This window comes from Bufo gargarizans, chromosome 3 (assembly GCF_014858855.1).
Source record: "Bufo gargarizans isolate SCDJY-AF-19 chromosome 3, ASM1485885v1, whole genome shotgun sequence".
NCBI classification, from domain to species: Eukaryota; Metazoa; Chordata; class Amphibia; order Anura; family Bufonidae; genus Bufo; species Bufo gargarizans.
The window spans coordinates 401826863-401971041 of NC_058082.1; the positions used below are offsets into that span (position 1 = coordinate 401826863).

Below are 144179 nucleotides of genomic sequence, written 5' to 3' on the forward strand. Positions count from 1 at the left end.
GGTCCTTAGCTGCAACCTCATCCTTCAAGGCATCCGAGAGACCATGAGAGAAAGCAGCGACCAGAGCCTCATTATTCCAGCCCACCTCTGCTGCCAGAGTACGAAACTCAATGGCGTATTCAGCTACGGATCGTGAACCCTGTCTGATGGACATAAGGAGCTTCGCAGCAGAGGCAGCACGAGCCGGCACATCGAATACCTTCCGAAGAGAAGCAACAAAACCGGAAAACTCGGCAACCACCGGATTGTTGTTCTCCCATAAAGGGCTGGCCCAGGCCAAGGCCTTGTCCGAGAGCAGCGAGATCAAGAAGCCCACCTTTGATCTCTCAGTAGGAAAGGCATGTGGCAGCAACTCGAAATAAATGCCCACCTGGTTAAGGAAACCTCGGCACTGAGTTGGCTCTCCCCCAAAGCGCTGTGGAAGGGGGGCAGAACCGGTCATACCCCGAGACACCGCAGGCGCAGCAACAGGTGTCGGGGTAGACTCTGGCGCAACAACCGGAGCGGCAGTAGGAGCGGGCCCAGGAGCGACAACCGACCCATCGGCAACGGAAGCGAAATGAGCCGTGCGTTCAAGCAGGGTTTGCAACGCCACAGCGAACCGACCCAACAGGTGATCCTGCTGATCAAGTCTGGCAATCAGCGTAGGTAGCGAGGATGGCCCTGTACCGTCAGAATTCATGGCTTGGTCCTAATGTCATGGAACCATGAACCAGACGTACAACAAGAGATAAGTGGAAATAAGAAGGCTTTATTGAAAATCAAGCTGTAAGCAAAAGTCCAAACGGATGGCTAAACCGAAGCAGGGTCTTGCGTAGACAGAGGTCAGGAACCAGGAGGGTAGTCAGACGAAGCCTGGATCAGGAACCAGCAGGGTAGTCAGACGAAGCCAGGATCAGGAACCAACGGGGTAGTCAGACGAGGCCAGGATCAGGAACCAGAAGCAGCAGCAGTCTTAGAAGCATGTGAACACAGGAGGACCAAGCAAGGAACTGAAGCCACAGACCTCCTATATATATGAGCTAGGCATCCAGCTCCTCCCAGTGGGAAGGAGAAGCCGCAGGGTGGGAGGCTACAAGAAACCCAGAAACCAAGATGGCCGCCAGCACATGTCAAACGAAGGAGAACAGTAGGAAGGTAAGACCATGACACCCGGGTGTCAAGCTGTCAGATACACAGGGGGTGCTGCCATGCCATGCCTGCCGGCACTGAGTCCAGGCATCATGATCGTACTGTGTTAAAGTTGTGATCTAGGACCTTAATGACATCATCACTATGTGACCAGTAACCTAGCAATTACTGGTCACATGGCTATGAGGTCATCACAGGTCCTACCAGGAGTGTTGCAGAAGTTAACTGTGGAGCTTTTTTGTGTGAAGATTACATCAGAAAAAGGTGACAGGGGCTGTTATGTTAATATACTGTAAACTACTGTATAGTGGGGAACTGTATACTGTGTGGGGGCCTGTATACTGTGGGGGGCTGTATACTGTGTGGGACTGTATACTATGTGGGGGCTGTATACTGTGTGGTGGGCTGTATACTGTGTGGGGGGCTGTATACTGTGTGGGGGGCTGTATACTGTGGGGGGGCTGTATACTGTGTGGTGGGCTGTATACTGTTTGGTGGGCTGTATACTGTGGGGGGCCTGTATACTGTGGGTGGGCCTGTATACTGTGGGGGGCCTGTATAGTGTGGGGGGCCTGTATAGTGTGGGGGGCTGTATACTGTGTGGGGGCCTGTATACTGTGTGGGGGCCTGTATACTGTGGGGGGCCTGTATAGTGTGGGGGGGCCTGTATAGTGTGGGGGGGGCCTGTATAGTGTGGGGGGCTATATTGCTGAACTGTATACTGTGGGGGTCTTTATACTGTATACTGTGGGCGCGGTATAGTGTGGAGTGCTATACTGCTGTACTGTATAGTGTGGGGGGCTGTATCGTGTATAGTTTGGGGTGCTGTATACAGTGAGGTGTTGTATACTGTGAGGTGTTGTATACTGTAAGGTGTTGTATACTGTGGGGTGCTGTATACTGTGGGCTGCTATACTGCTCTACTATATACTGTGGGGTACTGTATAGTGTGGGGTGCTAAACTGCATACTGTGTGGTGCTGTATACTATAGGGTGCTATACTACATATTTGTGGGGTGCTGGGGTGCACTGTAACACTAGGGTGAGCTGAGCCCTGGTCTCCTTCCTGCAGAGCGGTGCCGACTTCCAGCCCAGAGCACTGATCCTGAGCCGCTGGAGTCTTCAGAACTGGAAGTATTTACAGTCATTCACTGTACTCTACCAGATGTGTGGATTTTTTGTGTGTGTGTTGTGGTGGAGGGCGTGATTGCCTACTAAGGTGTGGGAAGGCGGGATCCAGGGGGCCCAAGTAAATTTTTGCTCAGGGTCCAATCAATATTAAAGACGGCCCTGATAACATACACTGTGCCACACAATATACAGTATACCTCTACACTGTGCCCCACAATATACAGTATACCTCTACACTGTGCCACACAATATACAGTATACCGCTACACTGTGCCACACAATATACAGTATACCTCTACACTGTGCCCCACAATATACAGTATACCTCTACACTGTGCCACACAATATACAGTATACCGCTACACTGTGCCACACAATATACAGTATACCTCTACACTGTGCCACACAATATACAGTATACCTCTACACTGTGCCACACAATATACAGTATACCGCTACACTGTGCCACACAATATACAGTATACCTCTACACTGTGCCCCACAATATACAGTATACCTCTACACTGTGCCACACAATATGCAGTATACCGGTACAATGTGCCACACAATATACAGTATACCTCTACACTGTGCCACACAATATACAGTATAACTCTACACTGTGCCACACAATATACAGTATACCTCTACACTGTGCCACACAATATACAGTATACCTCTACACTGTGCCACACAATATACAGTATACCTCTACACTGTGCCACACAATATACAGTATACCGGTACAATGTGCCACACAATATACAGTATACCTCTACACTGTGCCACACAATATACAGTATACCTCTACACTGTGCCACACAATATACAGTATACCTCTACACTGTGCCACACAATATACAATATACCGCTACACTGTGCCACACAATATACAGTATACCTCTACACTGTGCCACACAATATACAGCATACCTCTACACTGTGCCACATAATATACAGTATACCTCTACACTGTGCCACACAATATGCAGTATACCGGTACAATGTGCCACACAATATACAGTATACCTCTACACTGTGCCACACAATATACAGTATAACTCTACACTGTGCCACACAATATACAGTATACTTCTACACTGTGCCAAAGGAGTGGGGTTTACAAAGGAGGAGGGAGGTGCAAAGCGCGCTGAGGAGGCCCTTACAAATATTTGCTGTGGGGCCCAGTCACTTCTAGTTACGCCCCTGGTGGAGACTATTAACACCTATTGATTTTATTGATTTATATTGATTCTATATGGGACCAAATCTGGTGTTATTAGAGTAGACCTCGCTGCTACTTGATTTTATTGCATTATTCCCATTCGGGATCTGAATGTTCAGGTATTTTTTACACTCTCCTGAATTCACTTATCACCATCCAGTGACTAACAATTGGTCTTAATTCTAGGTATATCTGGTGTCAATACTATCGATCCGTTAGGGGTCAATTATACGTATCTTCCAGACACCTTTACTGTTACCTTCTTTCGTCTCGATTGGCGCCTCACACTGTGGTCCCTCCCTCTTTTTTATCTTCACTATATGTACGTATTGAACTAGTTCAAACTACTGACCACATCTGGCAGCCTATCGATCACCAGACTTGACTCTCCTCTTTACCTACTTTTTATTTCCTTCTCCTCTGGCGCCCTGCAAATAATTATATAGACTTCTTGGATTTGGTTCCAAGTAAGTCTTGTGATTAACCCTCTACATCTTTTTCTCTCGTACCTGTTTCATTAGTGTGCAGTGGACAGTCCGTAAAAATAGGCCCGTATCTGTGAAAGAAAATAGACGAGTCCATAGTTTTTTTTAGGCTGGTGGTCAGGGATGAGAAAATTTGTGTTTCAAGTTTGGCGTATAGGGTTCAGGTTATCTAAGCATTCTGTTATGGATTCCGCTACCGCGGACCATAAGTTATAGCAGAATCCATAACGGAATTCTTAGCTAACCCGAACCCTATACGCCAAACCTGAAACTGGTGGCACCTGACATGATTATTTTGTTGGTAATTATCTTACAGCTCACATTAAATGCTGGTAATAAGTTATTAGCAGTATATTGAGCTATAGACAGTTATTATTTATAATCTTCATCATTCATTATAGTTTTCCAATTCCAAAGTAAAAAATGTTGGTTGTCTGTGATTTTGGGGATAAATTGTCTGATTGGTTAGCCTGCAGAGGACCCCCTCTATGAACTCTGCATTATGGTGTATGAAAATGTTTCCTACACACGCCGGTCCTGAAGGGGTTAAACCTTCCGCCCTCAGAATGTACCTGACACAGAGCTGCGCTCCCTCCTGCCACACGTGAGCTGCACATAAATATTGTCCTCGCCCGGCAGCCAATCACAAGTGAACCGCTCCTGGGACAGCCAATCAAGGACGAGCTTCCGAGCTGACACCTGCTTAGCAAGGATGTTGACTGTGGGCGGAGCGGTTAGCTGGCTGACCAATGGAAGAGGAGACGCAGGGCGAGTGACGTCTTCTCCAGCCAATAAGGGGCTAGCCGTATTGTACCTGTCAGTGTGCTGACTGCAGCGCAGGGTATATCGCCTAGAGATGGGTTCCCTCGGTCGGACGGGGCTGCGAGCCCTCATGCTGCTGCTCTCTGTGTGCTCGGCGCGCGCTCTGCTCCCTTCTGAGCAGCGGGATGGCCGCAGTCTGGTGTGGCAGCGCAGTGCGCCACTCGGCTCCCGGGTGCGGAGGAGCGCCGTGCCCGACAAGTCGCCCAGCAGTGATGGGACCTGCCGGCCGCCCATGGCCTTCCAGGACGTCCTCGAAAAGGAAACGCACCTGGTGAGGCTCTTAGAGGCGGAAGTAACACTTGACTAGAGGCTCACCTGGGGTCTGGCTGTACCACCTAGCCAGTAGTCTGTAAGAATAATCACATTCCTAAAAAACACCTGCGATACTTTAATCTAAACACATACCATGCAAATATTCTAGAAAATGTCAGGGTTCTGTATACCATCCGTGTAGTAGCACGCATACGTGACACACCCGACCCGTGTAGAAACAAAGTCCGGCTCCTTCTTAGTTCAGTGCGGACTAGCGGCAGGTTACGTAGGTTCCCTCCGGTTTGTCTCAGTGATGTCACTGAGGAAGAAACATTTGGTGTTTCGAAACGCGTCTGAGAATTTTTCCAGTGTTCCAAAATAGTCGATCTGCAGAGAAGCCGGAGGGAATAAACATTCGTAGCGCGACATCTAATCGAAGCTAATGAAACACAAGTCATTGTTCACATTGAGTCTTCCCGGACTTCAGACCCGTATACTGCCGGCACCAATACGGGAGATTGAATAGAGAAGGTCCAGTGAACCGTAAGTAGAAGACTACAATACCAATGGGGTAAGCAGATTTATTCCATACCGCGTATCTGCTGCACACATCGGGAAGTCATAGAAAACGGTGTGAATACAAGCGAAGTACACCGCAGCCGATTGCCGCGCTGTGTAACATATTCATCATGAAATCTGCCGCTTGTTTATATTGAATGAACTGAGAAGTTGTCGTTTTTAACTGGTTTATCCAATTAACCTACCGCTAGTCCGCACTGAACTAGGAGCAGGACTTTGTTTCTACTCGGGTCGGGTGTGTCACGTATGCTGCTACTACGTCGGGTGTCGGGTGTGTCACGTATGCTGGTATACGGAACCCTGACATTTTATATAAATGGAGCTTAGGCTCCGCACCATTTACAGGGACTTGATTTTAAAACTGGCCATATAAGGTCAGAACGTTCTATTTTATCTAATCCTATTTCTTGCATTGTGTATTTGTATGGTATGTGTTTTGGTTAAAGTATCACAGTTGTTTTTTCTGAATGTGATTTTGTATCTAGGTACGTTCACACTAGCGTTTTTCATTTTCGGCATAGAGTTCCGTCACAGGGGCTCTATACCGGAAGAGAACTGATCAGGCATAACCCCTTGCATTCTGAATGGAGAGCGATCTGTTCAGGATGTCTTCAGTTCAGTCTTTTTGACTGATCAGAACGGAGATAATACCGCATACTGCGGTTTTATCTCCGGCCAAAATTCCAGAACACTTGCCAGATCCTGCATTTTTCTTTTTCCCATTAACATGCATTAATGCTGGATCCGGCCCCAAGTGTTCCAGCAAAACGGATTCGGAATTGCGGTCTGTGCATGCTCAGACTGCCAAAAATGTGAAAAAAATAAATGCTGCATCCGTTTTTCCATATGACACCGGAGAGACGGATCCGGCATTTCAATGCATCTGTTATACAGATCAGGATCCTGATCCATCTGTTTGCATGCGTTTTGACGGATCCGGCAGGCAGTTCTGGCAACAGGTCATGAAGCTTGTCTCTGCAGTGAATGGGGTGTTATGCTGGTAGGAGTTTCTGGGGGGCTTCTACCTGCACCACTGTTCTATGTATGAGTTTATGGGGTGTCCGCCAGGGGCCAGGACATGGGCTGGTCTCATTGTAGGTTTACTTCCTGGTTATGGGGAACAGGTTAACCCTTTACTACCCTAAAGCTCTGCATGGATAAGCGATTACCTGTTTAGTGGTTGTAATACGCCTGCTTACACACAGGGAACCTGACATTGCCGGTTATTAAATTGCTGTTTCCCCCCTTAAAAAAAGTTGTCCTTTGAATTATTTATATTACAAGTGGATGGTGGTGACTGGGTGCAGGCTAGTGTACTACTGCCTGGAGACCTGCATCACAGTACGTACCGTCCTGTAATACACTGACCTGAGGCAAATGGGAAGTCTAGATGTGTGGTTCCTGCTGCAGAAGAGGGATCGTATTCGGAAATCTACAGGAACAGGAGCAGCAGCGCAAACTGCGCATTAGGCCTCTTGCACACTTTTTTTTTTTTTTTCCTTTTAATGGATCCGCAAAAAAAACAAAAACGGAAGGTACTCTGTATGCCTTCATTTCTGTTTTTCCGTTCTGTTCAAAGATGGCACATGTCCTATTATTGTCCGCGTAATGGACAAGGATAGTACTGTTCTATTAGGGGCCAGCTGTTCTGAAAAAAGCGGAATGCACACGGACATCATCCGTATTTCTACATTGTCCACCATGACGGCTCAACCTGGAGATTGACCCTTTGACCTCTGTAGGGGCAGGAACACAGAGTTTAAAAGGCCCCCACCCACTCACCCTCAGTGTTTCCTGTCCCTACGGGGGCACCTCACAGAGAGACCTCTTGTGGGAGGTGAAAAATAGCAGTGTTTGTTATTTTTAAATACCTGTTTGGGATCGCTTATCCCTTCCCTCTGACCTCCGACGGCTCCGTCCTAAGCTGGACAGAGGAGGACTATGGCGTGGATTTCGTTCCCCTTCCAGCGGGGGCCTGAATCTCTCCCCAATGCGCAGGGTCCCCCTTTCCTCTATTGGGAAGCTGACCGCGCACCATTGAACGCGCTGCACGTGGACCCCTGGGTGAAGCCGCAGCGTTGCTCTCTGTCAGGCCGGCAGGAGGTTGAGGGCGCGAAGCTAGGGGCTGGGACACGCACGCACAAAGATGATGTTAGACGCCGCATCAAGCTCTCAAAGGCGGCAGCTTTGAAAAGACACTAGCGTCCCAGTGAGGCTGCTGCTCCAGATGTCGGCCCCTGATAGCCCTGCAGATTAAATGGACCCCACAGATGCCCCCTCAGCTACTCTAACCGTGAGTTCCCCTGTGGGGAGGAAAAATGTGTATCATGTTGTTATGCTCCCTTTTTGCAATAGCTCACTTTTACCTGGTTGCTCCTCTTTTAGGGAATTAAAGAGCCCAGAACGAAGGCCAAAGTCCCTTGATGCGCTACTTGTGGCAAAAGATTGCCGGAAAATTAAAATAAAAAGCTCTGCCAAGCCTGCATTAATGAGCTTGTCAAAGAGGAGCAACCATCCATACTTATGAATGTCAAATCAATGATTCAAAGCGAAATAAAATCCTCGTTAGCCTCTCTCAGATCTGCTCCTCCTATTCCGCCTGCGAAAAAATCTAGAGTGTCCGCTCCATCCTCCTCTGACACAGAGGACATGGACGAAGACGCTTCCACCTCTAGACAGAACGTAGACGCACTGTCGGAGGGAGAAATGGTGGAAGACAGGAAAAAGTATTTATTTTCGTCTGAAGAGATGGCGGAATTATTGGGCACAACCATGGGCATTAAGGAGGTACAAAAACCTCAATCAGTCCAAGACGAGATGTTTGGGGGGCTCAGAGCTAAAAAAAAATCAAAAGTATTCCCAGTAAATGAAAATATAAAGGATATGATCATGGATGAGTGGACGGACCCAGAGAGGAGGCTGGGAGTCCCCAGAGAATTCAAAAATAGATTATTGTTTGATCCAACCGATCTAAAAATATTTAATATTAAATTAATATTTAATACCGAAAATTGACGTCCAGGTAGCGAAGGTGGTCAAGAAGACCACCTTTTGGGGACTCCTCTCAATTACAGGATCCGATGGAGAGGAAGGTGGATTCTCTTCTGAAAAAATCTTGAAGCATCCATGTTGGGTATAAAAACGAACATAGCTGCAACCTCCGTAGCTAGGTCATTGTTCTTTTGGCTTAGCGAACTAGAAAACCATATTAAGAATAAAACTCAGAGAGAAGAAATTCTAAATTCCATTCCTCTCCTTAAGTCAGCTACAGCATTTTTGGCGGATGCCTCAGCTGAGTCCGTAAGGGTTCGACGCCAAGGCTGCTGCTCTCTCAAATTCCGCAAGGAGGGCCCTATGGATGAAATCTTGGGGAGGTGATGGAACATAATTTTGCTTTCGACGCTCTATCGCCTTTTCGTGTTTGGTCCTGTACTGGATTCCATCCTCAAAAGTGGCAGACAGAAAGAAGGGATTCCCTGAGCAAAATAAAAAGAAGCCCTTTCGTCCCTTTAACACGCAATCCAGGTCCTATGGGGGGAAACGGATAGGTGGAGCTACCAAAAAGGAGGAAAGGGCAGAGGGTTCCTTCTCAATCCCCAAAACAAACAGTCTGACAAAGGCTGAATGAAAGGCTTCATGTTGGAGCCGAAACGTCGCTTCACCACTGGGTGAATAAACAGCTTTCTTCTTTTCACCTTACTGGAGTGCTGCTCTGTTTTTCATTGATGTTATCCTGGGACGCTATTCCCACTGGAGCTTGCACCCAATCTCCAATATATTCCAAGGTTGGTGCTGATATATAAATTTTTTTTGTTATATTTTTTTTTTTTTTTGTTCCTCTGATCAGAAAACTAAACAGTGATGCGAATGTGAACCGTCCCGGCCTTAAGGTCCTGCAACACGGCCAGGTTTTTTATATATCAGGTGTGGATGATAAAAGGAGAGAGAGGACAGATGCTACATTACCTGTTTATTTGAATCCTCTCCTGGGTGTGGCTTCAAAAACTGCATAAAAAATCCTGATAGTGTGGCAGATTGGATTGTAGAGGCAGTTGTAAATTCCAGGTCACCCATGGAGATGGTTCTGATCTGCGACTTGCATATCTGGTTTTGCAAGTGTTATGTAACAGGCCTAGTGCCAAACAACCTTCCCTACGGCATCGGCCCCTATGTGACTGTGCTTATGCTTTATTTATTTTTTGCATACGCAGTGAAAAAGAAGCATGGGGGCACCAATAGTGTACACCATCTGGGCTGCTGTTGTGCAATTTTGGGCTGTGCTTTGCCTTTTGTTTATAGTATGTGAACACAAACTCGATGTCTAAACTTTCTGCTGCCTTCTATTTCTAGCTCCAGAAAGAAACCTCCCATTGTATTTGTGAAGTGAGTCAATTGAAACGCCATCTTAATTCATGGGAGTTTTAAAAAAACTACTTGGGTGATTAAAGATTATCTGTCAGCAGATTTGTACCTAAGACACTGGCTGAACTGTTACATGTGAACTTGGCAGCTGAAGGCTTCTCTGTTGGTCCCATGTTCATCTGCTCAGCTCCTCCTGCTCTGTAACATGCTGCTGACAGATTATTTTCATGGTGACAGATTCTCTTTAATGGTATTAAAGGGGTTTGCCCATCTTGGACATTGGGGGCATATTGCTAGGCTATGCCCCCCAATGTATGATAGGCGTAGATCCCACCTCATGGTCCTGCACCTATACTTATAACAGAGCCTGCAAAGTGTTGGAGGGTGCACCTAGAATGCGTGGCCACCCTCCATGACAGCATGTTGCGGTATCTTCTCTGTCGAAAAACCATACAGTGACTGGACTGAAGATATCCTGATGCATACAGAACTGATTGCTCTCCATTCAGAATGCATTAGGATAAAACGGATCCGTTTTTTTCCGGTATTGAGCCCCTAGGACAGAACTCAATACCGAAAAAGTTTAACGCAAGTGTGAAAGTACCCTAACTTGGTAATTGTTCTATTTGATCCTCAGTTACAGGGGTTGTCCCATTTTGGATATTAAGGGCATATTGCTAGGATGTGTCCGCAATGTCTGAGAGGTGCAGATCCCACCTTTTGGACATGCTCCTATACTTAGAAAAGAGCCCACAAAATGCTGGAGGGCGCACCATGCATGCGTGGCTGGCCTCCACTCATTTCTATGGGACTGCTGAAAATAGAGCACTTGTTCAGCTATTTCCGTAAGCCCCATAGAAGTAAATGGATTGGTGGCTGGGCTTGTGCTGTGCACTTCCCATTCATTTCAGTGGGACTTACGAAAATAGCTGAGCGCCAGATAAAAGTCATATAATGGTCAGAATGTTATTTCTCATGTACACACACTGTACTATTGATTTAATGCAGAGTTTGTTGAAGGTTTATCTCTTCTTTAAGCTACTTTCAAAATGTTCCTTATTAAAAATGTCCTACTATTTTGTTGTTGTAGAGTCTGTAATTCTTGTATATAGCTGACTGTATAGTTTCTTCTTACTCTGACAACACCCTTGCTCTCCCCTCACTGTGTTAGAGATACTAGCATTGGGCGATTAATGTACGTGACAGATCAGAGTGTGGAGAGGGATGAAACGTCAAAGTCTTCAGGGAGGGCACCACTTAAGCGGTACTGTATAAAATACTATACTATAGACATTGCAGAAAGCAGACAAAGCAGTCTGCAGGGGAGGTGGTGAATCTCAAAAGTGGGGGTTTATCTATGGAGAAAGAGAAGCGCCAATGGGAGACCCTACAAGTGGAGGAGAACCATAGACTCCTCAGTATCATTTTTTTTTTTTTTTTTTTTTTTGCACAAGGGATACGTGATGTGCTGATACATGAGAGCTAGTCAGGAGAGGGTCTGAAAATAAATTAATGAAGATTGTAGCCAGTAAAGGAATGATATGGATTTCTGCACAAATTGGTCATAATAAAATGTGATCTGATCTTCATCTAAGTCAGAACAATAGACAATCACAGTCTGCTTAAACTAATAACACAGAATTAAATGTTACCATGTTTTTATTGAACACACCATGTAAACATTCACAGTGTAGGTGGAAAAAGTATGTGAACCCTTGGATTTAATAACTGGTTGAATCTCCTTTGGCAGCAATAACGTCAACCAAACATTTCCTGTAGTTGCAGATCAGACGTGCACAATGGTCAGGAGTAATTCTCGACCATTCCTCTTTACAGAACTGTTTCAGTTCAACAATATTCTTGGGATGTCTGGTGTGAATCGCTTTCTTGAGGTCATGCCACATCATCTGTGCTGTGTCTTTTTCTCCACGCATAGTGTTGTGTTTCTTCCAAACAACTCAACTTTGGTTTCATCTGTCCACAGAATATTTTGCCAGTACTGCTGTGGAACATCCAGGTGCTCTTGTGCAAACTGTAAACGTGCAGCAATGTGTGGTGTGTGTGTGTGTGTGTTGTTGTTGGGTTTTTTTTTTTTTTTTTTTTTTTTTTTACAGCAGTGGCTTCCCATGAAATCCATTCTTGTTTAGTGTTTTACGTATCGTAGATTCGCTAACAGGGATGTTAGCATATGCCAGAGACTTTTGTAAGTCTTTAGCTGACACTCTAGGATTCTTCTTCACGTCATCGAGCAGTCTGCGCTGTGCTCTTCCTGGAGATTAGTCTTACTTTTTCCACCTACACTGTAAATGTTTACATGGTGTGTTCATTTAAAAACATGGTAACATTTTATTCTTTGTGTGTTTATTAGTTTAAGCAGACTGTGATTGTTTATTGTTGTGACTTAGATGAAGATCATTTTATGACTAATTTGTGCAGAAATCCATATCATTCCAAAGGGGTCACATACTTTTTCGTGTGTGTGTGTATGTATATATATATATATATAATTTTATTTATTTTTTTCCTTTTGAAAAAGCTGTGCTGTTCAAAAAATCCATATCTGGTGGCTAAACGCTTGTTCAGTCAAAATCCTTCCAAATCCATTAAACATGTGTTTTACCTATGGGGAGAAGTGTTGTAGTTGTAATTGGGGGACAGAGGGAGCCCCCACCCTTTGTCTGTCTACTCAGATGCTGTGGTCACTATTGACCATGGCATCTAAAGAGTTATATGACTGGGATCAGAGTTATCTCTGTTCCTGGTCACTGCAGGCAGGTATTGGTTGTTTAACAAAGCAGGAATCTGCTGCATATAGAACATACTACGCTCCCAAGCCTGCTCCATATACCCTTTTGCAACCTGTGATGTATAGTCAAGTACTCGACTTTAGAATATGTGGTGGCCTCCTCAATCTAAGATATCACAGGCAGTGAACAGTTGCATTTTACCTATATTCAAACCTGCTTAACAAGAATTTTGTACCTGTTTTATATAAGCATAGGCAGGGGCGCATTCCTCAGACCTGTGACTAGAGGTTTGTCTCGAAATGTGGTGTGACCAGAGTCGAATTGTGAAACTTGACTGCAGAGTTATTAATAGAGTTAATCCATAATAAATAAGTTTTATTGTATGTGTGACAACACTGAATTATATTCATGCTTTATTTTATATTCCAGGGCAAGTTTGACCCCAGTGGAGAGCTGTCTTTGGTGTGGGTTGGAGATGGAACAGGTGTAAGTGGTGTTTATTTTTCCGGTGTAGATATATTTTCATCTAGCGTTCCCCAGTTGGACGTGAAATCTAATTTCCCTTTTATTTTGCATGCACACACAATTGTTCAGGTACTATAATTTCATATAAAGCCAATTTAACTTAAGTGATGAAGGAAACAAAAGTAAGAGGAAACAAATGAAAATGAGAGGAGACAACTTTGAAGATGCTGCCCTGGTGAAATTCAAACCTATGGCCCTACTATGCTGTACATGCTGTCATGACATGCGAATTTGAAATACGGAAGACTCCATACATAATAGAATGAAACCAGTGAACAGTAGCTGCTCCTCTCCTTAGTAGTTTTCCTGATGAAACAGAAGGTGTTGCTTACTGGCCAGATTCATCACATTCATCACACATTCTTGTAAAAATGTGGAGAATATATGTAAATAATATTTTTATATATAATATTTTATTTACATTTTTTTGTCCACCAACTTTTGCCACATCATGTTAAGGCTACATGCACACGAATGTTTGTTTCCGTGTCCGTTCAAGTTTATTTATTTTTTGGGGATAGGATGCGGACCCATTCATTTCAATAGGTCCGCAAAAAAATTCGGACAGCACACCGCATGCTGTCCGCATCAGTATGCCCGTTCCGTAGCCCTGCAAAAACATAGAACATGTCCTATTCTTGTCCGTTTTAGGCATTGTTACAATGGATCCGCAAAAAAAAAAAAAAGATGGCATACGGATGTGATTGTGTTTTTTGCAGATCTGCAATTTACGGACTGCAAAACACATACGGTCGTATGCATGTAGCCTAATAGAAATCTTTTTGCCAGCTTGAAGGGTTTTCCGGGACTGAAGTGTTTGATGACATATCCTTAGGTTAAGTTATCAGTATCAGATTGAATCCCTGCAGCCGATCTGCTGTTTGCCGTTTCTCCAGTACCAGAACCACACTGATCAGTGGCCGTGTCTGGTTCCTCCAGGGCTGCTTGTATCCAGGCACAATGGATAGAGTGCTGTAGTTATAGTGAACAGCTGATTGGGGCTGCCAGGAATCGGACCACCGCTGATCTGAGAAAGTTCCGGAGAACACCTTTTAACCTCTTAACGGTCGCATTTAAATTGGAACTTTTTTTTATTGTAGTTTTATTAATATGTTAATATTAAAATGAATATTAATTTTTTTTTTGTGTGGTATAAATAACAACTTTATTCCATGGGTCAGTACAGATATGATTAATGCCAAATTTATATATAAATATATTTTATATATAATATATATATATATATATGTAAAAAACTATCGGCAGCACCACCTATAGAGCAAACAAAAGTGGGTGCAAAGTCCAAGTACGGTAACTGGAGCTTACCCACTAGTAGACAATAAGAAAAATCGGACAGCACTCCAGACGGTTTCTTCAGTAAAACAGGTAGTGTTTAATCACCCATATGGTGGCAGCAAAAAAAGCTACGTTTCGGCTCTACATGAGCCTTTCTCAAGGCTTGAGAAAGGCTCATGTAGAGCCGAAACGGCGCTTTTTTTTTTTTTTGCTGCCACCATATTGGTGATTAAACACTACCTGTTTTACTGAAGAAACCGTCTGGAGTGCTGTCCGATTTTTCTTTGTAATATATTTATAATTTTTTTTAATTTATTTTTTATTAATAAAAAAAATATATATAATATAATTTTTATTTTTCCCTTTCCTCCTGCAGCTGCCCAGCTCCTCCTCTAGAATGTGGAGGGGACTATAGATATTGGCCTGGTCTTCTTTGAAAGTCAGTATTCCAAGCTTTCAAACATATGCAGCATTATCTCCACTACATTGGAAGATATCGCTGTTAGAAATTGGCATGGCAGTGAATGCAGCTTAAATTGAAAGTAAAAGAAGGTTTTACCGCTTTTACACCTGCCTCGATTTCTAACAGGTATAACAGGTAAATCTCCTTATGTGGTGGAGATAATGCTGTTACCAATCCAGAGATATGAACAACTAAAACAAACCCCCTGAAGTGAATGGGGTTGAGCTGCATTACCAACAGCTGCTATCAATCGAATGGCACTGTGCTTGGTGAGCTGCTGTGAGTGCTGCTACCTTCTCAAAGAGTTGATCGGCGGGGATCCTGGGTGTCGGACCCCCACTGTTCAGATACAGTAATAAAGTCTTGGAAAACCCATTTAATTGGTATCTGAAATCCTTAGTTTCTTATGAGGTGGCATTAGAGGAACTGAACACTCACTGTATACTTGTGTCCACTATAGTCTGCTATTTATTTTTAGATAAAAGGCCTTTTTAGGGGAATTGCGTTGGGGCTAGTGCTTTGAACAGATCAGTCAGGTTTATATTTTTTTTCTTTTAATTTTTTCTTTTCTTTGTTTCACTTCATTATTTGAATAGCAAGAACACTTCTTCATGATTGGCACAGCACATACAGACAAACAGCTGAAGACTAGTATGGTGGAAGCCACATTAACCACCTAAGGCCTCTTTCACACGGGCGAGAATTCCGTGTGGGTGCAATGCGTGAGGTGAATGCATTGCACCCGCACTGAATCTGGACCCATTCACTTCAATGGGGCTGTGTACATGAGCGGTGATTTTCACGCATCACTTGTGCGTTGGGTGAAAATAACAGCAAGCTCTATATTGTGCATTTTTTTTCACGCAACGCAGACCCCATTTTTTTTTTTTTTTTTTTTTTTTTTTTTTTACGCATGGTTGCTAGGAGACAATTAGGATGGGGACCCGATCTTTATTTTCCCTTATAACATGGTTATAAGGGAAAATAATAGCATTCTTAATACAGAATGCTTAGGAAAATGTCCATTGAGGGGTTAAAAATAAACAAATTTAACTCACCCCATGCACTTGGTCGCGTAGCGGATCTCCTCTTCTTTCTACTTTCTTCAGGACCTGGCTAAAGGACCTTTGACGTCACTGCGCTCATCACATGGTCAATCACCACAGTGACGTTATCAAAGGTCCTTTAGCAAGGTCCTGAAGAAAGTAGAAAGAGGAGATCCGCTACGCGATCAAGTGGATGGGGTAAGTTAAATTTGTTTATTTTTAACCCCTCAATGGACATTTTTACTAAGCATTCTGTATTAAGAATGCTATTATTTTCCCTTTATAACCATGTTATAAGGGAAAATAATAAAATCTACACAACACTGATCCCAAACCCGAACTTCTGTGAAGAAGTCCGGGTCTGGGTACCAAACATGACTATTTTTCTCATGCGCGTGCAAAACTCATTAAAACGGTTTGCACTCGCGTGGAAAAATCGCACATTTTCCGGCAACGCTCCCTCACACACGACACCCGTGTGAACGAGGCCTAACTATTTTGCCTGAGTCCTGCTCAGGCAGTGGGAAAAGTAGCTAACTGGAGGGAGGGGCTGCTTTAGATGCTGATATCTCCTCAATGGTAGCAGCTAGAAACATGCAACTGGTCTTGTTTGAAAGCCGATATTCCAAAGTCCAAGCAACAGAGTAGAAACTGTTATAAATCGTGAATAATCGCAGGTACTTTCATTTTTAACAGTATTCACAGCATCCTGATTTCTATCAGTGATATCTTCCCTTGTACTGAACATATTGCAGTCATTTTGGTATTTCCTGAAAGCTTTAAAATTGATGAAAAGCCCATATCTCTAGCTGGTCTGGTACCAAACCAGAGATGTGAGCAGCTAAAGCAGCTGCCCACCCCTCCCTGTCAATCTGGAGGAAAATGAGGGAGCAGCTGCAGAGCTGATAGGCTGCAGGAGGAGAGAAAATATTAAAATATATAGAAATGTGGTAATGTCATCACTATACTGACCCACATAATACAATTATTTATACCACACAGTGAACGCCATAAAAAATAAAATCTATAAATAATGCAAAAATTTTTTTTTTTTTTATCTGTTTATCTTTTCCCCCTAAAAATAAAATGTTATATATATATATTTAGTACAGACCAAAAGTTTGGGGACACCAAGGGTTTTCTTTATTTTCATGACTATGAAAATTGTAGATTCACACTGAAGGCATCAAAACTATGAATTAACACATGTGGAATTATATACATAACAAAAAAGTGTGAAACAACTAAAAATATGTAATATTCTAGGTCCTTCAAAGTAGTCACCTTTTGCTTTGATTACTGCTTTGCACACTCTTGGCATTCTCTTGATGAGCTTCAAGAGGTAGTCACCTGAAATGGTCTTCCAACAGTCTTGAAGGAGTTCCTAGAGATGCTTAGCACTTATTGGCCCTTTTGCCTTCACTCTGCGGTCCAGCTCGCCCCAAACCATCTCGATTGGGTTCAGGTCCGGTGACTGTGGAGGCCAGGTCATCTGGCGCAGCACCCCGTCACTCTCCTTTATGGTCAAATAGCCCTTACACAGCCTGGAGGTGTGTTTGGGGTCATTGTCCTGTTGAAAAATAAATGATGGTCCAACTAAACGCAAACCGGATGGAATAGCATGCCACTGCAAGATGCTGTGGTAGCCATGCTGGTTCAGTATGCCTTCAATTTTGAATACATCCCCAACAGTTTCACCAGCAAAGCACCCCCACACCATCACACCTCCTCCTCCTCCATGCTTCACGGTGGGAACCAGGCATGTAGAGTCCATCCGTTCACCCTTTCTGCGTCGCACAAAGACACGGTGGTTGGAACCAAAGATCTCAAATTTGGACTCATCAGACCAAAGCACAGATTTCCACTGGTCTAATGTCCATTCATTGTGTTCTTTAGCCCAAACAAGTCTCTTCTGCTTGTTGCCTGTCCTTAGCAGTGGTTTCCTAGCAGATATTCTACCATGAAGGCCTGATTCACACAGTCTCCTTTTAATAGTTGTTCTGGAGATGTGTTTGCTGCTAGAACTCTGTGTGGCATTGACCTGGTCTCTAATCTGAGCTGCTGTTAACCTGCGATTTCTGAGGCTGGTGACTTGGATGAACTTATCCTCCGCAGCAGAGGTGACTCTTGGTCTTCCTTTCCTCGGGCAGTCCGCAGGTGAGCCAGTTTCTTTGTAGCGCTTGATGGTTTTTGTGACTGCACTTGGGGACACTTTCAAGGTTTCCCTATTTTTTTGGACTGACTGACCTTCATTTCTTAAAGTAATGATTGCCACTCATTTTTCTTTACTTAGCTGCTTTTTTCTTGCCATAATACAAATTCTAACAGTCTATTCAGTAGGACTATTCAGGTGACTTCCTCTTGAAGCTCATCAAGAGAATGCCAAGAGTGTGCAAAGCAGTAATCAAAGCAAAAGGTGGCTACTTTCGAAGGACATAGAATATGACATATTTTCAGTTGTTTCACACTTTTTTGTTATGTATATAATTCCACATGTGTTAATTCATAGTTTTGATGCCTTCAGTGTGAATCTACAATTTTCATAGTCATGAAAATAAAGAAAACTCTTTGAATGAGAAGGTGTGTCCAAACTTTTGGTCTGTACTGTATATATTACACCCCGAAATGGTTCTTAATAAAAACCTACAACTAATCCTGTAAAATAACTTTTTCTTCTAAATATTTTTTTTAAGTTATGACTTCTAGAACACAAAGTGGGGAAATATTATTGGTCCTTAACCCTTAAGGACATATTTAGCAAATCTGAAATGTCACTTTATGTGGTGATAACTTTTAAAACTGTTTTACTTATCCAGGCCATTCTGAGATTTTCTCGTTACATATTGTAGTTCAGGACAGTGGAAAAATTGAGTAAAAAAATTTCATTTTTCTTTATAAAAAAAAAAAACAACTAAATTTACCCCAAATTTTGAAAAATTAGCAAATTTCTATTTCTCTACTTTTATAATAGATAGTAATTCCTACAAAAATAGTTATTGCCTTACATTCCTCATATGTCTACTTCATGTTTGGATCATTTTGTGAATGCCATATTATTATTATTATTTTTTTTTGGGGGGGGGGGGGGGAACGTTTAGAAGGCTTAGAAGTAAATCTTGAAATTTTTCAGAAAATTTGCAAAACCCACTTTTTAAGGACCAGTACAGGTCTGAAGTCACTTTGTAAGGCTTGCATAATAGAAACCACCCAAAAATGACCCAATTTTAGAAACCATACCCCTCAAGGTATTCAAAACTGATTTTGACAAACTTTGTTAATCCTTTAGGTGTTCCACAAGAATTTAATGGAAAATGGAGATTAATGTGTAGTTTACAGAAACGCCCCATGTGTTGTCGTAAACTGCTGTTCGGGCACACAGCAGGGCGCAGAAGGAAAGGAACGCCATATGGTTTTTGGAAGGCAGATTTTGCTGGACTGGTTTTTTGTCCCATTTGAAGCCCCCCTGATGCACCCCTAGAGTAGAAACTCCCAAAAAGTGACCCCATTTTCGAAACTACGGGAAATAAGGTGGCAGTTTTGTTGGTGTTATTTTAGGGTACATATGATTTTTGGTTTCTCTGTATTACACTTTTTGTGAGGCAAGGTAACAAAAACCAGTGCCAAAACAGCTATTTTTATTTTGTTATTTAAAGGGACTCTGTCACCACTTTCTAACCCCCACTTTTAAAACTATAGTTCTGTCCATGGAGCCCCTGTGATTTCAATGGTGTTGTTATATGCGAAATCCGCAGGCTCGTTTTGATAAAAAAAACTTTTATCTAACCTGTCAGTCATGAGGATAAGGTGCCCAGGGCGTTTCTCCTGGTCTGAACATGCCGCCGCCGCCGTTGGTGCCCAGCTCCTCCTCTGCCTTGAATTAGCGCCGCCTGAATGTGAAGAAATACGCCTCCGGCTCTCCCTCAGTCCCCCCTCCTTTTCTAAGATCCCGCGCATGCGCACTTCGCTCAATGAGGCTGAATCGAAAAGTCCGCACGGGCGCATCAGGCACAGGCCTGAAATTTTAGAAAAGGAGGGGGGACTGAGGGAGAGCCGGAGGCGTATTTCTTCACATTCAGGCGGCGCTGAAAGGATCAAAGGAGGAGCTGGGCACCAACGGCGGCGGCATGTTCAGACCGGGAGAAACGCCCTGGGCACCTTATCCTCATGATTGACAGGTTAGATAAAAGTTTTTTTTATCAAAACGAGCCTGCGGATTTCGCATATAACAACACCATTGAAATCACAGGGGCTCCATGGACAGAACTATAGTTTTAAAAGTGGGGGTTAGAAAGTGGTGACAGAGTCCCTTTAAATCATTCATCTGACAGGTTAGATCATGTGGTATTTTTATAGAGCAGGTTGTTATTACACGACAATACCAAATATGACTTTCCTACTTTATTTTTGGTCCCACTCTGGGACTTCAACTTTTGGGGGTCTGATCCCCTTTACAATTCTTCTGTAATACACTTACAGCTTCCTGCCTGTGAGATCCAGGGGGCTTGATCTCACAGGCTGTCACGGATGCAGCCACGATGCCTAAGGAAGGCATCGGGCTGCCACCCGGTCCCCGTCACAGCAGCACAGAGACCCAATGGCTGCTTCCTCCCTGCACGGACATTGCACGTGCCGTGGTCAGCGCTGACCGTGGTACATCAAGGGTTAATGCTCCGGCATCGGTGATTTCATTTGTATGTTCCTCAAACACAACCATCCATTTCAACGAAACTTGATATACAGGTCCTTCTACAAAAATTAGCATATTGTGATAAAGTTCATTATTTTCTGTAATGTACTGATAAACATTAGACTTTCATATATTTTAGATTCATTACACACCAACTGAAGTAGTTCAAGCCTTTTATTGTTTTAATATTGATGATTTTGGCATACAGCTCATGAAAACCCAAAATTCCTATCTCAAAAAATTAGCATATCATGAAAAGGTTCTCTAAACGAGCTATTAACCTAATCATCTGAATCAACTAATTAACTCTAAACACCTGCAAAAGATTCCTGAGGCTTTTAAAAACTCCCAGCCTGGTTCATTACTCAAAACCGCAATCATGGGTAAGACTGCCGACCTGACTGCTGTCCAGAAGGCCATCATTGACACCCTCAAGCAAGAGGGTAAGACACAGAAAGAAATTTCTGAAAGAATAGGCTGTTCCCAGAGTGCTGTATCAAGGCACCTCAGTGGGAAGTCTGTGGCAAGGAAAAAGTGTGGCAGAAAACGCTGCACAACGAGAAGAGGTGACCGGACCTTGAGGAAGATTGTGGAGAAGGACCGATTCCAGACCTTGGGGGACCTGCGGAAGCAGTGGACTGAGTCTGGAGTAGAAACATCCAGAGCCACCGTGTACAGGCGTGTGCAGGAAATGGGCTACAGGTGCCGCATTCCCCCTGTCAAGCCACTTTTGAACCAGAAACAGCGGCAGAAGTGCCTGACCTGGGCTACAGAGAAGCAGCACTGGACTGTTGCATGTCATTCGGAAATCAAGGTGCCAGAGTCTGGAGGAAGACTGGGGAGAGGGAAATGCCAAAATGCCTGAAGTCCAGTGTCAAGTCCCCACAGTCAGTGATGGTCTGGGGTGCCATGTCAGCTGCTGGTGTTGGTCCACTGTGTTTTATCAAGGGCAGGGTCAATGCAGCTAGCTATCAGGAGATTTTGGAGCACTTCATGCTTCCATCTGCTGAAAAGCTTTATGGAGATGAAGATTTCATTTTTCAGCACGACCTGGCACCTGCTCACAGTGCCAAAACCACATTACAGAAAATAATGAACTTTATCACAATATGCTAATTTTTTTAGAAGGACCTGTACACATCCCTTGCTACCTGGAAAGAAATCTTATGGGGGTCTCGGCTCTGTAGGACGTACTGTTCCTGAGATATTACCAAAAAAAATTACCTGCGTTAGCCAATGCCGGCCTGCCAGCCTTTCACTTAAATCGTAACTGCCATACACACGTCACATGTCCCTTATCAGCCAATAGAAGCTGGCAGGTCCTACTCCAGGTTGCCATAACAACTGATCACAGGTTTTAGCAGTTCGCAGGTCCCGAAATTTTCAGTCATATGACGTATGACGACACGACTACACTGCTACATGCATGGGGGGCAGTGGCCACTGTTAAAGGGGCGGGCACCATGGAGGTCACTGTTAAAGTAGCAGCCACTGTGAAAGTAACTGTTAAAGGGGCGGTCACCGAAGTCACCTTTAAAGGGGCGGCCAGTGTGAAAGTCACTGTTATTTAATATAAAATTGCAAATAATACCTGAGCAATGTCGGGTCATCTGCTAGTACATAAATAAAATGGCAATGTCGGGTCATCTGCTAGTACATAAATAAAATGGCACAGACACTGCTGATCTGTGACTCATGCAGTAGCCTGGAACATCTAGCCAATCGGAATGGGCAATTCTCTAGTAAAACTGGTTATGCTGAAGTGCAGTTGACTGGTAGCGCTTTTCTGCACTTCCCCTCTACTTTACCTGTGCTGCACCATTAGTCACCATCTGAGGCTGGCTCCATTTTTCTGGTACACTAGGGGATATTTACCAAGACTTGCGTTTCCACACGTCTGTTTTCATTCCCTGTGCACTGGAGTAAGATGAGCCTAATTTGTTAGATGCAGCTGCTTCTTAATAAATTAGGCGCATCTCTGGCACTCAGTATGCTAGAATCGCAAATCTACACCAGTCTGGTGCTAGCGTGGACTTGAGCTATAACTTAAGCTAGTTTCTGGAGTAAGGCTACTTTTACATTTGTGTTTTGCTGTACGTTTTTGAGATGGGTCACAGGATCTCAAAACTGCAGCAAAACGCTTCGGTTTTCTCCCCATTAATTTTCAGTGGGGACAAAACTGAATGAACTTGAACAGGGTGCATCAGAATGTATTCTTTTCCATTTCATTGCGTTCCCATGCCGCACATAAAAGCGCTGCAAGCAGCATTTTTGTGTATGGCATGGGATACTGAGCGAGACAGATCTGGCGTGAAACACAATGTAAGTCAATGGTGCCGGATCTATTTATTTTTTTTGGACGCAAAAAAACAAATCCGGCGCCCATTGACTTGGTGGTTGTGGTGTCAGATCCGTCTTGTTCATTTTAGAGATGATACCACCGTATCCTTTGTGAACTGATGGATTTTTGCTGATCTCCTGCCGGTTCCAGCAAGAACACAGATGTGAAAGTAGCCCAAGTTAGTCTTGTCGCCATTTGCACCTAGACCTCTGCCGCTTTCACAAACTGACATGGCAAGCGCTGCTCTCAGCGCGTGCCTTGTTCTTCTCCACAGCACAGGGGAGAAAGAGGCAGTCGTCCCCCCCCCCCCCCCCCCGTACTACTGCTGCTGCCGCCAATGGGCTGATAGCAGGGAGGAGGAGGGGAGGGGCTATGGCCACTGCGCCACCAATGAATATTGTTTATGCGATGACCATTTATTACAAAAAAAAAAGTAAACTAAGTATGCTGACATGGAGAGCGGTGCTCAGGGATCTCCCTGCCCTTACTATTATCCCTGTGCGCCGCTCCGTTCTCGTGGTATAGGCTCCGATATCTTCAGATTTTTGGCTCAACCGGGAGGAGCCTGCTCTTGTTCTCCTGGGCGTCTCCTTCTCCTAGGCTGGAGTGCTGGCCAATCGCAGCACTCGGCTCATAGCCTGGGTGCTGCGATTGGCCAACACTCCAGCCTGGGAGAAGGAGACGCCCAGGAGAACAAGAGCAGGTTCCTCCCGGTTGAGTGGAAAATCTGAAGATATTGGAGCCTATACTGGCAGAACGGAGCGGCGCCCAGGGATAATAGCAAGTGCAGGGAGATCCCTGGGTTCCGCTCTCCATGTCAGCATACTTGGTTTTGATTTTTTATTGTAATGAAAGGTCCTCTTTAATACAAACGCAGGCTGCGGGTGCCGGACTGCGCGCTGCGATCCGCCACTATTAACCCGTCAGGTTCCGCACCTGAGGGGTTAATAGCGGCGGATCGCAGCGTGCTGTCATAGAGGCTGGGTGCCGGGTATGGGATGTGTCTGGCAGCCTGCGTTTGTATTAAGCATAAACGATTCATTGGTGCCCCCCCAACCCCAGTATTTCAAAGTAAAATCATTGGTGGTGCAGTGCGCCCCTAACCCCCCATCCCCCAAGTATTATCACTGGTGGCAGTGGCAGCTTCCGATCGGAGCCCCAGCAGTGTAATCCTGGGGCTCCGATCGGTTACCATGGCAGCCAGGACGCTATTGAAGTCCTGGCTGCCATAGTCGGCTCCATGCTGCTGTGTGTATATTTGGGCTTCAGAACCAGTTGGGCTACTTCACATCTGCTCTTTCCCTTTCATAGAAACATAGAATGTTTAAATCCCCTTAATGACCAGTCCACTTTTTACAATTCTGCACTACACTACTTTCACGGCTTATTGCTCGGTCATGCAACTTACCACCCAAATTAATTTTACCTCCTTTTCTTCTCACTAATAGAGCTTTCATTTGGTGGTATTTCATTGCTGCTGACTTTTTTAAATTTTTTTGTTATTAATTGAAATTTTTGCAAAAAAATAAAAATTTTCACTTTCTGTTGTAAAATTTTTCAAATAAAACTACATTTCTATATAAAATTTTCTCTAAATTTATTGTTCTACATGTCTTTGATAAAAAAAAATTGCAATAAGTGTATATTGTGCAAAAGTTATAGCGTTTACAAACTATGCGGAAATTCACATTTTTGTACCATTTTCAAGCAGCTCTGACTTTCTGAGCACCTGTCATGTTTCCTGAGGTTCTACAATGCCCAGACAGTAGAAACACCCCACAAATGACCCCATTTCGGAAAGTAGACACCCTAAGGTATTCGCTGATGGGCATAGTGAGTTCATAGAAGTTTTTATTTTTTTGTCACAAGTTAGCGGAAAATGATGATTTTATTTTAATTATTATTTTTTTCTTACAAAGTCTCATATTCCACTAACTTGCGACAAAAAATAAAAAATTCTAGGAACTCGCCATGCCCCTCACGGAATACCTTGGGGTGTCTTCTTTCCAAAATGGGGTCACTTGTGGGGTAGTTATACTGCCCTGGCAATTTAGGGGCCCAAATGTGTGAGAAGAACTTTGCAATCAAAATGTGTAAAAAAAATGGCCTGCGAAATCCGAAAGGTGCACTTTGGAATATGTGCCCCTTTGCCCACCTTGGCTGCAAAAAAGTGTCACACATCTGGTATCGCCGTACTCAGGAGAAGTTGGGGAATGTGTTTTGGGGTGTCATTTTACATATACCCATGCTGGGTGAGAGAAATATCTTGGCAAAAGACAACTTTTCCCAAAAATTTTTATACAAAGTTGGCATTTGACCAAGATATTTTTCTCACCCAGCATGGGTATATGTAAAATGACACCCCAAAACACATTCCCCAACTCCTCCTGAGTACGGCGATACCAGATGTGTGACACTTTTTTGCAGCCAAGGTGGGCAAAGGGGCACATATTCCAAAGTGCACCTTTCGGATTTCGCAGGCCATTTTTTACACATTTTGATTGCAAAGTTCTTCTCACACATTTGGGCCCCTAAATTGCCAGGGCAGTATAACTACGCCACAAGTGACCCCATTTTGGAAAGAAGACACCCCAAGGTATTCCGTGAGGAGCATGGCGAGTTCCTAGGATTTTTTATTTTTTGTCGCAAGTTAGTGGAATATAAGACTTTGTAAGGAAAAAAGAAAAAAAAAGAAAAATCATCATTTTCCACTAACTTGTGACAAAAAATAAAAAATTCGAGGAACTCTCCGTGCCTTTCACGGAATACCTTGGGGTGTCTTCTTTCCAAAATGGGGTCACTTGTGGCGTAGTTATACTGCCCTGGCAATTTAGGGGCCCAAATGTGTGAGAAGTACCTTGCAATCAAAATCTGTAAAAAATGGCCTGTGAAATCCGAAAGGTGCACTTTGGAATATGTGCCCCTTTGCCCACCTAGGCTGCAAAAAAGTGTCACACATCTGGTATCGCCGTACTCAGGAGAAGTTGGGGAATGTGTTTTGGGGTGTCATTTTACATATACCCATGCTGGGTGAGAGAAATATCTTGGCAAAAGACAACTTTTCCAATTTTTTTTATACAAAGTTGGCATTTGACCAAGATATTTATCTCACCCAGCATGGGTATATGTAAAATGACACCCCAAAACACATTGCCCAACTTCTCCTGAGTACGGCGATACCAGATGTGTGACACTTTTTTTGCAGCCTAGATGTGCAAAGGGGCCCAAATTCCTTTTAGGAGGGCATTTTTAGACATTTGGATACCAGACTTCTTCTCACGCTTTAGGGCCCCTAAAAAGCCAGGGCAGTATAAAATACCCCACATGTGACCCCACTTTGGAAAGAAGACACCCCAAGGTATTCAATGAGGGGCATGGCGAGTTCATAGAAATATTTTTTTTTTTGCATAAGTTAGCGGAAATTGATTATTTTTATTTTTTTCTCACAAAGTCTCACTTTCCGCTAACTTAGGACAAAAATTTCAATCTTTCATGGACTCAATATGCCCCTCACGGAATACCTTGGGGTGTCTTCTTTCCGAAATGGGGTCACATGTGGGGTATTTATACTGCCCTGGCTTTTTAGGGGCCCTAAAGCGTGAGAAGAAGTCTGGAATATAAATGTCTAAAAATGTTTACGCCTTTGGATTCCGTGAGGGGTATGGTGAGTTCATGTGAGATTTTATTTTTTGACACAAGTTAGGGGAATATGAGACTTTGTAAGAAAAAACAAACAAAAAAATATATATATTTCCGCTAACTTGGGCCAAAAAAATGTCTGAATGGAGCCTTACAGGGGGGGGTGATCAATGACAGGGGGGTGATCACCCATATAGACTCCCTGATCACCCCCCTGTCATTGATCACCCCCCTGGTAAGGCTCCATTCAGACGTCCGTATGATTTTTACGGATCCATGGATACATGGATCGGATCCGCAAAACACATGCGGACGTCTGAATGGAGCCTTACAGGGGGGTGATCAATGACAGGGGGTGATCAGGGTGATCACCCCCCTGTCATTGATCACCCCCCCCTGTAAGGTTCCATTCAGACGTCCGTATGATTTTTACGGATCCATGGATACATGGATCGGATCCGCAAAACACATGCGGACGTCTGAATGGAGCCTTACAGGGGGGTGATCAATGACAGGGGGTGATCAGGGAGTGTATATGGGTGATCACCCGCCTGTCATTGATCACCCCCCTGTAAGGCTCCATTCAGACGTGTGCATGTGTTTTGCGGATCCGATCCATGTATCCGTAAAAATCATACGGACGTCTGAATGGAGCCTTACAGGGGGGGTGATCAATGACAGGGGGGTGATCACCCTGATCACCCCCTGTCATTGATCACCCCCCTGTAAGGCTCCATTCAGACGTCCGTATGATTTTTACGGATACATGGATCGGATCCGCAAAACACATGCGGACGTCTGAATGGAGCCTTACAGGGGGGTGATCAATGACAGGGGGTGATCAGGGAGTGTATATGGGTGATCACCCCCCCTGTAAGGCTCCATTCAGACGTCCGTATGTTTTTTATGGATACATGGATCGGATCCGCAAAACACATGCGGACGTCTGAATGGAGCCTTACAGGGGGGTGATCAATGACAGGGGGTGATCAGGGAGTGTATATGGGTGATCACCCGCCTGTCATTGATCACCCCCCTGTAAGGCTCCATTCAGACGTGTGCATGTGTTTTGCGGATCCGATCCATGTATCCGTGGATCAGTAAAAATCATACGGACGTCTGAACGGAGCCTGACAGGGGGGGTGATCAATGACAGGGGGGTGATCAATGACAGGGGGGTGATCAATGACAGGGGGGTGATCAGGGAGTTTATATGGGGTGATCATGGGTGATCATGGGTTCATAAGGGGTTAATAAGTGACGGGGGGGGGGGAGTAGTGTGGTGTTTGGTGCGACTTTACTGACCTACCTGTGTCCTCTGGTGGTCGATCCTAACAAAAGGGACCACCAGAGGACCAGGTAGCAGGTATATTAGACGCTGTTATCAAAACAGCGTCTAATATACCTGTTACGGGTTAAAAAAAATCAGATCTCCAGCCTGCCAGCGAGCGATCGCCGCTGTCAGGCTGGAGATCCACTCGCTTACCTTCCGTTCCTGTGAGCGCGCGCGCCTGCGTGCGCGCGTTCACAGGAAATCCCGGCCCTCGCGAGATGACTCGTATATGCGTCGTTGTGCGCAGGGCTGCCGCCTCCGGACCGCACATCTGCTTTAGGCGGTCCGGAGGAGGTTAATAAGTGACGGGGGGTGTAGTGTAGTGGTGTTTGGTGCTACTTACAGAGCTGCCTGTGTCCTCTGGTGGTCGATCCAAGCAAAAGGGACCACCAGAGGACCAGGTAGCAGGTATATTAGATGCTGTTATCAAAACAGCGTCTAATATACCTTTTTGGGGTTAAAAAAATCGCATCTACAGCCTGCCAGCGAATGATCGCCGCTGGCAGGCTGTAGATCCACTCGTTTACCTCCGGTTCCTGTGTGCGCGCGTTCACTGGAAATCTCGCCTCTCGCGAGATGACGCTCCGGCGCGTCCAGGAGGAATAACAGGGCCGCCGCCAGGACGCAATCCTGCATTAGGCGGTCCTGGGGTGGTTAAACTCTTTCAATGTATTTGCAGCTACCACTTCTGCAGGAAGGCTATTCCATGCATCCACTACTCTCTCAGTAAACTAATACTTCCTGATATTACTTTTAAACCTTTTGCCCTCTAAGGCCTCTTTCACACTTGCGTTGTCCGGATCCGGGGTGTACTTCACTTGCCGGAATTACACGCCGGATCCGGAAAAATGCAAGTGTACTGAAAGCATTTGAAGATGGATCCGTCTTCTAAATGCTTTCAGTGTTACTATGGCACCCAGGACGCTATTAAAGTCCTGGTTGCCATAGTAGGAGCGGGGAGCGGTATACTTAGAGTCCGCGCGGCTCCCGGGGCGCTCCAGAGTGACGTCAGAGCGCCCCATGTGCATGGATGACGTGCCATGCGATCACGTCATCCATCCGCGTGGGGCGCCCTGACGTCACTCTGAAGCGCCCCGGGAGCCGCACGGACGGTAAGTATGCTGCTCCCCAGCTCCCCACTACACTTTACCATGGCTGCCAGGACTTTAGCGTCCCGGCAGCCATGGTAACCATTCAGAAAAAGCTAAACGTCGGATCCGGCAATGCGCCGAAACGACGTTTAGCTTAAGGCTGGATCCGGATCAATGCCTTTCAATGGGCATTAATTCCGGATCCGGCCTTGCGGCAAGTCTTCAGGATTTTTGGCCGGAGCAAAAAGCGCAGCATGCTGCAGTATTTTCTCCGGCCAAAAAACGTTCCGTTCCGGAACTGAAGACATCCTGATGCATCCTGAACGGATTTCACTCCATTCAGAATGCATTAGGATAAAGCTGATCAGGATTCTTACGGCATAGAGCCCCGACGACGGAACTCTATGCCGGAAGACAATAACGCAGGTGTGAAAGAGCCCTAATTTAAAACTATGTCATCTTGTAGCAGTTTTTCTTCTTTTAAATATTCTCTCCTCTTTTACCGTGTTGATTCCCTTTATGTATTTTAACGTTTCTATCATATCCCCTCTGTCTCGTCTTTCTTCCAAGCTATACATGTTAAGGTCCTTTAATCTTTCCTGGTAAGTTTTATCCTGCAATCCATGTACTAGTTTAGTAGCTCTTCTCTGAACTCTCTCCAAAGTATCAATGTACTTCTGGATATATAGTCTCCAATACTGCGCACATTACTCCAAATAAGGTCTCACCAGTGCTCTGTAGAGCGGCATGAGCACCTCCCTCTTTCTACTGGTAATGCCTCTCCCTATACACCCAAGCATTCTGCTAGCATTTCCTGCTGCTCTATGACATTGTCTGCCTACCTTTTAAGTCTTCTGAAATAATGATCCCTATCCTCAGATACTGAGGTTAGGACTGTATCAATGATTTTATATTCTGCTCTTGGATTTTTACGCCCCAGGTGCATTATCTTGCACTTATCAAAATTAAATTTTAGTTGCCAGATTTTTGACCATTCCTCTAGTTTACCTAAATCCTTTTCCATTTGGTGTATCTTTTCAGGAACATCAACCCTGTTACAAACCTTTATCAGCAAAAAGACACGCCTTACCATCGATACCTTCTGCAATTTTGCTGATAAAGATATTAAACAATATGGGTCCCAGAACAGATCCCTGAGGTACCCCACTGGTAACAAGACCATGGTCTGAATATACTCCATTGACTACAACTCTGTCTGTCCCTCAGCCACTGCCTAATCCATTGAACAATATGGGAGTCCAGGCTCAAAGACTGCAATTTATTGATAAGCCTTCTATGTGGGACAGTATCAAAAGCCTTACTAAAGTCTAGATAAGCGATGTCTACTGCTCCTCGGCCATCTATTATTTTAGTAACCCAATCAAAAAAAATATATAACATTAGTTTGACATGATCCCCCTGAAGTAAACCATGCTGTTTTTTAATCTTCCAATCCATGGGATTTTAGATGTGCCGCAATCCTTAAGTATGGTTTCCATTAATTTCCCCACTATTGATGTCAGGCTTACTGGCCTATAGTTGCCCGATTCCTCCCTACTACCTTTCTTGTGAATGGGCACAACATTTGCCAATTTCCAATCTTTTGGGACGACTCCTGTTACCAGTGATGAGTAAATAAATCTGTTAATGGTTTTGCTAGTTCACCACTAAGCTCTTTTAATAGCTTTGGGTGTATCCCATCAGGCCCCTGTGACTTATTTGTATACATTTTAGACAGCTGACTTAGAACCTCTTCCTGTGTAAAGACACATGCATCAAAAGATTCATTAGTCTTCCTCCCTAACTGAGGTCCTTTTCCTTCATTTTCCTTTTTCTAAAAACTGAACAGAAGTATTCATTGAGGCAGTCAGCTAGTTCTTTATTTTCTTCCATATATTTTCCTTCCTTTTTGTTTTTAATTTAATTCCTTGTTTTAGTTTCCTTTTTTTAATTTATGTATCTGAAGAATGTCTTATCAATTTTTTTCACTTCTGCCTGTGCTTTAGAAGCTCTTATAAGTTGCTTGGCCTCTCTCAGCCTAATCTTATAAATGTCCCTGTCAACCTTGGTGTTTTTTTTGTTTTTGTTTTTTGTTAATGATTTTTGGCCACTTCTGCTGAGTACCACAGTGGTCTCTTCCTTTTTTTACTTTTTGTGACTAGCCTAATGCCTTCAATACTGCCACTTTTAAGTAGTCCCATTTCTCCTGGACTCCATTTAAACTGTTCCAGTCTGATAGGGACTCGTATACCACACAAAGTTAGTTTTTCTAAAATGTAAAACTTTTGTTTTTGTGCGGTGTGACTCTGTCACTGTGCTTATAGTAAACCACACTGACTGGTGATCACTAGATCCCAAGCTTTCCCCTACAGTAATATCAGATACCAAATTCCCATTTGTGAATACTAAATCTAAAATCTCCTCCTTCCGGGTTGGCTCCTCAACTACTTGCTGTAGAGATAATCCCAGTAGGGAATTTAGAATATCTGTACTCCTGGCAGAACTAGCTATTTTGGTTTTCCAGTTTACATCAGGAAGATTAAAGTCTCCCATAATAACTTCCCATTTAAAGGTCATTTTAGCCATTTCCTCAAGTAGTAGATCATCTAATTCTTTGACTTGGCCAGGTGGTCTAGTTCTTGGTCTTGCTAACTTGTATTAAATTAGATTTTATGCTATCTTTCACATACAGGGCCACCCCTCCCCCTTTCGTGCCTTCTCTGTCTTTCCTATATAGAGAGAACCCTGGTATTGTTATATCACAGTCATTACTCCCATTGAACCATGTCTCAGTAACAGCCACTAAATCTATATTCTCAGATGCCATTATAGACTCAAGTTCATTGATCTTATTCCCTAAACTGCGAGCATTTGTAGACAAGATTCTGAGCTTGTCATTTCTTAACCTATTTGCTACTGGCATCTTCTGGCATTGTTTCGGGGGGCAGTCGGACTCCTGGATTATCACTCTTTTGCCCCCCTTTCCTAGTTTAAATGCTCCTTAGCAAATATTTTGAACTGTTCACTGAGGACATTCATTCTCTTGAGAGAAAGATGCAAACCTTTTTTCTTGTATGGTTCTTTTCCATTCCAACGAGAGCTAACATGAGACACAAAGCCAAACCCTTGGTTCAGACACCATTCACCAAGCCATACATTGAATTCCTTAATGCGCATCTGCCTGTCATGCTGAAGGTTGAGATCCGTCATAGGATATCAATAGTGGATGAAAACGCTTCAGTTTTGTCCCCATTCATTGTCAACTGGGGGAAAACTGAAGGGAAGAGAGTACACCAGAATGCATTCCGTTCCATTTCATTATGTTCCCATGATGCACACAAGCACTGCAAGCAGTTTTTGAATGCGTCCTGGGATGCGGAGCAAGACTTATCCGTCATGAATCAATGGTTACTGGTCCATTTTCTCTGACGCAAAATAAAACGGATCTGTCCCCCATTGACTTAGAGTGGTTTTAGAGACAGATCCGTCATGGCTATTTATATAATACAACCGGATCCATTCATAACAGATGTAGACAGTTGTATTATCATGACTGTTCCAGCAAAAACGCAGATGTGAAATTACCATTACAGTCTCAAATTGCAATGATAGTCTGGAGCAGATTAATTATAGCTTGAGAGACCACTGGAATATACATTTTTAGGCTTCTCTGTGTGTGTGTGTGTGTGTGTGTGTGTGTGTGTGTGCAATATATCAGCAGTATCTTTATTGTTCCAGTAGTATCCTGGATTTTTCCCTTAAATCACAGAAGGGATTTTTTTATTTTACTTATTGTTTAATGGCTGTTCAGAGCATATGTATAATTAACACGTGACATATTCCATATACCCTAGACTCTCCCATAGAAATCAATTGCAGGAGGGGCAGAGTCAGAGTGGAGAATGCCTGGGGAACACCCACTGAGATCTGGACTTGCAGCTCCCCATATTGAAAAGAAGCAATCGTGTAAACCACCACTTAGGGCTCTTTCACACCTGCGTTCTTTTCTTCCGGCATAGAGTTCCGTCGTCGGGGCTCTATGCCGGAAGAATCCTGATCAGTTTTATCCTAATGCATTCTGAATGGAGTGAAATCCGTTCAGGATGCATCAGGATGTCTTCAGTTCAGGACCGGAACGTTTTTTGGCCGGAGAAAATACTGCAGCATGCTGCGCTTTTTGCTCCGGCCAAAAATCCTGAACGCTTGCCGCAAGGCCGGATCCGGAATTAATGCCCATTGAAAGGCATTGATCCGGATCCGGCCTTAAGCTAAACGTTGTTTCGGCGCATTGCCGGATCCGACGTTTAGCTTTTTCTGAATGGTTACCATGGCTGCCGGGACGCTAAAGTCCTGGCAGCCATGGTAAAGTGTAGTGGGGAGCGGGGGAGCAGTATACTTACCGTCCGTGCGGCTCCCGGGGCGCTTCAGAGTGACGTCAGGGCGCCCCATGCGCATGGATGACGTGATCGCATGGCACGTCATCCATGCGCATGGGGCGCTCTGACGTCATTCTGGAGCGCCCCGGGAGCCGCACAGACTGTAAGTATACTGCTCCCCCGCTCCCCACTACTACTAAGGCAACCAGGACTTTAAAGGGATTCTGTCACCAGTTTTTGACCCCCGCATTCAAAAATATGGTTATGTGCATGGAGCCCTTGTGATTCCTAATGTGGTCTTATAAGCTAAATCTGTAGGCTCATTTAGTGTAAAAAAACGTTTTATCTAACCTGTCATTCATCTCGGTAAGGTGCCCAGGGGGTTGCTCATGTCTTCCAGATGCCGCCCGCACCCGCCGCCGTTGGTGCCCAGCTCCTCCTTTGCTGTCATCAGCGCCGCCTCAGAATCATTTGCTACTCCTCCGGCTCTCCCTCACTCCCCCCTCCTTCTTCTCTAACATCCCGCGCGTGCGCACAGGCCTGTGCCTGATGCGCCCGTGCGGACTTCTCCGTTCGGCTTCACTGAGCGAAGTGCGCATGCGCCGGCACTTCGCTCAACCTCCCGATGACCTGAAGGCTGCCGTCATCGGGAGGTTGAGCGAAGTGTCGGCGCATGCGCACTTCGCTCAGTGAAGCCGAACGGAGAAGTCCGCACGGGCGCATCAGGCACAGGCCTGTGCGCACGCGCGGGATGTTAGAGAAGAAGGAGGGGGGAGTGAGGGAGAGCCGGAGGAGTAGCAAATGATTCTGAGGCGGCGCTGATGACAGCAAAGGAGGAGCTGGGCACCAACGGCGGCGGGTGCGGGCGGCATCTGGAAGACATGAGCAACCCCCTGGGCACCTTACCGAGATGAATGACAGGTTAGATAAAACGTTTTTTACACTAAATGAGCCTACAGATTTAGCTTATAAGACCACATTAGGAATCACAAGGGCTCCATGCACATAACCATATTTTTGAATGTGGGGGTCAAAAACTGTTGACAGAGTCCCTTTAATAGAGTCCTGGCTGCCATAGCAACACTGAGCGCATTTTGAAGACGGATCCGTCTTCAAATGCTTTCAGTTCACTTGCGTTTTTCCGGATCCGGCGTGTAATTCCGGCAAGTGGAGGAAAGCCGGATCCGGACAACGCAAGTGTGAAAGAGGCCTAAGAAATACTTTTATTGACTGTCGGCAAAATGTTGCCAATTTTGTCCACACATGAGACAAAAATTTGTATTTATCAGCAGAGTTTCAGGCAACCTTGATAAAATGGTAAAAAGTATTCCTTTCCTTCTTACCAGGTCATCCTTGTGCTGACAACTTATGAGATTCCTTTGATTATAATTTCCTATGGACAGTCAAAGCTGTACAGGAGGTGAGTAGACATTGCCATGGCATAACTGGATTATACATTGCTTGGGAGATATGCAGAGTTATAGACTATATATTTGGGAAATCTAGAACATAAATAACCCTTAGCACCACCAGAAGGAAACCTTTCTTAAATCCACTCTTTCCTTAAAGGGGTTGTTCCAGGATGATGACAACGTATCACCTATCCATAGGGATAAGGATTGAGCACTCTGAGAATGCCGGGAATGGAGGAACAGCGCTCGGCTATCTCCGTGAGCCCCATAGTGTTTGAATGGAACAGCAGTGCTTACTAGCTTGACTGCTGCTCTGTTCCAAGAGTCCCAGCAGTCAGACATTCATTGATCAGACACCCATCTTGTGGATAGATAATTGTTCTTCTGGGACAACCCCTTTAAAGGGAGTCTATCACACAATTTACACACTTAACGCGGTCATCATTGCCTTAGGTCAGGGGTGCACAACCTTTTTTGATCTGGGGGCCGTATTGTCACATCGCACTATTTTTAAGGGGACCGCAAAAAAAAGTTAATCAGCGCTTGTTTGCATCAGTCTATTACAAAGTGACTGGGGAGGAATGATCACTACCACAGTCATTCCTGCCTCATTCACTTCTATCGATTATCGGTATCACATTCCTGATTACACAGGGAGATGTGCTGATGATAACTGTACATCTTTCATCCTGATAAAGTATGCAAATCAGCCAACAAACGAGTGATTCCGCCAGATATTAGGAATGATTTTTAACACGTTCCTGCAGCATGGGCCTGAAACAGAAGATTCATACTCTCCTGCTCCCTGCCTCCATCTCCTGGTCCCAGCAGTGTTTACATCCGGCTGGCTGTGGGCATAGTCACTTGTACCTCTCCAGCCAATGACTGGCTTCAGTGGTGATGTGGCCACGAGCAGCGTTTTACCGCTGAAGCCAGTCATTTGCTGTAGAAGTTCTCCGGGACTGGAAGATGGAGACCGAGAGAGCAGCATGGAGCAGGAATGTAGGAATCTTTTGTTTCAGGGACCATGCTGCAAGAACTTGTTATAAATCATTTTAACTAGGAAACTCCTTTTAAGTGGTGAACTTTCCTTCCTTCCTCCTATTCACAAATGAGCGCTTTCCTTCACTTCAGGGGATGGCACTCACTGGTTCTTACCACCTCCTGCACCCCCAGATATACTGTAGGTGCTCTGCAATAAACGACTAAGCACTTTTCCTGAAGGCTCACGCACATGCCCATTGTTTTAGTACGCATCTGAGCCACATTTTTAATGTGTCTTGCATGTGGACCCATTCACTTCAACTGTGCCGCAAAAGATGCGGACAGCACGCCATGTGCTGTTTGCATCCGTTACTCCATTCTGAAAAATGCAGAACAAACATGGCTGGTGTCCTGCGGACCAAAAGAAAAGGTACGGTCGTGTGTATGAGGCCTTACTAGCTGGGAAAGCACTTATTTGTTAACCCTTTAATGAAAAGGCCTTAAAGGGAGTCGGTCATCAGCATTTCACGGCGCATGCGCATTAATTACTGTTATGCCGTACAAGGAATGGGCATCGCAGTGCGCAGGTGCGGGATCTCGGCGAAACAACAAGTTAGTAGATAAAAGGTCAGAGGGAAAGGATGGGCGGGCAGAGGGAAGGAAGGGGCGGGGGGGGAGCGAAGAAAAGGCTGAGCTAGCAGGGCACCTACGAGGGTAACGCTGCCCCTGGGCACTTGCAAGCCCTCATTTGCATATGTTTCAAAGATGTTTTTTGATGGACCATGATTGATGCTAAAGGTAACGTTTTTATTAACTGTAAGCATGCTAGAAACCCATGGGAAGGGTTACAAACGTGAAATGCTGATGACAGACTCCCTTTAATGACCAGTCACTTTTTTGTGATTTGGCTTGTAACTTTTTTATTTTTTGGACTACCAAAATAGCTTTTTATTACATAACACAGGGCTTTTTAATATATATTTTTTTTTTTCACTTTTATTAGGGCGAAACTGTTTGTCACTTTTATTCAGACTATAGCTCATTATTTTAATATGCAAATTATTGTAATTAGTTCCCTATATGTGTTGGATCGTTTTGTTATACAGTATGTATAGTTTCACATGAATGGGATCATAATTGTAATGGTTTTGGTTAGTGTGGGCATGTTTTTTACTTATGTATTTTACGGTTTACCGGTATTCATTATTTTTTATAATTTTTTTTTTAACATATATATTACCAACCGGGTGATTAAAGGAGTTCTTATTTTTTCATGATACATTGGAGTGCGGTTCATTTTTCTGGACTATAATTGGGGTAAGAAGCCTATTCCCTCAGGAACATGCACCCAGATTTGCTTATTGGCCTGTGCCGCCATTTTTCGTTGAGATATGGATATATATATATATATATATATAATATATATATAAATATTTATATAATATACAGTACAGACCAAACATTTGAACACACCTTCTCATTCAAAGAGTTTTCTTTATTTTCATGACTATGAAAATTGTAGATTCACACTGAAGGCATCAAAACTATGAATTAACACATGTGGAATTATATACATAACAAAAAAAGTGTTAAACAACCGAAAATATGTCATATTCTAGGTTCTTCAAAGTAGCCACCTTTTGCTTTGATTACTGCTTTGCACACTCTTGGCATTCTCTTGATGAGCTTCAAGAGGTAGTCACCTGAAATGGTCTTCCAACAGTCTTGAAGGAGTTCCCAGAGATGCTTAGCACTTGTTGGCCCTTTTGCCTTCACTCTGCGGTCCAGTTCACCCCAAACCATTTCGATTGGGTTCAGGTCCGGTGACTGTGGAGGCCAGGTCATCTGGCGCAGCACCCCATCACTCTCCTTCATGGTCAAATAGCCCTTACACAGCCTGGAGGTGTTTTTGGGGTCATTGTCCTGTTGAAAAATAAATGATGGTCCAACTAAACGCAAACCGGATGGAATAGCATGCCGCTGCAAGATGCTGTGGTAGCCATGCTGGTTCAGTATGCCTTCAATTTTGAATAAATCCCCAACAGTGTCACCAGCAAAGCACACCCACACCATCACAGCTCCTCCTCCATGCTTCACGGTGGGAACCAGGCATGTAGAGTCCATCCGTTCACCTTTTCTGCGTCGCACAAAGACACGGTGGTTGGAACCAAAGATCTCAAATTTGGACTCCTCACACCAAAGCACAGATTTCCACTGGTCTAATGTCCATTCCTTGTGTTCTTTAGCCCAAAAAAGTCTCTTCTGCTTGTTGCCAGTCTTTAGCAGTGGTTTCCTAGCAGATATTCTACCATGAAGGCCTGATTCACACAGTCTCCTCTTAACAGTTGTTCTAGAGATGTGTCTGCTGTTAGAACTCTGTGTGGCATTGACCTGGTCTCTAATCTGAGCTGCTGTTAGCCTGCGATTTCTGAGGCTGGTGACTCGGATGAACTTATCCTCCGCAGCAGAAATGACTCTTGGTCTTCCTTTCCTGGGGCGGTCCGCATGTGAGCCAGTTTCTTTGTAGCGCTTGCTGGTTTTTGTGACTGCACTTGGGGACACTTTCAAAGTTTTCCCAATTTTTCGGACTGACTGACCTTCATTTCTTAAAGTTATGATGGCCACTCGTTTTTCTTTACTTAGCTGCTTTTTTCTTGCCATAATACAAATTCTAACAGTCTATTCAGTAGGACTATCAGCTGTGTATCCACCTGACTTCTCCACAACGCAACTGATGGTCCCAACCCCATTTATAAGGCAAGAAATCCCACTTATTAAACCTGACAGGGCACACCTGTGAAGTAAAAACCATTTCAGGTGACTACCTCTTGAAGCTCATCAAGAGAATGCCAAGAGTGTGCAAAGCAGTAATCAAAGCAAAAGGTGGCTACTTTGAAGAACCTAGAATTACGTATTTTCAGTTGTTTCACACTTTTTTGTTATGTATATAATTCCACATGTGTTAATTCACAGTTTTGATGCCTTCAGTGTGAATCTACAATTTCCATAGTCATGAAAATAAAGAAAACTCTTTGAATGAGAAGGTGTGTCCAAACTTTTGGTCTGTACTGTATATATTTATTTATTGCACAGCAGCACTAGACCAATGATACGGGTGCAAAAATCCTCCCAGCCGCAGGCTCAAACGGCCAACTGTGGATATATGCTAAAGGTAACATATATAATGTTACCTTTAGCATATATCCACAGTTAGCCGTTTGAGCCTGCGGCTGGAAGGATTTTTGCACCCGTATCATTGGTCTAGTGCTGCTGAGTATTTTTTATTTTCATGACTATGAAAATTGTAGATTCACACTGAAGGCATCAAAACTATGAATTAACACGTGGAATTTTATATACATTACAAAAAAGTGTTAAAAAAAACCCTGAAAATATGTCATATTGTAGGTTCTTCAATATAGCCACCTTTTGATTACTGCTTTGCACACTCTTAGCATTCTCTTGATGAGCTTCAAGAGGTAGTCACCTGAAATGGTTTTCACTTCACAGGTGTGCCCTGTCAGGTTTAATAAGTGGGATTTTTTTGCCTTATAAATGGGGTTGGGACCATCAGTTGCCTTGTGGAGAAGTCGGGTGGATATACAGCTGATAGTCCTACTGAATAGACTGTTAGTTGCTTTTTTCTTGCCATAATACAAATTCTAAGTAAAGAAAAACGAGTGGCCGTCATTACTTTAAGAAATGAAGGTCAGTCAGTCCGAAAAATTGGGAAATCTTTGAAAGTGTCCCCAAGTGCAGTCACAAAAACCATCAAGCGCTACAAAGAAACTGGCTCACATGCGGACCGCCCCAGGAAAGGAAGACCAAGAGTCACCTCTGCTGCGGGGGATAAGTTCATCCGAGTCACCAGCCTCAGAAATCGCAGGTTAACAGCAGCTCAGATTAGAGACCAGGTCAATGCCACACCGAGTTCTAGCAGCAGACAGATCTCTAGAACAACTGTTAAGAGGAGACTGTGTGAATCAGGTCTTCATGGTAGAATATCTGCTAGGAAACCACTGCTAAAGACAGGCAACAAGCAGAAAAGACTTGTTTGGGCTAAATAACACAAGGAATGGACATTAGACCAGTGGAAATCTGTGCTTTGGTCTGATGAGTCCAAATTTGAGATCTTTTGGTTCCAACCACCATGTCTTTGTGCGACGCAGAAAAGGTGAACGGATGGACTCTACATGCCTGGTTCCCACCGTGAAGCATGGAGGAGGAGGTGTGATGGTGTGGGGGTACTTTGCTGGTGACACTGTTGTGTGATTTATTCAAAATTGAAGGCATACTGAACCAGCATGGCTACCACAGCATCTTGCAGCGGCAAGCTATTCCATCCGGTTTGCGTTTAGTTGGACCATCATTTACAAACCGGATTCCAAAAAAGTTGGGACACTAAACAAATTGTGAATAAAAACTGAATGCAATGATGTGGAGATGGCAAATGTCAATATTTTATTTGTAATAGAACGTAGATGACAGATCAAACGTTTAATCCGAGTAAATGTATCATTTTAAAGGAAAAATACGTTGATTCAAATTTTCACGGTGTTAACAAATCCCAAAAAAGTTGGGACAAGTAGCAATGAGGCTGGAAAAAGTCAATTTGAGCATAACGAAGAGCTGGAAGACCAATTAACACTAATTAGGTCAATTGGCAAAATGATTGGGTATAAAAAGAGCTTCTCAGAGTGGCAGTGTCTCTCAGAAGCCAAGATGGGTAGAGGATCACCAATTCCCACAATGTTGCGCAGAAAGATAGTGGAGCAATATCAGAAAAGTGTTACCCAGCGAAAAATTGCAAAGACTTTGCATTCATCATCATCAACTGTGCATAACATCATCCGAAGATTCAGAGAATCTGGAACAATCTCTGTGCGTAAGGGTCAAGGCCGTAAAACCATACTGGATGTCTTTGATCTTCGGGCCCTTAAACGACACTGCACCACAAACAGGAATGCTACTGTAAAGGAAATCACAGAATGGGCTCAGGAATACTTCCAGAAACCATTGTCAGTGAACACAATCCACCGTGCCATCCGCCGTTGCCAGCTAAAACTCTTCAGTGCAAAGAAGAAGCCATTTCTAAGCAAGATCCACAAGCTCAGGCGTTTTCACTGGGCCGGGGATCATTTAAAATGGAGTGTGGCAAAATGGAAGACTGTTCTGTGGTCAGACGAGTCACGATTCGAAGTTCTTTTTGGAAATCTGGGACGCCATGTCATCCGGACCAAAGAGGACAAGGACAACCCAAGTTGCTATCAACGCTCAGTTCAGAAGCCTGCATCTCTGATGGTATGGGGTTGCATGAGTGCGTGTGGCATGGGCAGCTTGCATGTCTGGAAAGGCACCATCAATGCAGAAAAATATATTCAGGTTCTAGAACAACATATGCTCCCATCCAGACATCATCTCTTTCAGGGAAGACCCTGCATTTTTCAACAAGATAATGCCAGACCACATTCTGCATGAATCACAACATCATGGCTCCGTAGGAGAAGGATCCGGGTACTGAAATGGCCAGTCTGCAGTCCAGATCTTTCACCTATAGAGAACATTTGGCGCATCATAAAGAGGAAGGTGCAACAAAGAAGGCCCAAGACGATTGAACAGTTAGAGGCCTGTATTAGACAACAATGGGAGAGCATTCCTTTTTCTAAACTTGAGAAACTGGTCTCCTCGGTCCCCAGACGTCTGTTGAGTGTTGTAAGAAGAAGGGGAGATGCCACATAGTGGTGAAAATGGCCTTGTCCCAACTTTTTGGGGATTTGTTGACACCATGAAATTCTGATTCAACATATTTTTCCCTTAAAATGGTACATTTTCTCAGTTTAAACTTTTGTTCCGTGATTTATGTTCTATTCTGAATAAAATATTAGAAGTTGGCGCCTCTACATCATTGCATTCAGTTTTTATTCATGATTTGTATAGTGTCCCAACTTTTTGGGAATCCGGTTTGTATTTTCCAACAGGACAATGACCCCAAACACACCTCCAGGCTGTGTAAGGGCTATTTGACCATGAAGGAGAGTGATGGGGTGCTGCGCCAGATGACCTGGCCTCCACAGTCACCGGACCTGAACCCAATCGAGATGGTTTGGGGTGAGCTGGACCGCAGAGTGAAGGCAAAAGGGCCTACAAGTGCTAACATCTCTGGGAGCTCCTTCAATACTGTTGGAAGACCATTTCAGGTGACTACCTCTTGAAGCTCATCAAGAGAATGCCAAGAGTGTGCAAAGCAGTAATCAAAGCAAAAGGTGGCTACTTTGAAGAACCTAGAATATGACATATTTTCAGTTGTTTCACGCTTTTTTGTTATGTATATAATTCCACATGTTAATTCATAGTTTTGATGCCTCAGTGTGAATCTACAATTTTCATAGTCATGAAACTAAAGAAAACTCTTTGAATGAGAAGGTGTGTCCAACTTTTGCTCTGTACTGTGTGTGTGTGTGTGTGTGTGTGTGTGTGTATGTATGTATGTATATGTGTGTGTGTGTGTGTGTGTGTGTGTGTGTGTGTGTATATCTATCTATCTATCTATCTATATATATATATAATCTATTTTTTTTTTTTTTTTTTTTTTTTATAGCACTAGACCAATGATACAGGTGCAAAAATCCTCCCAGCCGCAGTCTCAAGTGGCTAACTGTAGATATAAATTCAAAAGAATGAGGCAGCACTCCAGACTTAAAGTAAAAAGAATGGTGGATCTTATTCCCCTCTGCAATGTTTCAACCGCTCAATGCGGTCTTTATCAAGCATAAAACATGGTGTCATACAAGGGTATATATACCCAGAATACATAGCAACAAATTAAGTGATAATCATTCAATAAAAAGTGTATATATAGTAATAAAAACAAGTATAGAAATACATGCAATCTCTCCATGTTGTTTATCATATATCAATAACAGTTTACATAGTGTGTTCCAATGTGCAAATCCATAGTATCCATAATTACTCCATAACTAAACCCTAAACTGTGTAAATTGGATTCATTATGACAGTGTTACACAGGTGGTGTGTAAGTGTTAATAATAGTTATAATTAATAAAGTAAAAAACTCACACAGCGGTGACAGAAGTGCTTTTTACATTTCATTACATTGCATTCTACTAACTTTGGCCTAAAAATCATCTTTGCAATTTGTCTTTATTAAACATTTTCAGCAGTTTTTGTGATACAAGGGTCAACCCTTTCCTGATTCATTTTTTTTATTCCCTGCCTTCCCAGAGCCATAACATTATTAATAATAATAATAATATTTTTTCTGCAAGTTGTACTTTGTAATGTCACCATTTAATATTCCACTTGATGTAGTGGGAAGCTGGAAAAAAAATTGCAAATCAGGTGGAAATGGAAAAAAAAACAAAATTCCACCACAGTTTGAGTTTTTTTTTTATTTTCTCTGCGCTCTGTATGTTGTAAAACTGACCTGTTCATTCCCTGGGTCAGTACATTTTCTATAGTTTTTCTTTTCTTTTAATGCTGAAATGGAATGTGTAATCTGAAAATGACCTATTGTTTAAGGCTACATTTACACAACAGGAAAAAATTGCTGTTTTTGTAACAGCTGTGTCACAGCAGTTTTTAGCGCATTGAATTTTGAGAATTGAAGTCAATGGGCTAATCACATGGCAGTTGTTGTTTTTTAACGCCAGTAAATGGCAGCCGTCAAATATTCTATTGTGTCCGTTTTCACAGCCAGACAGACCCCATTTTATTTCTTTTTTTTTTTGTGTAGATTTATATTAGCATGTAAAAAATAATAATAATTAGCACATAAAGAAGAAAAACAAAGTGATACAGCATAGTTCGTACAGAGTCCACAGTGGACCATTGAGATGTAAAATAAGACAGACAGCACATACAGCAGTGCAAATACCATGACTATGTCTAATAATGTATCACAAAAATCTCAGGACACGGAATAGGACAACTGACAGAACGCAAAGGGAAAGGGACGGATGGGGGGAAAGTAAGAACAGGGATGATGGGGGGTCTTTAGGGGGATGTTGAGTAGGTATCCCATGGAAGCCAGATCGCTTGGAACTGTTCCACAGTGTTAAGGAACGCCGTGAGATAGTCCATGGACCTGAAGTCACGGACCCTGGCCAGTAGTGTGGACTTGGTTGAAGGGGTAGTCTATTTCCAGGATTTAGTGATCAAGGTTTTAGCTGCGGTACATGGGGAACAGTCTGGAAGAGCACTTGCTCAGCCCCGGAGGTGGTAAGTTGAGTAGGTAGACCTTTTGGGTCCAGCGGTATAGGGGATCCGAAAAGAGAGTGAGCCACATCTTTTACCCCTTCCTAAAATGGGGTAATGCTAGGGCATGTCAAGAAAATGTGGTACAATGAGCCTACATCGTTCAAGCACCGCCAGCAGACATATGGAACAGTGGGGTTTATACAATGTAGGAGAGCAGGAGTATGATACCAGTGCATTAGCAACTTATACTGGGTCTCCTTGTACGTGGTGTAAATGGAGGATGTGGCTGCCATGTTCCATATAGTCTGCCAGGCACTGCGAAAAAGAGGGGATCCGAGGCAGCGGCCCATTTATCCATATATGCTTGGTGGGGGATCTCTCCCTCCGCATACGTGGCAAGAGGCGGTAGATGAGGGAAATCAGTCCGCTTGTTCCGGTACCTAATCGGCATAGACGTTCAAATGGAGTAGGGAGTGACACCTTAAGTGAACCAAAAGCAGTACTCCCATAATGACGAACCTGGAGATAGTGGAGTCTCTCAGTCGTTGGTACTTTCGATTGCTCCTGGAGCTGCGCAAAGGATTTAAGTGTCAAAGTATCAGCATCTACAATGTCCGCTAAGAAAAAGAAACCCAATGACGACCAGACCTGGACCATAGAGGTGGTTATGCTAGAGGGGATAGCTGGATTGTAAAGGAAGGAGATCATGGAGTGCTGGGAAGCTAAGGCAAATCTGCTGTGGCAGGTGTCCCATATATGCTTGGTAAAGGCCATGGGCCCCAGAAGGGGAGTGTGGGGGGCAACAGGAGTCTGTTGCCATAGTAGTGTGTTCGGATGAATCGGAGCAAGCCAGAGCTTTTCAACTTCCACCCATTTGGTGTATGCCTGTTGGGAAGCTCAAAATGGGATGACACATAGATGAGAAGCCCAGTAATGGTGCATGATATTGGGGACCGATAGGCCACCTCTGTCCGTGGCCGCAAACATGACCTTGCGGAGGATGCGTTGGCGTTAACCTTGCCATATGAAATCTAAAATGGCCTGTTGGAGGAGGGATAGTTTTGACATAGGGATCCGCACTGGGAGGGTTTCAAAGTAGTAGAGCAATTTTGGGAGGAGTGACTTCTTGACTGCTGCTATGCGGCCTAACAGATGGGTACAGGGTTTTCCATTTAGCAAGGAGGGGCTTAAGCTCTCGAAAGATGGGAGGGAAGTTACTGGAATACAGGGAGGTGTAGGGGAAATATAAACCCCCAGGTACTTTAGCGCGGCATCCGACCAACGGTAAGGGAAGTTACTTCGAAGCAGTGCTAGTTCACGGGTGGGTATAGAAACGGGTAGGGCCTCTGTCTTAGAAGTATATCCTGAGGGGGCACCGTATTGTGATGAGGCTTTTTGTAGGTTAGGAAGTGTGATATGGGGATTGGTCAGGGTAAAGAGGACATTATCCGCATAAAGGGAAATCTTAAATTCCTTGTCCCGTACTTTAAGTCCCTGGATGTCAGGGTTCAGCCGTATGTGTGCTGCCAGGGTTTCTATATATAGTGCAAAGATAAGCGGTGAGGGTAGGCAACCCTGACACGTTCCATTAGAAATATTAAATGGAGTGGAGGAGCAGAAAGGCAGTTTAATAAGCACTGAGAGTAGAGGCTGACTCATTAAGACTGTCAGCCAGAGCAGAGGCTTGTCCAATTCTGCCAGAAGATCTTTATGGTTAAAGGGGTGGAAAGGAGAGATTGCATCAAAATCCAAATAAGGTGTTCTTCCTTGTCAGGGTCCTTTTCTATTTGGTCCTGCACTGGATGATATATGGGTCACAGCCTCTGACAAGAAAAAGGTGTTTCCAGTACCATCTTTTTCCAAACAAAGAAAGCGGTTTCAATTTAGAGAGAAAAAGGAGGAGGAAAAGCTTGGATTCGAGAAGAAATAAATCAAAATGTCTGTTTAAGTCCAAACCTCAGTCTTGAAAACACATCTCAGCAATGACACCAGGCCTCAGGTGGGGGGTCGCCTCGCTTTATTTTCCCAAGCTTGCCAAAATATTACAGCAAATAAGTCCTCACCAAGGAGAGTAAACATTACAGCTTTACCACAGCGTTCCCCGAAACAGGCAGCTTTATTACGGGAAATAAAAGACTGAAGGGGCAAAGCAGTCCTAATCTCAGTGCCGGCAGGAGAAAGAGTGAAGTATTTTATTCAACACTCTTTCTGGTCCCCAAACAGGTCCTATCGCAGAGGTCCCCCACCGCCGGGCTGCGGCCCAGGACCGAGCCCTGGAAGATTGTTTGCCGGGCCGCGGCAATACAGAGGAGCGGAGACGCCTGACGCGCACATAACACACAGCGGGCGGTCGTACAGCTGGAAGGAAGGAGAGCGTTCCTTCCAACTGTGATGCCAGCCACTGCCACCAATGAGGAGAGAGTGGGCGGAGGAGGGGAGGGACTGGGGCCACTCCAATGATAATTAACCATAGGACCTTTCATGGGTCCAGACTTTATTAACTAAGTAGCAGGACATGTAGAGCGGCTCCCAGGGATCTCCCTGCACTTACTATTATTCCTGTGCGCCGCTCTGTTCGACTAGAAAGAAGCTATATGTTAATTGATGACTTAATCACCTATAATTAAGAGTACAAAGACAGAGTGGGGGTGGGGATTCTAATAAAAACTTAACTTTTAATTCATTTGATAGAAAAGGGTCCCTAGATATTCTTATTTGATAACTAAAAAAGTGCACAATAATACAAAAGATAGTGAATAACGCCTTTTCTGGCTGAGTTACACGACATCCTAATGGAGGCCAAACTGAGCAGGATCATCTCAGAGACGGAATTCGATTTATTTAAAAAAAAAAAATTTATATCCAGAATTCCCAGTGACAGCCACCTTTTTTTTATAGCCTAAAATTCATAAAGGCACAAACCCTCTAAAAGGACGACCTATAATATCTGGAATAGGGAGCACAAGTCAAAACTTAGGCAAATATATTGACCGCATTATCTTACCTTTTTGTTACCTCTCTGCCTTCGTATACACGTGACAGTTTGGATCTTCTTAAAAGAATAGAGACTGTATTACATTAGACCAACAGTCTACTCTTGCGAGTATAGATGTAGAGGCCCTATACTCGTCCATCCCTCACGAGGCAGGCCTCAAAGCGGTCAATTACTACCTAAGCATGAGGGGCCAACATTTTGGTGAAAGCAACCAATTTGTTCTCAAACTTCTGAGATATATCCTAACCTAAAACTTTTTTTCTTTTTAATGGCAGATGGTACTACCAGCTCAGGGGGACTGCAATGGGATGTTCGTGTGCACCATCCTACGCAAATTTGCTCCTGGGCTGGTGGGAGGCCAATAATGTCTTTAGTGACGCAATGTCATCATGGACCGGGCTCATCGTGTTGTGTATCGGCTTTCACAACTTTTGTTGGAAAACTGAATGATAATGACGTGGGATTACGTTTCACATAATAGACAGATAAAAACACTCTCTTCCCTTTCTGGACATTTTGATCCAGAGAGAGAGAGTTTGGACAAATTGGCTAGTACGATATACCGTAAATTGACATCAACAAATTCTTTCCTACCATGGAGCAGTAGCCACCCTTTACCTCTAAAGAGAGAAATACCACGTGGCCAGTATTTGCGTCTGGAAGACGCAACTGCTCTGACAAATCTGAATTTGTGAAACAAGCCGGTATCCTCAGGAGTAGATTTCTCTCCAGAGGATACCCTGACTCAACACTAAGGTCGGCATATCAAACTGCTCTATCAGCAACACGAACCGAACTACTGGTACCCAGAACCAAACCCCCAGATTTTGGAGGGTTTGCAAAAGACAATGATGGACATTAATTCCTATAAAGAAGAAAAGACCGGCACTCGCGATGATGATGAATGTTGCGTTTATTCAGTCACATATTAAGGCATATAGTGACGCGTTTCAGCACAACACGTGCTTTCTTCAGACTATGTAATGGACTCCTATCACATCTCTTTTATACACAGAGAGAGGGAGGAGTAACAAAAAACACAAAGGAAATGGCATCATACTATGTAGCTCCACCCACCTCAGGGCTGACACAGGTGAAATAATGAAAGGTGCAATAAACCAAAAAGATCAATGTGAATACATTGATAAAACAATGGAACAGTTAATAACAATTCAGAAATCAAGTCCGCTGAAAGAGACCAAAAATAATTTTTTGTATATTATTATGGTCTAAATTCTTATAATAAGGACAATATAATCAAAAACTAAGTGAAACTGGAAATGTTATACTCGCGATTAAGTCCCCTTGGATCCAAAGTTTGTAACCAATGGATCCAATAGGCCTCACGCTTTAGAAGCAAACTATTCCTGTCGCCACCACGACGAGGTAAAGATACACTCTCAATCACTTGAGACCGCAACTGCGATATTGCATGACGCTTCTCATGAAAATGATATGGTAGGGGTAACAGCAAATTCTCAGTGCGGATGGTCGACTTATGCTTACTCAATCTATCTTTAATCCGCATTGAGGTTTCCCCTACATAGACTAAACCGCAGGGACATTTCAAAATATAAATGACATTTTTACTGTCGCATGTGAACATGCCTTTAATAGGAATTTGTTCTCCAGAGTGAGGGTGGGTCAAAGTTGAACCTCTAATGACACTCGAACAGTTGTTACAATTTAAACACGGAAATGTGCCCTGACGCGGAGTAGTCAATGTGGTTTGTCTGACTATAGGTTTATTAGTGCCTATGTCTGCTCTAATAATTTTGTCACGAATATTGTCCGCTCTTTTGAAACACATCATGGGAGAATTTTGAAATATCTCCATATGAGGATATGATCTAGACATGATGTGCCAATGCTTATTGATTATGCCCCTTATTCTCTGTGTCCAAGGATGGTACTTCACTATTGATGGGATACGTGGTGGTTTAATAATCTTCTGTCCCTGCGGTTGATCTAACTTGTTCTTTTGAGATTGTAATAAATGTAGGGGATAGCCTCTGTTGAGGAATTTTTTCGTCCTCTCTTGCAACCTAATTTCACAGGTATCGGGATCAGTCACGATCCTTTTAACCCTCTGGTACTGTGAAAAAGGAATTGCCTTCTTGATTGCTGGGGATGGCTACTAGTGTAGGTAAGTAGACTATTTCTACTTTTTGGTTTATTGCACCTTTCATTATTTCACCTGTGTCAGCCCTGAGGTGGGTGGAGCTACATAGTATGATGCCATTTCCTTTGTGTTATTTGTTACTCCTCCCTCTCTCTGTGTATAAAAGAGATGTGATAGGAGTCCATTACATAGTCTGAAGAAAGCACGTGTTGTGCTGAAACGCGTCACTATATGCCTTAATATGTGACTGAATAAACGCAACATTCATAATCATCTCGAGTGCCGGTCTTTTCTTCTTTAGGGTCCATTCACACGTCCGTTTTTTCTTTCCTGATCTGTTCCGTTTTTTCAGGAACAGATCAGGACCAGATCTGGACCCATTCATTTTCAATGGGTCCTGGAAAAAATCGGACAGCACAATGTGTGCTGTCCATTTCCGTTGTTCCGTTCCGCATGTCCGTTTAAATATAAAACATGTCCTATTCTTGTCCTGAAAAATCGGATCTTGGTACAATACAAAGTCAATGGATCCGCAAAAAACGGATGACATTCGTATGTCATTCCGTATGTCATCCGTTTTTTGCGGATTCCGTTCCTGGAAACGCATAACAAATTTTTTTTTTTTTTTTTTTTTTTTTTTTTTTTCAATTTTTTTTCAAAGAAATCCAAACAACTTTATTTGATTATTGAAATGTATACATGTTCCCGTTTTTTGCGGATCCGCAAAAAACGGATGACATACGGATGACATACGGAAACGTTTTCAGGAACAACGGATCCGCAAAAAACGGACCGTTTTTCAGGATGAAAAAAAACAGGACGTGTGAATGGACCCTTATTGCAAGTATTGGGACGTCTCCCCACTGACTCGTGCACCGCATCTATTTTAGCAGTGCCGACCCTCTTCCACATAAGATTGCTTGACTTTTGGGTACGAGCACGCATTACTCCTATAAATGAGCACCTTTGCCTACACAGAGGATGAGGCCCGTGATATTGTATCACAAGTCACAGCTTCAACTGATTTTCTCCAGATTCCCACCAGTGAGCTGAAGAGCAGGAATCTAATGAAAGAGAAAGCAAACACCTGATTGCGCTTGAACTACACGCTGCTACTCTAGCAGAATATCACCGCACACAGAGAATTCCGCGAGGACTAAGGGTGAAATTGAGACCAACATTTTTTGGCAATAACCTTGAATACTGCACTCGTTTCTCTAACATCCTTAATAAATGCTCATTGGACTTGATTGTTCTAACTGTGGAATACCTTAACACTGCCATTGAAGAGTGTAAAGCTCACATTATTACTGCTAAAGAACAGATGAGGGATTGCCTCAAATCAGAGGATCTCGCGACATTGTATGAGAAAACCGACAAACAATGCAGACAACTTCAGGTGAAAATAGAAGCTACCAAATGCTCCAAATTCCTCCGAGATGTGGAGGATTATTCATCACAGCGTGTATACAGGTGGCAGGACAAGTCCGGGACAGCTATCCCTTTTTCGTTTACAAAAGATCGCAGAACGGGATCTGCAACTTCCAGTACAGGCAGCGACACCTCGGGAGCAACTTCAACTGATTTTTTAGGCAAACGCCGCGGCAAAAGAAGAGCAACACCAGGAGAGCCGGCCGCCATCATAGGAGAAGCAGACGCACCGAGACTGACGAGATCGCAGGTACTACTGAGAACTTAGTTGTTAATCTTTCAAGTAAAACTGAGTCCTGCGCAATTGAATCTACTAAAGAAAGGACTGTCCTTTAGCCCCACAGGGACGCTGGACACCTTTTCTCTGGACATTGATTTGCAGCGGTTTTTCCGTAACATACGTCTTAAAGTACACTTTACTAAAAATGTTGATGTAGATGACATGGGGGGCGGTCATGTTAGCTCTGAGGAGCCGTCAGGTTCTTTAACATTGCAACAATTTTCATTGAGAGTTAAAAGTCATTTTGTACCTCCGAAAATATACCATCCAGTTGAAACCTTCGCTAATTTAGTCCAACGAGATGTTAATTCTCTATTGCAACAGTGTAGACAAGGTTCTTTACAGATATGCAATAATTTAACAGCTGAAGAGAAACATGCACTGAATGGTATATTAGAGGATAAATCACTTATATTTAAACCAGCTGATAAGGGGGGTGCCCTTGTGATTCTGGATAGGGAGTATTACATTACAGAGATCTTAGGGCAACTGAGAGATAATGAGACATATAAGATTTTACAATCTGATCAGTTTTTTTCAATTAAAGGTGCATTACAGAGGATTGTGACTGAGGCGAGAGAGGATGGTATCATAGACAATAAACTAAGTGAATTTTTGATAAACCAGCATCCTATTACACCGGTGTTTTACACCCTTCCGAAAATTCACAAGTCCATGACCAGACCACCGGGACGCCCTATTGTGGCCTCCTCTTATTCTATCCTCTCTCCCCCAGCCATCTTTCTGGAGAAAGTACTCACACCTTTGACCATGTTATCTCCTTCCTACCTACGAGACACAGGACACTTCTTGAGTGAAATACGTCCCCTTCACTTAGAGACTGCATACTGGTCACTTTTGACGTATGCAGCCTCTATACTTCCATTACTCATGAAAAGGGTTTAGAGGCAGCATCCAGATTATTAAATACCAGTCATTATACATCAGCACAGAAGGATTTCTTTCTGACACTTTTAAAACTAGTGTTAGAGGAAAATTATTTCTTATTTCAAGACACCTTTTTTCAACAGCGCCGTGGGATCGCGATGGGATCGAACGTCGCGCCGCCGTACGCAAATAGTTACATGTCATTGTTTGAAAGTGAATTTGTTTATTCCAATTCTTTATATTTAAAGCATTGCATATTTTGGCATCGTTTTATAGATGACGTGTTTTGCGTATGGCGAGGCGACGTTCGATCCCTCATGGAATTTAACAGTCATCTTAACTCCATTTGGAGTGAGCTTCAATTTACCATACACTTTGATTTTCAACAAATAGCCTTTCTTGATACATGGGTAAAGCGTAAGGATGATGGTACAGTGTATACTGATTTATACATCAAGGATACAGATCGAAATAGTCTACTTACCTACACTAGTAGCCATCCCCCAGCAATCAAGAAAGCGATTCCTTTTTCACAGTACCAGAGGGTTAAAAGGATCGTGACTGATCCTGATACCTGTGAAATTAGGTTGCAAGAGAGGACGAAAAAATTCCTCAACAGAGGCTATCCCCTACATTTATTACAATCTCAAAAGAACAAGTTAGATCAACCGCAGGGACAGAAGATTATTAAACCACCACGTATCCCATCAATAGTGAAGTACCATCCTTGGACACAGAGAATAAGGGGCATAATCAATAAGCATTGACACATCATGTCTAGATCATATCCTCATATGGAGATATTTCAAAATTCTCCCATGATGTGTTTCAAAAGAGCGGACAATATTCGTGACAAAATTATTAGAGCAGACATAGGCACTAATAAACCTATAGTCAGACAAACCACATTGACTACTCCGCGTCAGGGCACATTTCCGTGTTTAAATTGTAACAACTGTTCGAGTGTCATTAGAGGTTCAACTTTGACCCACCCTCACTCTGGAGAACAAATTCCTATTAAAGGCATGTTCACATGCGACAGTAAAAATGTCATTTATATTTTGAAATGTCCCTGCGGTTTAGTCTATGTAGGGGAAACCTCAATGCGGATTAAAGATAGATTGAGTAAGCATAAGTCGACCATCCGCACTGAGAATTTGCTGTTACCCCTACCATATCATTTTCATGAGAAGCGTCATGCAATATCGCAGTTGCGGTCTCAAGTGATTGAGAGTGTATCTTTACCTCGTCGTGGTGGCGACAGGAATAGTTTGCTTCTAAAGCGTGAGGCCTATTGGATCCATCGGTTACAAACTTTGGATCCAAGGGGACTTAATCGCGAGTATAACATTTCCAGTTTCACTTAGTTTTTGATTATATTGTCCTTATTATAAGAATTTAGACCATAATAATATACAAAAAATTATAATTGGTCTCTTTCAGCGGACTTGATTTCTGAATTGTTATTAACTGTTCCATTGTTTTATCAATGTATTCACATTGATCTTTTTGGTTTATTGCACCTTTCATTATTTCACCTGTGTCAGCCCTGAGGTGGGTGGAGCTACATAGTATGATGCCATTTCCTTTGTGTTTTTTGTTACTCCTCCCTCTCTCTGTGTATAAAAGAGATGTGATAGGAGTCCATTACATAGTCTGAAGAAAGCACGTGTTGTGCTGAAACGCGTCACTATATGCCTTAATATGTGACTGAATAAACGCAACATTCATCATCATCGCGAGTGCCGGTCTTTTCTTCTTTATTGCAAGTATTGGGACGTCTCCCCACTGACTCGTGCACCGCATCTATTTTAGCAGTGCCGACCCTCTTCCACATAAGGACATTAATTCCTGTCTTTTGTATCTGACAGGTTCATTCATCTTAATATGAAAAATATACTTTCTGTGTAAGCCAATGCTAGGTCATGCATCTGTGTAAGGACTGTACTGATCAGAATAATTTCATTTTTATCTTACTGCCAGAAATGCCATTATAATATGCACCGCTTTTGCTATAGACTGTGCTATAATGATGGTTGCCACAAACTGTCCCGGTTACTAGGCAACCTATTAAACAATGGCCGCTGGATGCAATGTGTCACGGGCTGATGACACAACCCATGGCCATCTGCAATGACGTGTTCGCAACTGACCGCGTCATCTCGCATTCTACAAGTGCTGTCTATCTTCAGCATGAACGGCGCATGCTCAGTGACGCCGACCGCCCCGCTGACGTCACCGCGCTGTGCTCCAAGCGTCGTTCTGAGGCCAAAGTTTGTTTAAATACGAGCGTGCGATTCCCCTCAAGTAGGCTACACCACAGCCTCAGGACACATCGCTGCGCTCATAAATAGGGAGCCTATAATCCCTAGGTCGCCCATTCAACACTCCCTTCTCATCTTTAGGTACGTACTGAGCCCCGATATGTGTGTGGAGCCTGGAACAGGGGCTACCACCTGTAATGTATCAATGTGTCTTTTTTGTCACACCTGATAACTGTGTGTTGATCACTGATTCACGTGTACCAACACCATATGTTATTGTATTGCCTCTCTGTATGTGCTCAATATTCCCTGATGAGCTTTGACACAAAACATGCGTGTAGCTGCACTAAGGCACAATAGGGCTAAGTAGCAAAAGGGCAAGGTTCCGGACAGGGTTGTTCTTATTAGAACTGGTGCTCCGTGAATAGGACGCTAGGTTCACGCTAGCACCCACATCTTAGGGCTGTCTAGGGACCAAGAACCCACTAATACCCCCGTCCGGCGCTGACGGCTCTACCCTCAGTAACACCACATCTACTGAATATCTACAAAAACTGGAGGACTCCAGGAGAACGGTTATCTTAGGTGCCGCTGCTCTGTTCGCCCACTGTGGCCCCTGTTACCGTCTCCCACACTGGATGGTAATTACTACTATGGGAACACCAGGGAGGAGACATCAGCTTCTCTCCCTGGGCGTTCCTTCTCCCTGGCTGTGACGATCTGCGCTACGATTGGACAGCGCTACAGCCAGGGAGCAGGAACGCCCAGGGAGAGAAGCTGATGTCTCCTCCCTGGTGTTCCCATAGTAGTAATTAGCATAGAGCGCGGGAGACTGGAGCGGCGCCCAGATATAATGGTAAGTGCAGGGAGATCCCTGAGCGCCGCTCTACATGTCCTGCTACTTCGTTAATAAAGTATGGACCCACGAAAGGTACTCTTACAGATACAGGAGGCGGGTGCGGCACCTGAAAGGTTAACTGCTGCTGATCGCAGTTCCCTGTCAGAGGTATACATATTTGGTATCGCCGCGTTCGTATCGACCGGCTCTAAAAACATATCACATGACCTAACTCCTCAGATGAACACTGTAAAAAATAAAAACTGTGCTAAATAAACCTTTTTTTTTTTTTTTTTTTTTTTTGTCACCTTGCATCACAAAAAGTACAACAGCAAGCGAACAAAAAGGCGTTTGCCCACCATAATAGTACCAATATAACCGTCACCTCATCCCGCAAAAAATGAGCCCCTACCTGAGACAATCGGGCAAAAAATATAGCTCAGAATATGGAGACACTAAAACATTTTTTTGTTTGTTTTAAAAAAAGCTGTTATTGTGTAAAACTTGCATAAATAAAAAAAAGTATACATATTTGGTATCACCGCGTTCGTATCGACCGGCTCTATAAAAATATTACATGACCTAACTCCTCAGATGAACACTGTAAAAAATTGAAACTAAAAAGTGCTAAATAAACAATTTTTTGTCACCTTACATCACAAAAAGTGTAATAGCAAGCGATCAAAAAGTCACACACCCCCCAAAATAGTGCCAACAAAACTCATCTCATCCCGCAAAAATCATACCCTACCCAAGGTAATCGCCCAAAAACTGAAACAATTATGGCTCTCGGACTATGGAAACACTAAAACCATGATTTTTTTTTTTTGCTTAAAAAAAGAAATCATTGTGTAAAACTTACCCAATATGTATACTTTTTTTTATTTATGTATCGCCGCATCTGTGACATCCTGGTCTATAAAAATATCACATGCTCTAACCTGTCAGATGAACAACAACAATAACAAAAAATAAAAACGGTGCCAAAACAGCTATTTCTTGTTATCTTGCCTCACAAAAAGTGTAATATAGAGCAACCAAAAATCATATGTACCCTAAACTAGTACCAACAATACTGCCACCCTATCCTGTAGTTTCTAAAATGGGGCCAATTTTTTGGGAGTTTCTACTCTAGGGGTGAATCAGGGGGGCTTCAAATGGGACATGGTGTAAAAAAAAAAAACAGTCCAGCAAAATCTGCCTTCCAAAAACCGTATGGCATTCCTTTCCTTCTGCGCCCTGCCGTGTGCCCGTACAGTAGTTTACAACCACATATGGGGTGTTTCTGTAAACTACAGAATCAGGGCCATAAATATTGATTTTGGTTTGGCTGTTAACCCTTGCTTTGTAACCGGAAAAAAAATTATTAAAATGGAAAATCTGCCAAAATTTTGAAATTGTATCTCTATTTTCCATTAATTCTTGTGGAACACCTAAAGGGTTAACGGCGTTTGTAAAATCAGTTTTGAATACCTTGAGGGATGTAGTTTATAGAATGGGGTAATTTTTGGGTGGTTTCTATTATGTAAGCCTCGCAAAGTGACTTCAGACCTGAACTAGTCCCTAAAAATTGGGTTTTTGAAAATTTCTGAAATATTTCAAGATTTGCTTCTAAACTTCTAAGCCTTGTAACACCCTTAAAAAATTCCCAAAATGATCCAAACATGAAGTAGACATATGGGTAATGTAAAGTAATTATTTTTGGAGGTATTGCTATGTATTATAGAAGTAGAGAAATTGAAACTTGGAAATTGGCAATTTTTTACACATTTTTGGTAAATTTGGTATTTTTTTTTAATAAATAAAAAAATTTTTTTTTTTACTTCGTTTTACCAGTGTCATGAAGTACAATATGTGACGAAAACACATTCTCAGAATGGCCTGGATAAGTCAAAGCGTTTCTAAAGTTATCACCACTTAAAGTGACACTAGTCAGATTAGCAAAAATGGCCAAGTCCGTATGGTGAAATAGGGCCGAGTCTTTAAGGGGTTAAAATCATTGGTGGCAGTGGCCACAGGGTCTCCGCTTCTGATCGGAGCCCCAGAAGTGTAATCCTGGGGCTCCGATCGGTTATCATGGCAGCCAGGACGCTACTGAAGCCCTGGCTGCCATGGTGAGCTCTCTGCTGCTGTGTGTACTATGCACAGGGCAGCAGGGACAGTGTAAAGTCCTATTCACCCTAATAGAGCTCGATCAGGGTGAATAGGACAAGGGATGAAAAGATCCCAGGTTGTAGCCCCTAAGGGGGAATTGGTTATTAAATAAAAAGTAAGAAAAAAGAAATTTAAAAAATCCAAAATATTAAGTATAAATCACCCCCTTTCACAATTTTACATATAAAATATATAAACATATTACATATCGCCACGTCTGAAAAGTACAAACTAGTAAAATATCAATAAAATTACCTATGTGGTGAGTGCAGTAACAGAAAAATAAAATAAAAACCCTAAGCCCTGCCCCAGAACTAGCATAGCCCCCTCCCCCCCCCCCCCCCCCCCTCAACCGGTTCCTGGGAAAGTTGTCTTGCATGAAACTGGTCCTTGGTGCAAAAAATCTGAAAGACCTGAGCTTGTGTCGGTCCTATCATAAGTTCCGTATAGAATCGGTAGCATTAACAATCCTTTATCTGTTCCCCAATTGGTTATGGCGTTAATGGATATCAAGGACACCTATTATCACATACCCATACATTCCTCTTCCCAGAAGTTTCTCAGGGTTGCAGTGCAGACAGTGCTTAATCTACACTTCAGAGTGCTTCCCTTTGGGGTGTCTCAGGCACCGAGAATCTTCACATACTAATGGCGGAGGTAATAATATGGAGATATCCATCATAATCGTCCCGTACCTGGATGATCTCCTTTTATAGTGTGACAGTCTCAGAATATCCTTTCAAGACAGATTCAGGAGGTGTTAAGGACCTTGACAAATCTAGGTTGGCTCATAAACTGGGAGAAATCGTGTAGTGTCTGACACCAAATTACCGCTGTACTTTCCTAGGGATCCAGCTAGATTCATTATCACAAAGGTCCTTTCTTCCGGAAAGGGAGAGACTTTTAATATAACAAAAGATGAGGGAATTCAGCGAAACCAGAGCCTCTACCCTAAGACAAGCCATGTCCGTGCTAGGGCTAATGACATCATGCGTTCCAGCGGTGAAAAGGCCCAGTTCAGGTCCAGGATCCTTCAGGCTTGCGTTCTATCATGCTGGAACTGAGATCTTGCATCCTTAGATTGCAAAATTCCGATTCCCGAGTCGGTGTCCCTGTATTGGTGGGTGAATCCAGTAAACCTGAGATCAGGGGTGGAATGGATAAAAATCCTATATTTACAACAGATGACAGCCCCAGGGGGTGGGGAGTTCACTCCGATTTAGTTTTTTTCCAAGGTCAGTGGTCGTCTGCCCAAAGCCAGCAGTCCCATAATTTCAGAAAGCTGAGGGCAATATGTTGTGCTCTACGGAATTCCTCCCCTTTTTTTTAATAACCAGACCAGTGAGGATATTTTCCGACAGGCAGACTTCCTAAGCAGGCACAGGGTCAGACAGGGGGAGTGGTGCCTTTGTCAGGAAGTGTTCAACCAAATAATGGCTTTATGGGGGACCCCATCAATAGGCCTGTTTGCTTCCAAAGAGAACAGCAAGTGCAATTTTTTTTATTTATTTTATTTTTTTCCCCCTCAATCCAGCGGATCATTCTCAGGGGATAGATGCTCTGTGTCAGCCATGGGGGGGAAGGTCTATGTTATGCTACCCAGAGTAATTCAGAAAATTGGGATGCTACAGTAAGATTAAAAGCCCCTATTGGCCGAAAAGAGTATGATTTACGTGGCTAAGGAAACTGTCTCTTTCAGATCCCTGGGTACCTACAATGAGGGAAGATTGTTGTATCAAGACCTCTACTTCTTCCGGAAGTAGCAAAATTGCATTTAACAGTCTGGATACGGAGAGGGAATTCCTTAGATCCAGGGGTCTGTCAGAACAGGTGATTGGTATGCTGCTGGCTAGCAGAAAAATGATATATATTTGAGAATCTGGAAAGCCTTTATCAGTTTCTTCCAGATCAGACTTGGATCTTTCCTTAACCCCAGATATGCCATTGATCTTAAAACTTTCTACAGGAAGGACTTAATAAAACGTTAAGATCTAGTACCTTAAAAGTTAAGGTTTCTGCACTTAGTGCTTTGTTTGAGGTTAGATTGGCAGTTCATCCCTGGATAACTAGGTTTATAAGAGCATCCTCCAGACTGAATCCGTCCATTAGGCCCAGATCATTCCCTTGGGATCTTAATGTGATCCTTTCTAGTATAACTCGAAGTCCATTTAAACCTATATATTCCATTTCTGTAAGAATGTTATAAATTACCTCAGCTAGACTGGTGTGGGAGATTTCCGCCTTATCTGCCTTTCCTCATTATACCTCTGTGTTGGATGACAGGATCATATTTAAACCAGATCCAGCTTTTCTACCAAAGGTAGTTTCGGTTTTTCATAGATCCCAAGAGATCATTATACCTTCATTCTGCCAGAATCCCAAAAAATGAAGGTGAAGAGGGGTTCCATAATCTAGATGTAAGAACGTGTGTTTGCAAATACTTAGTCAACTAAGGAATGGAGGAAGGCCTCTCAGTTCATTCAATTTCAGGGAGGCTGTGCCTCCATTGATCAGATCCGTAGGGCTGTGACTTGGAGCTCTCCAAACACCTTTTTATAAACATTACATGTTGGACCTTTCATCTAGTCAGAAATTGGTCTTGAAAAGAAAAGTTCTGCAGGCTGCCCTCCCGGCATCTTTTTTAGTCTCACAGGTGCTATCATGGACTCTATGTATTTTTTACATTTTACAACCAGATCCGTTTTGCTAGAACACTTGGGGCCGGATCCGGCGTTAATACATTTTAATGGAAAATAAGTGTTCCGGAACTTTGGATGGCAAAAATACTGCTGCAGTATTTTCTCCGTCCAAAATCCGTACAGTGACTGAACGGATTGCTCTCCATTCAGAATGCATTAGGATTAAACTGATAGTTTTTTGTTTTTCCAGTATAACCCCCTAGGAACGCAATACTGGAAAAGTTTAACCCAAGTGTGAAAGTACCCTAAGCCTAGTAATGGGCTCAACTTCTTGATCTGTACAGATTACTTTTCTGTAGTTATCTGATTAACATTACAGGCAGGATTAGAATGACAGCAAGCCTGGGTATAGATAACACAGGATCAACTTTCACTATATGTAATTGTCAAAGCTTCTCTACTCCTGACTTCTGCAGAGCTCACAGAGCATGCCTAGACAATTCTCCCATACAAGTCAAAGAGGTCCCCGTCAGTCCATTGTGTCTAAAGACCATGGAGCTGCTGTAAAGCTATATTATTTTAATCTTTTTTTTTTTCTTTTTTTAATGCTTTCTACATGCTGTTAAGGCTACATTTACAAAAAACTTATTTTGTTTCAGTGTCGGTTTTTTTGCGGATAGGATGCAGACCCATTTATTTCAATGGGTGTGCTATCCACATCCATATGTCCGTTCCGTAGCCCCTCCAAAAAAATAAAAATTGTCCTATTCTTGTCTGTTTTGCGGAAAAGGATAGGCATTGTTACAACGGATCCGCAAAAAAAATGGATGCCATATGGATGTCGTCAGTTTTTTTTGCAGATACGCAATTTGCAGACCGCCAAACTCATGCGGTCGTGTAAATGTAGCCTTAGACCAGCTCGGGCAAGATGGCCGCCCCATAATAATGTTCAGCAAATAGTATAAATAAGTCTGCAATCAGAAAATAAAAGCAGTTTTGAAAAAAAGCATGTGTGTTGCTATTTGGTTTTAACTGGCAGGAAAAAAAAAACTTTAATATAACTTTTATGTAGTTAGGTCTTAAGGAGCTCATTTTTACAAGACTATCTGTAGTTTTTATACCATTTAGGGGTGTCTATAACTTTTCGATCTTTTTCTATTCAAATTTTTTTATTTTTTTTTGGAGGTGAAGCAACCAAAAAAAAATAAAAAATCTGCCATTTTGATATTTTTTTTTTCTGTTACGCTGTTTGCCTTAAGGGAGAAAATGTGTGAGTGAGCTGTTCCAGACGTAGAAGTGCGCATTTCTGGGTATTTTACTTCTCTGATGCCATGGTCACATTTGAACATAGAATGTCTGCTATCGGGGATGACACCGATCAGACATTAGCCCAGGGTATCTGCTGTGAGAAACATAGTACATGTACAGCAAATGTCGGGAAGGGGTTAAATAACTTTGTCAGATGATGGCTCTTGTAGAGCTCTTGGCGCTGACCTTCTGACCTCATAAACACTCATTAAGCCATATTCTTATCGGTTTGATAAGAACGTAGCCGTGATCAGTGTTTCTTGTTGCAATAATTAAAATTGCCCCCAAAGGTGTTCACAGCCTTGAAGGAGAAAATAAGATGCAAGAATGACTGAAGCCAACCTATACACCTTTTTATAATTGACACACATGCATCATCCTACTACTTTGGCAATCTGTTTACTTGGTTTATTACTACTTTGTTTGACCTTCCAGCGAGGATTACGGAAAGACATTTGAGGATATAACATCTCTTATAAACAACACCTACATCCGGACAGAATTTGGTATGGGTTTGGGTCCTGAGAACTCCGGAAAGGTAAGTGTTAGTAGTAGTATTAACGTATTTACATACCTGTTAGCGGTCTGATGTAGGCCACAGGCCCTTGCCACCTGATATTAAAGGGAGTCTGTCACCTCCATATGGCCATATACAGTGCTTACATGGCTCTGTAGCAAACCTATACGGGATTGTAATGGTACCTTTGTCTTTGTCTTTAGACTTGCACTAGCAGGAAAAACGAAGTTTAATTCATATGCAAATGAGCACTCGCAAGTGCCCAGGGGCGGCGTTCAGTGTGTAGGTGCCCAGGCTGCTCTACCTTCTTTTCACTTTACTCCTAGAAGAAGGTAGAGCAGCCTGGGCACCTACACACTGAACGCCGCGCCTGGGCACTTGCGAGTGCTCATTTGCATATGAATATCCGGATATCCGGAGATGCGGAACGGAAGCACGGAACGGAACCTTACGGAAGCACTACGGAGTGCTTCAGTAGGGCTTTGTCCCGTACTTCCATTCCGCAAAAAGATAGAACATGTCCTATCTTTTTGCGGAACCATTAAAGTGAATGGGTCCACGATCTGCTGCGGCTGCCCCACGGTTGGTGTTCGTGCATTGCAAGAGGCCTGATAGTAATTTGGGTCAGCCGGGGTGCGGGGACTGTCCTGGAAATGTGGTCCTTGCGTGTACAATTTTTTATTTAAACATATTTTTTCTCAGACCACACTTGCACATGTGACATTGGACTTAGGCCTAGGAATATTCATTCTACCTTTTTTATTGTCTTTTATTTTCACCTTTTTCTAGGTGGTGCTGGTAGCAGATGTGTCAGGAGGGAGCACTGGTGGTCGTATTTTCAGATCTTCTGACTTTGCAAAGACTTTTGTACGAACAGATTTGCCCTTTCACCCTTTGAGACCCGTATCTTACAATCCTGAAGACTCCAAATGCCTGATGCTCATCAGTGTGCATGTGAGTTACTTTATTTTTCATAAATAGATTTCCGTATTATTCATTTTTTATTTCAACCAACCATCGAATGGAGTAGTAGTAGCCGAGTGACATAAACACTCTCTCTTGTTTAAATTTGTGGCCTATTTTAGAGAACTGTATTTTTACTGCATATGCTAATGAGTTCTTAAAGGGGTTATCCAATTTCACAAACAGCCCCCCATGTGCTGGGCCACTCACAGGTAATATACTTACCCCGCTCCTGGTTTCCTGCGCCGCTTCTGGTTTCCACACCACCACTGCTGCTGTACACGGATGAAAACATCCAGTATTGGGGAAGGGGGAGGGGGAGGGGGGTGGGGGCCTGTTTTGTGAAGTTGGTTAACTAATTTAAGTGCACCAAGGTGTGGGCCTAGCCCCTCAGAGCACAGTTTCACCTCAGTTTTTTCCCCCTTAGGATGTCTGGCCCTGTCACAGAGTCTTGCGTTCTTCCTACCTGGCCCTGTAATCCCGCATATGCGCCAGTGAGTGTTTAATTGGATGGCTGGCCTTGACACGCAAGGAGGGGGAAGGTGGTGGTGAAGCAGTGCCCTGAGGGGCTAGGCCTGCAGAGGCCAGTGCACTTAAGACCTATGACATTGATAAATAAATTCTACGCCATAAATATTGAATCTCAAATATTAAAGGGGTTTACAGTTTGTAAAAGAACTTCTGGAATGCACTACCCTAGTAGGCAGTATCCTAGGAATCCCCAAGCCCCCTCTTTTTTTAACTAAGCACCCAGTTATAGTTTCCAACCCATGAGTCCAGTCTGTAAATAGCAGATGCTGGCACCCACCATGTCCATCACAATAAAATGGTGGCAGTCACATAATATACCCACATGACTGCTGCCCTGGATGCATCCTCTGTGCACTTGCAATGAAAGCATTCTGTGAATGCGCCGATACAACAGATTCCACTGCATGTATCTGCTCATGCGCTGAATGCCTTTAGCACAAGCTTAGAATAGCTGCATCCTGGGCAGTGGTCAAATAGTTAATTAATGTGACTGCCACCATCTTCTTTTGCCATGAATGTGGCAGCTGCTATTTGCAGACTGGCTCAAGAGACACTGACGTGTGGTGCTCGGGTAAGGCATAAGGGGGCTTGGGATTTCTTATTAAAGTTCCCAGTAGGTTAGGGCATTATAGCAGTTCTTTTAGACAGTAGCAACCCCTTTAAGTGTGATCATGTACTTTATTATGCTTAAGGAGTTGAATGGAGTGAGCTCACACACTGAACTCTCTCCATACAAGGTGGGTGCTGACCGTATAATACAGCAAGCACCTGGCTGCAATGACGCCAAACCCGGTCTCTTCACCCTTCAGATGCTGCTGTTAATAGTGTCACAGCATCTGTGCCTTCTGACCGGAGCCCCCTTGACAGCCCTAGGGCCTTCTGAAGGTGCCTATAAAGCTGTGCACGAGGCATGGCTCCACAAGCAGTGTCTGAGAATCCCACCACACAGTTTCGCCACACAGAATTCTTTTTCCTGCTTTCCAATACAGACATGGTGAATTAAATAGTACCAATAAAAAATACGTGTCTTGCAAACAATAAGCCTTCATTTGGCTATATGAATGGAAAATGTAAAAGTTATGGCTCTAGAAGTGTGGGGAAGAAAAAAATGAAAATGGGGCCCCACCTTAAAGGGTTTTCTGAGACATATATACTGATGACCTATCCTGAGGATAGGTCATCATCAGTATCTGATCACACACGGGACCCCCATCGATAAGCTTTTTGCGAAGGCTCCTGTGAGTGCCGCGGCCTTCTCTTAGCTGACCAAACACAGTGCCGTACCTAGTATAGCGGCTGTGCTTAGTATCGCAGCTGAGCCCCATTCACTTCTATGGGGCTTAGCTGTGCCTAGGCCATGTGACCATTGAATGTGATGTCACATGTTAAATAATCCTGAAAAGGGTTAAGCATGGTATCATTTGAAAGCTAAGATTCTGGGGTTTACAAATAATTGCATCCATTGAACAGGAGCTACATCTGATATGTTGGATTCTTTACAATCTGTTTTGTAATGGAACTTTTTAATATAAAATGGGTTCATCTGGTTCCTGTCTTTCTTGCTATTTATTTTCTAGGAAACCCCAGCTATCAATGGTGATAAAATGTAACTTTTCTTCTTACTCTTCACAGTATGATTTGTGGATATCCAAGGACTTTGGAGAATCTTGGACGATAATCCATAAATCTGTGTGTTCAGCCAAATGGTGAGTTGCTGACAATTAGTAACTTTACGTTTTTAGGCTAGAGCTATACAGGGAATTGTAGTTGTGCAGCATTAAAGGGGTAGTCCAACCCTACAAGTGATGATCTGTCCTCAGGATAGGCCATCACTACCTAATCGGCAAGGGTCCAACACCCTGTACTCCCGCCAATAAGCTGTTTTACATTAGCTGTGATACCGGAACTACACAGATCTGTCCATTGTGCAGTGGACAGAACTGGATACGATGGCGCTGTTCCCATGGAAGTGAATGGAAGCAGCGCTGGAGTGACCTGCTCCAACCACTGTGTAGTAACTGCATTAGAGCCACTGCTGAACGGCGTGGGGATCCCTCAGTGATCAGACTATGATGGCCTATCCTAAGGACAGGCCATCACTTGTAAATGGTTGGACAAGCCCTTTAAGAACCCAAATCTTGTGCTGCCAGTTACACAAGAATATGTTCGCACAGATATTCAACAGACTTGGATTTATGCCACCTGTTGCTTTGAGGCAATTTGTAAGTGGCAATACCACTACATTCCCCATGCTCGGGTGTGACGTCATGATCCTACAAGTCGCTGTATAGCTTATAGCCTTCGTATTGCTCATTAAAACCGCTGTGCTGTAATTTTAGGGGACCCGGGAACATGATTTTAATTACGACAACAAGTGCTAATGAATCTTGTTGTAAGTATGCTGTGGAGAGTGTTGTTTTTTTTATTTATTTTTTATTTTTTGTGTGTATATTTCTCCCTTTAACCTTTAACCTTGTGTGTCTACATAAAGCGGACTGGTCTGGAATGGCTCTGTCATTAACTATGAAAAGGACATCTGATTACGGCAAAACATTCAAGGTGCTAAAGGAACACGTTCACTCTTTTGGCTTATGGGGTCGGTTTCTACTTGCCTCTGTGATGGAAGAGGTAAGATTGCTGAAAAATCTGTCAGCAAAAAGTTTACTTGGGATGTGCAAGTCTGGGATATTGTGGGGTCTAACTATGAATATTTATAGGACAGAATAAAGAGAAAAATCCATGTATCTCAGGACCATGGGGACACCTGGAATGTGGCTCAGCTCCCGTCTGTTACACATGAGCAGTTTTATTCCGTATTGGCAGCCAATAACGACATGGTGTTTATCCATGTAGATGACGAGGGAGGTAGGTATATCGGAGATGCAGAGTAAGAGAAATTACATTGAAATGGAATTTCCAGGGGTGTGGTGCTCCTTTACCTTATAACCTAATGTAGCATTATCTAGAGGATATACACAGGCAAATATTTTCTCTTTATGCCTCTGATTATTGGTGCACCACATGGTCCAGTGCATCCTGTATGTACAGCAGCAATTTTAAAGGGGTTGTCCGGGTTCAGAGCTGAACCCGGACATACCCTTATTTTCACCCCGGCAGCCCTCCTGAGCCTGGCATCGGAGCATCTCATGCTCCGATGCGCTCCCGTGCCCTGCGCTAGATCGCGCAGGGCACAGGCTCTTGTGTTTTCAATAACACACTGCCGGGCGGTAACTTCCGCCCAGCAGTGTGTTCGGTGACGTCACCGGCTCTGAGGGGCGGGCTTTAGCTCTGCCCTAGCCGTTTTACTGGCTAGGGCAGAGCCAAATCCCGCCCATCAGTGCTGGTGACGTCACCGGGCTGCCTGTCAGCCCCATAGAGAGCCCCGGTACGTCACTCAGAAAAATGCCTTTGCCCTGCGCGATTTAGCGCAGGGCAAAGGAGAGCATCGGAGCATGAACTGCTCCGATGCTCATGTCAGGGGGGCTGCCGGGGTGAAAATGGAGGTATGTCCAGGTTCAGCTCTGAACCTGGACAACCCCTTTAAGTATCCCCTATAGATAGTGGGAATTTATCAACAGCTTTGCAGCTGCTCAGTATCTTTAGGGCCCACTCACACGACTGTATATTTGAGTCCGCATCCGTTCTGCAATTTAGCAAATGGATGCAGACCCTTTCATAACAGTGGGGCTGCAAAAGATGCAGACCGCACACCGTGTGCTGTTCAGATCCATACTTCTGTTCCGTGGCCCCGCAAAAAAGATAGAACGTGTCTTATTCTTGTCCGCAATTGCAGACAAGAATAGGCATTTCTATCATAGGGCTGGCCATTCCGTTCACGGACTGTATCCATGTTTTGTGGATCCACAATTTGCAGACTGCAAAAAAGGATACAGTTGTCTGAATGAAACCCTAAAGACTTTCCCATTGTTAATGTAAAAATGAGACATCATATAGTACATGACAATCTTTCTAACACAGTGTTAGGGCCATATGTCCCGGAGCTGCATTGATGGAGCGCACAGCATCATAGATTACAATGATGCTGTGCACGTCAGGCCGCCCGCGGGACTATTGTCCTGCTCTTGACTTCCACAGCATCATTGTAATCTGTGATGCTGTGCGCACGATCAAAGCCGCTCCGGGACATATGGACCTTATATTTCGGAGGGCATATGGTCATGTGCAAAGGCCCTTAGGGGGGAGCAGCACTCAAAGTAGGGTGTGTGGGGGAAAAAAAATTGAAATTCAAACTCCGTTTTCTCCCCATGCACTCTGAATAGAGGGCAATCCATTCAGGATGCATCAATCTTCAGTTCAGTCTTTTTGACATTTTAGAACGGAGATAATACCGCAGCATGCTGTACTTTCTCTCCGGCAAAAAAAGTTAACACTTGCCGGCAATAATTTACATTGAAATGTATTAGTGCTGGATCCGGCATTACAAAATGCTGCAATGCCGTATCCGTCCTTCTGGTCTGTGCATGCGCAGACCTTTTTAAAAATGTGAAAAAAATAGAAACAGATCCGTATGACAAATGGACAGACTGATCCATTCTTGCAATGCATTTGTGAGACTGATCCGCATCCGTATCCGTCTACAAATGGTGTCTGTTTGCATGCAGATTGCCTGATGCAGCAGGCAGTTCCGGCAACTGAACTGCTTGCCGGATCAATCTGCCGCAAGTGTGAAAGTACCCTAACCGTTCCTGAGATATTCCCAAAAAATTACCTGCATTAGCCAATAGAAGCCTGCAAGTCTTTCACTTAAATCCGAACTGCCATTTACACGGTCTCGTGTCCCTTATTGGCCAATAGAAGCTCGCAGGTCCTACTCCAGGTTGCCTTAACAACTGATCACAGGTTTTAGCAGTTCGCATGTCATTAAATATTCAGTCATATAACGTGTGACGGCACAACTACACTGCTACGTGCATGGCGGGCAGAGTCCACTATTAAAGGGGCAGGTACTGTGGAGGTCACTGTTAAAGGGGTGAGCACTGTGAAGGTCACTGTTAAAGGGGTGGTCAATGTTAAAGGGTTTCTGTCACCTGAAAAATGGGTATTGTCAGCTGAACATAACCATATTAGTGCCATCTCACTGCCTAAAGCCTTTATTGAAAAAAAAAACGTTTATAATATGCTAATTAGCCTCTAGGAGCAGGGGGGGCGTTGAACCTGCTCCTAGAGGCTCCGTTTGCCCACCTCTTTTCACGCCCTTCTTCTCTTGATTGACAGGGCCAGGCAGCGCTGCTCTTCTTTGCCGCCCGTGTCTGCAGTGTAAATCTCGTGCCGTTCAGTATTTGGCATAGACACGGCCGGCGGGAGGAGAGCAGAGGCTAATTTAGTATTTTTTTTAAAAAAAGTAAATTTTTCTCAATAAAGGCTTTAGGCAGTGAGATGACACTAATATAGCTATGTTCAGCTGACATTAGCACAGGGGTGGCCATCCTTACGGACACAAAGAGCCAGAAAAAAAAAAAAGCTATACATCGCGTGGTTGTGATTTTATTTTTATTTTTTCTGTTACAGCATTCACTGCATAGGAAATATTTTTTTATATTTTAATAGCACTTTTTCGGGCATGGCGATATGTAATATGTTTATTTTTTATTGTTTTGTAAATTTTATATGTAAAATTGGGAAAGGGAGCGATTTTAAATTTAGTATTTATATTTTTTTACTATTTTTTTTTTTTAAATATTTACTATTAGCCACCTTAGGGGCTAGAACCCTTGTTCTATTCACCCTAATAGAGCTCTATTAGGGTGAATAGGATTTCACACTCTCCCTGCTGCCCTGTGCATAGTACACACAGCAGCAGGGAGTGTACCATGGCAGCCAGGGCTTCAGTAGCGTCCTGGCTGCCATGGTAACAGATCAGAGCTCCAGGATTACACTACTGGGGCTCCGATCGGAACTGCCACCAATGAGGAGGGGGAGGGGACCCTGTGGCCACTGCCACCATTTGATACTAATACTTGGGGGGGGTGCTCACGGCGCCACCAATGGTTAGAATTGATAATACTGGGGGAGGGGCTGAGGGGTTAATTTTCCCGGTTTGGCGCATCGCATGCCCTGTTATTGAGGCCGGGTATGTGATGCTGCTGCCTCCTATACTTGAATTAATAATACATTCATTGGTGGTGCAGTGGCCACAGCCGCTCCCCTTCTCCTCCCTACTATCCCCCCACTGGTGGCAGCGGCAGCCGCGTCACAGTGGAGAGGGAGGGACTCCCTCCTTCTCCACTGTGTTATTGAAGAGAACATGGTAGGCTCTGAGAGCGGCACATGCCATGTTATCTATTAGGCTGCGCAGCTTCTTCCCATCTCTACCGCAAGAGCCGCATGTGACTTGAGAGCCGGGGGTTGGCCACCCCTGCATTAGCACATTGCTAATGTCAGCCAGCTTAATACCCATTTTTCAGGTGACAGAAACCCTTTAAAGTGGAGGTCACTGTTGATATCTTTTTACTACACACTGAAACATAAAATGAAATAGATTAAATATACCTGTGCAAAGCTGGGTCCTTCTGCTAGTGTGTGTGTGTGTATGTGTGTATGTGTATGTGTATGTGTGTATATGTATATATATATATATATATATATATATATATATATATAATATATGAGTTTGTCTGTCTGTTCTTAATGCACGACCAAACGACTGGACCGATCACCAAATTTGGCACACGGTTACATCAGGTGTCCGGGAAAGTTTTAGACCGGGTCTCTGCTCTCTAGGACGTACCGTTTCTGAGAGATTCCCAACTAATGGCCTGCATTAGCCAATACAAGCCCCCAACTGCCATGCACACGGTCACATGTCCTTTATCAGCCAATAGACGCTCGCAGGCTCTTGGTCTCCACATACACACTGTTTTACTCCAGGTTTCCATAACAACCCAGCCATTTTTCTTCACAGCTCAGCAGACCGTATTACACAATAGACTTACATATACAGCAAACAGTATGACACAGGATATGATTAGATACACAGCTCAGCGGGCAGTATTACACAGGATAGGATATTAGATACACTGGTCAGCGGACAGTATTGCACATGATAGGATTAGATACACAGCTCAGCAGACAGTATCACACAGGATAGGATTAGATACACAGCTCAGCGGACAGTGGGGTGAGGTGCTGTAGAGGTCACGGTTATGGGGATACTGTCTATCTTTTAATGACACACAAACATTAAATGAAATAGATTAAATATCCCCGTGCAAAGCTGGGTCCTTCTGCTAGTCTCTTATATTTATTAAAATGAGTTACTGTTTGTCCCAACGTCTCTCTGTCTTTTCTTTTATGCGTGACCAAACGACTGGACCAATCTTAACTAAATTTGGCACACAGGTACATCAGGTGTCCGGGAAGATTTTAGACCGGGTCTCGGCTCTCTAGGATGTACCGTTCCTGAGATATTCCCCAAAAAATTAGCTGCATTAGCCAATACAAGCCTGCAAGTCTTTCTCTTCAAATCCCAACTGCCATACACACTGTCACATGTCCCTAATCGGCCAATAGAAGCTCGCAGGCTCTTGGTCTAAACATACACACAGTTTTACTCCAGACTTTCATAACAACCCAGCCATTTTTCTTCACTGCTGTAGGTCAGCTTTAGGCTAGGGCTACACGACGACATGTGTTGCTTGACAATATGTCTCACTACACATGGGGCACAACTACACTGCGACGCCATTGCCTAGCATTATAAAAATTGTGCGACAAAATGTCGAGCGACACATGTTGTCGTGCAGCCCTAGCCTTAAAGGGGCAGTGCGCTGTAGACATCATTGTTAAGGGGCAGTGATCATTATTTAAAGGGCAGCTGCTATGGAGCTCACTGTTAAAGGGCGGGCACTGTGGAGGTCACTGTTAAAGGGGCGTTCACTGTGGATGTTACTATTAACGGGGCAGGCCGCTGTGGAGGTTACTGTTAAAGGGGTTTGCATTGTAGAGGTCACTGTTAAGGGGGCAGGGGCCATTATTAAAGAGGCAGCTGCTGTGGTGATCACTGTTAAGACAGCAAGGTACTGTGGAGGTCACTGTTAAGGGAACGGGGAACTGTGGCAGTCAATGTTAAAGGGACGTGTGCTGTTAAGGGGGCAGGAACCAGTGGAGGACCCAGATAAGGGGATGGTCCCCTATGGAGGTCAGGCTTAAGGGGCGGGGTGCTGTGAAGGTCACCGTTAAGGGGACGGGCCCATGAGGAGGTCAATGTTAAGGAAGTGGGGTGCTGTGAAACTCACAGTTAAAGGGATGGGCTGCTGTGAAGGTCAAATTTGAGGGGATGGGCTGCCGTGGAGGTCCTATTTAAAGGAGGCGGGGCACTGTGGGGGGGGGTACTGTCGATATCTTTTAACGACACACAGAAACATTTAAATGAAATAGATGAAATATATTAACGACTCAATCCATAAATTTGGGCCATAATCTTTTACTAATACAATTCATATAATTATTATTATTTTTTTTTTATTCGGATGTAGATACAGGTTGTGGAACAATTTACACGTCTGATGATAGAGGTATAGTTTATTCCAAATCTCTGGAGAAACATCTGTACACCAAGACAGGAGGAGAGACTGATTTCACTAATGTAACATCCCTGCGTGGTGTTTTTATGACCAGTGTACTCTCTGAAGGTTAGTGGAGGCTTATTCTGTTTGCCTGCTGGGGGTGTCGCGTTCCTCAAGTATAGAAGTATCATGGATTCCCTAACTTAATTTCTCGCCCATTTTCCTTGGGGGACACAGACCTTGGGTATATCTCAGCTCCCTAGGAGGCGTGACACTAAGTAAAACTGTTAAGCCCCTCCTCCATCAGCTATACCCTCAGCCTGGAGATAGAGGCTACCAGTTTTTAGCTTAGTGTCCAAGGAGGCAAGACACTCCCTGCTACTGCAGGGCTGTTTTCTCCTTGTTGTAATTTTATTTTATTTTTGTTTTTTCCTAGGGATACCAGAGACGCATTGGGCCTCTCTGCTCTCCCGGGGTGAGCTGCGCCAGTGCCAACTTATTTGCACTGCTGCCTCCCCCACAGAAGCAATAGGAGGATCTGGGCAGCAATGGCTCCCCTACATCCCGCCAGCTAGGGGGTCGCCCGCACGCAAAGCCCCTCTCCCAGCTTCCTGCCACTGCGGTGCCAGTAGCTGAAGGGGCGACCCTGCTGGAAGGAACTGAGGGTGAAGACAGGTGAGATGGCTTTTCCAGCCCATACCCCGTCCCTATCGGCAAGCATGTACCCCTCTGGGTAAGGGGGGCACCCGTGGTCGCTCATTCTGAGCGCTCCAGCAGACCCTCCCCAGCTCCCCTCCGTGTATCCTGCACCCCCACGCCGTTTTCCCCCATTTTCAGGCTACTCTTCAAGACGGCTGATCTCTCCCTCTCTCCCTCCCGCCGCCGCCCGCTCCGTTCCGAACGGGGGGCGGGGCTTATGCCCGACATGACCATATCGGCATCGGCGGGGCAGGGGACAATGGTGGCAGAAGGTCACCCACCTGGGAATAATCGCCGCACTCTTGGGGCCTGCGGGCCCTTTATTTCATGGCATCCTGCTTCTTCTTAGCCCTGCGAGTTTTTTCGGCAGCAGGGGGCGTGGCTTACGCGCGCGCGCGCCATTTTGGGGGCGGAGTTAGGTTCTCCTTCACAGGAGACATTTCAAGCGCTGGAGGGGGCGGAGCTTGTTCCCCGCGCTTCTGCTGAATTCTTCCCTCCTAGACAGGAAGCTGGGACACGTGGGGGACTCTGAGCACCTGGTATATCGCTCGGCTTCTGTGGGCGCTATCTGCAGGCTCTCTGCTGTTTGCTGCTCCCTGCTGCTGCTGCTGCTGCAGCTGCTGCTGATCCTTCTCTACTCCTGACGTTCTTCTGAGGCACTGGTAGGACAGTTAACCCTCTCCTAACCCTCCTGGTCATAGCTGCTATATCCCTTGTGGTCTCTGTATTGGGGTACGACCACTTTTCAGCATGTCAGATCCCACGGGTGCCCCCAAACCCTGGTACCATGCCTGTACCGCCTGTAAGGAACTTTTTTCGTGTGGGCAATCTGAGCCGCATTGCCTTGCATGTCAGGCCCCGGTGCAGGGCCCGCTTTCCGCTGCGCCCCCCGGTGCCTCTGAACCCCCTGACTGGGCTAGGTCTCTGTCTCAGGCGGTGGAAAGCCTTACACACGTAGTGGGCCGTCTCGTGGATAGACCGCCTCTCCCGCAGGCTGCCACAATCCCTGTCGCACCCGCTGGGACTACCGTTTCTGCCGCCCCCACTGATTCCCTGCCTCCCAGCGAATCTTCCAGGGCCCGGCATATTCAGAAACGTTCAAGGGTTGAGCGCACATCTTCTCCAGATGCTTCGCTCTCTCCGCCATGCGTGCGAGCTCAGTCAAGTCTATCCTCTCAAAGGGATACGCTTTCTGAGGGAGAACTGGCGGATTCGGACGTGGACATGGACTCAGAGCTTCCGTCCACATTGGCGTCCGCGGTGGGGCATCTTATCACTAGCATCCGTGATACCTTTCACATACACGATGACCCCCCCAGCTCTGAACAGGCCGGCGTGTCCTTTCTTCGCCCCAGACAGGCCTCCAAGGTCTTTCCCATCCACGCAGATTTTTCTTCTGTGGTGTCCAAGGCTTGGACCCGGCCTAACGTCCGCTTTGTTACACCCAAAAAGCTGGACATTTGTTATCCCTTTCCAGCGGATTCTGTGACCACGTGGACGTCCCCGCCTAAGGTTGATCCTCCCGTGGCTCGCCTGTCCAAAAGCACTACTATTCCTGTACAAGACGGATCTTCCCTCCAGTCTGCTGAGGACCGTCGTACGGAATCCCTCTCCAAGGCCATATTTACTGCCTCTGGTTCGGCCCTTAGACCGGTCTTTGCCTCCGCCTGGGCTGGTAAAGCGGTCTCTGAATGGGGTTTGCAACTGGAACGGGAGTTAGGGTCGGACGTCCCTCTACAGGACCTCCGTTCCTTAGCCCAACTAATTGTCCAGGCCGGAAAATTTGTCTGTGAGGCCTCTCTTGATGCGGGTGCCCTCATTGCCCGTTCCTCTGCCCTGGCAGTTTCTGTCAGGAGGGAACTCTGGCTGAAGGTTTGGGCGGCGGACGCCGTTTCCAAACGCTCTTTGGCTGGCCTACCATTCACGGGTTCCCGCTTGTTCGGAACCCGTCTGGACGAACTTATATCTGAGGCCACGGGTGGGAAGAGTACTCACCTCCCCCAGTCCAGGCCGAGGGGCGCCCCCCGTGGTCGCGCTGGTTCGTCCCGTTTTCGGTCCTTTCGCAAGCCCACCGGGTCTAGACCCGCGGCCGGTTCTTCTTCCTCTGGCCCAGCCCAGGATAGACGCAAGAAGCCGTTTTTTCGGACGCAATCTACCTGGCGCAAGCCCCAGCCCACACGGGCTCCCACAGGCCAGCAGCCCTCTGCCTGAAGGTGCGCCCCCACCCACCCGGGTGGGGGGCCGCCTTCTACTGTTCAGGAACGTATGGCGGGCCCACATCTCAGACGCATGGGCGCTCGAGATTGTATCTTGCGGATACAAGATCGAATTTGCGTCCATTCCGCCAGACCGTTTCTTCCGGTCCCGTCCTCCGCGGGATCCCGTACGAGCGGCCGCCTTCTTCACGGCCATTCGCTCTCTAATGGACAAGGGTGTCGTCGCCCCCGTGCCTCCGACGGAAAGGTTCAGGGGGTTCTACTCGAACCTCTTTGTGGTTCCCAAGAAGGAAGGCTCAGTGCGACCGATCTTGGACCTAAAGCGCCTGAACCGTTTTCTCCGACTGCAGAGATTCCGGATGGAGTCTCTCAGGTCCGCAGTGGCCTCCCTGGAAAGAGGGGATTTCATGGCCGCAATCGACGTTCAGGATGCATATCTCCACGTTCCGGTTGCTCCATGTCATCACCGCTTCCTGCGCTTCGCGGTGGGGGACGATCACTTCCAATTCGTCGCCCTTCCCTTTGGTCTGGCGACGGCTCCTCGAGTATTCACCAAGGTCCTGGCCCCTGTCTTGGCCCTTCTGCGTTCAAGAAGTGTTTTTCTTCTCCCTTACTTGGACGACATCTTGGTCAAGGCACCCTCCTTCTCTCAGGCATCCGGCAGTGTGGGACTCACTCTGGAGACCCTGACGCGGTTCGGTTGGATCATCAACCACCCCAAGTCTTCTCTTACCCCCTCCAGACGGCTGATCTTCCTGGGGATGCTCCTGGATACGGAGTTGGCGGAGGTCCGCCTCCCGTCGGACAAGCGTCTGGCCCTTTGCGGGTCTGTTCGCAGTCTCCTCCGTCATCACCGCCCTTCCCTCAGATCCAGCATGCGGTTGTTGGGGAAGATGGTTGCCTGTTTCGAAGCGGTGCCGTTCGCACAATTCCGATCCCGCACCTTTCAGAGGGCAATTCTGTCGGCCTGGGACAAATCACCGAGGAGTCTGGACAGGACCTTTCTTCTGCCTCCCCTGGCTCGGGCTTCCCTCAGCTGGTGGTTGCATATCCCTCTACGGGGGAGGTCCTTCCTCCCACTGAACTGGCTGGTGATTACCACCGATGCCAGCTTACGGGGGTGGGGGGGGGTTTTCCCTCCCCGGTCCGTCCAGGGCGTTTGGTCTCTATCGGAGTCCAGACTTCCAATCAATATTCTGGAACTGAGGGCGATTCTTCTGTCCCTCAGACACTGGACCCATCTACTGAGGGGCCACCCTGTTCGGATCCAATCGGACAATGCCACGGCTGTGGCATACATAAACCATCAGGGAGGCACTCGCAGCGCTGCAGCGATGCAAGAGGTGACCCTCATTCTCCTCTGGGCGGAGGCGCATGTGCCGGCCTTATCCGCGATTTACATCCCGGGGGTGGACAACTGGGCGGCGGATTTCCTGAGCCGGTCCACCATCGACCCGGGAGAATGGTCCCTGCACCCAGAGGTGTTCGAAGCCCTTTGTCTTCGCTGGGGTCGCCCCGACGTGGACCTCATGGCTTCCAAATTCAACCACAAGGTCCCCCGATACCTGGCCAGGGCACGGGACCCGAAGGCGTACGGCGCCGACGCGCTCGTCCTTCCGTGGCGCGAATTCTCCCTTCTGTACGTCTTTCCTCCTTTCCCCCTCCTGCCACGGGTTCTTCGGAGGATCGCGGCAGAGGGCGTTCCCGCGATTCTGATCGCCCCGGATTGGCCCCGCCGGTCTTGGTACGCCGACCTAATGTTGCTGTTGGCAGACGCACCGTGGCCACTGCCCTCCAGGGAAGACCTTCTCTCTCAGGGACCGATCTTCCACGAGCATTTAGGCTCGCTACGTTTGACGGCGTGGCTATTGAGACCGCCGTCTTAACGCGACGGGGTTTCTCCGCGGACGTAGTCCGCACCATGATCCGTGCTCGTAAGCCCGTGTCCTCTAGGATCTACTATCGGGTTTGGAGGTCCTATCTGGGGTTCTGTGAGTCCCGGAGCATCCCACCTCTCCGGTTTTCTCTTCCCACGATCCTGTCCTTCCTCCAGTCGGGTCTGGACCTGGGGCTGAGCCTCAGTTCTCTGAAGGGACAGATTTCGGCGCTGTCTATTCTTCTCCAGCTTCTCCAGCGTCCCCTGGCCCCTCTGGGGCCAATTAAGACCTTCTTACAAGGGGTGGCTCACTCTGTTCCGCCGTACCGCCCTCCAGTTCCATCCTGGGACCTGAATGTGGTGCTCTCGGCGCTCCAATCAGCCCCCTTCGAGCCTTTACGGGAGGTCTCCCTTCGCCTTCTGTCCTGCAAGGTCATCTTTCTTGTGGCCATCACATCTCTCCGACGGGTGTCGGAGTTAGCGGCTCTTTCTTGCTCCGAACCTTTCCTGATCTTCCACCAGGATAAGGTTGTGCTTCGGCCTGTCCCGTCCTTCCTGCCAAAGGTGGTCTCCGCCTTTCACATCAATGAGGACATCGTCCTTCCGTCGCTCTGTCCCTCTCCTTCCCACCCCAGAGAACGGGAACTGCACCGTCTGGATGTGGTCAGGGCGTTGAAGATTTATCTGGAGGTCACCGGATCCTTTCGGCGCACGGACTCCCTGTTTGTGGTTCCGGAGGGTTCGCGCAAGGGTTTGGCGGTCTCCAAGGTGGCTATTGCCCGTTTCATTAAACTGGCGGTGTCTGAGGCTTATCGAGCCAAGGGTAGAGCTCCGCCTTTCAGCGTCACTGCTCATTCCACCAGAGCAGTCGGAGCTTCCTGGGCGCAGAGGCATCGGGCCTCGGCTGAACAGTTGTGCAAAGCAGCCACTTGGTCCTCTCTGCACACTTTCACAAGGTTCTATAGAGTGCATACGCATGCATCAGCGGATGCTGCTTTGGGCCGCCTGGTTTTGCAGGCAGCGGTTTCCTGATGCTCCGGTGGTGGTCCGCCTTGGGTTTGTGGTCCCTCCCTTCTTGGACTGCTCTTGAACGTCCCAAGGTCTGTGTCCCCCAAGGAAAATGGGCGAGAAAAGGAGATTTTTGTATAACTTACCAGTTAAATCTCTTTCTCGCTCTTCCTTGGGGGACACAGCACCCACCCTTCTGTGTTTGGTTACAGGGTTATGGTCTGGCGCCCCGTTGGGTTGCTGGCTGGTTGTTTCCGTTATTGGTTGTTATCCTTTCACTACTTGGACACGCAACTGGTAGCCTCTATCTCCAGGCTGAGGGTATAGCTGATGGAGGAGGGGCTTAACAGTTTTACTTAGTGTCACGCCTCCTAGGGAGCTGAGCTATACCCAAGGTCTGTGTCCCCCAAGGAAGAGCGAGAAAGAGATTTAACTGGTAAGTTATACAAAATCTCCTTTTTCCAGATAACTCTATCCATTCAGTCATTTCATTTGACCGAGGAGGTGAATGGAGCCCCATCAATAAACCTGAAAATACAGAATGTGACTCAACAGCCAAAGATAAGGCAAAGGTGCAGAGTATATTTTTTTATTTTTTAAAGCATTTTTATCAATTCTTGATAAAAAATGATTATTTGGGTTATTGGTAGGATGTCTTTACTAGTGGTTTTTATCAATGTAAACACATGTTCTGGGCTTGTAAATCTAACTTTTTTTTTTTTTTTTTTTTTTTTTTTCTTTTGACTTTGTACGTACATGCAAAATGTTCTGTCAGCAATTTTTATTGGAACTCTGATGGAGTTTATTATAAGTTAATAGAATCTGCTAAGATTCAATGCTGCCCCTTTGGCCATGGAACTAATGTGAACTTAGAAAAAAGACACCGTATGTTGAAGGGTTGTCCCATCTCTGTCTTTCATGGCCAACATGGGAATGACCCACAATAAGCACAAGCCCAGGGTGGTTGGTCTTAAGGAAACAGTATAGCTTGTTCACTGCTATAGAAGGTTACAGAAGCAGTGGCACAATTGCTGCTTGGCTGGCTTCCGTAATTCCGCCTCCTCGTATCGACGTGTACTGTGGTTTATTCCTATCTCTGCCATTAAAGGCTGAGAGTGAACAACTTCTTTAAGGCTCGTTTCACACTAGCACTAAACTGTTCCTCTGTCGGAGTTCATCGTATCCGGGATAGCCAGATACTATCTTTCCCCGCCAGAGCCTATTGTATAAAGCAACTTGATGACTATTTGCCCTTATTACTGACACATTTTGGTGCATTATCCTGGATGAAAATTATCATTTTTTTCTTTTGTGTTTTTATCTGTGCCACAGTGTAGTTTACACATACATGCCCAATACAGCATGTCGCAGAATCTTGCAGTCCCGCTACCACCATTGTCCGAGCCAAATGCTATAGGAATAGTTATTGCTCATGGTAAGTGACCTTACATAAGCAGATGGCTGGATTGCTTTGCTATGTGCTTTAATCACTGTATTATCATGTCACAGGCAGTGTGGGAGATGCTGTGTCTGTCGCGAATCCCAATGTGTACCTTTCGGATGATGGTGGTTACTCATGGACCCGGGTGCTGCTTGGTCCTCACCATTATGCAATCTTGGATTCTGGAGGGCTTATTGTGGCGATACAACAAAGCGAAATGCCTGTCAACACAATCAAGTGAGGAAAAAATAGTTTATTGGCCTTGAGTAAAGGGTTCTTTACATGCCTTGAACGAGCTCTGATCACCATTATAACTAGATGATTGGTACTTGTTTAAAGGGGCATCCCTCATACAGGTTGCATATTTACATGCAGAGATGTGCTGCCACCAAAACAGGATTTTGGTGGCCGCATAAAAGATCTAATAAGCTGCCAGACAAACTTTGTCAGCTGATCAGTGGGGTGTTTAAGTTGGACGATGATCTTCCGAACAAATGTTTCTATGAAAGTTCATTCCGGATCATAGGCCCAAGTAAAAGGGCCTTATTAATGCACACCAGTATTTTAAAGGGCATCAAACAGAGAAAGGCTCACCTTACAAGCCGAAATGCGTCAGTTTTTTTATGTGACAAATAAAAAGAGAAGAGATAACGCATCCAATAAGTCCTGGTTTTGTATAGCTTACACAAAAATGTTGATCTGGGTCTTATTAAACACTAGGTGATGAGATATAGGGACATGATGACTTAAATGTTAACAGCATTAGCTTTTTAAGGGTAGGTTCACATTGTCAGCACATAACTCTGTTGTAGCAGAGGAGCAGGCTACTAGAGTTAGCAGAACATTGCTGGATCCCCATTCACCAGGGGCGTAACTACCATAGTGGCAGACCATGTGACTGCTATGGGGCCCAGGGCAAGAGGGGGCCCAGTCTTAGTTGGAATTATCTCCTCTTCTACTGGGGGTGAAAACTTGGTCAGGACTCTACCCTCTAAAGCAGGGGTGCACAACGTTTCCTAGTTGGGGGCCACATTGCCAGACTGAACCAATGACGAGGGCCGAAATTAAAATTTAAAGGTGTATTAACAACTAAAATGTTGTACTTATGGCATATTGAACATACATTATATACCATTAATGTCTAGTTACACTTCCAGGACTCCCATCTAATGGGAGAAATACATGAAAAATACATGTGAGCAGCCACAAGACATAGGCATACATGTCTGTTACCAGATGGTTGGGGGCCGCACAGAATGGTATCGAGGGCCGCATGTGGCCCCCGGGCCGCAGGTTGTGCACCCCTGCTCTAAAGGAACAACTTTTAGCAAATGAGGCAGTGGAAAAAATGGCCCAATGGTCATTGAAAAGGGTTTAGGGCAGAAACCCTTCTGTCCTGTGGGGTGGGGGGTCTGGTGTGATCCTTGCTATGGGGCCTTTACTTCTCTATGTACACCACTGCCATTCACTATATTGGAATCTGGCAGGTTTCCATCATAAATGCAGGGTTTGTGCCAGACAAATACTGTGCCATGTATGATTGTAACCCACCGGATCCCTGTTGGATACTGTTATAGAGAAAGGGAATCCGGCGAAGTGCATCTATTCCCAGTAACTTGTGCAGTCTGCTTCCCTTCCGAAACTCACTACTGGAATGTTGCAAATGTGAACTAAAAGATCCTTGTATAAATTGATGATGATATTACAGTTTAAACCAACCTAGGGGAATAATAGTGGTGGTAGCAGTCTTGTATTTCCTGTTCCTGATATTCTTAAATTTTATGCCATACTACAGTTAAGCTAGAATGTATCAAAAAGAAATTTATTAGCCATTCTTGGGTGCAAAAGTAAAATACCAGATTTATTCTCATCTTGAAGGGGTGTGATACTGGTGATGAGCAAGTTCTGTTACGTGTATTATTCCAATTAACTGTTCTACAAATGTGTTTCCATTTACCTAGATTTTCTACAGATGAAGGCCAGTGCTGGTTCTTCTATAATTTTTCCAAGGATCCTCTAATGTTCACAGGTCTGGCTTCTGAACCAGGCGCCCGTTCCCTAAATGTTACTGTATGGGGATATCAGCCAGGTTTTCTTCATCGCATTTGGTTGTCGTATACTATAGACTTTGCTGTTCTTCTTAAGCAAAGCTGTAAGTGTGAATTAAAATCTATATCATTGTGTGTGATGAGAAATGCACACTGAAGTATGGCAGTGATAAAGTTCATATATGGGGTTGTCTGACCAAAAAATGGTGTGCTCCCGGAATTCAGCATGACCAGGGGGCATATTTATGAAACGGTCTAAAAGAAAAACTGTTTGTTGTCCATAGAAACCATTCACAGCACAGATTCCATTTCTCAAGTTCAGAATATGAAAGCTGTACTGTGATTGGTGGCTGTGGGCAATAAAAACTGTAACGGACCGTTTCAGCAGACAAGGGGTTAAAATCCGTTTAGGCGATATGCCCCTTTCCGAGAGACAGGCACAGCTACTGCAGAACACCAACCTCCCGAACTGGATACAAAATAGCACTCCAAACTGGAACCTCGCAAATAGCTGTCAGTCAGACGAACAGGAAAAGCGTACAGTCTGCTTACACTCCTGGCAATCAGTCTCCAACAGCATACAGGGAATCCCCCCAATAACGAGACAAGGCTCCGTGTTGAGGGTCAAGCAGTGATCTGAAGTGCTGGCACACCCAGCCTGGTTTTTATTACAGTTTGTTGCAGATACAACATATCCCCACAATGCATCATGGTTTCCTCCCCTCTGTCCCGGAGACGACCGAAAACAATCCAATTATCTCTCAGGACAAAGGGGAGATCACCAATACACATGTGGAGACAACAGGACAGGAATCACCACCCAAACACACAATGGCACACCCCCACAGCAAACACAGACATTTAACATATCCCCAGATAGCTCAAGTCTGAGTGCATATCATTAGGTGAATGGCACTCAGAATACATGAATACAATAATATTAGCTATCTGGGTGCCCTCACATAACATACAATTTAACCGAACGCATAATAACATAAAATACAATTCTACAGACAGATTTAAGCTGTGCGGCCGGTCTGTCTTCTCCTTTAAAGTTACTATGGGCCATAATCCTGAGGCAAGAGGCCTTCAAACAGCCCTCTCCAAAACACCGTGGTGAGGTTGGTTTCGCCACACATCTCCCCCCCCCCCAGGGAAGACTAACCAGATACCTGACCTTACGCCGGTCGGTACCTGAGTTAGTCTGGCAGCCCACCCACAACCCAATACTGGACCTGTAGAATTTAGTAGGCTGTCTCTGTCCAGTGAATCCACCAAGATTATATTGGTAGCTGGTACTCCCGGTCTCTGAGTTGCTCCCTGGCTTGAAGTGGAGGTTGCTTTGTGGGCAGGGATCAGCGGTACTCTGCCCTGGTGCCAGCGTTACCACGGAAGAAGCCTGGTTGGAGTCTGGTTGTTGGAGGGGGAAACCGACTGTCTCCCCTTTGGCTAAACTGCCCTGTTGCTGGGGGACAGGAACAACTGTCCCTACCCCCTGTGCTGTAAGTGCAGAGACCACGGTCCCATCTGCACAGTTGTGGGGCTTACTGTCTCCCCCTGGTGCGTTAAGCTGCCGCTGGGGAGAGGGGGTAACGAGCTCCTCTCCCATACATACTTCCAGCCGCTGGGGAGGGCGACCGACCGCCTCCGCTCCCAATACAGTGTCCTGCTGCTGGGGAAAGGAGACTGGGCTCTCTATTCCCTGTAGGACACTCTGCCGCTGGGGGACAGGACCGACTGTCTCTGCCCCCTGTAACTCCATCTGCCGCTGGGGAATGGACACTCGGCTCCCAATTTCCCAAAAATCATGCTGCTGCTGGGGGGCAGGAACAACTACCTCTGCCCCCTGTAACTCAGCCTGCCACTGGGGAGGGAGGCCGCTGTTCTCCTCTCCCTGCACTTCACACTGCCTTCCCGGCATATCACTCTGCTGCTGGGGGGCAGGAACAACTACCTCTGCCCCCTGTAACTCAGCCTGCCGCTGGGGAGGGAGGCCGCTGATCTCCCCTCCCTGCACTTCACACTGCCGCTGGGGAATGGAGACTAGGCTCCCAATTCCCAAAAAATCATGCTGCTGCTGGGGGGCAGGAACAACTACCTCTGCCCCCTGTAACTCAGCCTGCCGCTGGGGAGGGAGGCCGCTGCTCTCCCCTCCCTGCACTTCACACTGCCGCTGGGGAATGGAGACTGGGCTCCCACTGTCCCGCAACCGTAACTTCCGATGGAGGTCCACCCAACGTGACAGCTGACCGTCACCTTCTGCCCGGTATAGTAGGGTCTTAGACACTAGATTCCTCACGAACTTCACGTATTTCTCAGCTGGATTGGGTCCGAAGAAGTTCAGCCGCAACCACATCATACGGTCAAATTCCTCCACAGAGTATCTGTACTCCACTGCTGGTTCCATCCTGGTGCTTTTAGGGTCGCTGTACTGAGACATGCGTTGCCCTTAAATTGTAGAATCCACAGAAATGGTGTCTCCTGTAGCTGTCCTTCTGGCTGTAGGAACGATCCCGCTGCTTGCCACCAATGTAACGGACCGTTTCAGCAGACAAGGGGTTAAAATCCGTTTAGGCGATATGCCCCTTTCCGAGAGACAGGCACAGCTACTGCAGAACACCAACCTCCCGAACTGGATACAAAATAGCACTCCAAACTGGAACCTCGCAAATAGCTGTCAGTCAGACGAACAGGAAAAGCGTACAGTCTGCTTACACTCCTGGCAATCAGTCTCCAACAGCATACAGGGAATCCCCCCAATAACGAGACAAGGCTCCGTGTTGAGGGTCAAGCAGTGATCTGAAGTGCTGGCACACCCAGCCTGGTTTTTATTACAGTTTGTTGCAGATACAACATATCCCCACAATGCATCATGGTTTCCTCCCCTCTGTCCCGGAGACGACCGAAAACAATCCAATTATCTCTCAGGACAAAGGGGAGATCACCAATACACATGTGGAGACAACAGGACAGGAATCACCACCCAAACACACAATGGCACACCCCCACAGCAAACACAGACATTTAACATATCCCCAGATAGCTCAAGTCTGAGTGCATATCATTAGGTGAATGGCACTCAGAATACATGAATACAATAATATTAGCTATCTGGGTGCCCTCACATAACATACAATTTAACCGAACGCATAATAACATAAAATACAATTCTACAGACAGATTTAAGCTGTGCGGCCGGTCTGTCTTCTCCTTTAAAGTTACTATGGGCCATAATCCTGAGGCAAGAGGCCTTCAAACAGCCCTCTCCAAAACACCGTGGCGAGGTTGGTTTCGCCACAAAAACTATTCCATCAGTGACTCCAAATATTATTTCAAGGCCATGACTGCAGTCCTAATGGGGCTGTGCCACAAAGAAAGAAGGATAGGACTTGAAAATATGTCATGAATCTGTACATTGTATGTTAAAAACTCTCAAGTCAGAACCTAAAGTAACAGTATGAAGTACTGTTACTTGTACCATGTAGAGATGGGTGTAGGGATCACTGAGGCAACTTGGGTTATAGAAAAGTTGCCTTGTCATTTTATTTTGCAGACATATTATTGATATATCATTGTAATGTTTAATAAATTACAGTTTTGTCATCCTTCTATTTCTTTTGCACTTTATTAGGTGAAAATAAGGATTATACCCCATGGTTGGCACACTCTACAGACCCAGGAGCACCATCTGATGGATGTGTTTTGGGTTATAAAGAACAATATCAACGCCTTAAAAAATCCTCCATGTGCCAGAATGGCCGGGATTATCTAGTCGGCCGGGAATCTGTTAACTGTAGTTGCACTCTGGATGACTACATGTGGTAATGACAAGTTGTATACTATCCTCATGAGATGACCTTGTGTATATTTACCCTGAAAGATTTTGAAACCTACTCTTCCTCTTTTCTCATAGTGACTTTGGATATTTTCGTAAAGAGAATGATTCCACATGTGTGGAGCAACCTGAACTCCAGGGCCATGAGCTTGATCTGTGTATAAATGGTGAAGAGGAGAAACTGACTACAAAAGGGTTTGTATGATCATGCTGAAATGGTGCCACCAATATATATTCTTATGATTAAAATTGTTCAGAGATTCTGATGACACGCATCCTTTTGACTTCCATTGCATTCAGCGTTTTTCAAATCACCAAACACCTCAAGTTTTTCAGACATCTATGCCACTATTGAAGCTAGTTTAGAAGTAGATATTGATTTATTTGGTTCCAAACAAGTTTGTATATGGTTTTGTCTCTTATGTCAATTAGGAAACAGGTGGCAGGTTCACTGAGAGCCAGAAATTGGAATCCCATAGTGGGGCAGTATTATACTTTTGCCTATAATTTCATGTGATCATTTCTCAACACAGAAGTAGCTGTGCACCATACACATTAGTCTAAACTTGATCAAAATGCACAATTTCAACCAAAACAAATGTTTTTCAGGTGACCTTTAACAACGGACAATTGTTTTATCCATCCGATTATAAAACAGAGTTAGAAAAGAAGTCGGCCATGTTCAATGTTTTTGTCAGACAAAAAGAACTTCCGTTCAAAGAAAGATCATTTGGGAACAAAATATCTTTCCCAGAAAAATCTTTCTTTCATCTTCTAGTTGCATTGAACGTGTATGGGCAGTTAGAAAAAACTGTAACGCCCAATATGGACTAAAATTTGTATGGCCCTGTCTGTGAAAGGAACGTTCCCCAAATAATTGTACGTTCATCTGCTGTTTTAACGATCAACCAATTTCTGTCTAATGTGTATAGCCACCTTTAATCAACAGACCCCACCAATCATCTAATGTGTATGAGGGTCTCGTGACTCTCCAATTTGCATCTGCATATGTTTTTTTTTCTCCTGCCCCCATTGATAGCACATGCATACTTTGCCAATAACCGCGTATGTGTGTACGAGGTAATGTAGAGAGTTGTGGGCAGACATATACTACTGACGAAAAAAGGGTTATTTGGCTTGTGGGTGAAATTTCAGGATAAACCTAAACACCTTTTACCTTTACAGGTAAACTTAATAAGACCTTCTCTAAACTTTTGAATGCACATGTCCAACTGTTCAATGTTTCAGTACTTTTTGCACAACTTGCTGTTCTCTAACAAGGAGCTGAATGGCAAAATTCACAACAGTTGTTTGATCCATGAGTTGACCAATACATTTCCTGGATCAATTGAGTTGACATTTAAACAGTCCTTCTCATCATGCTGTTCACATTTTGACATCATGAGCCCAAGACGACACCTAACAATTGATAAACAGTACCTCACCACTGCGAGGCTTTAAGCAGGATGTTCTTAGACGGAAGTGGCCACTGAGCTGAGTGTCAGTGTCATCAGAAGGTTGAGGGGAGCTCTAGTTTTATTTTTAGAAAAAAGCACATGAAAACCTTTTGAGGAAAAATAGGCATAGCTGGAGGCTACTTAGGGCTATTTAGTTGGCAAATTCTGGCAGTGAGGGACAGCTGAATATTGCAATTTAGATATTAGCAAACTATCTTTTGATAGTTTACAAACCAATCCTCTGTGACAGATACAGTTGTTACTAAAAGGGTGAACTCTGAGAACATGGCAAGCTATTTTTCCAGGATGTCCCCCATGATAGCACATGGGAGGTTGTCCTTATAGGCCTCTGTAGGGACAGCAAGCAATAGAGTTTAAAATGCCCCTCCCCACCCCCCTATCCAGTGTTCTTCCTGTCCCTACAGGGAGTTGCAAGAGAGGCCCTCTTGAGGGTGAAGAAAAATAAATGGAAGTAGCCGCAAGGCTACTAAGAGCTGGAACTGGGTCGGGTGGTGTCCGGCCATTCCTCACAGTTTCCTCAAGGCCCTGCTAGTACCTCTTTGCAAGGTTCCTAGCCTTCCCAGCTTACCTCTCTCCCACATGGCTGAGGTATCTGGGAGCCAAAGCTGCTTCCCTTCCGGGGACTCCGGGCTCGGCAGCGAGCATTCCTCCTCACACGGGAGCATAGCGGTGACGTCACTTCCGGGGAACGCTCCGTGTACAGGAGAGGTCGACTCTCCCCTAGAGGATAGAGTACCCAAGAAGGAAGGGGGGGGGGGGGGGCGAGGACCCTTAAGGTAAGATTATATAAAAAGGGAACCAGCAAGCAGTTTGGCTTGTCTGCTGCTCCAAATGAAGTCCCAGATGTCTACCAAGCCTGACTGAATTGGCTGGCGATGACTTACATAGCCCTGAGCAGGGGTAATTACCAAACCCTGCTTTATTCTGTTTATTGGTGTACACTAGTACTAAGGGAAAGTTCCTTTGTTAAATAGGGGGAAAAGGATCCGGGACATAGATCCCAGACAGAACCTAAAAAGAAAACAAGGAAATGTATTTCCTGTACTGGAAAGTTACAGGAATCATACAAAAAACAGCTGTGCCCTGATTGTATTGCATAACTTCTGAAGGAGGAACAGCCATCCTTCTCTTATCATAGACCTCAGATCAGAGAGGAAGTACAGGCTTCAGTTTGTAGCTTGATTTCTCCTCCACCAGTTTCTCCGCCAGCTTCAAAGAAATCTAGAATCCACCTGGAATCGGATTCAGACGAACAGGGCGAAAATACTCATTATTCGGAGTTAGAAGAAGAGTTAACCTTTCCCTCGGGTTCTTCTGTAAACCAGAAAAAATACCTCTTTTCTTTAGAAGACTTTTATTTGTTACTATCGGCGGTAGGAAAACTATGGAGGTGGAGGAGGTTCAGCAACCCAAAAATAACTTGACGAGATAGATATTTGGAGGATTATGGGCAAAGAAAAGGAAACGGTTTCCGGTTAATTCCAATCTGAGAGAGATGGAGAAATGGGAAGACGCAGAAAAACTTTCCATGCCTCGAGAATTCAGAAGTCGCCTTTTCTTTAATCCTGAGGATGCTAAATTATGGGAAGAAGTTCAAAAAATAGATGTCCAGCTAGCAAAAGTGGCAAAAAAGACTACCATCCCATTTGAAGACTCGTCCAATATTGAAAGATCCCATGGACCGAAAATCTGATGGACTCCTAAAAAGTTTGGGATTGTTCATCAGCAACAATCAATACTAATATTGCCTCCACATCTGTAGCCAGAGCTATGGGATTATGGCTCAATCAATTGGAAAGCCATTTAAAGCTCAAGACACCTAGTGAAGTAATTTTCGATTCTTTGCCTTTGCTAAAAATGGCCACAGCTTTCATGGGTGACGCTTCTGCGGAATCTATCAGTTTTGCAGCACGAAGTTGAACACTATCAAATACCACTAAAAGGGCCTTGTGGCTGAAAACCTGGACGGGCGACATGGCTTATAAAAAGAAGTTATGTGCAATATCATTTTCCGGTTCTTGGTATTCGGACCAGTATTAGATACCATTTTAGAAAGAGTGGTGGACAAGAAAAAAACTATTTCCAGAAGAGAAGCCCTTTTGGAGAACAGACAGTCCCAGAGGGAAGGGAAAACCGGTAGATGGAGCTACCAGAAAGGAGGCAGAGGAAGAAGGTTCCTTAACACCAACAACACAATCCCGGTAAAAAAATGACGCCATTCTGGTGGGAGGAGGACTTTGTTTTTTCAGACAGAAATGGGTTTCCATTACAAAAAATCCCTGGGTAATCCGAACCATTTCGGAGGTATACAAACTAGAAATCAAGTCTCCTCCCCCACAGCATTTTCAGATAACCAATCCTCACTCAGAAACATTACAGAATCTATTTCTACAGGATATTCAGTCTCTATGCAAGATGAAGGCCACTGTTCCAGTACCCTCACATCAACATTTTCAAGGGTGATTATTCCAAACTATTCTTGGTTTAAAAAAAAAAAAAAAACTAATGGATGGTTCAGGACAATTATAAACCTCAAATTCTTGAACAGGCGGATCTCCTATCGAAAGTTCAAGATGGAATCTATTCGGCCAGCCATTCCACTCATCACCCCAGCAGCATTCATGTGCACAATAGACTTGAAGGATGCATATTCTCATATCCCTATTCGTCCTCATCATCAAAAATATCTGAGATTTGCAATAAAAGTGAACAGCCACATACATAATACCAAACAAAATACCATGGTAATAAAATTCCAACACTTGAATAAGAAAAGTTGCACGATCAGAGAGGCAATGAGGATTCTGGGCATCATGACATCTTGCATACCCATGATTCCCTGGGCCCATTTTTATTCAAGACCATTACAGAAATTAATACTATCTCGGTGGGACAAGAGTCAAGAATCTCTAGACAAAAGGATTTTCCTTACCACAGGGGTAAAGAACTCCCTGAACTGGTGGTTAACTCCAGACAACCTGGTGAATGGAACTCCCTGGAAGCCAGATCCAATGGTGACTGTAACCACAGATGCCAGCAACTCAGGCTGGGGAGCCCAGGTGGCAGATTTATATTTTCAAGGAGAATGGTCACCTCTAGAGAGCCTGGGATCATCAAACTTGAAAGATCTAACAGCGGTTCTGAAGACTCTAAAAGAGGCTGAAAATATTGTAAAAGGAAAGCATCTAAGGATCTTCTCAGACAACATCACTACGGTGTGTTACTTCAAACACTAGGGGGAAACCAGAAAACCTTTGCTGCAGAGGGTTTCAAATCAGATTTTTCACTGGGCCCAATCAAATGTGTTATCAATTTCAGCCTTAAATCTAAAGGGCAAACGCGACGGCAGATTTCCTGTGCAGGAAAAGTCGATTCGGAAGAGTGGACACTAGACAAAATAGTATTCCAGGAGTTATGTCACAAATGGGGTCAGCCTCAGATAGACCTATTTGCGACCAGAGTAAACACACAAACAAACTGTTTTTACTCCCATTACAAACAAACTGTTTTTACATCGCATTACAGCCATTACCTCTGCCCGTAGGATAGGGGAAATTCAAGCTCTCTATGAAAGAACCTTATCTAAAAAATTATTGTAATTTTAAAGTTGGACACAGCTTTTTTACCAAAAGTAGTCTCCTCCTACCATAAATAACAGGAAATAATTCTTCCGTCCTTTTGTGCTTCTCCTAGAAACGCCAAAGAGGAGCGTTTCCATTGCTTGGATGTGCAGAGGACGATGGTTAAATATCTCCAGTCAACAGAATCTTGGAGACAGGATAAAAACTTATTCATTCAGCATGGAGAAAAAAAATAAAGGCCAGAAAGTTACTAAACAAACATTGGCAAGATGGATCAAAGATACAATTCGAGAGGCATACTCTTTACAAAAAAGCTGTCCAGTCTCCATTAAAGCCCATTTGACTAGGGTTATGGCAACATCATGGGCAGAGAAAGCTAATGCCACGATAGATCAAATCTGTACAGCAGCTACATGGACAAATGATAATACTTTTTGCAAACATTATCGTTTGGACCTACTCACTAATCAGAATTTAGTGTTTGGACGAAAGGTCCTTCAGTGGTTCCACCCCCTAAAAAAGTTGCCGTAAATTGATTGGGTATTTCTCTCATGTGCTGTCATGGGGGACGTCCTGGAAATTGGTATTTAGTCTTACTGGTAATTGTTTCTCTGGGAGTCCAACATGACAGTACTGTTAACATCGTGAATCTAGAATCGCTAAGTATATAACCTGGGGAAAAAATTCTGGTGTACTGATTTATAAGACACTAGATAGAGAGGTGGGGAGGGACCTTTTTAAACTCTCTCTTGCTTCCTGTCCTTACAGAGGCCTATAAGGACAACCTCCCATGTGCTGTCATGGGGGACTCCTGGAAAAACAATACCGGTAAGGCTAATTACTTTAATATATATTAACATTTTGTAAAGCGCACCCTCGTACGAACATTTTAAGTGGTGAAAAGGGTAATTTTCAGCAAACAGGTGTCTCGCAGAAATCAATATGTAGTGGTTGGTGAAAAGTGGATCTGTAAGCTATGTGGACTAAATCAGAGATATAAGTTGGTAAAACTACAGGGTACATCATGGACTAAATAAAATTAATACTCCATGGATGAGTGATAGATTTTAAAACACTCCTGCATGCACAGATCAGATCAGGTTTTTCAGGGCAAGTTTCGCAGTGGTAAATGGTGTCTTTCCTTATCCCCCTTTCGGAACACAAGCTGCATCTTTTTTGGGTCCTTCCCTTCCTTGCTGTCTGGGGGACTTGATCTGGAAAATGTTGCCCTGGTACAACACAGGCACCATGACTTCCTGAAGTACTGGGACCCTCCCCGACCTGGCTTAGAAAAATTAGGGCCTTGATAACCACCTCTTGGAACTGAAGGAAAGTTCATGTGTGGTCTTCAGATTGAAATAGTACGTTCGCATAGCACATTGCCATCTGTGCAATGTGTACTGCCATCTTTTTCTATCACACTTTAGTTTTTCGTGTGGCACTGTAGGGCTTCCGAAGTTGATCTGAAAGATCCCATGTGCCTGTTGTAGTCCAGGATACAAACTGGTTTGGGGGTAGTGGTTGTGGTACCTCGTACAGGAGCAGGGGTGCTGGTGTTAGTGTGAATGGTGGTCAGTACAAGGACGTCCCTTTTGTCCTTGTACTTAACCACCAGCATGTTCTCATGGAGGAGTAACCTACTTTCACCCATTCTCGGTGGTTGCCCTGATTTTTGCGGACTGTGGCGCAAGCCGCAATACATGTGGCAGTTAGGGACATGAATAGGGGTATGCTGGTATAATAGTTATTTACAAAGAGGTGGTAACCCTTATCCAGCAGTGGGTGCAGTAAGTCCCACATGATCTTCCCACTAACTCCTAGGATGGGGAAGGGGGGCAGTCTGGGGGTTCTATCTGGGAATCTTTCCCTTTGTAAATGCGGAACTTGTGGGTGTACCTGGAGCTATTCTTACAAAGTTTGTATATCTTTATGCCTTGTCTTGCCAGTTTGCTAGGAAGGTATTGGCAGAATCTAATCCTCCCTTTGAAAAGTAATAGGGACTCATCTACACTGACATTTTTATCTGGGTTGTACACCTCAGCAAACTTGGTATTAAAGTGGTCAATGACAGGCCTAACCTTGAACAGACGGTCAAATGTTGGGTTGTTTTGGGGTGGGCACTGTGCATTGTTTTTGTAGTGTAGGAATTTCCTAATTGACTCAAATTGCTTCCGGATCATGGTCTTACTGTAAATTCTGGTAGAAAATGTCCGAACTCCAATATTTTCTAACGTTTGGCTTATGACTCCCATATGCAGTACGAGTCCCTAAAACTTCATAATCTCTGTTGCACTTACTGGGGTCCAACCTAGGGGTCTAGCGTATGCCGATGTAGGGTTCTGATCAATGAATTGTTGGGTGTATAAATTGGTTTGGGCCACCATTAAATTTACCAAATCTTCAGAGAAAAAGATTTTGAAAAAGTGCGAGCTTCACTGAACTAGATTATCTGTATTCCGGAGCTGCCCTTAAAATCTGAAATTTGGGGCTGATAATAGTCACGGGGTGGGGTCCATATGGGCTTACTCTGGGGGCTGCCTCTGCTGTTGTCCTAGGGTGCCTTGTAGAGGGTCCCTCAGCTGATGATGATTATGATGAGGGGGTAGAGGAAAGTGGCATACTCTCAGTGGCGTCCCCAGGGTGTTTGGCACCCAGGGCGGGTCATTTCTCTGGCCCCCCCCCCAAAAAAAAAAATACTTGACCACATACCTCTTACATCCAGGGACATCTCCTGTCATGTGTAGACCTTCTCTTTCCTCTTCTCCAAGCCGCATCTCGTCTCTACAAAGTTTGTTGTAACACAGACATGTTAGACTTCTAAATTTTTCCATCAACCCCCCCCATATCCTGGTGTTCCCACAGTGTCATCCTGCTGCCACCCCCAATATTGTGCCCCCCAATGCCCCAGGTACTACACAGCAAAAAAAAAAAAATAGTGACCCTAATAGACATAATTGGGGTCATTTATCAAACTGGTGTAAAGTAGAACTGGATTTCCAAAAGATCTGTCAAATTTGAAAGGTGGAATCTGATTGGCTGCTATGGGCAACTAAGCCAGTTCTACTTTACACCAGTTTGATAAATTACCCCAAATGTTCCTATAGTGTCTACAGCAGTTATAATGTCCCCTAGAGTGCCCCCAGTAATAATAACCTATATTGTGCTCCAGGTAATAATCCCTGTATAGTGTCCCCAGAAATAATAGAATGGCCCCTACAGTGCCTCCCCAATAGAAAGGACCCCACACAGTAGTGTCCCCCATGCTGCCCCCACACAGTAGTGTCTCCGACCATATTTTCCACACGTCCTGTGTGCACCTCGGCCCCCACATGTTCCCCAAAGTTGGCACATAAAAGAAAAAAACCTAAAGGCAAAATACTTACCTGCGTCCTGGCACTGTGCTGCTGAGTCCTGGCACAGGCGCGCACGCACGATTACGTTCATCACATGCGCCGGGATTTCACTACTGCATAGGCTTCTGGTCTATCGGCGGCGGGGCAGGTAACTATGCGCTCCGCTCCCTGCCCTGCCGCAGTATGTGGGTGTCAGCGCTTCAGCAATGAGTGCTTCCATCTGTATTGATGGAAGCGCTCATTCCTTCTGGGCCTGGTTGAATAACTGGTTGAACCTCCTTTGGCAGCAATAACTTCAACCAAACGTTTCCTGTGGTTGCAGATCAAATGTGCACAACAGTCCGGAGTAATTCTTGACCATTCCTCTTTACAGCACTGTTTCAGTTCAGCAATATTCTTGGGATGTCTGGTGTGAATCGCTTTCTTGAGGTCATGCCACAGCATCTCAATCGGGTTGAGGTCAGGACTCTGAATGGGCCACTCCAGAAGGCGTATTTTCTTCTGTTTAAGTCATACTGTTGTTGATTTACTTCTATGCTTTGGGTCGTTGTCCTGTTGTAACAGCCATCTTCTGTTGAGCTTCAGTTGGTGGACAGATGGCCTTAAGTTCTCCTGCAAAATGTCTTGATAAACTTGGGAATTCATTTTTCCTTCGATGATAGAAATCCGTCCAGGCCCTGACGCAGCAAAGCATCCCTAAACCATGATGCCCCCACCACCATACTTCACAGTTGGGATGAGGTTTTGATGTTTGTGTGCTGTGCCTCTTTTTCTCCACACAGTGTGTTGTGTGTTTCTTCCAAACAACTCAACTTTGGTTTCATCTGTCCACAGAATATTTTGCCAGTACTGCCGTGGAACATCTAGGTGCTCTTTTGCAAACTGTAACGTTTTTGTTTAGTTTTTTGGACAGCAGTGGCTTCCTCTGTGGTATCCTCCCATGAAATCCATTCTTGTTTAGTGTTTTACGTATCGTAGATTCACTAACAGGGATGCTAGCATATGCCAGAGACAATTGTAAGTCTTTAGCTGACACTCTAGGATTCTTCACCTCATTGAGCAATCTGCGCTGTGCTCTTGCAGTCATCTTTACAGGACGGCCACTCCTAGGGAGAGTAGCAGCAGTGCTGAACTTTCTCCATTTATAGACCATTTGTCTTGCCGTAGACTGATGAAAAGCAAGGCTTTTGGAGATACTTTTATAACCCTTTCCAACTTTATGAAAGTCAACAATTCTTAATTGTAGGTCTTCTGAGAGCTCTTTTGTGCGAGGCATCATTCACATCAGGCAATGGTTCTTGTGAAAAGCCAACCCAGAACTGGTGTGTGTTTTTTATAGGACAGGGCCGCTGTAACCAACACCTCCAATCTCATCTCATTGATTGGACTCCAGTTGGCTGACACCTCACTCCAATTAGCTCTTGGAGATATCATTATTCTAGGGGTTCACTTACTTTTTCCACCTGCACTGTGAATGTTAACATGGTGTGTTCATTAAAAACATGGTAACATTTAATTCTTCGTGTGTTTATTAGTTTAAGCAGACTGTGCAGAAATCCATACCATTCCAAAGGGTTCACATACTTTTTCTTGCAACTGTGTGTGTATTGTAGGAAGGCACAAAAAAAATCAGCCACTGTTGTCACCAGACGAGCCTTTTGGTGGTGGTGGTATTGGTGTTTAGTGTGGGCAGGTGTGTTTAGTCAATACAGAACTTTCCTACACTTTGTGAATGGTACAGTGACAAGCCCATACTACTTGAATAACCTCATTAATCCAGTCATTGTGCCTCTTCATGAACAACACAGGCCTAATTTCATCTTCATGGATGACAATACACCAGCTCATCCAGATCGCATCATTAGGCAACAGCTGCTGGAGACAGTCTGCACTTTCTCCAGACCTGAATCCTTTTGAAAACCTATGGGATCAGATGATTGGCCATGTAGAGGCTCGTAACTCTGTACCCCAGAACCTCAATGACCTGAGGGCCGCCCTTCAAGAAGGGTGGAATGCCTTGCGTCATGAGACATTAAGTTGACTTGTGAACAGCATGAGACGTCGTTGTCAAGCTGTAATTGATGCTCAAGGCCACATGACAAGTTATTGAGACACTCACATTTTTGTGGGGTATACCCACCACTGTTGGCGTTTGTTTCAATAAATTGTTTCAGATGACTTTAAATGCCCTCCTTACATGATATATCATTTTCCATAAATTTCACCTGAAAGCCAAATATCCTTAACTTTTTGTGAGTAGTGCATCTCATCTGTATGGCCAGCCTGAGAAAATGTGTAAACCCATGAAAATTTTATTTATTTGATCAAAAAGTTTACTACTGTTCTTGCTCACAGGTATCGTAAGGTTCCTGGGGATAAGTGCACTGGCGGAATAAACCCTGTTCGCCAAGAATTGGACATGAAGAAAAAATGTACAAATGACCTTTCTGATAGTTCTCAGAAGACACAGGTAATTCAATTAAATATTATTGTTTTAGGAAATAATATTTTTTTTTTAGACAAAAGCAAATTCAGACTGAACAATAAAACGATGTGTAACATTTCAAAAGATGTAATGACTTTCCTGTGGTCAAAAAATGATGTACAGTGTACAATACTCAAGGATCACTATGAAAAAAAGGCCCTCACACCTACTTTTGCAGGAGATTCCTCCTGTGACAACCACTGATTTATCGTATTATTTGCCCTATAATATGCACCGGCCCGTAAGACGCATCTAGGTTTTAGAGCAGAACAATAGGAAAAAAAAAAAATTTCATTAGACCTCAGGTCAGACCCCCATCAGAATGTTAATCAGATCTAAGCCGATAGCCCCAATCAGACACCCAATGTTAATAAGATCCCAATAAGACCTCAGATTAGACCCCCTAATCAAACCTCAGCTCAGACCCTAATGTTAATGACCCCCAATCGGACCTCTGATAAGAGCCCCATACCTCTCATCAGCTCCCAGCCACAGAGCACATGAAAAAAACAAAAACACTTACCTCTCCTGCTGCAACTCCTCACCTCTCGTGACATTCCTCCCTCCGTCTGCTGTGCTGTGACCTGACGTGCACAGCCTGAGTTCACAGAGCGCCCTCCCCCTGTGCGCAGCCACAGCACAGCCGAGGACCAGGAAGCGGAGAGTACAGAGCCTTCACCGCTTCCTGATCCTCAGGTACTAATGACCGCTTCCATAATGAAACTGCTTATTAGTATTCACCCCATAAGATGCAGGGACATTTCCCCTCTGTGCACCATTGCTCCTCTACTTTCCTCTGCCAGCCTCTCCTTCTTTCTTGATTGAAAAGGACAGTTTTCTGTATAGTTATCTCACTTGGCCCTGTCAATGGTGGAAAAGCAAGAGGGGCTAGCAGAGGAAGCAGGAGGAGCAAGAGTACACATCGTGTCTTGAGCCTGCCTTTGGTGCACTTAACTGTCAGTTTACATACAGATTAAGTCGTTTTTCAGAAGGAAGCAATGGATATCTTAGCGGAAGGTATCATTAACCCCTTCACGACTGTAATACGTTTATATACGTGATATTTGCACATGCCCTGTGCAGCTATCACGTCTATAAAGGTCAAACCAGCTCTTTAAGCAGCGCTTGGATTAAAGCTTCCGCCCCTGCACTGATGCTGTCACGGACAGCATACAGTCCAGTAATGTGTGGCCCCTTGCCGGCAATCGATCCGATTGGTTAGTCTTTGCAGACTAACCAATCGGATCGCGGCAGTGAAAAAATGCTGGTTTCAGGCTCTGATCCGCGCACTGTAGATCAGAGCCTGAAATCAGGTAGTGTCTCTGTGCCCCCCCCCCCCCGATCTGTGCCCCTCTAAGCTCCCCTTGTGTCCGCCTGCAGCTCATCTCCTGCTCCTGCGCTCATCTCCTGCCCTGATGCGGACTGCCCCCTCCCCGCCACTCCTGCCCCAGCCTCCCTCTATGTTGGCGGCCGTACCCCCCCCCCCCCTTATCAGCGCTGCCCCCAGTCCCCCTGCTGTGTGTGATGGTGGCAGCTCCATTCCTGAGCCGCCGCCATCAGCAGCGAGTGTCAGCTCTATGCTGACACTCTGCTGTAACCCCATAGATACTGCGGTTGCGGCATCCATGGGGTTAATAGAGGGAGGGAGCTCCCTCTCTCAACCATTGGGGCTGCCGCGCTGCGATGGCAGCACCCAATGATTGCCATGACAACCGAGCAAGAGCATTGCAAAGTATAGTACAGCCATCAGCCCCACTGGATCTTCATGATCCAAGAGGGACTTGATAAAAAAAAGAAAGTGAAAATAATAAAAATGAAAAATAAAAATGTAAATAAAAAAAAATTGCCTTTTCCTATAAAAAAATGAAAACATAAAATACACATTAGGTGTCACCGCGTCCGTAAATCTCTATAAATATATCACATGATGGACCCCGTCCGATAAACACCAAAAAAAAAAAGCTATTTTTGTCACCTTACATCACAAAAAGTGCAACAGCAAACGATCAAAAAGGCTTATGACCCCCAAAATAGTACCAATCAAACTGTCACCTCATCCCGCAAAAAATAATACCCTATTTAAGACAATCGCCCAAAAAATAAAAAAGCTATGGCTCTGACTATGGAGACACTAAAACATAATTTTTTGGGGTTTCAAAAATGCTATTATTGTGTAAAACTTAAATAAATTTGAAAAAGTATACATATTGGGTATTGCCACGTCCGTAACGATCTGCTCTATAAAACTATCACATGACCTAACTCCTCAGATGAACGCTGTAATAATAAATAAATGGAAACTGTTCCAAAACAGCACATTTTTGGGTCACCTTGCCCCATAAAGTGTAATAATGAATGATCAAAAAACCCTATGTACCCAAAAATGGTACCAATAAAAACCTCAACACTTTCTGCAAAAAACGAGCCCCAGCACAAGACGATCGGCAGAAAAATATAAAACATATGGCGTTCAGAAAACCAATCTAGCAAAATCTGCCTTCCAAAAAACGTATGGCATTCCTTTCCTTCTGCGCCCTGCCGTGTGCCCGTACAGCAGTTTACTACCACATGTGGGGTGTTTCTGTAAACCGCGGAATCAGGGTAATAAATATTGAGTTTTGTTTGGCTGTTAACCCTCAATGTGTTAAAGAAAAAATTTAATAAAATAGAAAATCTGCCCAAAAAGTGAAATTTTGAAATTTCATCTCCATTTTCCTTTAATTCTTGTGGAACACCTAATGGGTTATTTGTAAAATCAGTTCTGAGTAACTTGAGGGGTGTAGTTTCTACAATGGGGTCATTTATGGGGGTATCCACTATGTAGCCCCACAAAGTGACTTCAGACCTGAACTGGTCCTTTTAAAAAGTGGGTTTTGGAAATTTTCTTAAAAATTTTAAGAATTGCTTCTAAGCCTTCTAACGTCCTAAAAAAATAAAATGACATTTCCAAAATGATGCCAACATAAAGTAGAGATATGGGGAATGTTAAGTAATAAATATTTTTTAGGTATCCCTTTCTGTTTTAGAAGCAGAAAAATAGAAATTTGTAAAATTGTAAATTTTTCAAAATTTGGGGTATATTTTTGATTTTTTTCATAAATAAAGGTGAAATATATTGACTCAAATATATGACTATCATAAAGTACAATGTGTCACGAGAAAACAGTCTCAGAATGGCTTGGATAAATAAAAGTGTTTGAAAGCTATTACAACATAAAGTGAGATTTGTAAATTTTGACCTGGACACTAGGGCATCAATGACCCTTGGTCATGAAAGGGTTAAACGCTACAAGGTTTCATGGCTGGTTTCAGTAAATGTCCTGGTGACAGACTTCTTTTAAAGTACACTATATGGCCAAAATAGGTGGACCCTCTTCTGAATTACTGAGTTAAGGTGTTTCAGCCAAACCCATTGCAAAGATGTACATAAAATTAAGCACACAGCCATGTAATTTCCATAGATGAACATTGGTAGTATTCTGGCTTGTACGGAGGGGTAACAAAACTGAGCAATAAAGTTGCACGCTGTCTAGATTATAGTGGCAGTACAAGGGAGACTGCATTCAATTAAACTTTGAAGATCGGTGGGTGTGCCGTGGGTCTGAAAATGATAAATGTGCAAGAATTAGCATGAGGGGAGCTCAGGCAGGAGCAGCGATCTGTGCAGCGTTCTCCAAGCCAGCACTGTACCAGAATGATGATTTTAAGAAGCTGTAAAATCCAGGACTTTGGGTCCTTTTTTAAGATGGGGGGAAGGGAAGCTTCATTAATTTAAGTATATTACAAAAATGATTTTTGGGCTCTTTTAGATCACTTTAATAGAAAATTGTAAAAAAGTTTAGTTACTCTATAAACATTAAAGCAGTTGGACGAGTACCACTACTCCTTCAAACAGCTGATCGGCAGGGGTGTCGGGAGTCGAACTATACTGCCGATAGGCCTTCAATACCATTACAGCACACGACCCCTTTTACTTACATCAGCACAAGAACTGTTTGGGAGCTTCATAAAATTGATTTCCATGGTCAAGCAGCTGTACACACGTCTTACACCATTTGCAATGCATCACATGAGTCTGGAGCAGTGGAAATATATTCTCTCGAGTCATTTAATGGATTTTCACTGTTTGGCAGCCTGGTAAACAAATCTCAGTTTTGAAGGGAGGTGCCCAGACAATGGGTCCTATCAAAATGTTTAGTGTCTACTGTAAGATCTGGTGAAGAAAGGATAATGGTGTGAGGCTGTTTGGGCTAGCTTTTTTATTTTCCAGTAAAGGGTACTGTTAATGCTATAGAATGCAAAGGGATTCTAAAAACTAGTTCCTGTTCCCTAACTATGCCCCTGTGCACAGTGAGGTTCATAAAGTCTAGTTCGACAAGTTTGGCTTGGAGGAACTGGAATGGCTGCACAGAGGTTGGACCTCAACCCCTTTTAGAATGAACCGGATCACCATTTGTGAGCCAGACTGTCTGTCTTGTCCAATAAGCCCCCTTGCAGACAAGCATGGCCGGATGCATTGCGTCTGCGATCAGGGAAAATCGTGCGAGTAGGTACAATTGCGCTCCGATTATCAGTTTTTATTGCGCGGGTGCAATGCATTTTGCACGTGCGTGGTAAAAAACTGACTGTGGTACCCAGACCTGAACCTGGACATTTTCACTGAAGTTCGGGTTTGGAATTGGTGTTCTGTATGTTTTATTATTTTCCATTATAACATGGTTATAATGGAAAATAATAGCATTCTTTAAAGGGATTCTGTTACAAGTTTTGGGCTATAGAGAGGCGGACATGCACAGCTAGATCACCGCTAGCATGTCCGCAATATACCGGTCCTATAGGGCTGTGTGCTTTTATCTTCTTTAAAAAAGATTTTAGAGAGATGTAAATTAGTCTTGTAGGTGCCCAAGGGTCTGTACGAACCTTCCTGGTGCCCAGCCACGCCCGCCTGTGAAGGAGCCCAGCACCGCCTATGTCCTCCGAATCTCCTCCTTTCATCACCGATAGATTGTCACAATCTCGCAATGCGCAGTGTCGGTATAGTGTTCCTTCCCTGTGCTGGCATCAGCCTCAGAGAAAGAACTGCGCATGCGCGAGCTCGCGCCTCGCAAGATTACGGCAATCTATCGTTGATGAAAGGAGGAGATTCGGAGGACATAGGCAGTGCTGGGCTCCTTCACGGGCGTGGCTGGGCATCAGGAAGGTTCGTACAGACCCTTGGGCACCTACAAGACTAATTAACATATCTCTAAAATCCTTTTTGAAAGAAAATAAAAGCACACAGCCCTATAGGACAGGTATATCGGCGATCGAGCCGTGCATGTCCGCATCTCTATAGCCCAAAACTTGGTGACAGAATCACTTTAATTTAGAATGCTAAGTAAAAGGTCCATTGTGGGGTTAAAATAAAAAATAAAAACTGAATGAAGAAATCTTCTATCTTCATTCAGCAGGACCTGCGCTGATGTCACCGCACTCACCACGTGGTGAGCGTAATGACGTCACCGAAGGTCCTTTTCCAGCCAGGTCCTGCAAGAAGAAGAAGAAGCAAGACCAGCCTGGCTGCGTGATCAAGTGGATGAGGCGAGTTACATTTTATAAAAAAAAATTATTGATTTTTTTTTAACCCCACAATGGACCCTTTTACTTGGCATTCTGAATAAAGCATGCAATTTTTTCCATTATAACCATGTTATAATGGAAAATAATAAAGTAAATGGCGTCCTGGGTAACCCTCGTCTCCTTAGCAATCATGCGTGAAAATCGCATTTCATCCGTACTTGCTTGCGGATGCTTGCGATTTTCACGCATTCCCATTCGTTTCTATAGGGCCTGCGTTGCGTGAAAAAACGCAGAAGATAGAACATGCTGCGATTTTCATGCAACGCACAAGTGATGCGTGAAAATTACCACTCATATGCACAGCCCCATTGAAGTGAATTGGTCTGGATTTAGTGCGAGTGCAATGGGTTCACCTCACGCATTGCACCCGCGTGGAATTCTCACCCGTGTGAAAGGGGCCTAACCGTGCTTGACTTCCCAAATGTCCTGTTGTGGCTGCAAAAGGCAGCCAATGTTTTTTGATTGGGATATTCAACAAGCTGGTGTCCATACTTAATACTCGCAGTGTGGTCTACACCACTTCAGCTGAGATTTGAAATTACCTATGGTGATCTCTTCTTAATTAAACATTAGACAAGCCAGTCCAGGATGCCAAGGAGAAACTTTATTTATATTTTTTTGCACCAGGTTTTTTATTCCCCCATAGGCAGAGACTGTATTATGTGGGCATGTATGGCCATTAGTTCACAGCTCAGCACATAGACATACACACGTGAAAAATAAACATTTTAGAAAGGTGACACATTGTATTGCTACATTGAGTCACTAAACTTATTCTGCTGCTTCTAATAAAAAATAAAAAAAATTGTTTAAAAATGAATGACCTAATAAATATTGACTGCCTATTCTTTTCTTCTAGGAAAAATCTGCAACCAGCTCTGTCGCACTGATTCTGTCTGTAGTGGTGGTGCTCTTAGTTGCTGTTGCTGCAGCTATCATGATAGTCAAGAAATACATTTGTGGGGGGAGGTAAGACCCTGAAAACAGAACATACCACACTGAACCTATTAAAATATAGATATAGGCATCAAACACCACTAAAGCAATACCAGTGGGGTAAAATTATACCCACTAAATAGCTTCTGTGAAGTGTCAACTTATGGGGAGGCGGACAAGAAACCTCTTCCTGGTTCTGTGGATTAACACTAGGGATGTCCCCATCATTCATAGGGCCCCATGATGAAATAAGATGGGGCTCCACCATCTAGTGTAAAAATAAAAAATGAAAACCACAGCATAAGAAGCAATCATTTTAAGGTATGTATAATAGCCCCATATATCAGGATACCCGGATTACAGCAAAAGCCACCATATTGTTATTCCCCATAAAAGGTACAATGTTCTTGCACCTGATTGCCCCCCATCCCATCTCTGGGCCACATAGCAAGTGCTATGGCTATAATTGCGTCCGTGATTAACACTGTCTAAAAAATCAGCGGAGGTTCATTTTAACACCATGTTTTCTGTGATGATTAATTTTTCAGTGCTCCATATCCTCTGCATAGGCATAATTATATAGTCGGCAAATTCTGGTGACTTGTTGGGGGGGGGGGGGGGGGGAGGACTGTGAAGCTCATTATTGAGGTCAGTGTATGAGCAGTATGGACAGAGATTCCCCTAAGGGTGAGTGCAAGCCTCTAGAGTTTTAGCAATTATTGTATGACTACAAGGGACTGTGGAGCGCTGTAACAGAAGCTGTGGAGCTTGGAACACTAGAAAAATATAATAATCAGTTCTCTTATGACCCTTAGAGCAGCACAGTATGGGATTACTCATATTTGATGAATGATTTGCTATAAAATGAACCCCTAAACTTTGCCCTACTACAGAATATATAGACTGTCCTTTACCTTTTTAAGATAAGTATCATTACCTTAGTTGCGTAGTCTGTGGCTATTTTATTTCTGTGCCCTTTGTCTTTTTGTCTTATTATCTTCCTTAGTTCATTTTTTTGCAGCTTCCTTATGTTTGGGGTTTCTGTAGGGCAACCCAACCGATTTCTCTCCCCCCCAAGGTGGCTAATCTATCTATTTTAACAGTTGTACTGTCACAGGATGGCTAAAATCTTAAAAGGCTATGGAAACCTTTGTAAAAAAATAAAAAAATTTTTTACACCAATTAATTTATTTTGTGGAGAAAATCGTTTCTTCAATTGGCTCTATTTATCTATCTTTTTTTTTTTGTCTTCCTTCTACAGCCTGCTGTGCTTCCTTCCCTTCAGGATGGCAGAGCGGTGCATACTGTCAGCTGTAATATACAATGATTAATGTGGGGAACATGCCCCCATCCCCCCTGTTCAGTATGGTCATCTGTGCCCCCCTGTCAAGGCTGGAAACCCACCCCCCAGTACAGGATGGTGCGGCAGCACAGGGCTCCCCCTAACCCCCCGTTCAGGATGGCCGAGTGGAGCACCCTCTCCCTTCACGATGGCGCGGCAGCAGATAGCACCCCCTGCCCCATTCAGGGTGACAGAGCGGAGCCCCCCCCCCCCTTCAGGATAGCACGGCAGCAGAGAGCAACCGCCCTGCAATCCGCCCCCCCCCCCTCCCCCCCGGTTCAGGATGGCCGAGCTGAGCTTCCCTTCCCCTTCAGGATGGCGCGCAGCAGAGAATACCCAAACCGAAACCCAGCACCCCGTTCAGGATGGCCGAGGGGAGCAGATTGTCAGCTGTAACACACAGCTGACAATCTGCTTGAAACGGCCGACATCTGTGCTAACACCAATTTTAGCCATTTGACCCCTTCCATGCCACGGTCCTTAAGGCCCGCTGTATGGAAGGGGCTAACCATCGGGCTGCTGTGGCAGCTCCCAGATGGTTACCATGGCAACTGATTGCCATGGTATACGGTATATGAGCCTGATCAGGCTCCTGCTAAAAGTGTAAAAAAGTGAAGTAAAAAAATAAACCCATACTTTATCTGCACATATATATGGTTAAAAAAATAAAATAAATACTAAACATGTTTAGGTTATTATGGACGTGACGTTACTAATCTATAAAAGGATCATGTTGCTTTCCCCGCACGGTGAACGCCGTGAAACAAAACTGATAGAATTGAAATTGTGCCCACCTCACTTCCCCCAAAATGGTATAAAAGCGATCAAGAGTCAATGTACCCAAAGTTAGCACCAATCAAACGGTCACCTCATTCTGCAAAAAATGAGACCCTACATAAGACAATCTCCCCCCCACCCCCAAAAAAATGGCTTCCAGAAAATTTAAAGGGATTCTGTCACCTCCCCTCAGCCAAAAAACGATTTAAAAGCAGCCATGCAGCACAGCTTACCTGGATTAGGCTGTGCTCTTTTATCTTGAAATCCGTCCAGCAGTTACTTCAAAAAACTACTTTGATCAATAAGGAAATGCGTCCTGAAGGTGCCCAGAGGGGCGTTTTTTTCTTCCTAGTGAGCCCAGTACCGCCCCTCTTTCAGTGCCCAGCCCGCCTTCCTTGTATTTTCTAACCGCCGCCCCCAGCCTGCCACAGCCTCCCCTCCCTCTCCTCCCCCTCCCTCACGCCGAACGAAGTCTCGCACAGGCGCAGTACCCACTGAGGGCTGCGCCTGTGCGATCATCAGGAGACTGAGGGCGGCAGCTTCATCTTCGTCACTGGGCATGCGCCGAGCCCAGTGACGTCCGATGCTCGCTCTTCCCTCAGTCAGCAGGGAAGAGCGAGCATCGGACGTCACTGGGCTCGGCGCATGCCCAGTGACGAAGATGAAGCTGCCGCCCTCAGTCTCCTGATGATCGCACAGGCGCAGCCCTCAGTGGGTACTGCGCCTGTGCGAGACTTCGTTCGGCGTGAGGGAGGGGGAGGAGAGGGAGGGGAGGCTGTGGCAGGCTGGGGGCGGCGGTTAGAAAGTACAAGGAAGGCGGGCTGGGCACTGAAAGAGGGGCGGTACTGGGCTCACTAGGAAGAAAAAAACGCCCCTCTGGGCACCTTCAGGACGCATTTCCTTATTGATCAAAGTCGTTTTTTGAAGTAACTGCTGGACGGATTTCAAGATAAAAGAGCACAGCCTAATCCAGGTAAGCTGTGCTGCATGGCTGCTTTTAAATAGTTTTTTGGCTGAGGGGAGGTGACAGAATCCCTTTAAACAAAAAAAACATGATTTTTTTTGGTAACAAACTTTTTGGGGTTACCTTGCCTCACAAAGTGTGTGTGTATGTATATATGTGTGCATGTATGTGTGTGTGTGTGTGTGTGTGTGTGTGTATATATATGTATATATATATATATATATATATATATATATATATATATATATATATATATATATATATATATATATATATTAATAATAATTTTTTTTAATTATATTTATATATACACACAATGCGCAAGTACCTCTAGCAAAATATTTATATACTGCAGGAATAACCCAAATATATAACAATGGCAGCACATCAATATAAATATGGAGGTACAGGCCAATGGATCCGGCAACAAATCCAGGACAATATAAGAATTTTAAAAAATGGCAGCACTCTCACAAAAAATCAGCAAGAAAAACACTTTCTTTACCCATGTGGTCGCAACTAGGGATGTGTGAACTTGTGTGTCAAGTTTGGCGTACAAGGTTCAGGTTCGGATTATGTAAGAATTCCGTTATGGATTCTGCTACGACGGGCCATAACGAAGGGTCTATTCACACGTCTGCATGAATGGGTCTGCATCCGTTCTGCAATTTTGCAGAAGGGGTGCGGACCCATTCATTTTCAATGGGGCCTCAAAAGATGCGTAAAGCACACAATGTGCTGTCTGCATCCGCACTTCCATTACACGGCCCTGCAAAAAAATAGAGCATGTCCTATTGTCCGCAGCGACAGAAATGACTATTCTTGTCTATCACAGTGTCCGTGTTTGGCGGATCCGCAGTTGGCGGACCGCAAAACGGTTGCGGACGTGTGAATGGGCCCTTGTGGTCCATGGTAGTGGAATCCATAACTGAATTCTTACATAATCCGAACCTGAACCTTGTACGCCAAACTTGACACACAAGTTCACACATCCCTAGTTGCGACCACAGGGGTGAATAAAGTGTTTTTCTTGCTCATTTTTTCTCTTTTAAGGGATTAGTTCCACTAGTTTAGTGGGCAATAATGTATTTTTCTTTCTGGTTATAGATTATGGGGGAAATAAAGCCTGATGTGCTATTTTTCCACAGGTTCCTTGTGCACAGATACTCTGTTTTGAGGCAGCATGTGGATACCCAAGGTGATGAGCATTTGGATACTAATATTGTGGAATCGGGCAGGAGAAGTGGTTACCACGATGACTCTGATGAGGTAAAAAGAAGCAGTTATAAGAATTTCATTATTATTGCTGCGCTCTGCTGGTGTCAATGTAGAGGGAGAACAGTCTCCCGTTCCCTAACCCCTTAAGGAGGCAGCCTAGTTTGGTACTTAGAGACTCTGTCACCAGGATCAACCCTATTAAGCCAGGCATATAGCCTGGTACAGTTGATGTAGCTGAGTAAAATGATACTTATTATTAATTTATTTTTTGGGTTAGGTCCCAGCATTGTAGAGAAATGTACACTTTTATTTTTAGCAAATAAGCCATTGTAGCACTAAGAGGTGGGCTTATGCAGTTTGAGTAACCCTCCAGCGCCGCCCCTGGTGCTCAATACAGATACTATTGCTTCAAACAAGTCCCCCCCCTCCCCTTAGATTGACAGCGCTAGACTTCACATCTAGCACTGATTTTCCAAACGCCCCCCCCCAGCGGCACGACAGGAGGATACCCCGCCTCCCCAGGGACAGGAAACAACGTGGAGATCTTTAAATACTCCCCTCCCCTTACCTGCTCCAGTTGTTTCCGTTCCCTCTGGGAACAAGCGTGGAGTTCCACTGGTGGGAGTTTCGTTCGGGTTTCCCATCAGTAAGTCGCTGGCAGGTCGAATAGGGGGGCAGGATCGCAGGACTGCGGTGCGCTTCTCCCTGTCTCCCAGGCACAAGTCCTCCGGTGGAGGTAGCCCCGGGCAGCGCTTCCTTGCTGAAATAATCGCGAGAGGAAGCAGCAGGATCGCGGGTCACGTGAGCGCAAGCTCACAGGCGCCGAAGTAAGACGTCACTTCCCCTGAAAATTCAAAAAAGCGGCGGGAATCGGCGGCGTCCTGGGAGCAGCCTGCATCATGTCGGCATCAGGAGAGGACGCAATGCGCAGACCCTCGGATCCTTCCAAGCCCGGCAGCCCGGTAAGCTACCCTCCTCTGGGGGAAATGATAAATGCCTGTGTTAACCTGTGTCACTGAGGGGTTAAAATTCTTACTTTCTTCCACACTGGATAAGGGACTGTGCCTTTTCCTTTTATTAACAGACAGCCCCCTTTGTTTATTTAAACAAAAATTCTGACTTATATCTATAGGTCAGGGAAGCTCAGAAGTCCACAGAGTCTCAGCGAGTCAAAAAATGTTCCATTTGTAAAAAAGCCTTACCGTCAGGTTATAAGAAATCCCTTTGTTCAAAATGTTTGGAAAAAATTGTGTCGGAAGAGTCCCCCTCCTTATTGGACAATATTAGAAATATTATTAAGGAGGAAGTAAGCAGCGCTGTGGATCAAAGACTAGCTGCCACGTCCCAGAAGCCTTCTACTTCTATGACCGAGATGCCTGCTACTTTAGAGTCGGAATATCAGGAAGAGGATTTTGATGAAGGGGAGCTCCCCTCGGAGTCTGAACCTCTTTCCTCTGAAGACGAGTCCGGGAAGCCTCTTTGTTCCATTGAGGACACAGAAGCATTATTGAAGACCATTAGAGCAACCCTAAACCTAGAGGAGTCTAAACAGTCCAAAACGATACAGGATTTAATGTTTAAGGGCTTGGGAGAAAAAAGAAAGAGGGTGTTTCCCCTCCACTCTAATATTATTAAATTAATAAGGAATGGACCAATTTGGAAAAGAGACAAAGTGTATCTAGGGTCCTAAAAAGAAAATATCCCTTTGCAGAGGAAGATACGTCCTCTTGGGACAAATGTCCTAAAGTGGATGCCCCCGTAGCAAAGATTACGAAAAAGTCAGCTTTACCCTTTGAGGATTTAGGTCTCCTAAAGGACCCAATGGATAAGAGAAGCGAGGCCATATTAAAAAAGTCATGGGAGGCTTCCATGTCCATCCTTAGACCTAGTGTAGCCTCAACCTATACAGCCAGGTCCATGACTATCTGGTTAAACCAACTAGAGGAACACCTAGTATCAGGAACCCCTAGAGAGGATATTTTAGCATCTCTGCCAGTTCTTAAACAGGCGGCAAATTTTCTGGCCGACGCTTCGGTCGATTCTATTAAACTAGCAGCCAGATCTGCGGCCCTCTCAAACTCCACCAGAAGGGCAGTAGGGCTTAGGTCCTGGTCAGGTGATGCGGCATCCAAGAACAAGCTCTGCGGCATCCCCTGCGAAGGTGATGGGGTGTTCGGGTCAGTCCTGGACGACATCCTAGAAAAGGCCACAGACAAAAAGGGGTTTCCCTCGGAATAAAGGAATTTTCGTCAGAGACAGTTTTTTCCTACTTCCAGGGGCAGACAAGACCAGAAAAGGAAAGATTTTTCTCCCTGGTGGCGTTCGGGAAGAGGAAGAGGTCGAGGTTTTTTATTCAACCCCTCTGACTCCTCCCAAAAGTCATCAAAACAATGGGGTAGGAGGAAGACTGAAGTACTTCCTCCCAGCCTGGGAGAATATCTCCAATTCCTCCTGGGTGTTGGATGTAGTCTCATCAGGCCTAAAGTTGGAGTTTTCCACTGTTCCCCAGGAGGTGTTCCACATCACCAAAAAAGCCGATCCAGTCCAAGCATTAATACTAGATCAGATAAAGATCCTCTTGCAAAAAGAAGCTATAGTGTCAGTTCCCCCAGCAGAACAGGGAACAGGTTATTATTCCCCTATATTTTTAGTCAAAAAACCAAACGGCTCATACAGAGCCATTATAAACTTAAAGGGACTGAACCAACATCTACTTTACAAACGATTCAAGATGGAGAGCATAAAATCCACTATAAGTCTGTTACAGAGAAACACCTTTATGGCAACCCTAGACCTCACCGACGCGTACTACCATATTCCAATCTGCAGAGAGCATCAGAAATTCCTCAGATTTGCAGTACAACAAGATTCGGTGGTACTCCATTATCAATTCCAGGTCCTTCCTTTCGGCGTTACGTTAGCACCAAGAGTCTTCTCCAAAGTAATGGCGGAGGTGATAGCAGACCTTCATCTAAAGGGCATATTAGTTGTGCCTTACTTGGGTGACTTCCCTATAGCGGCTGCATCAGAGAGTCTTCTAGTAGAACAAATAGATTTAATGAAGCAAAGCCTAACGGATCTGGGGTGGCTGATAAATATAGAAAAGTCAGACCTCCGGCCCGAAAGAAGAAAGATCTTTTTAGGAATGCTGCTGGACTCAGGTCTCATGAGGACCTTCCTCCCACGGGAAAAGATTCAGACTATCAAGCAGGAATTTACTCTATTCCGCAGCAAATCAAGAGTGACAATCAGGTCAATAATGAAGATCTTGGGTCTGATGTCCTCAACTATCCCAGCAGTAAAGTGGGCTCAGGCTCACTCACGAACCCTTCAGTCTTTTATGCTCAGAGAATGGGACAAGAGCAGAGCTTCACTAGAGCGGAGGGTAAGAGTCCCTCAATATGTAAGAGATTCCGTGATATGGTGGTTGATCAGCCAGAACCTAAACGCAGGCGTTCTGTGGCAACAAACAGATGTAGTCACTATTACTACAGATGCCAGCAAGAACGGTTGGGGGGCCTTTTCAGACAGGTCCGTAGTACAGGGGGGCTGACAAGGAGATCAAATCCTAGCCTCTTCCAACCTGAGGGAGTTAAGTGCAGTCTGGGAGGCCTTGAAGGCCCTTCACTCAGAGATCCGCGGGAAAGAAGTGAGAATACTCTCAGACAACACCACAGCTGTGGCCTATCTAAACAGGCAGGGAGGCACAAGAAGCCCATCCTTAGCGAGGGTCTCGAGAGATTTTCCAGTGGGCAGAAAGGAGCATACTGTCAATATCGGCAGTTCACATAAGGGGAGAAGACAACACAGTCGCGGATTTTCTCAGCAGAGATATCTTAAAGGAAGGGGAATGGTCCTTAAACCCAAGGATATTCCATCAGATGGCGCAAAGATGGTTCCTTCCAGAAATAGATCTGTTCGCCACGCGTCAAAACAGACAAGTAGAGAAGTTCGGCTCTCTAGCCTATACGGATCACCCACACATAGTGGACTCTCTCTCCCACCCGTGGCCAAAGGTAAACCTGTATGCCTTTCCTCCCTTTGCGTTAATCCCCAAAGTACTGCAAAAGGTACTACAGGAGAACCACAAGCTGATCCTGATCGCTCCTTACTGGCCCAAGAGATCGTGGTTCCCTCTCCTAGTGAGGATGTCAGCAGGAGACGTGTGGAGACTACCAAACATCCCGGATCTCCTTCACCAGGGCCCAGTATGGCATCCCAAGACAACACAACTTCAGTTGGCAGCATGGAGACTGAGCGGGAGATATTAAAGGGAAAGGGCCTCTCGGACGCAGTAATTTCCCTAATTCTCTATAGTCGCAAGAAGGTGACTTATGACAGAATCTGGCAGTCTTTCAGAAAATTCCCAGGGGGGGATACCAGAGGTCCCCTTGTAATCACTTAGAGTTCCTCCAGTCAGGTCTACAGAAGGGGCTAAGGGTAAGCACTATAAAAGTCCACATATCAGCTTTGAGTGCCTTACTTGATATTAAATTAGCGGAGGTAGACCTTGTTAAGAGATTTGTGAAAGGAGCTCGGAGAAAACAACCAATAGTGAGGTCCACTGTCCCCCCTTGGGACTTGAATCTAGTCTTAGCAGCCTTATCAGACAGTCCTTTTGAACCCTTATCTGAAATATCTCTAAAGTTACTTACCTTTAAAACAGTTTTCTTAGCAGCCATCACCTCGGCTAGGAGGGTGGGGGAGATCCAGGCCTTCTCGTGCAGGCCCCTGTACCTGTCCATCAAGGATGATAGGTAAAAAATAGTGAGAATGTCTCAGTACTATCCTAAGGTGGTCTCTAAGTTCCACTGTCTTCAGGAGGTGTCCCTCCCTTCCTTTGGATCCTCGTCAGGCAGTCAGGAGCAAAGACGATTCCATAACCTGGATGTAAGAAGAACAGTCCTTGCCTACCTGAAGGCTACGGAAGATCTCAGGAAAACGGACAGACTGTTTATTCAATTTGCAGGCCCAAATAAAGGGAACGCAGCAAGCAAGGCATCTGTTAGTCGATGGATCAGATCGGCAATCTTGACTTGTTATGACTTAAGGGAGGTTCCTCCCCCAGCAGGCTTGAAAGCCCATTCAACCCGATCTGCAGCAGCCTCTTGGGCTGAATCAGCGGAGGTTCCGTTAGAACAAATTTGCCAGGCAGCCACCTGGTCGTCACCTTCTACTTTCTTTAGACATTATCAGTTAGACGTGTTGAAGAGCAGGGAGTTATCATTTGCTCGCAGAGTATTATCTGCTGTTGTCCCCCCCTGAGGTGGGATTCCTCTGTTATTCCTCCTGTCGTGCCGCTGGGGGGGGGGGCGTTTGGAAAGATTTCAATTATTTACCGGTAATTGGTTTTTCCTCTAGCCCCCACAGCGGCACGGGGAATTTCCCTCCCAGTAATTATTCTAACTTTTTTATTTAAAAAAAAAAAAAGGAAAAAGTTTTTTTATGTCTTTTCTCGGAGAGTATCCTTGTATATTTTTCAATAACACATAAAGATTAATTTTGTTGCATCCATTCCAGAGTTTCTCGGTTATTTACTGAAGCAGGTAAGGGGAGGGGAGTATTTAAAGATCTCCACGTTGTTTCCTGTCCCTGGGGAGGCAGAGTATCCTCCTGTCGTGCCGCTGTGGGGGCTAGAGGAAAAACCAATTACCGGTAAGTAATTGAAATCTTCTTGCGCCTGATTTCTAGCACTGGGGCATTTTTCACAGCACGTGTGCACCATGTCTTCTGCTGCGAGAAGTGAAGATGTTTAGCATGCACGCGACGTTGACGTCACTACACCTGGTAATGAAGGCGACTGCAGAGGAGTCTGGTGGTGCCTCCACTTCCAGATGTAGTGACACTGAACATCTTCACTTCTTGGCAAGCAGCAGAAGATGTAGTGCGAATGAGTGCGCAGCAGCAAGAACTCAGCACTAGACCTGAAGTCTAGTGCTGTCAATCCAATGGAAGGGGGGCGTGTTTGAAGCAACGGAAGCGTCTGTATTGAGCACCAGAGGCGTCTGTGGAGTGGTGCGCAAACCGTATAAGCCTGCCTCTTGGTGCTTCAATGGCTCATTTGCATAAAAATAAAAGTGTACATTTCTTCACCGGCGCCTACAAAAAAAGGGCATCTGTTTACTTGGCTATATCAACCCTACCAGACTAAATGGTGACAGAGCCTCTTTAACCGTTTTACTACCAGTGGCGCACATGTACGGGGCTGGAGAGATAGGCAAAAATGCAGCGATCGTGGTAATTAAAGCCTTTAGATGCCAGCATCTAAAGTGTCAAAAAAACGGAAGCTTGCGCTTCTGGGCTTGTTATTGGAATCCTCTGTGGCCAATGAGGATGACAGTAATTGATTTAACCACTTCAGCCCCCCTAGCTTAAACCCCCTTAATGACCAGACCACTTTTTACAATTCTGCACTACACTACTTTCACCGTTTATTGCTCGGTCATACAACTTACCACCCAAATGAATTTTGCCTCCTTTTCTTCTCACTAATAGAGCTTTCATTTGGTGGTATTTCATTGCTGCTGACCTTTTTTACTTTTTTTTATATTAATCGAAATTGACTGAAATTTTTGCAAAAAAAACGACATTTTTCACTTTGTTGTAAAATTAAAACTACATTTCTATATACATTTTGCTCAAAATTTATTGTTCTACATGTCTTTGATAAAAAAAAATGCAATAAGTGTATATTTATTGGTTTAGGTAAAAGTTATAGTGGTGCAAAAATGTGAATTTACGCACTTTGACTTTCTGAGCACCTGTCATGTTTCCTGAGGTTCTACAATGCTCAGACAGTAGAAACACCCCACAAATGACCCTATTTCGGAAAGTAGACACCCTAAGGTATTCCCTGGTGGGCATACGAGTTTATGGAAGTTTTTATTTTTTGTCACAAGTTAGCGGAAAATAATTTTTTTTTTCTTTTTTTTTTCTTACAAAGTCTCATATTCCACTAACTTGTGACAAAAAATAAAATTTTACATGAACTCACCATACCCCTCATGGAATACCTTGGGGTGTCTTCTTTCCAAAATGGGGTTACTTGTGGGGTATTTATACTGCTCAGGCATTTTAGGGGACCTAAAGCGTGAGAAGTATCCAAATGCGTAAAAAATGGAATCCAAATGCGTAAAAAATGCCCTGTGAAATCCTTAAGGTGCTCTTTAGAAATTTGGCCCCTTTGCGCACCTAGGCTGCAAAAAAGTGTCACACATGTGGTATCGCCTTACTCAGGAGGAGTAGGGCAATGTGTTTTGGGGTGTATTTTTACATATACCCATGCTGGGTGAGAGAAATATCTCTGTAAATTGACAACTTTGTATTAAAAAAAAATTTAAAGCTGTCATTTACAGAAATATTTCTCACACACAGTATGGGTATATGTAAAAATACACCCCAAAACACATTGCCCTACTTCTCCTGAGTACGGCAGTGCCACATGTGTGACACTTTTTTGCAGCCTAGGTGCGCAAAGGGGCCCAAATTCCAAAGAGTACCTTTTAGGAGGGCTTTTTTAGGCATTTGGATTCCAGACTTCTTCTCACGCTTTAGGACCCCTAAAATACCAGGGCAGTATAAATACCCCACATGTGACCCCATTTGGGAAAGAAGACACCCCAAGGTATTCCGTGAGGGGCATGGCGAGTTCCTAGAATATTTTTGTTTGGCACAAGTTAGCGGAAAATGTTTTTTATTTTTCCCTTACAAAATCATTTTCCGCTAACTTGTGCCAAAAAAAATATATATTCTAGGAACTCGCCATGCCCCTCACGGAATACCTTGGGGTGTCTTCTTTCCCAAATGGGGTCACATGTGGGGTATTTATACTGCCCTGGTATTTTAGGGGTCCTAAAGCGTGAGAAGAAGTCTGGAATCCAAATGCCTAAAAAAGCCCTCCTAAAAGGTACTCTTTGGAATTTGGGCCCCTTTGCGCACCTAGGCTGCAAAAAAGTGTCACACATGTGGTATCGCCTTACTCAGGAGGAGTAGGGCAATGTGTTTTGGGGTGTATTTTTACATATACCCATACTGTGTGTGAGAAATATTTCTGTAAATGACAGCTTTAAATTTTTTTTTAATACAAAGTTGTCAATTTACAGAGATATTTCTCTCACCCAGCATGGGTATATGTAAAAATACACCCCAAAACACATTGCCCTACTCCTCCTGAGTAAGGCGATACCACATGTGTGACACTTTTTTGCAGCCTAGGTGCGCAAAGGGGCCCAAATTCCAAAGAGTACCTTTTAGGAGGGCTTTTTTAGGCATTTGGATTCCAGACTTCTTCTCACGCTTTAGGACCCCTAAAATACCAGGGCAGTATAAATACCCCACATGTGACCCCATTTGGGAAAGAAGACACCCCAAGGTATTCCGTGAGGGGCATGGCGAGTTCCTAGAATATATATTTTTTTTGGCACAAGTTAGCGGAAAATGATTTTGTAAGGGAAAAATAAAAAACATTTTCCGCTAACTTGTGCCAAACAAAAATATTCTAGGAACTCGCCATGCCCCTCACGGAATACCTTGGGGTGTCTTCTTTCCAAAATGGGGTCACTTATGGGGTGTTTATACTGCCCTGGCATTTTAGGGGCCCTAAAGCGTGAGAAGAAGTCTGGAATATAAATGTCTAAAAAAATGTACGCATTTGGATTCCGTGAGGGGTATGGTGAATTCATGTGAGATTTAATTTTTTGTCACAAGTTAGTAGAATATGAGACTTTGTAAGAAAAAATAAATAAAATTCCGCTAACTTGTGCCAAAAAAAAATCTTCTATGAACTCGCCATGCCCCTTAAAAGTGATCTTAATAGCGCCGCAGCGATTTTACTGTGTTTTTGCAGTGATCATAAAAAAAATATTTCTGTCACTGCGGTGGGGCGGACTGAACGCAAGTGTGCACACAAGATCAGGCCTGATCGGGCGAACACTGCGTTTTCTGTAGAGCCTATAGAACGTGTCCTATTCTTGTCTGCAATTGTGGACAAGAAAAGGCATTTTCTATATAGTTCTGGCAATGTGCGGATCCGCAAAATGCGGAAAGCACATTGCTGGTGTCCGTGTTTTGCACATCCGCGGTGTCCGTGTTTTGTGGATCCACGGATCCGCAAAACACATACGAACGTCTGAATGGAGCCTTACAGGGGGGTGATCAGGGGTTAATAAGTGACGGGGGGGGGGGGGGGGGGGCTGTAGTGTAGTTTGGTGCTACTTATTACAGAGCTGCCTGTGTCCTCTGGTGGTCGATCAAAGCAAAAGGGACCACCAGAGGACCAGGTAGCAGGTATATCAGACGCTGTTAACAAAACAGCGTCTGATTATACCTTTCAAGGGTTAAAAAATCACATCTACAGCCTGCCAGCGAATGATCCACTGGTTTACCTTGCGATCTTGTGAACGCACGCTCCTGTGTGCGCACGTTCACAGGAAATCTCGCCTCTCGTGAGATGGCGCGCCCAGGAGGAACAACAGGGCCGCCTCCAGGACGCAATCCTGCGTGCGGCGGTCCTGAGAAGGTTAAATGTGCTCACCCTTGCTGATGAGGCTTAAGGGCATTCATGCTGCAACTCCTTTTATTGACACCACAACAGCGAGCAATAGTTAGTAATAAATGCATTTTAAAAATCCATGATTGTTCACAAATAAAAAATGCATTTTGTACGCTCATATACAGGCTTCAAAATCATTACAAAACAGTTATATTTAAGTTTAAATTGCCCCCCTTTCCATATAATAAAATAAATGCCTACATAACAAAAAATATAAACATCATGGGTATCGCCACAACCGAAAATGCCTGTACTGTTAAAATATAAAAATGGTGTAACGGAAAAATATGCCAAAATGGCCAAATTGCTATTTTTTTTATTGCTTCTCTTACCCCAAAATTTTTTATGTGATCCAAAAGTCACACATACTCCAAAATGGTATCAATAAAAACTACAGATTGTCCCGCAAAAAATAAGCCCCCACACGGCTCTGTAGATAGAACTATAAAAAAGTTATGATGCTCAGAATATGATAATGTAAAAAGATTTTTGCCACCCAAAGTTTTAGTTTATTTTTACACTATTTTGACATAAAAAAAACTATGAATATGGGGTATCATTGTAATCGTACCCAGAGAATGAAGAGTATGGGTCAGTTTTGCCACAAACAGAACGCTGTGGGAACAAAACCCGTAAAATGGAGGAATTTTCCAATTCCACCCCACTTGGAAAAAAAATTACCGCTTCCCACTACATTGTATGCCATAATTAATGGTGACATTAGAAAGTACAACTTGTCCTACAAAATATAAGCCATCATACAGCTATGTGAACGGAAATATAAAAAAAGTTGTGGCTCAAGGAAAATTGGGAAGAAAAATTAAAAGGCATGAACGAAAAACAAACTCTTGTATCCTAAGGGTTAAAGGGGTTGTCTCCCCTCCTTACTTGTGCTCTTCAGTCCCAGACTTTCGCCGCTCTAGGGGGTGGTCCCTGCAACTATGATTGGCAGCACAGGAAAGGGGGTACACTGTAATCCCACTCCTTGCCTTTGTGTGCGCGGGAATACGATGTGGCCGGGGAGTGGAGTATCTGCTAAAGGAGCTACTGTGCCTGCATGCCACCAGAAAGGCTGACCTTCTATGTTTCTTGCACTTTCCTGGCCACCGCTACTACATTGCAGAGGTGGCCGTAACCCCTAGAGACGAGCATGGTATAGCGTAAAGCCAAAGTCAAGATACTAAAGACAGGAGCTATTATTGAAAAATAAAGTTAATTAGTAAGTGACTTATATTAGCATTTTACACATAAGTCATATGGTGAGGTGAGACTACCACTTTAAGGCTCAGCGACCTTTTTTTTGTCTTTTTCGTAAAGGGAGAGACTAGTATACAAATGTGTGTTCCTCAACAATATGTAATATTTCGTTGTCTAAGGGGTACTCTTTCTCATTATGGAGAGTGCCCAGTATGCTGACTACGTATATGCAATACTGTAGGCCAGGCGATGCCCCACTGGGTTTCTGGGGATGCAGATTAGCTTTTATTAACCTGTAATAATTTTCATATATTTTCCCAAGAAATCAAGTGAAGCGCTGTCTAGCCTACAGTAGTCGTCACGTACAGTATATCAACCGTTCTCCATAATAGAAATGGCACCCACCCAGAGATTCCCCTTAAGGCCTTACAACTTCAAAAACTGTTCTCATCTGCTTTAGGCCTCATGCACGTGACCGTTGTTCTGGTCCGCATCCGAGCCGCAGTTTTTGCGGCTCAGGTGCGAACTTCTTCACTTCAATGGGGCCGCAAAAGATGCGGACAGCACTCCGTGTGCTGTCCGCATCCGTTGCTCCTCTACGTAGCCCCGCAAAAACATAAAAATAACATGTCCTATTCTTGTCCTTTTTGCGGACAAGAATATGCATTTCTACAATGGGCTGCTTGTTCCGTTCCGCAAATTGCAGAAGGCACACGGACGGCTTCCGTGTTTTGCGGACTGCAAAAAATTGAACAGTCGTGTGCAGGAGGCCTTACTGTGAAAAAGTGGTTTTGTCCTGAAAGTGCTAGTGGCAGATGTGAGGCTGCCTTCTCTGCTCTGTTTACCTGCCCGCCACAACAGTTGCAGCTGCGAGCAGTGTAATTACAAGTATGGAGTCCCGATTCACTTCTATAGGACAGATCGGTCTGCTCCAGTGAACAGAGCAGGTAAACATTTCAAGCGCTGCCTTCTCTTCAAACAGCAGCTTAGCAGGGCTGTTGTGTGTCAGCCCCTGCTGATCTGGTATTGATGACCTATCCTGAGGACAGGTCATCAGTAGTAAAACAAAAAAAAAAATCTCCCTTTAGTTGCTGTAGCTGGGGTCTATTAATTTGTGCACATGAACAGATTTTTCTTTTTTCTTTTTTTTTTTGTGTTATTACATTGATCATGTTGGTGAATTTTCTCTTTTTCTAGGATCTTTTGGAGTGATGCTGAAAATATAATTGACTGAACCATGTGCAAGATTCTTCACAATGTTTCTAAAATGGATTTACTGTAAGAGGACACTACTGTTACAGTACAATTCCAGATCCTTCCTATTTTATCCACTGCTGGGTAAACAGATGCCTGTGAAGTGACGTTCTGTGAAATGATTACTTGAAAATGTAGAACTTGCTTGGGTGCTGAAGTTCTAGGAATCCTATGAATTTAATATAGCTTTTTTATTTTTTTTTTTATTTTTTTTTACAACATCCTTCTGGAACTGTGATTTGGTGGAAGAAAAATCATATAGTAAGCGGTGCAATTGGTACTCTACAGATGCTTTATTCCAGCGCATTTAATTCTGGCTCAGGTCACATAAAAGCCTTTTTATTTTCTGTACAGACATGAGCTGAAGGGTATCAGTCATTGGCTCCCTCCATCTTTAGAACTGGTTACATGGAATGGACTGATCATTTATTTTATGTGTCCTAGGGATGCAGTTTGGACCCTTCATACCGAGCAGGAACTTTGTTCTGTACAGATCTAGCATTTGTAAAGCTTGTGAAAATTACAGAGCAAAATTCCCTGAGGAAAAACTAAATTATAATATGTCTCTGGGGGCCAAAAAAACATAAATCACTGAATTGTAAATATTACCCCTTTAAAACTTAACCTTTACTGATTCTGTTAAAATTCCCACCTCTAAATGATAATAATTATAAAAATATATAAATGAGTGATTTTTATCACCTTAGAACCTATTAGACATCATAACATTGCCACCATGTGGCCACTCATGGTACTGTTGACCACAGGGTGACTGATTAATGCAGAGAGGTCTTGCAAAGTGGGGCCAGTGACGTACCAGGATCTCTCCTTATTGGTGAATCAATATAAAGCTTGGTTGACTTACATCCAAGGGAGAAGATCCGATAATTCCGCTTTTAGGCAGTAGGGGAGTTATCCCTATAATCTATGCTCACCCTGCTTAAAGCAGAGTCTTCGCCCCGAGAGGGGTGGCCCCACTTATCGGTGGCTGTTCCCTAATCTATGTTTACCTATTTTTGACTCCACCCACTTCCATACTTGGGCAGGGTGAGCATAGATTATAGGGATAACTCCCCTACTGCCTAAAAGCGGAATTATCGGTTCTTTTCCCTTGGACCTAAGGCAACCAAGCTTTATATTGATTCACCAATAAGGAGAGATCCTGGTACGTCACTGGCCCCAGTTTGCAAGACCTCTCTGCATTAGTCAGTCACCCTGTGGTCAACAGTACCATGAGTAGCCACATGGTGGCAAAGTTATGATGTCTAATAGATTCTAAGGGCACTTTCACACTTGCGGCAAAGTGATCCGGCAAGCAGTTCCGTCGCCAGAACTGCCTGCCGGATTCGGCAATCTGCAAGCAAACGGACAGCATTTGTAGACTATCCGGATGCGGATCCGTCTCACAAATGCATTGCAAGAACAGATCCGTCTGTCCGTTTGTCATACGGAAAAACTGATCCGTTTCTGTTTATTTTTTCCACATTTTTAAAGGTCTGCGCTGAAGACATCCTGATGCATCCTGTACGGATTTCTCTCCATTCAGAATTAACGGGGATAAAACTAATCAGTTCTTTTCCGGCATTGAGCCCCTAGGATCGAACTCAATGCCGGCAAATAAAAACGCTAGTGTGAAAGTACCCTAAGGTGATTTTATATATTTTGAGAATTATCATTTAGAGGTGGGAATTTTAACAGAATCAGTAAAGGTTACGTTTTAAAGGGGTACTATTTACAATTCGGTGAATAAGCAGAGCAGCTGACTTTTTTTGTGCCAGGTACATTTTCATAGTCTTCCCACAATGGCTATAAACTATAGTAGTCACATAGTGATCCACTGTATTTGTCAACATGGCAATTGTGATTTTATTTTTTTACTTGCAACTAAACTATATATCCGACAAAAGTTTTTTAGTTGCTTACAGATTTATAAAAACCTGGCTGCTTTCTTCCACAATTGTCCATGCCGTGTCTGGTGTTGCAATTCAGCCTCTATAGAGGTGGAGTGGCACTGTTCTTGGAAGAAGACCTCCATGTTTTTCTAATCCTTTTAAGCTGGTATGAATTCATAAAGACTTTCACTCTTCTATACCAGTATTGAAAGGCTAATTGAATTTCTAAAATTGCAATTTTAAACGTTTTACGTAAATCTGGGCTCCATAAAACTGACTTGCGCCTCTTGCACACGACCGTGGTTTGGTTCCGCATCCTAGCCACATTTTTTGTGGCTCGGGTGCAGACCCACTCACTTCAATAGGGCAGCAAAAGACCGTTGCTCCATTCTGTGGCCCCGCAAAAATTATAGATCATGTCCTATTCTTGTCCGTTTTGCGGACAAGAATAGGCATTTCTATAATAGGCCATCTGTTCCGTTCCGCAAATTGTGGAAGGCACACAGGCGGCATCCGTGTTTTGCGGATACTCAATTTGCAGACCTCAAAACACTGCACGTTCATGTGCAAGAGGCCTTAAGATGAGCATTTGATGATTTGTTCTTAAAGAGCATCTGTCAGCAGATTTGTACCTATGAAACTGGCTGTACTATTGCATGTGCGCTTGGCAGCTGAAGGCATCTGTGTTGGTCCCATGTTCATATGTGTAGCATTGCTGAGAAATTATGCTTTAATATATGCCGATGAGCCTCTAGGCTCTGCTCTCACTGCAACTACCGCACCCTCTGCACTTTGAGTGACAGGGCTAGGCAAACGTGATCATGTTTTTACCCCTGGCCCTGTCAAAGTGCAGAGGGCACTGCAGTTGCAAAGAGCAGAGCCTCTAGGTATAGCAGTAACGCCCCCAGAGGCTCATTTGCATATATTAGAACTTCATATCTGCCTGGGAGCAACACAGATGTCTTCAGCTGCCAAGTGCACATGTAACAGGTCAGCCAGTTTCACAGGTACAAATCTGCTGACAGATGCCCTTTAAGACTTTGTGCACATTGCGTCTTTCGTTGGCATCCCTCTGTAGCAAAGCAGCCTACGCATTTCTGTACAGTTAAAAGAAAATGTATACCAATATGACAAATGTAGGTCTTATTTGCAGTGTGTCCAGAGTCTTAGTTCTTTTTCCCCACACCCTAGGGAGGGCTATTTTACTGTTAATATAAAGAAAGAGTGGTCTTTAAAATCAGAATTTTATCCTGTAGCACAAATAAACCATATTTATAATAAAATTTTGTTTTGTGTGTTCAGTAGAATGTTTCAAGGCAAATTTATTGTTAAACGGATAAGTAATATATATATTTTTTTATATTATTAACCCCTTTAGGACACAGCCTTATTTCACCTTAAAGAGGACCTTTCATTACAATAAAAAATCTAAACTAAGTATACAGACATGGAGAGCGGTGTCCAGGGATCTCCCTTCACTTACTATTATCCCTGGGCGCAGCTCCGTTCTCCCGGTATAGGCTCCGGTATCTTCAGATTTTCGGCTCAACTGGGAGGAGCCTGCTCTTGTTCTTCTGGGCGTCTCCTTCTCCTTCAGGCTATGAGCTGGGCGCTGCAATTGGCCAGCGCTACAGCCTGGGAGGAGATGCCCAGGAGAACGAGCAGGCTCCTCCCAGTTGAGCCAAAAATCTGAAGATACCGGACACCCAGGGATAATAGTAAGTGCATGGAGATCCCTGGGCGCAGCTCTCCATGTCTGTATACTTAGTTTAGATTTTTTATCGTAATGAAAGGTCCTCTTTAAGGACCAGGCCATTTTTTGCAAAGCTGACCAGTGTCACTTTAAGTGGTGATAACTTTAGAAACGCTTTGCCTTATCCAGGCCATTCTGAGATGGTCTTTTTTTGTCACATATTGTACTTCATGACACTGGTAAAATGAAGTAAAAAAAAAAATTATCAAAAAATACCAAATTTGCCCCTTTTTTTTTTAAATGGCAAATTTCCAAGTTTCAATTTCTCTACCGCTATAACACATAGTAATACCTCCAAAAATACTTATTACTTTATATTCCCCATATGTCTACTTCATGTTTGGATTATTTTGGGAATGATATTTTAGATTTTGGGGCTGTAACAAGGCTTAGAATTTTAAAAGTAAATCTTGAAATTTTTCAAAAACCCAATTTTTAGGGACCAGTTCAGGTCTGAAGTCACTTTGTGAGGCTTACATAATAGAAACGACCCAAAAATTACCCCATTCTAGAAACTACACCCCTCAAGGTATTCAAAACTGATTTTACAAATGTTGTTAACCCTTTAGGTGTTCCATAAGAGTTAATGGCAAATGGAGATCAAATTTCAGAATTTTGATTTTTGGGCAAATTTTCAATTTGAAACAATTTTTTACCGTAACAAAGCAAGGGTTAACAGCCAAACAAAATGCTATATTTATTGTCCCGATTCTGTAGTTTGCAGAAACACCCCATATGTGGCTGTAAACTACTGTACGGGCCCACAGTAGGGGGTAGAGGGAAAGGTGTGCCGTGTGGTTTTTGGAAGGCAGATTTTGCTGGACTGGTTTATTTATACAATGTCCCATTTGCCAATAACTCTTGTGGAACACCTAAAGGGTTAACAACATTTGTCAAATCAGTTTTGAATACCTTGAGGGGTGTAGTTTCTTAGATGGGGTCGCTTTTATGGAGTTTTTACTCTAGGGGTGCATCAGGGGGGCTTCAAATGGGACATGGTGCCCAAAAAAAGGGCCATCAAAATCTGCCTTCCAGAAACCATACGGTGTTCCTTTCCTTCTGCGCCAGTTTAAGACCACATATGGGGTGTTTCTGTAAACTGCAGTATGAGGGTAATAAATATTAAGTTTTGTTTGGCTGTTAACCCTTGTTTTGTTATTGGGAAAAAAAACTATTAAAATGGAAAATTTGCCCAAAAATTGCTTTTTTGGCACGGTTTTTATTTTTTACAGTGTTCATCTTAGGGGTTGGGGGGGTATTTTTATAGAGCAGATTCTTACGGATGTGGCGATACCTAATATGTCTATCTTTTTTTTATGTATTTATGTTTTTGTCGGGGGGTAATAATTAAATTAAGAATTATTAATTATGGTCATAAAAATAATTAACCATAAAAAAAATTAATTTATAAAATTTGTCATAAATTATTAAAATCATGACCTGGTGAATTGTAGACAACCTAATTGATACAATTCACATCTGAGTCCGACTATTTCCTCAGATAAATAAGTTATTTTTGACGTGAGATGACGTTAATGATAAAACATGTAGTTCTGCATTATACAATAATACACAGGTATTATAAAAATATGCAGATTTATTGGTTACAAGATTATAAACATATATAAGTAAATAAACACAATGATACATGCAAATGAATATATATAGCATTGATATAAAGCATTACAAGCTTAACAATACATGTGAGTGGAAATAACTTGTCACATTATAACCAAGCTATTATTAGGTTAGGATATCAAAGTAGGAACATAAGTTATATACATTACTTTTGTTCAGAGAAAACCTCATGATATCAGGACAGGCATGTCTAATCCTAGATATCAATATGGAATGCTAAATACATTCCATACCCCTCTAACCAACTACACATCACATGACTTCAGGCATGGGCAAATCCAATCAAGGATATAACTTAGAAGAGATAACTGTATCCTTCCGCCCCATCCTGGACTATTTCCACACATATAACTTTGGTAAGACCATTAAGACAAATAACAGGGATCTAGGATCATTGCTAGATCATATCTTAAATGGGAAGGACTTGAAATAAGTCTTTCCTGTGGGAATCCATCACTTAGCTTGGCGAAGAATGTTCTATCAAAATATATATATCTATATCTAAGCAATTATTTAATGCTTTGCTAGATTATGAGTCTTGATTCTTCTGCAGGTAGAATGCAGCCTCACAATATCCTAAGACTACATCTTAATATGGAGATGATCAATTAATTTAATTATTTATTTATTCGCCAATCTAGATGGTATAATTTCACCCACACTATCAAATTAGTCTTAATAAAATGAAATATCATTTTCTGTGTCTCTTACCAAGTCCTAGTAGAAATCTCCCTTCTGCTCCTAGGAAAGCTGGGTGGTCCATCATAGCACATCTCACCATGGCTTTCATCTTGATAGACCCCTCTAAAGAGCTTAACTTCTCTTTCCTCTCTTTCTCCTCTCCTCTTTCTTGTGTGTGTGTCTCCCCCTGTGTATGGTTTATGATCACAAACTTATCAGTTAGACACGCCTTCCTAGTTTGGAACTTTCCAATCATAGTCAGATGGGCGTGACCATTGATAAAAAATTTGACATCATAACCTTACCCAGAATGAACTTTTGCTACTGTTGTAATGTCACCTACTCATACCTAGGTGGCACTGCTGTGTAAGCCATTTGCATCATAGTATAAAGGGTTAACTTATGTAAGTCTGAATAAAACGTAGTATATACATTTGACCTTAAAAGCTTTAATTCAAAGCTATAGGGATTAATTCTGACACTTGTAGCAATTAGAGACAGACCTCTAGGCGTCTCTCTGAATGTTTCTCACACTGTTGATTTATGGACCATACTGATATGAATAACTTTGTGATATCAGTACCTCCTCTTGTCACACCAAAAGATGTGATTCATGGTTACAAAATACACATCTTTACAGACACTGTTTTAGAGACGAATATTCTCCTAATGAGAAATATATATACTATACTGGATACATGTCTTCAAAACATATAACAATATAATATAAAATATATATATATATATATATGTGTGTGTGTCCTACTGATTGTCTTATGCTAAGGACTAAGGCTCATTAAATGACTACATGAATATTATATATTTTGCTTCATTAATAAATACCTAATTGTATAGGTAATTATCACCAGCTGCATAGAGCTTATCTTTATCTCCCGTCATAAATTTAAAAGTAGACAAGGAGGCCTCTTCTCAGACTGGTACATTCATGAGAAGAATAACACTGAAGAGTAGAAACCTTTGTACGACCTTACTTTAGCCTACTCAATACATACAAAATTGTAACTATAGTCGAGCATGGCTCTTAAAGGCAATGCACATTCATCTTGACTAGAATGAATTGGATATCAATGCAATTACCTATGAAAAGGCACAACATTTTACACTATATTCTCTTTTTATGAACAAAAAAAAACATTTTAGTATCTCCATAGTCTAAGAGTAATTTATATATTTATTTAGTTTTTAGCCGATTATCTTATGTAGGGGCTAATTTTTTGTGGAATGGGAGGACTGTGTTATTGGCACTATTTTGGGGGGCAAATGACTTTTTGATCGCTTTCTATTACAATTTTTGTGATGTAAGGTGCCCAAAAAATACCTTATTTTTTTTTGCATGGTTTTTATTTATTTTTTTTGACCGTGTTCATCTGAGGGGTTGAGGGGGTATTTTTATAGAGCAGATTCTTACAGAAACGGCGATACCTAATATGTCAACTTTTTAAATTTATTTTAGTTTTACCAAATATTTTTTAAAGCAATTTTTTTTTGTTTTAGTGTCTCAAGTCTGAGAACCATTTTTTTTATCCGATTGTCAGTGGCTAAATTGGGATATAAATTTTGTACTCCAATAATACAGAGGCCCGGATGATCTCTGCATCTTTTTGGGGTCTGTCCCTTCTTTCCAGTATGGGGGACCACACCTGGAAAGTGTTGGCCAGGGACAATCCGGGCACCTCCAGTTCTCTCTGCTCTTTACCGGTCAGAAAAGATCAAGTCCTTGAGGACTGCCTCATAGAAGTGAAGGAATGTCCCTCTGTTGCCAGCGCTCCGGGACAGCAGAAAAGAGTTGTACAAGGCAACCTGCACCAAGTAGACCACAACTTTTTTGTACCATGCCCGGGTTTTGGCATTATATGGCTTGAGGACTTGATCAGAGAGATCAACTCCTCCCATATACCGATTGTAGTCGACGATGCAATCGGGCTTGAGGACCGTTGCTGCGGTACCTCGCACAGGGACAGGGGTGATACTGTTACCATGAATTGTGGACAGTACAAGGACATCCCTCTTGTCCTTATATCTGACCAGCAACAGGCTTCCAGTGGTAAGGACACGGGTCTCACCCCTGGAGATATGTACCTGGAGGGGGTGGGCAGGGAGGCCACGTTGATTTTTCCGCACGGTCCCACAAGCGGACGTGTATCTGGCGGCGAGGGACTGGAACAAGGGGATACTAGTATAAAAGTTCCAACGTACAGGTGGTAACATTTATCTAGCAGTGGGTGCATAAGGTCCCACACAAGTTTCCAGCTAACACCCAGAGTGGGGGGACATTCTGGGGGTTGAATACGGGAATCTCGCCCCTCGTACACACGAAACTTGTAAGTGTACTCTGAGGTACTCTCACAAAGTTTGTATTGCTTCAAGCCATACCTCGCCCGCTTAGAGGGAACATACTGGCGGAAAATTAGTCTCCCCTTGAACGCAATGAGAGAATCCTCAACCGCGACCTCCCTTCCAGGTACATAGGCCTGTACAAATTTGGCCCCAAAGTGATCGATGACCGGCCTGATTTTGTACAGGCGGTCATAGGCAGGATCACCTCGGAGGGGGGGGGGGGGGGGACATGCTGCATTATTTGAATAATGCAGGCCTTTCCGGATGGCCTCAAACCGTGAGCGTGTCATGGCCGTACTGTAAAGTGGGGTCTGGTAGAGGACGTCCCCACTCCAGTAATGCCTGATACTAGGTTTCTTGACTAGGCCCATGTGTAGCACGAGGCCCCAAAACGTCCTCATCTTGGCTGCACTGACTGGGGTCCAGCCACCGGGCCTATCCAAAAAGGAGCCCGGGTGTTGAGCAACGAACTGTTGGGAGTACAGGTTCGTCTGCTCCACCATTAGATTTACAAAGTGGTCACTGAAAAAATGACTAAAATAGTCATATTCAGTGAAGCCCACAGTGGAAATCTGGATTTCATGGTTGGCCTACAAAATCAGGAATCACAGGCTCAAATCGCTCTGGGGTACACCAGACAAGTTCACCGGCAGGCGGCTCCGGTGGATTTAACTGGTGGGCTGGAAAACTAGTACAAGCCCCAGAGCTGCTCGTACTAGGGTGGGCCACAGGGTCCCTACTATGGCGGTCCCCTTGCTCCGCCTGGCGGCGTCTCCGCCGCCTTGGGGGCTCATCAGCATCACTAGATGATGAGGACGCGGATGACAACAGGAAAGTGGGGTCATCCTCATCCTCACTGGGACTCTGACTCTGAGGCAAGCTAGGCGTATGCCTCCTCGACCGAGAACATTCGGCGGGCCATAGGGGAGTGTGTGTGTGTAAATCTTTATTCAGTGTGCGTGTGTGGGGGCACGGGTGTTTGCGAACTCACCCTAAACCTAACAGATAAAAAAAGGGACGCTAAGAGTGCTGTGGACCCCAGACACCCGATTTAGGGTGATGCAACCAAATTTTTTATTTATTTTTTCTCACTAATTTTCCCTGAATATCCCTGCCTAACCCAACCTTTCCCTAAATACCTGGGGGGTGCTGGGGCACAGATGGGGGTGCTGGCTGGAGATCGTTCAGCTCTGGATCCGACGTGCAGCGCTCCTCTCTCCTCGGCTCCCGGACACAAAAGGAGGAGAGAAGCGCTGTAATAGTTTGAATGAACCGCCCGCCCAGCCAACCAATGATGGCGATCCTGAGAAGTAATTTCACAATCACCTCTCAGGATCGGAGGATGGTGATTGGTGGTGTATTATCACACCACCGATCACCATCCTGTTCTGGGTTATCTGGTCCCTGAGACCCGAATAACCCGAAAACGCAGCAAACCGCAGGTCTGAATTGACCTGCGGTTTGCTGCAATCGCCGACATGGGGGGGGGGGGTGTTCACAGGACCCCCGGCGCATTTAGCCAAGGTGCCTGCTCAATGATTTTTCCGTAGCGCTTTTAAAAAGGCCTCCTTAACTTGATAGAAATGAATCCTCGCTAGAATATCACTAGGAACCACCGGATCCAGACTTGCTGCTTTAGGGATCCTGTGTATGCGGTCGATGGTAAGGTCCATCTCTGAAAGCTCTGACATAGCTTCTTTAAGCAGGGTCTGCAGTAGATAGTGGAGTTGTTCTGGGCCCACTAACTCAAGTACTCCCCGCAAGCGTACATTGTTCCATCGGCTTTGATCCTCCATATCGTAGAGTTTAGATTCTATCCTGCTAATCTCCTCCTTCAGGGCAGCGTTGGCATCAATAAGCGGATTGTGTGATGCAGTGAGTTCTGCCATTTTGCCCTCTAAGTGTGAGTTACGTTCACCCAGCTGCAGTTTGTACCTCTCTGAGGATATGGTGAAAGTCCTCCTTCAAAGAAGTTTGCAGGGAGTCCAGCATGTCGCAGAGCAGCTCCTTGGTAAGTGGTGAGTAGTGATGGACGAACATCTGATGGGACGGTTCGCGAACGCGATCGCTCGAACTCGCTCAAATGTTCCTGCGGTTCGCGGCAGGTCCCGATCATTTTAATGGCAGACGAACATGAAAAACCTCCAGGTCATATTTGCAGCCACAAAGTACTTAGTAGATGCGCACACATAGTCCCACAACATGGACACGGACATACCAGAAGTATTGAGCGAATTTGCGAGCGACAAGCATTCTTTTTTTATCTGCAAAATTTCGGCAAAGTATTAATCGCAAGAGCACATGCGCTCAGAAGGCGTGGCCTACAGCAACTGGTTTGCACCGACTAGCAATTAGATAGATGCGATGGTTGGAACGAAGTTCAACGACGAAGAGGAAGAACTCCTGGTGACTGTAAGTAATCTTACATTAAAGTAGTATTTGTGTCACGAGGGTGTCAAGAGCCACGTCTGACTCCGTTATACCCGGGGTCAGGAAGTCGCAGCGGGTGGCTGCGCGCTCTATGTCTAAAGATCACGGTGTTTCTTAGTGTTTGTTTTCTGTGTTTGCCTTGCTATCCTTTTTGTCTCACTCAGGGATCCGTAGCTTCTCCTCCTCAGCTGTTTCTTGTCTGCCACTCCCAAACTCCTTATATTCTCCTCTCACACTTCTCTTGTTGCCAGTTATAGAGCTTCCTGCCTGGACATCTATGCTGACCCACTGGAGCTGAGAATCTGGTTGTTGTTCCAGAGTGCTACCCTCCGGATCCCTGTTGGGCTTTTGTTGTCTCCTGTTGTTGCCCTCCTGGGATTATATGTTTAGTTTGTATTGTCTGTCCTCCCCTTGGTGTTTTCCTTTAGAGCTAAGTGGTGCGGACTAGTGTTCCCACCGCCCTGTTCACTATCTAGGGCTCATCCTAGGGAAAGCCAGGGTTTTAGGCACGTGATCGGCGTACGGGTGAGGAACCCGTCTAGGGACGACAGGGCAGCCAGGCGCCAGTCGCAAGGTGAGTCAGGGGTCACCACCTTCCCTCTCACTAGGGCAGGGCCTCCCTCTTTTCCTCCCTCCGTGTCACGTATGTGACAGTTACGCCGATCGTGATATTATAACTGGCCCTTATTTTTTTTGAGAAAAAAAAAAATATATATATAATTATTTTTTTTTTTTTCTCTACTTAGAATCCAATATGGATCCTATTGCTGCTTTGGCAAAACAGCTTCAAGGCCTGTCTTTGGAGGTGGCAGGATTGAAGGCGTCTGTCCTCCAACAGCAGCAGCAAATGCAGCAGACCGTAAGCCCAGCGGTTGCTATGGGTAACCAGGTTGTTACAGAACCCAAGGTTGTTCTTCCTGACAGATTCTCTGGGGGAAGGGACAAATTTGTGTTGTTCCGTGAGGCCTGCAAATTATATTTTAAGCTGCGCCCTTACTCCTCAGGTAATGAAGAACAGCGGGTGGGGATTGTTATTTCCCTGCTTCAGGGGGACCCGCAATCCTGGGCGTTCTCGTTACCCCCTGGTTCCCAGGCTCTCCGGTCAGTGGAGGGATTTTTTGGGGCTTTGGGTCTCATATATGATGACCCTGACCGTGTCGCCCTGGCTGAGTCGAAGTTACGGAGACTCCTACAGGGAGATCGGCCAGCAGAGGAATATTGCTCAGAGTTCCGCAGGTGGGCTACGGATACTCAGTGGAACGACCCGGCTCTCAGGAGTCAGTTCTGCTCTGGGTTATCTGAAAGGGTTAAGGATGCGCTGGCGCTGTATGAGACCCCCCTTTCCCTTGATGCTGTTATGTCCCTCTCTATCAGGATAGATAGACGTCTTAGGGAGAGATCGAAAATTCCTGAGCAATCGGTAACCTCTCCCAAGCAGCAGTTAGTCTGTACTGACTTGGATGAGCCTATGCAGCTAGGAGGAACTTCTCGTCAGGTCCGTCCTCCTGAGGTTCGCCGTAGGTGGGGGGGCTTGTTTTTTCTGTGGGGGGAAGGGTCATTTCATTAATGTCTGTCCCTCCTTTTCCCAAAAACAAAAGACCGTCGGAAAACTACTAACCCCAGGCTGTGCGGAGGATGTCAGCCGGGGGGTATACGTTTCCTCCATACGAACATCTCAATTTGTGTTGCCAGCGGTTATTGTTTTTGGTGTTAAGACGGAGTCTATTTCTTTTTTTCTAGACAGTGGTGCAGGGGTAAATTTGATAGATGCCCATTTTGCCCGCACTATGGGTTTGTCTCTCTGTACGCTGCAGAGACCCATTCCCATATTCGCTATTGACTCTGCTCCTCTGTCTCAGAGAAACCTCACTCACGTTGTCCATAACTTACATCTTCGGGTAGGGGACCACCATAAGGAGCGTCTTTCATGTTACGTTCTGGAGGGCCTTCCCTCTCATGTGGTATTGGGTCTTCCCTGGTTGGTAGCGCACAATCCAGTGGTGGATTGGCAGGCCAGGGAGATATTGGAGTGGAGTGAGCATTGCAGAGAGAATTGCTTAAATAACAATTGCTTAATCGCCTCCATAGCTTCCCTACCTACATTTATTTCGGACTTTGAGGACGTTTTTTCTGAAAAGGGTTGTCAGAAGCTACCACCTCATCGTCCTTATGATTGCCCGGTTAACCTGATTCCCGGTGCAAAATTACCCAAGTCCAGGTTGTATAATCTTTCGGGTCCCGAGAGACAAGCCATGAAAGATTATATCTCCGAGAGTCTGGCCAAGGGACACATCAGACCCTCTTCTTCACCCGTGGCTGCAGGGTTTTTCTTTGTTAAAAAGAAAGATGGGGGCCTGCGTCCTTGCCTAGATTTCCGTGAGCTAAACCGGATAACCGTCCGAGACCCATACCCTCTTCCTCTCATTCCTGACCTTTTTAATCAGATTGCGGGTGCTAGGTGGTTCTCCAAACTTGATCTTAGGGGGGCCTACAATCTGATTCGTATCAAGGAAGGGGATGAGTGGAAGACAGCTTTTAACACCCCTGAGGGGCATTACGAAAATTTAGTCATGCCTTTCGGTCTGACCAATGCCCCTGCTGTCTTCCAACATTTCGTTAATGATATTTTTAGTCATCTCATCGGCAGGTTTGTAGTCATATACCTAGATGATATCTTAATTTATTCGGCTGATCTGAAAACACATGAAGTACATGTCAGGCAAGTACTGCAGGTCCTACGGACGAATAAATTATATGCGAAAATGGAAAAATGTGTCTTCGCCGTTCAGGAAATACAATTCCTGGGATATCTATTATCTGCTTCAGGTTTCCGTATGGATCCTGGGAAGGTCCAGGCAATTTTAGATTGGGATCTTCCTGAGAACCTTAAAGCTCTACAACGGTTTTTGGGTTTCGCAAATTTCTACAGAAAGTTTATTAAAAATTATTCAGTGATCGTTAAACCCCTTACTGACATGACTAGGAAGGGGACTGATTTTTCTAAATGGTCTGACGCCGCTAAAATTGCATTTTCCTCTCTAAAAGAGAGATTTACCTCGGCACCTGTCCTAATTCAACCTGATGTCTCCCAGCCTTTTATTGTTGAAGTTGATGCGTCGGAGGTGGGAGTGGGGGCTGTATTGTCTCAGGGTCCGTCTCCTGGCAAATGGCGTCCTTGCGCTTTCTTTTCCAAAAAATTATCTGCAGCAGAAAAGAACTATGATATTGGAAATAGGGAACTGTTGGCGATTAAACTGGCGTTTGAAGAGTGGCGTCACTTCTTAGAGGGAGCAATCCACCCCGTCACGGTAATTACGGATCACAAAAACCTTCTGTACCTAGAATCGGCTAAGCGTCTCACCCCTAGACAAGCTAGGTGGTCGCTATTCTTTACCAGATTTAACTTTGTAATCACCTATCGTCCTGGGGCAAAAAATACCAAGGCAGACGCATTGTCTCGTAGTTTCCCTGGAGGGGGTAATGTTAGTGATCCGGTACCTATTTTACAAAGAGGAGTGGTTGTCTCTGCTGTACACTCTGTTCTAGAGGGAAAGGTGTTAGAGGCCCAGGGGGACGCCCCGGCCTCTTGCCCCTCAGAGAAATTGTTTGTACCGTTAAACCTGCGTCTTGAGTTATTGAAGGAACATCATAATTCGGCACTTGCTGGGCACCCGGGTAGTAAAGCAACCTTGGAGCTATTGTCTCGTCGTTTTTGGTGGCCAAGGTTGCGTCAGGATGTAATAGATTTCGTGTCTACTTGTTCTACTTGTGCACGCGCGAAAGTCTCTCATACACATCCAGCAGGGTCTTTATTGCCACTTTTCATCCCCAATAGACCATGGACACATCTATCAATGGATTTCATCACTGACTTACCTTTGTCTGCGGGTAAAACAGTTATCTTGGTAGTAGTAGACAGGTTTAGCAAAATGGTACACTTTATTGCGCTACCCGCACTTCCTAATGCTAAGACTCTTGCTCAGGTGTTTATCAGTGAAATCGTGAAGCTTCACGGGGTCCCTTCCGATGTGGTTTCGGATCGGGGAACCCAGTTTATTTCTAAGTTTTGGAAAGCTTTTTGTACCCGTTTAGGGGTACACTTATCCTTTTCCTCAGCTTTCCATCCTCAGTCGAATGGACAGACTGAGCGTACCAACCAAAACCTAGAAACATATTTAAGGTGTTTTGCGTCTGAAAACCAAGAGGTGTGGTCATCATATTTACCGTTAGCCGAGTTTGCCATAAATAATCGCCGTCAGGAATCCACTGGCAAGTCACCATTTCTTGGTGCATACGGTTTTCATCCCCAATTTTGTACTTTCAAAGAGGGGGGGTCTTCTGGGGTTCCCGAAGAGGAACGGTTTTCTTCATCTCTTTCATCGGTATGGCAGAAGGTGCAAGCTAACTTGAAAAATATGAGTGGTAAATACAAATGCATGGCCGATAAGAAACGGTCGCCAGGTCCGGACCTAGGAGTGAATGACTATGTGTGGTTGTCTACTAGGAATATTAAGTTGAAGGTTCCCTCTTGGAAACTGGGTCCTAGGTTCATTGGTCCTTATAAAATTGTAGCCGTCATTAACCCTGTGGCTTTTCGCCTGGAGCTACCTCAGACTTTTAAGATCCATAACGTCTTCCATAAGTCGCTGCTCAAGAAGTATGTTCCACCTCTAGAACCATCACCGCTGCCACCTCCTCCTGTTGTTGTGGATGGTAATCTGGAGTTTCAAATATCCAGAATTGTTGATTCTCGTCGGGTCCGCCGCTCTCTTCAGTATCTAGTGCATTGGAGGGGTTACGGTCCCGAGGAAAGAATGTGGGTTCCAGCGTCAGAGGTAAACGCCAACAGGTTGATTCAGGCTTTCCATGTCTCTCATCCGGAGAGACCTGGTCCTGAGTGTCCGGAGGCCCCTCGTGAAAGGGGGGGTACTGTCACGAGGGTGTCAAGAGCCACGTCTGACTCCGTTATACCCGGGGTCAGGAAGTCGCAGCGGGTGGCTGCGCGCTCTATGTCTAAAGATCACTGTGTTTCTTAGTGTTTGTTTTCTGTGTTTGCCTTGCTATCCTTTTTGTCTCACTCAGGGATCCGTAGCTTCTCCTCCTCAGCTGTTTCTTGTCTGCCACTCCCAAACTCCTTATATTCTCCTCTCACACTTCTCTTGTTGCCAGTTATAGAGCTTCCTGCCTGGACATCTATGCTGACCCACTGGAGCTGAGAATCTGGTTGTTGTTCCAGAGTGCTACCCTCCGGATCCCTGTTGGGCTTTTGTTGTCTCCTGTTGTTGCCCTCCTGGGATTATATGTTTAGTTTGTATTGTCTGTCCTCCCCTTGGTGTTTTCCTTTAGAGCTAATGGTGCGGACTAGTGTTCCCACCGCCCTGTTCACTATCTAGGGCTCATCCTAGGGAAAGCCAGGGTTTTAGGCACGTGATCGGCGTACGGGTGAGGAACCCGTCTAGGGACGACAGGGCAGCCAGGCGCCAGTCGCAAGGTGAGTCAGGGGTCACCACCTTCCCTCTCACTAGGGCAGGGCCTCCCTCTTTTCCTCCCTCCGTGTCACGTATGTGACAGTTACGCCGATCGTGATAATTTGCTTATTTCACCTGCATGTCTGAACAATCGCTCTATATGCATGAAGAGTGTTATAAAAAAAATCGCCAGTGCGATCTTCAGCAAATCAAATTTTTCTAAAGTGCACAAAACATCACATTTTATAAGGTCTCACTAGATTATTATTGATTTTTGCACCAAGTATTCCTGTGACATCACACCCACTATGTTAGTAGCATATTTGTATGGACAGCAGAGAAATAGATTTAACATGCACATTGCACATCCATTGTCATGCCACACACTATATTCCGCACACACACACACACACACACACAAATTCTATAGATTATAGTTTGTATTCTGTTGGTCAGGACTCGGGAGAAGCTTTCTTTGTCAGACCGCCAGTATTTGCTGGTTTATTTAGAGTTACCCAGGGTGCATCCCGGGGAGACGATCCAGCTGTACACCCCATACCATACCGTCACTTCACTAGACAGGTACACCTCTGCTTAGCTGGACAGCATCTGATAGCTCAGACCCCACCCATATACAATCGTCATACAATCCCATCTTCTAATCGTAACAGTAAGGCCCTTTCACACGGGCGAGTTTTCCGTGCGGGTGCGATGCGTGCTGTGAACGTATTGCACCCGCACTAAATCCTGACCCATTCATTTCTATGGGGCTGTGCACATGAGCGTTGATTTTCACGCATCACTTGTGCGTTGAGTGAAAATCGCAGCATGCTCTATATTGTGCGATTTTCACACGACGCAGGCCCCATAGAAGTGAATGGGGTGCGTGAAAATCGCATAGCATCCGCAAGCAAGTGCGGATGCGGTGCGATTTTCACGCATGGTTGCTAGGTGACAGTCTATTCACTGTATTATTTTCCCTTATAACATGGTTATAAGGGAAAATAATAGCATTCTGAATACAGAATGCATAGTATAATAGTGCTGGAGGGGTTAAAAATAAAATAAAAAAGTTAACTCACCTTCTCCTCTTGATCGCGTAGTTCCCGGTCTCTTTACTTCTTGAATGATGAGCTGTGGGCTAAAGGACCACGGTGATGGACCATGTGATTGGAGCATGTGATCTGACGTCACCAAAGGTCATTTAGCCCACAGCTCATTCAAGAAGTAAAGAGACCGGGAACTACGCGATCAAGAGGAGAAGGTGAGTTAACTTTTTTTTTATTTTTAACCCCTCCAGCACTATTATACTATGCATTCTGTATTCAGAATGCTATTATTTTCCCTTATAACCTTGTTATAAGGGAAAATAATACAATCTTCAGAACATCAATCCCAAGCCTGAACTTCTGTGAAGAAGTTCGGGTTTGGGTACCAAACATGCGCGATTTTTCTCACGTGAATGCAAAACGCATTACAGTGTTTTGCACTCGCGTGGAAAAATCGCACATTTTCCCGCAACGCACCCGCCTCTTATCCGGGCCAAAAATAAGACGCCCGTGTGAAAGAGGCCTAAGGCCGCATGCACACGGGCATGTTTTTTCACAACTACGGACTGTACAAACCACATCTTGCCACAGGGGTTTTTGCCCATTCCTTCTTGCAATACTGATTCTGCTCCTTCCAATTTGATGGTTTGTGCTTGTGAACAGCAATCTTTTTAAAGTATAACTGTCATGGGGGCGTGGCTAGCGGCGCATGGAGACGGACGGCTAAGTCCTGAGCTCCTGAGCCATCGGCACTAATCCAGCATAAAACAGCCCTGCAAGTGTATATATCTGCCTGCTGTGATCACCGGAGGATTGCCCCAGCACCCTGCAACGAGTGGTGGAAGTTTCAGCTATGCCGAGGGGTAAGACGCCACAGTCCGGCAAAACTCACCAGCTTCTTCCCTGCTGTAAATGCGCTCCAAGATGGCGATTCTCACGCTTCACCAGCGGCAGTCAGATCGGCACCTTCTTCCTCCTCAGCGCAGCCTGTGTCTCCTCAGACTTCAGGGAGATCTCCGTCCTCCTCCTCTGCCTCAATATCCCCTGCACAGGTCACATACTCTCCCCAGCATGACCTCTCTGTGCAGCAGGACCCTCCAGCACATCAGGCACACAGTGTCTCACATAAAACAGTTAAACAGCTCACCTCTGCTGCTTTGCTTGGAATTGCAGAAGGAGAAACAGATCCCGCTCCAATCACTGAAGCAGTGTTAAAGGGGATGAAAGTACTCCTGGCTGATTTACAAAAGTCCTTGAAACAGGACCTCAGGGACGCTATTACCCAAATTCAGCATGATATTTCAGCTTTGGGGGCTAGAACCGCACATGTGGAATCTAAAATGGCGGAATTTACCTCTGCGCACAATGAAATTGTGGACACTACTAAGTCGCACGAAGAAGAAATAGCAGCGTTGAAACTTAAAATCGCGGACATGGAGGACCGCTCTCTCAGGAACAATTTATGTTTCCGCGGAGTTCCGGAGACTGTGAAAGGCGATGATCTTGCAGCTTTCCTGAAATAATTCTTCGTATGCCTGTTACCTCAGGCTCCAGTCGCAGATTTGTTCATAGATAGAGCACACAGGCTACCTAAGCCCAAAACCTTACCTTCCTCTGCACCGCGCGACACTATTGCGCGCATTCACTTCTTTCATGCTAAAGAACAGATCCTAAGAGCAGCAAGACTATCCCCTGTTCTGCCGGAGAAATTTCGGGACATCTCTATTTTTGCAGATTTATCAGCGGCCACCTTGGCGAGGCACCGAGAATTTGCCTCCAGCACTGCTTTACTGTGCAAGCATGGAATCCCTAAAGTATAACTGTCATATGTTTTTTTTGGGGAGTATTGGATTGTGATGATTAATATCTCCTTGGTGGCCCTATTTCAACTTTTCACTGTGTATTCAATTACCCCTTATTTCCACAGTTTTGTTCCCTGTACTGCCTACTTTTACCTGTGCTTAAAATAGGGTTGCTAGGCATGGTCCGGACGGAGGACGCAGAAGCACGCTGCGTGCAAGGTCAGATTACTGACAGCCAGGGACTGTAAGTAAATGATTAAAGCCAGGTCCTCCCCAGCAGCTGATAACAGTGCCTGGGCTGTGTGCACTTCTCCCTGTCCCTGCGCTTGGCAGATGCTCCCTCACTCAGCAGACTGGGACAATGCAGAGTCGAAGCAGCGCAGAGCAGGAAAGGGAGATCTGCCGTCTGCTCAGTGTATAAATGAAAGCAACGTGTGGTAAGAGGACCCCTTTGTGCTGCAGGAGATTAACCCTTTAGGGGGAGGGCTCTGGTTTCTGACACTTTTGGGGGCTATTGTTACTGGCTAGTGAGGGCAGGCGGGATTAGCCTCAGGGTGAGGGCAGTGGCGGCCATCTTAACTGAATAGTGAAATTGTAGTTTTATGCAGACTGGTTGCTAAGGGCTGAATCTTATTAAATATGGGGTAAGTCAGTCTAATAGTAACTGATTCTGGAATATCATGTTATTAGTAACTACATATATGAAAATTGAAATTGGGGTCTAAGTGTGACAGTTATCTTTTAAGTCTGACCACAGATTTTCTATTGGATTGAGATCTGGGCTTTGACTAGACCATTCCAACACATTTATATGTTTACCCTTAAACCACTCAAGTGTTGCTTTTGCAGTGGTTTGGGGTCACTGTCCTGCTGGAAGGTGAACCTCCGTCCTAGCCTTAAATCGCGCACAGAGTGGGACAGGTTTTGCTCAAGAATATCCCTGTCCATGTTTTCCTCAGCTCTGACCAGTTTCCCAGTCCCGGGCTGCTGAAAAACATCCCCACAGCATGATGCTTCCACTACCATTTTTCATTGTGGGGATAGTGTTCTTTGGGTGATGTGATGTGTTGGCTTTGTGCCAGACAAGTGACGGACTGAAGCATCAGTGTGTCTGCAGTAGAAGCCTGAGGGCTAGCCCCATTCCTATGGGCTATGGACCAAGGACTATGGAGACCCCCACTCTGACCTATTTATTTGGTCTAGAGGGAACTATAAACCATGATTTTTTTGGTTGAGTTTATAGGCCACATCTTTCCTATTCCCCATTAAAGTTGCATGGTGTGAATCCATAAACGCAATAAGGGTTAACTCTGCTCTGAGACTCCCAATGAATGTGTTGGTTTATTTGTTCCTTTTGTTCTATCGTGTTAGTGATGGGATTAAGAAGTAGCCGACTCTCGTGTACAGAAGTAGATCATCCTATGATACACTGAGGAGATAATCCCATGGGTCTCCTCTCGCCCTATTTCATCAAGACACTGTGGAGGGGATGTCTTTTTTTCATACTGTTAATTTTTGAATGAGTTATGAGTCATAAAGCTGGCAGCCACTGCAATTATATATAGATCCCGCCATATTGGAATTTTTTTATATCAAATGTTCTTAAGATTTTGGAGTTGTTTATCTAAAATCTGATCATTCTGTGATCACAGAAGTACCTATTCTCTCCATTTGGAGAAGGCGATCTGCGGAGGCCGTGGAGGTTGAGGAGGAAGAGGAGAAGGAGGCCGGACCCTCCCAGCCTATTGAGCCACCCCCACCAGATGTGGGAGAAGTGAAGGAGGTGGAAAGTGCTGTACCCTCAAGCACCACCCCATCTCAGGACTTGGAGGAAGAGGAGGCGATCGCCAGCCCCCGCCAGGAGGGTAAATATGCGCACATAGCAATATGATTATGTATCCATAACATGTACATAAACATTAAAAGGGCCAACAATGAGGCGACAACATACACTATAGTAATACAAAAAAGAACACTAGACAATAACTCTTTAATCTACATTAAAACCATTAACTTAACAAATAAATATTAAACTTAATAGAACTATCACTAACTAACAAAATAAAATTATACTCTACTGAAATATCACTAACTAATAAACTATATAATGATCATAAATATCACTAGCGTCATGAGATTTAAATAGTCAGTGTATAAAGAATTTAAAAAAAAGGTAAACAATAGACAAGCAGACATATTTTGTACCGCCGTGTACATATCGTATAAAAATATCCTATGATCTAACCCCTCCAGTGAACACTTTAAAAATAAAAAAATGAAACCATTAAAAGAAAATATAAATATACTCAACCTAACATCACTAAAAATGCAACACAAAGCTATCAAAAAAGGCATATGCCCCCCAAAATAGTAACAATCAGTTCATTCTGCAAAAAATTAGACCCTACCATTGGACAATCGCCAAATAAAAACAAATATAGCTCTCAAAATATAGACAGTAAAACATGAATTGTTTTTGGTTCAACAATGCTTTTATTGTGTAAAATAGAAATAACTAAAAAGAGTTGCAAATAATGTTCATATTTTTTTTTTCAAACAGGAATGAAGACATTGAAGGCCAAATTGGCCAAAATGCAAAAGGAGCAGCGCACTGATATGCGGGCCATTCAGGAGCGCATGGAGGAGAGGCAACGCCAGGCCATGAAGGGGGCGCATGAGATGATCATGCTTTTGGAAAAGTTGCCATAATTTTTATTTTATTTTTCTAATGAGTTATATAAATCGTTTATACAGTTATACAGTGTATTTTATTTTTTGTAATATTGCTCTGTTTCAGTGTAATAGCGTAGCCTAAATCAGCCAGAACTGACAGCAGCCGGTAAATACTTGTGAAGTACATAAAGGGTCCATTAACACGTCTGTAAAATGTGTCTGCATCCGTTCCACAATTGAGGAACGTTTACAGACCCATTGATTTTCAATTCCAGTCTGAAAGATTAGGCATTCACAGGATACAGAAGTGTCGGCCATTACAGGCCCCAAAAATTAGCCGACAGGCGTTCACCTGACAGCAAAGAACTTTGTATTCTGTGGCTGGTGGTACATTAGGCATTCACTGGATAAATAAGTGTCGGCTATTACAGGCCCACAAAAATAGGCATTCAACGGACATAAAAGGCCTTTTATGCCGCTGTATATACCGAAGACAATTAGTGACCATAAATTGTTATGGGTGGTGGCGGATATGGGCATGAGGAATTTGAATCAAACATGGTCTACTGGTCACATGTTGAATTCTTCCGAGATCCATGCCTCATTCATTTTTAGAAATGTGAGGTAGTCAACACTGTTGTGAGCTAGGAGAATGCGCTTATTGGTCACGATCCGCCCCTGCTGCACTGAACGTCCTTCGGACAGGACACTTGACGAGGGGCAAGCCAACAGTTCCATTGCAAATTGTGCAAGCTCTGGCCAGTGGTCAAGCCTGCCTGCCCACCCAGTAGTCCAGGGGTTCATTACTTCTCAGAGCGTCCAGATCATCCGTTAACCCGATGTAGTCGGACACCTGTCTGTCTAGGCATTCCCTGATGCTGGATCCAGAGGACAGCTGTCGATGGGTCGGCTGAAAGAATGATCTCATATCAGAAGTGACCAACACATCTTCAAACTACCCTCTTCTTGCAGGCGCTGTTGGATTGGTACCCGCAACTGTTTCTCTGTGAGTGGAAATTCCTCTCCCAGCGCCCAAAAAAGCAGAATACAGTATTTCTCTAAGCAAGGCCTGTAAGTGCTGCATTCTGACAGCCCTCTGTGATGGTGGTAACATTTCCGCCATTTTTTGTTTGTACCAGGGATCTAAGTACGTTGCCACCCAGTACTGGTCCTTGCCCTTTATGCTTTTTATACGGTGGTCCCTCTTAAAACACTGGAGCATGAAGGCCCCCATTTGCACTGAACTGGAAGTGGTGTAGTGGCCTGGCTTCTGCTCATCATCCAGGATAATGTCGTCCTCGTTCTCCTCCCCCCTCCACAGACAACACCATGGATCCCAGAAAGGTTTAAAGCATGCTATTCTTGCTCCTCCTCCTCCCCGGCACCATCCTCCTCTGACTCCTCTTCAGACTCCTGTTGTTGACTTTTCTCAGATGGAGTAGCCTTCCCTGGGAATTCATCCAGCATTGCTCCTGCTCCTCGACAGCTTGATCAATGTCACAACGCAACGCACGCTCCAGAAAGAAGGCAAAAGGTACAATGTCACTGATGGCGCCCTGGCTGCGACTGACCAGTTTGGTGATCTGCGTCGCGCATGAGCAGCCACTGACGTGGTGGAAAAAAAAACAAGCTCCCAGAATTTGTCCTGCCACAGAGTTCGTACAGGTAGTCGTTAACTGCACGTTTCTGCTAGAGCAGCCTATCGAGCATATACAAGGTTGAGTTCCATTGCGTTGGGCAGTCACAAATAAGACATCTGACGGGCAGGTTGTGTCGCCGCTGAATGTCAGCAAGGCGAGCCATGGCCGTGTAAAATCTTCTGAAATGGGACAGAGTTTTTCCTGGCCTGCCGCAGGACGTCCTGAACCCCCAGGTATTTGACAAGGAATCGCTGCACGACCAAGTTCAGGACGTGTGCTATGCACCGCACGTGTGTAATTTTGCCCTGTTTCAGCGCGCTCAGCAGATTGGCATCGTTTTTGCACACCACTTTACCAACTGTCAAATTGAGTGGTGTTGGCCACTGATCTGCCTGTGAATGCAAAGCTGAAAGACGTGCAGGACCGGTGTGGCTCTTGGCTTCCAGTCACAACAGACGCAGCACCAGGGGCGTAGCTATAGGCTCATGGGCCCTGGTGCAAGAGTTCAATTTGGGCCCCCCCCCCCTACCCTCAATACCGTTTCCTAACACCACCAGACCCCTGCACGCCCACCATGCCCAATAGCAGAACTAAAATCTCACAGAGAAAATACATTTTGATCCAATAAGTGCATAATAATAATGATGATAAGGATGCCATCTAAAAGTAGTACATTTTTAATTTTTTTTGAAAAGTAGGCACTGTCTGTGGCAGCATAGTGACTTCTGTGTTACAGGGGGGCTGTCCTCGCTGCCAAAGAATCTCCCCCTGCCACTTGATTGACAGGGACGGATATCTTGCCGTACCAGGACAATTGCACGCAGAGGCGTACATAGGAATCACTGGGCCCCATAGCAAAAATCTGAATTGGGCCCCTTAACCCCGCCCACCATGGCCCCTCCCACTTCCTGACTTTGCTCCTCCCATGCCACACCCCCATTAAATAAATTTATACATGACCTACAGAAACTGTTAGGGGTTTCCTGGGGGTGACCTGTCACATGGGATATCTGCTGCAGCCTGCAGGTCTCCTTATTTGGGGTGCCATGTTAGGCTACTTTCACACTTGCGTTCGGGTCTCCGCTTGTGAGTTCTGTTTGAAGGCTCTCACAAGCGGCACCGAACGGATCCGTCCAGCCCTAATGCATTCTGAGTGGATGCGGATCCGCTCAGAATGCATCAGTATGGCTCCGTCTGTCCTCCGCTCAGCAGGCGGACACTTGAACGCTGCTTGCAGCCTGGCCGTGCGGAGGCAAACGGATCCGTCCAGACTTACAATGTAAGTCAATGGGGACGGATCCGTTTGAAGTTGACACAATATGGCTCAATTTTCAAACGGATCCGTCCCCCATTGACTTTCAATATAAAGTCAAAACGGATCCGTTTGCACTATCATGAACAAAAAAAAAAATGTTTTTTTTTTTTTTTGTTCATGTTAATGCAAACGGATCCGTTCTGAACGGATCTAAGCGTTTGCATTATAGGTGCGGATCCGTCTGTGCAGACACCAGACGGATCCGCTCTGAACGCAAGTGTGAAAGTAGCCTTAAAGGGAATCTGTCACTAGCAATTTACCCCCAATTTTTTTTTCATGAATCCATGTTTAACAGAGTACCTGTTTTCCATCTGTCTTGTTCTTTTGATTGTGAGTCTTGTCATGTCTTCAAAAAATCGATTCTTATGATATGTAAATGAAGCTGTAAGGAGCCCAGAGGGGCGTTATTCTTTCTCCACGGTGCCCAGGAACGCCCCTCTGAAGTGCCGTGCCCGGCTAAGTTTGAAAACTAATAACGCCTCCAAGTTCATCTAAATCGCCTCCCAGAGGCACGGCTAAGTGCTCAACACCCCCCTCCTCAGTGCCGCGCTCTGCGGCAAACACCCCGATCCTCCTCTCGCCGGCATCCCAAATCCCGCGCAGGCGCAGTGCCGTCAGTCATCTTATCATAGCGCAGGCAATCGCCGGCACTGCGCCTGCGCGGGATTTGGGATGCCAGCGAGAGGAGGATCGGATTTGGGAGGCGATTTAGATGAACTTGGAGGCGTTATTCGTTTTCAAATTTAGCCGGGCACGGCACTTCAGAGGGGCGTTCCTGGGCACAGTGGAGAAAGAATAACGCCCCTCTGGGCTCCTTACAGCGTCATTTACATATCATAAGAATCGATTTTTTGAAGAAATGACAAGACTCACAATCCAAAGAACAAGACAGATGGAAAAAAGGTACTCATGGATCCATGTTTAATAAAGTACCTTTTTTCCATCTGTGTTCTTCTTTTCCATGTCAGTCTTGTCCTTTCTTCTAAAAATCGATTCTTGCTGTA

The 144179-nt window shown here is 44.5% G+C and overlaps 1 protein-coding gene across 1 annotated transcript; it reads left to right on the forward strand.

The window, feature by feature from the left end:
* The first annotated feature begins 4781 nt into the window (after positions 1-4781).
* SORT1 (sortilin 1) lies at positions 4782-119122 on the forward strand. Its single transcript, XM_044288323.1, has 20 exons — positions 4782-5065; positions 13164-13220; positions 34878-34951; positions 61499-61601; positions 62370-62534; positions 64707-64780; positions 65414-65466; positions 65566-65702; positions 65792-65939; positions 71570-71725; positions 77864-77970; positions 78731-78833; positions 78908-79076; positions 80801-80991; positions 84519-84708; positions 84801-84917; positions 95490-95604; positions 102098-102207; positions 106406-106526; positions 118420-119122. The coding sequence occupies exons 1-20, from the start codon at positions 4829-4831 to the stop codon at positions 118432-118434; spliced, it is 2442 nt and encodes an 813-aa protein (XP_044144258.1). The 5' UTR covers positions 4782-4828; the 3' UTR covers positions 118435-119122.
* The last annotated feature ends 25057 nt before the right edge of the window (positions 119123-144179 follow it).

Bases quoted from the DNA above. Each gene is read 5' to 3' on its own strand.
- SORT1 (XM_044288323.1), top strand. From the start codon at position 4,829: ATGGGTTCCCTCGGTCGGACGGGGCTGCGAGCCCTCATGCTGCTGCTC. The intron at 77,971-78,730 runs GTGCAGAGTATA...TCTGTGCCACAG, and splicing joins CAGCCAAAGATAAGGCAAAG to TGTAGTTTACACATACATGC. The intron at 80,992-84,518 runs GTAAGTGTGAAT...GCACTTTATTAG, and splicing joins TGTTCTTCTTAAGCAAAGCT to GTGAAAATAAGGATTATACC.